General features: G+C 32.4%; 15 protein-coding genes, 1 non-coding gene and 1 pseudogene across 31 annotated transcripts; 13 read left to right on the top strand and 4 right to left on the bottom strand.

The window, feature by feature from the left end:
• The first annotated feature begins 1,617 nt into the window (after positions 1 to 1,617).
• Positions 1,618 to 3,820, top strand: LOC107433980 (flavonoid 3',5'-methyltransferase). Its single transcript, XM_048461915.2, has 5 exons — positions 1,618 to 1,838; positions 2,074 to 2,162; positions 2,736 to 2,877; positions 3,190 to 3,321; positions 3,464 to 3,820. Exons 1-5 carry the CDS (start codon positions 1,764 to 1,766, stop codon positions 3,749 to 3,751), a joined length of 726 nt encoding a protein of 241 aa, XP_048317872.1. The 5' UTR covers positions 1,618 to 1,763; the 3' UTR covers positions 3,752 to 3,820.
• A 3,854-nt stretch (positions 3,821 to 7,674) lies between these two features.
• LOC132799165 (flavonoid 3',5'-methyltransferase-like) lies at positions 7,675 to 10,521 on the top strand. Of its 2 annotated transcripts, none has more exons than XM_060813233.1 (5): positions 7,675 to 7,837; positions 8,154 to 8,242; positions 8,798 to 8,939; positions 9,180 to 9,311; positions 10,272 to 10,521. In XM_060813233.1, exons 1-5 carry the CDS (start codon positions 7,781 to 7,783, stop codon positions 10,479 to 10,481), a joined length of 630 nt encoding a protein of 209 aa, XP_060669216.1. In that variant the 5' UTR covers positions 7,675 to 7,780; the 3' UTR covers positions 10,482 to 10,521. The 2 variants fall into 2 exon arrangements, with proteins under 2 accessions (XP_060669216.1, XP_048317873.1); XM_048461916.2 differs by lacking the exon at positions 10,272 to 10,521 and adding an exon at positions 9,450 to 9,942 and having other exon boundaries at positions 7,682 to 7,837.
• Positions 10,522 to 11,405: 884 nt separating this feature from the next.
• Positions 11,406 to 14,761, top strand: LOC132799217 (flavonoid 3',5'-methyltransferase-like). The gene is made up of 5 exons (XM_016045381.4): positions 11,406 to 11,601; positions 11,908 to 11,996; positions 12,556 to 12,697; positions 13,025 to 13,156; positions 13,297 to 14,761. The coding sequence occupies exons 1-5, from the start codon at positions 11,545 to 11,547 to the stop codon at positions 13,585 to 13,587; spliced, it is 711 nt and encodes a 236-aa protein (XP_015900867.1). The 5' UTR covers positions 11,406 to 11,544; the 3' UTR covers positions 13,588 to 14,761.
• An 18,430-nt stretch (positions 14,762 to 33,191) lies between these two features.
• On the top strand, positions 33,192 to 36,156 carry LOC107428325 (putative caffeoyl-CoA O-methyltransferase At1g67980; annotated as a pseudogene).
• Positions 36,157 to 39,985: 3,829 nt separating this feature from the next.
• On the top strand, positions 39,986 to 44,937 carry LOC107433989 (uncharacterized). 9 transcript variants are annotated; one of them, XM_060813220.1, is made up of 10 exons: positions 40,001 to 40,398; positions 42,105 to 42,156; positions 42,373 to 42,533; positions 42,702 to 42,770; positions 42,993 to 43,108; positions 43,217 to 43,271; positions 43,650 to 43,770; positions 43,936 to 43,983; positions 44,079 to 44,173; positions 44,393 to 44,937. In XM_060813220.1, the coding sequence occupies exons 1-10, from the start codon at positions 40,387 to 40,389 to the stop codon at positions 44,489 to 44,491; spliced, it is 828 nt and encodes a 275-aa protein (XP_060669203.1). In that variant the 5' UTR covers positions 40,001 to 40,386; the 3' UTR covers positions 44,492 to 44,937. The 9 variants fall into 9 exon arrangements, 8 of the variants coding, with proteins under 8 accessions (XP_060669207.1, XP_060669203.1, XP_048318095.1 ...); XM_048462138.2 differs by having other exon boundaries at positions 40,003 to 40,398; positions 42,113 to 42,208; XM_060813222.1 differs by having other exon boundaries at positions 40,010 to 40,398; positions 42,373 to 42,482.
• A 426-nt stretch (positions 44,938 to 45,363) lies between these two features.
• On the bottom strand, positions 45,364 to 45,466 carry LOC112489163 (U6 spliceosomal RNA). Its single transcript, XR_003053447.1, has one exon. It is a non-coding gene; the product is annotated as a U6 spliceosomal RNA (small nuclear RNA).
• A 1,500-nt stretch (positions 45,467 to 46,966) lies between these two features.
• LOC107433984 (65-kDa microtubule-associated protein 8) lies at positions 46,967 to 51,532 on the top strand. The gene is made up of 11 exons (XM_016045388.4): positions 46,967 to 47,170; positions 47,287 to 47,490; positions 47,817 to 48,071; positions 48,180 to 48,392; positions 48,724 to 48,879; positions 48,950 to 49,109; positions 49,202 to 49,353; positions 49,460 to 49,547; positions 49,851 to 49,924; positions 50,718 to 50,792; positions 50,942 to 51,532. The coding sequence occupies exons 1-11, from the start codon at positions 47,087 to 47,089 to the stop codon at positions 51,260 to 51,262; spliced, it is 1,782 nt and encodes a 593-aa protein (XP_015900874.1). The 5' UTR covers positions 46,967 to 47,086; the 3' UTR covers positions 51,263 to 51,532.
• Positions 51,533 to 51,747: 215 nt separating this feature from the next.
• LOC107428348 (NCT transcriptional regulatory complex subunit A) lies at positions 51,748 to 52,537 on the bottom strand. Its single transcript, XM_016038868.4, has one exon. The coding sequence runs from the start codon at positions 52,372 to 52,374 to the stop codon at positions 51,952 to 51,954; it is 423 nt and encodes a 140-aa protein (XP_015894354.3). The 5' UTR covers positions 52,375 to 52,537; the 3' UTR covers positions 51,748 to 51,951.
• A 3,555-nt stretch (positions 52,538 to 56,092) lies between these two features.
• LOC107433987 (transcription and mRNA export factor ENY2) lies at positions 56,093 to 58,784 on the top strand. The gene is made up of 5 exons (XM_048463262.2): positions 56,093 to 56,256; positions 56,434 to 56,521; positions 56,768 to 56,862; positions 57,051 to 57,127; positions 58,293 to 58,784. Coding segments are annotated over exons 1-5 (336 nt in total). The 5' UTR covers positions 56,093 to 56,254; the 3' UTR covers positions 58,367 to 58,784.
• A 777-nt stretch (positions 58,785 to 59,561) lies between these two features.
• Positions 59,562 to 61,361, top strand: LOC107433992 (mitochondrial import receptor subunit TOM20-like). Its single transcript, XM_016045400.4, has 6 exons — positions 59,562 to 59,804; positions 59,906 to 59,987; positions 60,143 to 60,312; positions 60,412 to 60,459; positions 60,660 to 60,740; positions 60,996 to 61,361. The coding sequence occupies exons 1-6, from the start codon at positions 59,691 to 59,693 to the stop codon at positions 61,125 to 61,127; spliced, it is 627 nt and encodes a 208-aa protein (XP_015900886.1). The 5' UTR covers positions 59,562 to 59,690; the 3' UTR covers positions 61,128 to 61,361.
• A 4,133-nt stretch (positions 61,362 to 65,494) lies between these two features.
• Positions 65,495 to 70,744, top strand: LOC107407932 (mitochondrial import receptor subunit TOM20-like). Of its 2 annotated transcripts, none has more exons than XM_048462922.2 (6): positions 65,495 to 65,712; positions 65,896 to 65,974; positions 66,104 to 66,273; positions 66,375 to 66,422; positions 67,174 to 67,260; positions 70,190 to 70,744. In XM_048462922.2, exons 1-6 carry the CDS (start codon positions 65,608 to 65,610, stop codon positions 70,202 to 70,204), a joined length of 504 nt encoding a protein of 167 aa, XP_048318879.1. In that variant the 5' UTR covers positions 65,495 to 65,607; the 3' UTR covers positions 70,205 to 70,744. The 2 variants fall into 2 exon arrangements, with proteins under 2 accessions (XP_048318879.1, XP_015870759.1); XM_016015273.4 differs by lacking the exon at positions 70,190 to 70,744 and adding an exon at positions 68,660 to 69,078.
• A 5,231-nt stretch (positions 70,745 to 75,975) lies between these two features.
• Positions 75,976 to 79,253, top strand: LOC107433991 (cytochrome P450 78A5). Its single transcript, XM_016045399.4, has 2 exons — positions 75,976 to 77,087; positions 78,286 to 79,253. Exons 1-2 carry the CDS (start codon positions 76,068 to 76,070, stop codon positions 78,877 to 78,879), a joined length of 1,614 nt encoding a protein of 537 aa, XP_015900885.1. The 5' UTR covers positions 75,976 to 76,067; the 3' UTR covers positions 78,880 to 79,253.
• A 6,898-nt stretch (positions 79,254 to 86,151) lies between these two features.
• On the top strand, positions 86,152 to 90,454 carry LOC107406835 (uncharacterized). Of its 4 annotated transcripts, none has more exons than XM_016014043.4 (9): positions 86,152 to 86,366; positions 86,469 to 86,524; positions 87,639 to 87,831; positions 87,943 to 88,079; positions 88,279 to 88,375; positions 88,497 to 88,670; positions 88,775 to 89,050; positions 89,523 to 89,860; positions 90,005 to 90,454. In XM_016014043.4, exons 3-9 carry the CDS (start codon positions 87,675 to 87,677, stop codon positions 90,212 to 90,214), a joined length of 1,389 nt encoding a protein of 462 aa, XP_015869529.1. In that variant the 5' UTR covers positions 86,152 to 86,366; positions 86,469 to 86,524; positions 87,639 to 87,674; the 3' UTR covers positions 90,215 to 90,454. The 4 variants fall into 4 exon arrangements, with proteins under 4 accessions (XP_015869529.1, XP_015869528.1, XP_015869526.1 ...); XM_016014042.4 differs by having other exon boundaries at positions 87,626 to 87,831; XM_016014040.4 differs by having other exon boundaries at positions 87,621 to 87,831.
• A 131-nt stretch (positions 90,455 to 90,585) lies between these two features.
• On the top strand, positions 90,586 to 95,949 carry LOC107406841 (meiosis-specific protein ASY1). Of its 2 annotated transcripts, XM_048462134.2 has the most exons (23): positions 90,586 to 90,758; positions 90,907 to 91,018; positions 91,108 to 91,164; positions 91,492 to 91,588; positions 91,688 to 91,756; positions 91,842 to 91,934; positions 92,279 to 92,405; positions 92,500 to 92,569; positions 92,692 to 92,733; positions 93,003 to 93,131; positions 93,220 to 93,333; positions 93,432 to 93,474; positions 93,595 to 93,633; positions 93,862 to 93,986; positions 94,084 to 94,096; positions 94,214 to 94,290; positions 94,389 to 94,490; positions 94,659 to 94,803; positions 94,881 to 94,957; positions 95,050 to 95,092; positions 95,194 to 95,360; positions 95,464 to 95,598; positions 95,725 to 95,949. In XM_048462134.2, the coding sequence occupies exons 2-23, from the start codon at positions 91,016 to 91,018 to the stop codon at positions 95,782 to 95,784; spliced, it is 1,827 nt and encodes a 608-aa protein (XP_048318091.2). In that variant the 5' UTR covers positions 90,586 to 90,758; positions 90,907 to 91,015; the 3' UTR covers positions 95,785 to 95,949. The 2 variants fall into 2 exon arrangements, with proteins under 2 accessions (XP_048318091.2, XP_015869539.3); XM_016014053.4 differs by having other exon boundaries at positions 90,586 to 91,018.
• A 1,019-nt stretch (positions 95,950 to 96,968) lies between these two features.
• LOC107406839 (REF/SRPP-like protein At1g67360) lies at positions 96,969 to 99,169 on the top strand. The gene is made up of 3 exons (XM_016014047.4): positions 96,969 to 97,128; positions 97,225 to 97,455; positions 98,501 to 99,169. The coding sequence occupies exons 1-3, from the start codon at positions 97,111 to 97,113 to the stop codon at positions 98,957 to 98,959; spliced, it is 708 nt and encodes a 235-aa protein (XP_015869533.3). The 5' UTR covers positions 96,969 to 97,110; the 3' UTR covers positions 98,960 to 99,169.
• Positions 99,170 to 100,323: 1,154 nt separating this feature from the next.
• On the bottom strand, positions 100,324 to 101,961 carry LOC107406810 (uncharacterized). Of its 2 annotated transcripts, none has more exons than XM_048462135.2 (3): positions 101,805 to 101,961; positions 101,111 to 101,392; positions 100,324 to 100,531 (listed from the first exon to the last, which is right to left on the bottom strand). In XM_048462135.2, the coding sequence occupies exon 2, from the start codon at positions 101,376 to 101,378 to the stop codon at positions 101,112 to 101,114; it is 267 nt and encodes an 88-aa protein (XP_048318092.1). In that variant the 5' UTR covers positions 101,379 to 101,392; positions 101,805 to 101,961; the 3' UTR covers positions 100,324 to 100,531; position 101,111. The 2 variants fall into 2 exon arrangements, with proteins under 2 accessions (XP_048318092.1, XP_048318093.1); XM_048462136.2 differs by having other exon boundaries at positions 101,111 to 101,424; positions 101,805 to 101,927.
• A 1,668-nt stretch (positions 101,962 to 103,629) lies between these two features.
• On the bottom strand, positions 103,630 to 106,386 carry LOC107406837 (F-box protein At1g67340). Its single transcript, XM_016014046.4, has 3 exons — positions 105,564 to 106,386; positions 105,097 to 105,259; positions 103,630 to 104,887 (listed from the first exon to the last, which is right to left on the bottom strand). The coding sequence occupies exons 1-3, from the start codon at positions 105,818 to 105,820 to the stop codon at positions 104,117 to 104,119; spliced, it is 1,191 nt and encodes a 396-aa protein (XP_015869532.2). The 5' UTR covers positions 105,821 to 106,386; the 3' UTR covers positions 103,630 to 104,116.
• Between the last annotated feature and the right edge of the window lie 9,248 nt (positions 106,387 to 115,634).

The following is a 115,634-nucleotide window of genomic DNA, read 5'->3' as shown; positions in this document are numbered from 1 at the left end:
TATTTATTTGTTAAAGTTAGGAATATTACAAAATCTTGCTATATTAATAAGTCTGCTATCATTATTCATTAACTAAGGATCACGTATACCAAATTTGTTCCCTATTGGTTAGATGACAATTTAGGAGAAAAAAAAAAGATAAAGTTTCATAAAGTACATTTTTTTTTCTTTTTGGACACTTCATAAAGTACTTGACATTAGTACTCCATTAAATAAACCGCCTAAAACACAGAATTTTACTCTTCATAAAAAATAAAAAAAATAAAAAATAAAAAATAAAATTACTCATAGATATTAGTAATACCGGTTACATGCCGTTTCCTTGGTCAATGGATACTAGAGTATCTGACCTTAGTTCACGATATTGTCATCAGGCATGGGTTCTCTGCGAGCTGTTGATGTGTGGTTGCTCCAAATGTAGATAACTTGTTGGTCCTATGTCTATGTTTACTACAGATGTTGAACAAATGCTCAATTCACAACCAAAAAACAGAGTTTTGTGGATACGATAAGATCGACAAGTTTTGCCTACTTATACAAATTCCTCTTTTTTTTATAAATTATTCATGCATGGAGCAGAGCCAATAACAAATGGGAATAATACATTGTCGTTTACAATCTTTTTGATGAATACATTGTCACAGCGTTGGAGCCAGGATTCAATTTTTGGGAGGCGAAGTTACAAATTTTTTTTTTTTCTTAATGTTAAAATTAAGTTATATTTTTTTTAACGTTAAAGGATAGTTTTTCTATTATATTTATAATACTTAAAAAAATTGATAACTAGTTTTAATAAAATTTTATGTAATTTAATAACTAGTTTTAATAAAATTTTATGTAATTTCTTATTTTTTTAACATCTAGATAAGTTTATTAGAAAATTTAATTCAGTTTATTAAAAAACAAATCCATTAGAATAATATGAGCAAATATATTTTAATGAACAATATGGTCCACATCCAGTTTTAATTTCCAATTTTTTTTTTTAATCTTAGTTCAATTTTTAAAATTAATTTCAAATTGATTGATAAAAAGTTTAAAAATTGATAAAATTAACTAATTTTCTCAATCTATAATTAAGGTAAGAAAAAAGAGTTAGTTAATTTTAATTAAAAAAATAGTAAATTTTATGAATTTTTGATTTTTTATTGATCAAATTTATAAAATTGTAAATTAGGTAGGAATTTGATCAAAATAAAAGTTGTAAAATGCAATTAACACTATCCTATATACTTTTCTAGAGTACACGAGGTATGCCATTATCCATCTCTGCTCTCAAAGAAATCTCCATGTACAGCATAGAAAGGAAAGGAAAGGAAAGATAATTCTGGGTAATTTACGTATATAACAATTCATCTGCTATATTTTATTTTATTTATTTATTTATTCCTACTTAGATTCCTCTGCTCTATTTTATTCAACATGAAGATGAGCCAATAACAACCGCGATAGAAATATATTAGTCTCCATGTCTTATATAAAATCAAATAATGGACGATTACTAAATTTATGGCTACCATCCAGAAGTTGTGCCACCTGCCGGCCACTATTAGCTTACGAAAAACTCGAAGACCTACTGACCCCGATTAATTGGTCAAAGTATATGAATATAAAACACCCGAACAGACAAATTCGCTGCTTTTTCTTATTTATCATGCGGCTGCCTCACTCCACCGCTTGACTTGGAATTAATAGAATTTTCAACCCTGCCAACTTAAAGCTTTACCCTCATCTTGAGCTTTACCCTCTATCTTTAATTCTTGATGGCTGAGTATCTTCCGATGGCCGAAAATTTGGAGGAGGAGAAGAACATACTCAAAAGCCAAGCCCTTTTGGAGGTTAATTTTAATTCGATTTAATTTAATTACTAATTATTTATGGAAAACTCTATCCCTTTCTAATATGCTTTTCTATTTTCTTGTTTTAGCTTTTGAAAGGAACGTGTCGGTTTAATCAATTAGTTCAAAACTCAGATTTTTTTTGTTTCTATCTTCCGATGAAATTTTGTTAGCACTGAACTGAAAAAATAATAACAATAATAATAATAAGTGATGGTCTTCTTGTATATTGCAGTACATACTTGAGAAAAACGCTTATCCAAGAGAACATGAACAGTTGAAGGGATTGAGAGAAGCCACCGTCAAGAAATATAACGAAATTGCGTAGGTTTATTTTTATTAATTATTATAATTTAATCTCTTGGCTGCTGAAAGTTTTTGTTGTTGTAGAATAAAGGGGTGACTTCATTTTAATTATATTATCTTTTGCACTTTATCTGTCCAAGGTACAAAATCTTTGGCATTGTTCATTGAAGTATTGTTTCCCTATCAATTTAGTTATTTTCCTTAATAAATTTTACAAAATTCATTTTGTATAGTATTTAAAAATAAAATAATATAAAACAGTTTCTACACAATGTTTATATGGGTTTTTTATGTTTAATTTCATGAAATTTATGTATTAAAATGCATGAGTTGTACTTAAATAATAGATCATAAATAGTTTATCGGGTAATATAAGAGGTTTTGTTATTCAGCGGACAAAATGCATAAACTAAATAGTTGAAAAGGTAAAATGTGTTATCCTTATTATCAACTACCCAGTCAACTTTGATAGAGATTCAGGAGTCAAAATAAAAGGTATACTATTAATTAACCTTACTTTAAGAGTCCAATTTAAAAAATCATAATAATAATAATAAGAACTTACTTTAGATTTTTCATTGCATATAACAGGAAATTGAATGTGCCAGCAGATGAAGGGCTGCTCTTATCAATGTTTCTGAAAGTTATGAATGCAAAAAATACATTGGAAGTTGGAGTCTTCACTGGCTACTCTCTCCTCGCAACCGCTCTTGCGTTACCTGCTGATGGCAAAGTAGCTTTCTTCAATTTTTTATTTTTTTTTCTTTGTGTCTTTATTTTCTTAATTTGTGTTGTGTGTAATTTGATTTCGTTTTGTTTTATCTTTTCATTATTAAGTGCCAATTGATTATATTTTATTAAATAATTTTATGTTTAAAAAGGTTTTATATGTACCTAGCTTGAAAATTAAATATTATTAATTAGTATTTCAATTTTCTAACATTTAAAATCCAAAAAAAAAAAAAACAAAAAAAACTTTAACAAAGGTAGGATGTATGTACACAGACGACGACCAAATGGCTAAAAAAGAGTTTTTGTTTTGCAGATAACAGCCATTGATATAAATAGAGAAGCCTATGAGGTGGGATTGCCGTTCATCAAGGCAGCTGGTGTAGAACATAAAATTAACTTCATTCATTCAGAAGGCGTCGCTGCCCTAAACGAGCTCATTAACGATGTAAGTTCTTTTAAATTTTATTTTTTAAGAAAATTAGTATAGATTCAAGCAAACAACGATCATGAGTTTTTGTTTTTTTATTTTGTTTTTTGGTTGACTTAATAATGAGCAAAGAGAGATTTTTGGCATAAAACCAATGCAGGGAGAAAATGAAGGAGCATTTGATTTTGCATTTGTCGATGCTAAAAAAGAGGCCTACATAAAATGTTATGAGGCACTTTTGAAACTTGTAAAGGTTGGTGGAGTAATAGCATTTGATAACACCCTATGGTATGGATCAGTGGCAGAGGCTGATGAGAAATTTAACAGCTTCACCAGGGAAAACAAAAAACATGTATTGAAGATAAATGAGATTCTAGCCAACGATCCTCGTATTGAATCCTCTCTAGTTTCAATTGGGGATGGTGTTACCTTCTGCAGGCGGCTTTAGTAGCCCAAAAAAAGGTTCCTCTCTGTTTGAATATGTTTATAAGGTGATCTACCCCACCCCCCCCCCCCCCCCCCCCCCCCCCCCCCCCCTTTTTTTTGTGGGATAATAAGGGGGTCTAGCTTTCTATTTACTATAAAATAACCTAAAATATGAACTATGTATTCAGACTATATATCATATATGATGTGACAATGTGAACTCCTATAAATCGTCTTCTAGTCACCTTATAATTAATTAATACCTATGAAGTTGTGGTTGTTTTCTCTTTTTCTTTTTTTTAACAAAAAAAAACTCTATGTCATTTTTGTTTTAATGATGCTGGGATAGGGATGAGTATGAGGATGGAAGAATTTAAAATTCTGAATTTTATTTTAAAAAATATGGTTACTATAGATAGATATGGAATTTGAACTTAATGGTGGATGACTTTGCATATTTTTGTCCCTATTAATTAGACAATGTGGTAACCTCTTCAATTATATATATATATATATATATTCAAGAAACAGGGTATTGCCTTGGCTTTCAAACTTGTTATATTTCTTATTTTGCCTGCTTGTATATTCTTATCACACTATATACAATATCACTGGCGCTGTGGGAACACTACCCATTCCATCATAAAACCCCTTTGCATTATTTTATGTTTTGGTTGTGTTTGAGACATGCTGGTCCATAACCATTTCTATTGCTGCTTTATAACTTTTTTCTATAAGAAAATAATAAATAGTTTATGAAGCAATATAAAAAGTATTGTATTTTAGGAGGCAAAATGCAGTATAGTTAGGACGGTAAAATGTAATCATCCAAAATGTACATAATTTACTCATACATAATACAGGATGCAATTTACAGAACACAAAGCAACCGGATAACAACAACAACGGAAAAAAGAAAAAAGAAAAAAGCCTGGACTAGGGGCCAACGAGATCTACCAGCTCTGGTTATAAGAATTCGGATTCCACTGGCTTTGCTTTTATGGGGTAATGGGAGTGGGTCCCCAAGAACATACAGGCATACCCCAAACACCATTTTCGGTTTTATATCAAATTTACTGCTTGATTTACACTTTTTACAGCTACCATGCTGGTGTGGGGTTTATGTCACATCCATTATTGGTTTATGTCAAACTTATTGTTTGGGAAAAAGAAAAATATAAATAATACGATGATCTATCTTCTTATAATTTAAAAAAAGAAAAAGTAAACCTACACGTGAGGTGAAATGTTAGAAAAAAACACAAAAAAATGATGATCCACCTTTTAATAGCTTAAACTTTTGGGGAGTTGAATTATTATTTTTTTAAAAAATAAGCAACTTAAAATGAAACAAAAAAGATGCAAATTGACCCACTTTCTAATGGTATAAATTTTTGAAAATAAATGATAATTTAACTTAGCATTAGAGCGTTGATATTCAAAATATATCTACAATTCCACCGCAAATTAAAAAAGTTAAAAAAAATACGTAAAAATCTAAAAAGAGTCAAAAAAAGGCATACCGACATATAATATAAGCGAAATGTTAAAGAAAAAGAATATAAAACAAAAATGCATCTCCTAATAGTTTTAAGTTTTTAGATAGTAGAATTACTATTTCCTCCAAAAAAATATCCAAAAGAAATTCTAAAAAAAAGATGAACATACATGTAAGGAAGGAAGAGTGTAAAAAAGATGCATACGCAAGTGAGTGTTAAAGAAACAGCATAAAAGAAAAGGAATGATGACCCACATCCTAATATCTTGTTCTTCGCGAGCTGTTGATGTGTGGTTGTTCCAGAGGTAGATAACTTGCTCTTCCTATATCTGTGTCTACTACAGATGTTGAAGAGATGCTCAATTCGCAACCAAAAAACAGAGTTTTGTGGATACGATAAGATCGACAAGTTTTGCCTACTTATACAAATTCCTCTTTTTTTTAATAAATTATTCATGCATGGAGCAGAGCCAATAACAAATGGGAATAATACATTGTCGTTTACAATCTTTTTGATGAATACAATGTCCCAGCGTTGGAGCCAGGATTCAATTTTTGGGAGGCGAAGTTACAATTTGTTTTTCTTTTTCAATGTTCAAATTAAGTTACATTTTTTTTATGTTCAAATTTTGTTGATGATATAGTTTTTTATTATATTAATAATGCCTAAAAAAAATGATAACTAGTTTTTATAAAATTTCATATAATTTATTATTTTAACATTTAGATACGTTTATTAGAAAATTTGATTCGGTTTGATTAAAAAAAAAAAGTCTATTAAAATAATATGAGCGAATATACTTTAATAAGCCAAATTGATAACTTACAAAAACTAAAATATTTTTTTAAAAAATTTGTTAATTAAATAAAAAAATATAATTTAAGAGATAAAATGTCGGCAATAAACTATAAAACAAAGTGATTAAAGATAAAAGGAAGTAATCATAAAAGTATTAATGGAAAGTATTTCCTTTCGTGAAATTTTCCAGTAAACCATAAGCATACCATAAAAAAATAACATCGAAATTTTTATTACTTTAACTAAAATTTCTAATTATAATATAAAAAACTAAAATTTCTAATTAATAAAAATAAAAGTAAATATTATAATTTGGAATAAAATATAGTTTATATAGATATTGTGCTACTAAATATATTATTTAAGACAATTATACAGCTATTAGGCTAAAAAAATTCAAAAAGTAGGGGAGAGGATACGAATTTATATCTAACGTTCAACAAGGTGTGCCACCTACCATTATTAGTTTATAGAGAAAATTTTCCATAGACCTAAAACGATATGGTCCACATTCAATTTTTAATTTACAATTTCTTTTATATTAGTTCAATTTTTAAAATTAATTTCAAATTGAGTAATAGAAAATTTAAAAATTAATAAAACTGATTAACTTTCTCAATTTATAATTAAAAAAACTTAATTAATTATTAATAAGAAAACTAATCAGTTTTATGAACTTTTGATTTTTTTATTAATCAAATTTATAAATTGAACCGGAATAAATTGTAAATTTGGTAGGAATTTGATCAAAATAAAAGTTGTGAAATGCAATTAACACTATCCTATATTTTAAAGTACGCGAGGTATGTCATTATCCATCTCTGCTCTTAAAGAAAATCTCCATGTTTATTGATTGGTTGCACATCTCCTCAAGCTCTTCATATAGAAAACGTACAGCATTTGTTTCTATTGGTTGATGCCAATTTAGGAGGAAAGGAAAGATAAAATGTTTCTCCGGGTACTTTACCTATAAAACAATTCCTCTGCTTTATATTATTTTATTTTATTTATTTATTTATCCCAACTTCGATTCCTCTCCTTCATTTCATTCATCATGGAGCTGAGCCAATAACGACCGCGATAGAAATATATTAGTTTCTATGTTTTGGAGCATCTCTAATAAAATATTTATTGATTCTTTTTTTCCTCGAAAAATCTTTATCAATCAGATAAATAGGCAATCTTATAAACAAATTTCTCCAATGTTATATAAAAAAATTATTAAGGTGAATAATAAAAAAAATATATATATATATACATATATATTATAAAAGCTGTGTAACAGATTTTCTATTTGTAAAAGGTTGTTAAAAAATATGAGTAATAAATTTTATCTATTCTCTCTCATCTTTCTTCATCAATTCATAATTTTTTTATATATTTTATCTTTTAATACATCAACTCATTACATTTTAAAAATTAAATAAATATTATTTATTAATAAACAGTGTGCCACCTTCAATAGCTGAATAAACTTCAATGCAATAGAGATGCTTTTATATAATCAATAATGGACGATTACTAATTTACAGCTAACATGCAGCAAGTTGTGCCACCTGTCACTATTAGTTTACGAAAAACTCGAAGACCTACTGACCCTGATTGGTCAAAGTACATCTATATAAGACACAACTTTCTTATTTATCATTCGGCCGCCTCAGTCCACCGCTTGACTTGGAATTAATAGAATATTCATCCCTGCTAACTTAGAGCTTTGCCCTCATCTTCAGTTCTTGGTGGCTGAGTATTTTCCAATGGCAGAAAATTTGGAGGAGGAGAAGAACATACTCAAAAGCCAAGCGCTTTTGGAGGTTAGTTTTAATTCAAGTTAATTTAATTTAATTTAAATACTATTTATTTATGGAAAGCTCTATCCATTTCCAATATGCTTTTTTATTTTCTTGTTTTAGCTTTTGAAAGGAACATGTCCGTTTAATTCTATTTTTATCTTTTTTAAAAGAAGGAAAAAGAAACAGAAAAGTTTCCTTTTCTGTTGTGTTTTGTTCATAATCAATTAGTTCAAAACTCATATGTTTTTTGTTTCTATATTCGGAATGAAACTTTGTTAGGGCTGAACCACCAAAAAAAAAGAAAAGAAAAGAAAAGTGATGGTCTTGTATATTGCAGTACATACTTGAGAAAAACGCTTACCCAAGAGAACATGAACAATTGAAGAGATTGAGAGAAGCCACCGTCAAGAAATATAAAGAACTTGGGTAGTTTAATTTTTTTTTTAATTAATTATTATTATTTAATCTCTTGGCGGCTGAAAGTTGTTGTTGTATCATAAAGGGGTAACTTCATTTTAATTATATTATCTTTTGCACTTTATCTGTCCGAAGTACAAAACCTTTGGCATTGTTCATTGAAGTATTATTTTCCTATCAATTTAGTTATTTTCCTTCATAAATTTTACAAAATTAGTTTTGTATAGTATTTAAAAGTAAAATAATACAAACCAGTTTCTACGCAATTTTTATATGGGTTTCTATGTTTAATTTCATCAAACTCATATATTAAAATGCATGATTTGTACTTAACTAATAGACAACAAATAGTTTATCTGGCAATATAAGAGGTTTTGTTATACAGGGGACAAAATGCATAAAGTAGATAATTGAAAGGTAAAATGTGTTATCCTTATTATCAACTACCCATTTAACTTTGTTATATGTTCAGAAATCAAAATAAAAGGTATATTATTAATTAAACTTACTTTAAGATTTCAATTTAATAAATAACGACTTTAGATTTTTCATTGCATATAACAGGATATTGGGTGTGCCAGCAGATGAAGGGCTGCTCTTATCAATGTTTCTGAAAGTTATGAATGCAAAAAATACACTGGAAGTTGGAGTCTTCACTGGCTACTCTCTTCTTGCAACCGCTCTTGCGTTGCCTGCTGATGGCAAAGTAACTTTCTTTAAGTTCTTTTTATTTTTGTCTTTATTTTCATTAGTTTGTGTTGTGTGTAATTAGAATTCGTTTTATTTTATTTTTTCATTATTAAGTGCCAATTGATTATATTTTATTACACTTTGAGGTTTAAATTATGAGTGAATAACTTTTTTTTGGAAAAAGGTTATATATGTACCTTTTTAAATTATATATGTACAGACGACCAAATGCTAAAAAAGGGTTTTTATTTTACAGATAACAGCCATTGATATAGATAGAGAAGCCTATGAGGTGGGATTGCCGTTCATTAGGGCAGCTGGTGTAGAACATAAAATTAACTTCATTCAATCAGACGGCGTCGCTGCCCTAAACGAGCTCATTAACGATGTAAGTTCTTTTAAATTTTATTTTTTAAGAAAATTATTCTAGGTTCAAGCAAACAACAATCATTTTTTTTTTTTTGGTGGTTGACTTGGTTGACTTAATAATGAGCAAAGAGAGATTTTTGGCATAAAACCAATGCAGGGAGAAAATGAAGGAGCATTTGATTTTGCATTTGTCGATGCTAAAAAAGAGGACTACATAAAATATTATGAGGCACTTTTGAAACTTGTAAAGGTTGGTGGAGTAATAGCATTTGATAACACCCTATGGTATGGATCAGTGGCAGAGGCTGATGAGAAATTTAACAGCTTCACCAGGGAAAACAAAAAACATGTATTGAAGATAAATGAGATTCTAGCCAACGATCCACGTATTGAATCCTCTCTAGTTTCAATTGGGGATGGAGTTACCTTCTGCAGGCGTCTTTATTAGCCAAAAAAAAGTTCATCTCTGTTTGAATATGTTTATAAGGTGGTCTATCCTCTCTTCTTCTTCTTCTTCCTTTTTTTTTTTTTTTTGGGTAATAGCGGTGTCTAGCTTTCTATTTGCAATAAAATAAACTAAAATATGAAAAATGTATTCAGACTATATATCATATATGATGTGACAATGTGAACTCCTTCAAATTTACGGATTTTTTTTTTTTTTTTTGGGGGTAAAGTTTCTAAAGTACTTTTTTTTTTTTTTTAATTTCTTGGACACTTCATAAAGCTCTTGATGTTAATAGTCCATTGAATAAAACGCCTAAAAAACAGAATTTTACTCTTCATAAAAAAAAAAAAAAAAAATTTACTCAAAGATATTAGTAATACCGGTTGCATGACGTTTCCTTGGGCAATTAATGGATACGAAAATATCTAAGTTCACGATACTGTCATCAGGCATGGGTTCTCCGCGAGCTGTTGATGTGTGGTTGTTCCAAATGTAGATAACTTGTTGTTCCTCTGTCTGTGGCTACTACAGATGTTGAACAGATGCTCAATTCACAACCATAAAACAGAGTTTTGTGGAACAGATGCTCAATTCACAACCAAGAAACAGAGCTTTGTGGATACGACAAGACCGACCAGCTTTGCCTACTTGTGCCAATTCCTTTCCTTTTATAAATTATTCATGCATGGGGCAGAGCCAATAACAAATGGAAATAATCATTGCCGTTTACAGTCCTTTTAATGAATACATTGTCCCAGCGGTAGAGCCAGGATTTCATTCTTGGGAGGCGAGGTCACAATTTCTATTAATTTTTTTTTTTTTTGGAATATTCAAATCAGGTTACATTTCTTTTTCTTTTTTTGAATATTCAAATTGTTGTCGATGATACAGTTTTTTTTTATTATATTTATAATACATTAAAAAATTGATAACCAATTTTTATAAAATTGTATTTAATTTATTATTTTAACATCTAGATAAGTTTACTAGAAAATTTGAAGCAATTTTTATTTATAAAAAAGTCTATTAGAATAATATATGTGAATATACTTTTTTGTGAACAAAATTGATAACATATGTAAAAACTAAAATATATGTTTTAAAAATACGATAATCAAATAAAAAATATAATTTAACAGATAAATTATCGATAATAAACTACAAAACAAAGTAATGAAAGATGAAAGGAAGTAATCACAAAAGTATTAATGGAACGTATTTCCTTTTGTAAAATTTTCCTGTAAACCATAACTATACCATAAATAAAAAATAATATCAAAATTTTTATTACATTAATTAAATTTTCTAATTATAATATAAAAAATAAAATTTCTAATTGATACAAACAAAAGTAAATATTGTAATTTAGACTAAAATATAATTTATATAAATATTGTACTTCAATTTAGGAGGGCTAAATATATTCTTTAAGACAATTATACATTTATTATGCTAAAAATTTCAGAAAACCATATATATTAAAAATAAAAATAAAAAACTTAATGGCCCCCCGGGCCATGGGTAGTTCCACCCCTACATTGTCTGATACAATCAATCAGTAGGGAGGATACAAATTTATATCTAACATTCAGCAAGTTGTGGCACCTACCATTCTATATTCTAATAGACTTTTAAAAAATTCTATATTCTATACATAACACAACAGAACAGACATACTCGCTGCCTTTCTTATTTATCATTCGGCCGCCCCACTCCACCGCTTGATTTGGAATTAATAGATTTTCATCCTGCTAACTTAGAGCATTACCCACATCTTCAATTCTTGGTGGCTGAGTATTTTCTAATGGCAGAAAATTTGGATAAGGAGAAGAACATACTCAAAAGCCAAGCCCTTTTGGAAGTTAGTTTTAGTTCTGTTTAATTTAATTACTAATTATTTATGGAAAAATCTATCCGTTTCCAGTATGCTTTTCTATTTTCTTGTTTTAGCTTTTGAAAAGAACGTGTCCGTTTAATTCTATTTTTGTCTGCTTTGAAAGAAGGGAAAAGAAACAGAAAAGTTTCCTTTGCTGCTGTGTTTTGTTCATAATCAATTAGTTGAAAACGACTCAGGTTTTTTTGTTTCTATCTTCGGAATGAAACTTCGTTAGCTCTGAACTGAAAAAAAAATAATAATAATAAGTGATGGTCTTCTTGTATATTGCAGTACATACTCGAGAAAAACGCTTATCCAAGAGAACATGAACAATTGAAGGGATTGAGAGAAGCCACCGTCAAGAAATATAACGAACATGCGTAGGTTTATTTTTATTTTTATTAATAATTATTATTTAATCTCTTGGAGGCTGAAAGTTGTTGCTGTTGTATAATTAAGGGGTAACTTCATTTTAATTACATTATCTTTTGCACTTTATCTGTCCGAAGTACAAAACCTTTGGCATTGTTCATTGAAGTATTATTTTCCTATCAATTTAGTTATTTTCCTTAATAAATTTTACAAAATTAGTTTTGTATAGTATTTAAAAGTAAACTAATATAAACCAGTTTCTACGCAATTTTTATATGGGTTTCTATGTTTAATTTCATCAAACTCATATATTAAAATGCATGATTTGTACTTAACTAATAGACAACAAATAGTTTATCTGGCAATATGAGAGGTTTTGTTATACAGGGGACAAAATGCATAAAGTAGATAATTGAGAAGGTAAAATGTGTTATCCTTATTATCAACTACCCAGTTAACTTTGTTATATGTTCAGAAATCAAAATAAAAGGTATATTATTAATTAAACTTACTTTAAGATTTCAATTTAATAAATAACGACTTTAGATTTTTCATTGCACATAACAGGATATTGGGTGTGCCAGCAGATGAAGGGCTGCTCTTATCAATGTTTCTGAAAGTTATGAATGCAAAAAATACACTGGAAGTTGGAGTCTTCACTGGCTACTCTCTTCTTGCGACAGCTCTTGCGTTACCTGCTGATGGCAAAGTAACTTTCTTTAAGTCCTTTTTCCTTTTGTCTTTATTTTCCTAGTTTTTCTTGTGTGTAATTAGAATTCATTTTGTTTTATTTTTCATAATTAAATGCCCATTGATTATATTTTATTACACTTTGAGTTTTAAATTATGAGTAATAATTGTATTTTGAAAAAGGTTTTATACATACCTTGCTTCAAAATTGAATATTATTAATTAGTACTTCATTTTTCTAACCTTTAAAATCTCCCCCAAAAAAAAAAAAAAAAAAAACTTTAACAAATATAATATGTATGTACACAGACGACCAAATGGCTAAAAAAGAGTTTTTGTTTTGCAGGTAACAGCCATTGATATAGATAGAGAAGCCTATGAGGTGGGATTGCCGTTCATTAGGGCAGCTGGTGTAGAACATAAAATTAACTTCATTCAATCAGACGGCGTCGCTGCCCTAAACGAGCTCGTTAACAATGTAAGTTCTTTTAAATTTTTATCTTTTTAGAAAACTATTGTAGATTCAAGCAAACAACAACCATGAGTTTTTGGTCTTTAATTTTTTTTTCGGTTGACTTAATAATGAGCAAAGAAGATTTTGGCATGAAACCAATGCAGGGAGAAAATGAAGGTGCATTTGATTTTGCATTTATGGATGCTAAAAAAGAGGACTACATAAAATATTTTGAGGCACTTTTGAAACTTGTAAAGGTTGGTGGAGTAATAGCATTCGACAACACCCTATGGTATGGTTCAGTGGCAGAGGCTGATGAGAAATTTAGCAGCTTTACTAGGGAAATCAAAAAACATGTGTTGAAGATAAATGAGATTCTAGCCAACGATCCTCGTATTGAATCCTCTCTAGTTTCAATTGGGGATGGAGTTACCTTCTGCAGGCGTCTTTATTAGCCAAAAAACAAGGTTCATCTCTGTTTGAATATGTTTGGTATAAGAGGGTCTAGCTTTCTATTTGCAATAAAATAGCCTAAAATATGAACCATGTGTTCAGACTGTATATAATATATGATGTGAAAATGTGAACTCCTGTAAATCGTCTTCTACTCACCTTATCATTAATTGGTATTAATGAAGTTATGGTTGTTTTTTTTAAAAAAAAAAAATATATATATATATATATATATATATGTCATTTTTTTTAATGATGTTGGGATGGGAATGAGGATGAGGATGGAAGAATTTCACATTCTGAATTTTATTTTAAAAAAAGGTTACTATTGATAGATATGGAATTTGCACTTAATGGTGGATGACTTTACAAATTTTTATCCCTATTAAATAGACACTGTGATAGTTTCTTCAATTATATTTTTCTTTCAAGAAATAGGGTATTGGCTTGGCTTTCAAACTAGTTATATGTCTTATTTTGTCTGCTTGTATATTCTTATCGCACTGTATATAATATCTGTTATATTTTGGGGCAAAAATTTGAATGATTTGTAAATAGGCTTTGAGCCTTTGCTTTTGGTTTTTGTCTCCTATGGTTAATGGAAAAATGGTGTTTTATTTTAATAAGTAATTTAAATATTTTTTGTAAGTAGAGGTTGAGAGTTTTAAGGAAATAAAAACTCTGGGATAAGTGGTGGAAGAGGATACGTTTTTTCAACATTCTTTTCAACGTATTTTTCAGTTTAGAAAACAGGGAAAAAAAAAATTTTCTGCAGTTCTTTACGTGAAAAACAGAGAGAAAATAACAGTGATTTTGATACAGTGGTAAAAAAAAGGTACACTGATAGTTTGACGAGAAAAGCTTCAGAGGTGCTGAATCTGAAAGCTTTTGTAGCCGTTGTATCCTGGGAGACGATCGTCAGAAAACGTTTGCACCGGTGGAGCGGAAATCGTCTTAAGAAGACTGTGGTACTACACAGACCTCGGTTAGATTTTTAGAAATCAGATCTACTAAGGAAATACAGGTTTTAATTATTTTAATTATTTTATGTAATTTTATTTATTTTATATTAATATTTCCACATGTGTCTACGTATATATATTCATACATTATTTCAACAATCTTAAGACGATTTCAAAAATTTATATATGTATATATATATGGAGATTTGATCTATTTATTATGTTAATTGATTATTGTGTATATGTTACATATACATGGTTATATATATATATTGAATATGTGTTTACTATGTGAGTTTCCCCTTGGTTGGAAAAAATAAATAAATAAAAATAAAAATTTGCACCATACCCATGTACTGTTTTGTGGTTGGGCATGTGTATAATATATATTTATTTGTAATCAAATTTGTTTTATCCAATCCGATACATGCCTTGTTTCTAATTCTTGTATATGTTTAATTTTAAGCTCCGTTTGATTCTGTTTAAAAAAAAAAAATTGGGCAATGATTAAATTTTGTTTTAAATTAAAATTGTTTCCAAAATTGATTTGCCCATGAATTTCTAAACCCTTCAATGTTTTTTGGAAATTTTTTAATTGCCGGAACTGTAGATTTGAACGGAAAATTGAACCAGGTAAAAAAAAAAACCGTTTACCAGTAAAATGGATTGAGAAAACCCGGCTGGAGGTTGAAGACGAGTCAAAATTCGGGTTAACGAGTCGAAAAAATGGGTTTGGGTAAGAATCTGGGTCAGTGGGCAAGAATTATCAATTCTGTTGGGCCTGGCCCAGTTTCACAACCTAGCCCGCGGTTATAACAGGATACTGCTCAGCCTAATATCCAGGCCTGATCCAGACCCAGGCCCAAATCTAAACGGCCCAATTGCAATTGGGCTTGCTACGTGTCATGATGAGAAATCGCCACGTGTCGAGCCGAAGTGTTGACAAATGGCCCACAGTGGCAAGGCGAAGTGGCGTCCCGTGGCTGGGCCACGTGTCGCATAGTCGCGAGGCCACGTGTCAACCAGATGTTAAGCCACATGTACGCAATGAGTGGAAACACATGTTGACCTGTTACAAATGACACGTGTCCGTCTCTCGGAGCGCCACATGTCGCCTCCTGGATATGCCACTTGTCGACTTGATACAGGTGACACATGTTGGTCTCTGGCAGTAACACATGTTGGGGAAGTGGAAGCCCTATGTCCACGTGGTGTTAACACGTCAGCGGCTTGATGATGTGGACTTGTCCCACATCAGCCCGTTGATGACGTGGTCGTACGCTACGTCAGCTCTGATGATGTGGCATCTTGCCATGTAAGTGGTATGATGACATGGCAAATTGCCACGTCAGGAGAAAGGACGTGGCCGCGTGCCACATCAGCGGTGTCAGGACCCGTCCAAAATTCCTCACCGGAACCCTAGACAAGCCCTGATCTCAGGAAAATCCTACCGGACCTTCCAATGGAAAATCCGACAGAATCTCCCTTAAGGGTTGGACTTACCACAAATTTCCTGCATTGAAAATACACTTCTACAAACACTACCTTATTCCTCCTATCTTACTACAATTTGTTTCCACAAATTTACAGCACTCCAAAATAATAACAGGGAATTAATGCAGTATTTAATAAAATGTACCCAATACAGTGTACATAACATTATAGAAATAAATATAAAATTAATACAATGTTAGATAAAGAAGAATACAAGATGAGGAGGAAAAATGGAGGAAATGCTTCTTGGACTTTCGGCAATGAACTGAGACGCGGGCTCGCCCCGGATGATCAACTTCTACCAATCCTTGTACCTAAGGGAACGGAATTCAAAAATATGAGATACTAATCATCTCAGTTAATGACCCTATTTACTGTACAATTATAAAGCAACTATAATTATAGTACATTTGGTTAATTGAGAATAAATAAGTAAGTAAATAATAATTAATTGAAAATAATATTTTCTCTCAAAACTCTCATCATTCACTCCGTTAGAAAGGTTCCCCTTTTTAAAATATTTTCGCAAAACCCAATCTTTTATACCTCGAAAATTAAGGAATAAATAATTTAATAAATAATTAAATAATACAAATATTAATAAAATATAATAAAACAAATTTAGAATACTTGCATTAAAGGAATATAACATAAAAGAGAAATTAAATATATAATTCGTAAAATTTGATTTAATGAATCAAAATAAACAGTACCAAAAATATAATTTAAATAATTACAAACAATCATGTAAAATAAGTGGTAGAAAAATACTATAATATTCATTTTGAAATATTTAACCAATCTATGTAATATTTTTATGGCAAGATGCATTTTAAATACATTAATTTAAAATAAGTGACATAAAATATGAATAAATAAATTTTAGAAAATACTACTTGGAAATAGGTGATAAAACAAATTAAATATATTTAATTTTAAATACAAGTTTAAACCTTTAGCATTTGAAATTTATATCTGGAAAATAATACTTGACGCACCACACTATATACCAGTGATGCCCTATGATACCCAGCGTCGCGAGCACCATCTGGCGAGAGGTTAAAGAAAAAAACTTGCATACGCTTCGGCATCTCAACAGTGCCGCTGCTTAAACCGTCATCCCGGCCATGGAAGGGGACGGTTTATGTGCACCATATAGAATTTGCCTGCTCTCGGTCCAATGGCAACTCATGAGAGATATTATAACTTGCGCGCTCATCCACATATACAGTACAGAACACCAGTACTGCATGAATGCGTCTAAAACAAATAACTAAGTTTATTATTAAAATATCCAATTTTCCAAAATTCACCGTGGGAATTATACTATTTTTCAAATTCACCATCCTACATTTTTCTTTAATAACACCAGCATAAATACATCAATAATATATAATTTTTCTCATATCATAAAATCAACTAGGTAATATTTCAAATGCATAAATATATATTTTGAGAGCACCATAATTTAAATCAATATTTTTCTTGAAATCTTTAAAATCAAATCATACCAAAAATAATATTAAAACCACATGAATTTCATATATAATTTAATTCCACAAATCCTCAATACCATAAAATAATTTCCACAATCAATAAATTTATATAAATGCATTTTTTATTAATCAAAATAAATTCACAAATAAATTCCGTAATAAATCAAATAATATTACTTTTACAATTCCTTTAAATATCAAATTATCATAAAATCTAGATTTCCATAATTTATCAAAAATCATATATTTCAATTTATTCAAATATGGGCATCAAAATTTAATTCACAATTTATCTAACAATTAGCATAAAATAAAAACATTCAAATATTAAAATATCACAATATAATTAATTTGACTCCCAAAATTAATTTCGAAGGTGGGTCACTCACCTCGAGCACGCAATTAACCCAAGATCCTCCATGGGATCAATTTCATGACGTACACGTGCTCCTAGAACAATAATATTACACAACTCAAATAAATTAATATTTTATTCAGGTAAATAATATCTGGTACCCGGGGGATTTAACACAAACGTTAACAAAAATTTACGAGTAATATACCGAATCGAAGCTTGTGTAACGAGGATTATGAATCTGGTCTTACTTCTCGGAGATCGGACCCGAGGTGGCCGGAATCTCGCCGAATAGTTCTCAGATTTTAGACCCTCGATTCTCACAATCCGTTAAGAATTGAGGAAAATGGACACCGGATTTGGATTCAGAGGGTTGGAATTAGTGGAAAAGGAAAGGCGGTGCAGCTGGAAACTCGCCGGAAAGTCGATTTCCCGACGAGCCGCCGTGGTCACCGGAATTCGCCACTGCCGACGGCGCGTCCGGTGGCCACTGGCAGTACTTTTTGGTGGGAAGGTAGATCGGGGAATGGGTGACTCAATGGGACCGGCGGTGAGGCAAACAGAGGCTAGAATAGGGAGAAATCTGAGTTTAAAGTAATCGGCGCCGCCGCCGAAAAAAGCCTCGATTCGGGCGCATCGGTGGTCGGTTGGCCGGCCGGTTTTTAGGTGGTCTTCAAGGTGGGGTGGTGCATGTATGGAAAGGGTGGTCGGAAAATGGTTAAGCGGTTGTAACATCCTGTCCTAAAGTACACCGAAAATTTCTCAAATTTGACAAAGGTTGACCGGGTTTGACCATCGTTGACCGAGAAGGGGTCAAATGTTGACTTTTTGCTCCTGATAAAAGGTACTGTTAAAAATTACACATTGTCACAAGTTCATAGACTAGTAGCACATTGAAAACGGAGCTACGGTTTAAAAGTTATGAGCAAAACAAGTTGAGGTCCAAACTGTCCAAGAGGTGCCGAAGTTGACTTTTTGTTTATGCAAAGTTGAGCTTTGACTCATGCATGGTTGTAAAGTACTCGTCGATATGAGTTCATAGACTAGCGGCACACTTAAATTGGACATCTGGTTCAAAAGTTATGGACCTGTAAATTTTTCAAATACAGTATTATTTTAATATTATTTTTAATATGTGAACAGTGTGTCACGTGTGACTTAATAAAGGGTGCCATGTATCACAATGGTGAGATGCCACATGTCAACTATGATTAAATAGCATATTATTTTTTTATTATTCTATACAATAATATTATTTTAATATTATTTAATTATTTTTTATTTTATTTATTTTCTTTTCTTTTTATTTCTTTTTATTTTTCTTTTTCTTCTCCCTCACGGGGAACCCCCCCCCCCCCCCCTTCTCTCCCTCTTGTGAAGCTTTTTCCTCTCCCTCTCTTCCTCCCTGCTGGTCATCCTCCTCCTTGTGCTGCCATCAATGCCGACCGGAATGAGCATCACCGCCATGCCCAGCTAATGACCCATCACTCCAGAAAGTCCATGGTGCTCGCCATCGACGGAACGGCCGGAGATGCACCGGAAAGCTCCATTTCAATTTGCAGAATTTTGACTGTTTCAGGCCAAATTTTCAGTCCTATTCCCCAAATTCGAGCGTCCTGAAGCTGATGGTGGGCTTAATTTGCCTCAATTCGAGCTCCTTCATGGCGTACAAAGGAGGGGTAAGTTGGCAGCGGCTTCCGACGAAAATTCCGGCAACTTCCGGTAGTTTCAAGTCAATCAAAGGTTAGAATTGTATTCTCTGTATCTTTAGCTTTGCATTGATATCTCGTTTGTAAATTATGGATGTGTATTTGAAAGGTTGTTATTTTTGATTAAATTATTAAATTAAATATGAAAAATGGAGATTTAAACTAAATTGTATATTATATGTATATATATGTGTGTGTGTGTTTTTCTGTATACATGTGTATGGGAATATTGGTAAATATATGTATATATATATATATATACATGTGCGGTAATGTATATAAATACATGGTGATATGTGAATATGTATTGAGATGTGTGAATGGGTATATATAAATATATATATATATATTATATATATATATATATATATATGTATGTATATATGTATAAGTATGTATTGTTGAAGCCTTCGATTATGCATGTCAAAATGTATTTATACATATATATCTGGACATTGGGTTTGTTAAATTATTTGTTAAAAGTTTTACCGTGTATATATATTTAAATGTGTGAAAATGTAAATATATATATGTGAATATATACGTAGATATCTATGGATGATTTATAATAAACTGTATTGCTATATCTCTAATGTATTTCTGTATCTTTACTTGTATGTGGCCTTGAGGATAATTTTGGTATATTTGATAAAAGCATATTAATTGGATTATATTTTATCTAAATTTAATATTGTATAATATTATGAAATTTATAGTTTTTTTTAAGATGCACCCATACACGTACCGGTGTTCTGTACTGTATATGTGATTATGATAAGCGCGCAAGTTGTAATGTCTCCCGTGAGTTGCCATCGGACCGAGGGCAAACAAGTTTGATATTGGCCATAAGCCGTCCCCCCCCCCCCCTTTCATGGTCGGGATGATGGTTTAAGCAGCGGCACTGTCGGGACGCCGAAGCGACCGTATACAAGTTTATCTCTTTAACCTCCTGTCAGTCGGTGCTCGGGATGTTGGATACCTTCGGGCACCACTGGTATATATTATGGTGCATCAAGTATTTTTTTATATGTTCGTACATATATTTGTATGTTATATTATTTGATATTATACTGTATATACCGCACCATACAAAGGCGGCGAACTAATGTGGTCCATGTAGAGCTAGCCTCATAACTAGATTGCCTACGAGTCCAGGGGATCGGACGGCCAATATAGGCAACCACCCTGGTTTGTATTGGTAGCAAAGTGCCGGTGACAGCTGGAATCATGAATCACGTAGCATGTTAGAAAGTATCGTACGTATTTCCATTACGAACGTGCATATTTCATTTTATGCTATGGATTTTAAGATATGATTTTATGTATTTATGTTATGTTATCTATTTGTGATTTAATTTCTTACTAATGTTCTTAATCGATGTTATTATATTTTTATTACTATTAATTGTATTTAACTATTTATTTAATCATTATTGTCACTGTTATCGGGATTGTTATTATTATTTATAATGATTATTTTTATTGTAATTCCAATTTCTATTATTATCATTATTATAATTATAGTTGTTATTATTGTTATTATCAATGGTATTTATTAACAAAACTATTATTAAGTATTATCGCAGTTATTATTCTCAGTTATTAAGATTTTTAGTAAATAATATTGATTATTATTTTTATTTTTATTTTTATTAACACTATTATGAGATCTTTAATATTAATTTTGTTATTGTTTTTATTATTATTACTATCATATGGTACCTTCGGATAAGTATCACAACCTACGGGTAAGAAAGATAGCCATCGGGCAAGTATAATACTCCTCGGACAAGTGGTAGCCTTTGGATAGGTGAGATAGCCCTTGGGCAGGTGTGGTTATGTGGTAGCCTTTGGATAGGTGATCGCCCTCGGTCATGTATGGGAATATGATAGCCCTCAGGCAAGTTACATTAATACATGTATGGGAATATAATAGCTCTCAGGCAAGTTACATTCATACCATTATCATTAAAACGTTTGTTATAGTTTTTTTTATTGTTAATGTGATGTTGTTTTGCCTTTCTTTCTATGTTACGCATTGGCATATTTGTAAAATGATATTTGAAGTGTATTTGACATGTGCAGCACTAAGTGGGTGGTATGGACGGACGAGAATCTATGATGGTATATTTTAATTGGTTATTTACTAAATTAATTCCATTATATGCCTTTTATATAATTTGTTATCAAAGTGCTGCCAGTTGTGGAACTCAAATTGTAGTAATGTGGGAGGAATAAGATGGTGTATATAGAAGTGTATTTTCAGTGCAGGAAAATTGTGGTAGGGTTTCCCTGGGATCAGGGCTTGTCTAGGGTTCCGGTGAGGAATTTTGGACGGGTCCTGACAGCGGTGGTAGCCGGTTGGTTTCTCTCTCTAGCTCTCGCTTTCTCTCTCTCCTCCCCCGGCTCACGCATTTTCATAAAAGCCACCCGTGGGTGACACTGTTCACTCATGGGATTGACTGAAAATGTGACATGTGGCACATACTGTTCACTCAAGTCAAAATATATTAAAATATTATGATATTCGGAAAACTTTGCATTTTCATAACTTTTTAACCAGATGTCCAATTTAAGCGTGCCGCTAGTCTATGAACTCGTATCGACGAGTACTTCACAACTATGCATGAGTCAAAGCTCATCTTTGCATGAACAAAAAGTCAACTTCGGCACCCCTTGGACAGTTTGGACCTTAACTGTTTTGCTCATAACTTTCAAACCGTAGCTCCGTTTTTGATGTGCTACTAGTCTACGAACTCGGGGCATCATGTACTTCCCTACGGTACCACGGTCAACCAGAAATTTCATCCGGAACAAAAAATCAACTTTTTGACCCATCCTGCTTATAATTAGTTTGTTGAGATAGAAAATAACAACTAATTGATTTCTGTTCTATGATTTTACAGAAATGGCGAGTGGAGACAATAGGACTGTACCTACGCAGATTTCTGGGATTCAGATGCCTCCTTCTGCTAGTCATGCAGAAAAGCCTGAGACGTTTAATGGAGCAAACTTCAAGAGGTAGCAGTAGAAGATGTTATTTTACCTGACCACCCTGGGAATTGCGAAGTACATGACTAAAGATGCGCCACCCAGTGGTGAAGAGAGTGATAGGGAGACACTCTGACGGTGGATGCATGGAATAATTTTGATTATCTATGTCGGAATTATATCCTGAATGGTGTTTCTGATGCCCTGTACGGAGTATACTGTGGCACGAAGTCAGCTAAGGAGCTGTGGGAAACACTACTAAGAATGCTGGGTCCAGAAAGTTTATTACAGACCGATTCTTGGACTACATGATGGTGGATATGAAGCCATTAATGAACCAAGTACGTGAGTTACAAGTGCTAATTCAGGAAATGCTTGCTGAAGGGATGATCATGAATGAAGTCTTACAAGTGGCTTGTATGATTGAGAAGCTACCTTCAAGTTGGAGTGACTTCAGGAATTATCTAAAGCACAAAAGAAAGGAAATGGATATGGAGGCTCTTATTGGCAAGCTTCGCATTGAAGATGACAATAGAAAGTCTGATAAGAGAGCTTTGAAGGCCAAATTGAAGGCTAATGTTGTGGAGCATGGTCAAAGCTCTAATAACAAGAAGAAGACTGGAAAAGCTTCTAAGTTGGGGCCTAAAGGAGGAATCTCCAAAAATGCCAAGTTTCAAGGCTGGTGCTTTAACTGTGACAAGATGGGTCACAGAGCTACAGAATGCAGACTGCTAAAAAAAAAGAGGAACCAGGCACATGTGATAGAGGACATCACTTGGGAGGTTGATGAGATTGACCTTAGTTGTATGATATCTGAGGTGAACTTGGTGGGATCCAATCCTAAAGAATGGTGGGTAGATACTGGTGCAACCCGCCATGTGTGTTCAGATAAGAGTATGTTCACTTCCTTCAAACCCAAGAAGAATGGGGAGAAGTTGTTCATGGGGAACTCGGCTACCTCAGAAATCTAAGATGAGGGCAAAGTAATCCTAAAGATGACCTCGGGAAAAGAGCTGACTTTGAATAACATACTGTATGTTCCAGACATTCGCAAGAATCTGGTATCTGGATCATTGCTGAGCAAACATGATTTTCGCTTAGTGTTTGAGTCAGATAAGGTTATTTTGTCCAAATTTGGGATGTTTGTGGGAAAGGACTATGTAGTCAATGGTTTATTTAAACTCAATGTAATGACTGTAAAGCCTAAAGAAATGAGTAAAGCTAGTACTTCTTCTGTTTACTTGCTTGAGTCTTCCATTTTGTGGCATGGTAGACTAGGACATGTTAATTTTAATTCCCTATGGAGGTTAATTAACTTAAATCATATTCCCACGTTTGAAATTGATTATGGTCATAAGTGTGAAACTTATGTGGAAGCAAAATCAACGAGGTCATCATATCAAATAATTGATAGAAATAATGAACCTTTAGATTTAATACATAGTGATGTATGTGATTTAAAATTTGCACCGACTAGAGGTGGTAATAAATATTTTATCACCTTTATTAATGATAGCACGAAATATTGCTATGTATACCTGCTAAAAAGTAAGGATGAGACTATAGAGAAATTTATTCTCTATAAAACAGAAGTTGAGAATCAACTTAACAAAAAGGTTAAAGTGATTAGAAATGATCGTGGTGGGGAGTATGTGACTCTATTTGGCGAATATTGTGCTCAACAAGGTATAATATATGAAGTTACTCCACCATATTCACCACAATCAAATGGTGTGGCTGAACCAAAAAATAAAACTCTGAAAGAAATGATGAATGCAATGCTGATAAGTTCTGGAGTACCTCAGAACTTGTGGGGGGAAGCCATTTTGTCAGTGAATGACCTTTTAAATAAGGTGCCCCAAAAAGATCAGGTAAAAACACCCTATGATTTGTGGAAGGAAAGACAACCCTCCTACAAATATTTACGAGTGTGGGGGTGTCTAGCTAAAGTAGTGGTACCTACACCTAAGAAGGTAAATATAGGTCCCAAAACTGTTGATTGCATTTTCATAAGATATGTATAGAATAGTAGTGCGTATCGATTTCTTGTACATAGGTCAGAAATTTCAGATATTCACAAGAACACAATAATGAAATCGAAAAATGCATCATTTTTCGAACATATTTTTCCGTATAAAGTGGAAGAAGGACAGAGTTCGTCTAAATGAACTTACGATGCTATCGGTGATGATGATAACGATAGTGATCAAGAGCAAGAGAATGAAGATGAGACTGAGGATGAGATTAGACGTAGCAAAAGAGTAAGAACCGAAAAATCCTATGGTCCGGATTTTCTTACATATATGCTAAAAAGTGAACCTCAAAGCTTCCAAGAAGCTGTAAATTCTCCTGAAGGAAATTTATGGAAAGAAGCTGTAAAAAGTGAGATTGATTCCATCTTACAGAATCACACTTGAGAATTAGTAGATTTTCCTCCAGGTTGTAAACTTTTGGGTTACAAATGGATCTTTAAAAGGAAGATGAAAGCAAATGGAACAATAGATAAATAGAAGGTAAGGCTTGTAACTAAGGGATACAAGCAAAAAGAAGGCCTTGATTATTTTGACACTTATTCTCCAGTAATGAGGATAAATTCCATAAGGATGGTACTAGCGATCGCTGTATTGCAGGATCTTGCAGTACATCAAATGGATGTGAAAGCAGTCTTTCTTAATGGAGATCTAGATGAAGAGATCTATATGGAACAACCTGGGGGTTTCACTACTCCAGGACAAGAAAAGAAAGTCTGTAGATTGGTAAAGTCCGTATATGGACTTAAACAAGCTCCAAAGCAATGGCATCAAAAATTTGATAATGCCATACTAAAATATGGATTTAAAATAAATGAATGTGACAAATGTATCTATGTAAAAGATACAGAGAATGGATATGTCATTCTATGTTTGTATGTAGATGACATACTTATAGTAGGTAGTAACGACAATATGGTCCGAACTACAAAAGTCATGTTAAATTCCAAATTTGACATGAAAGATATGTGACTTGTTGATGTAATTTTAGATATGAAAATCACGAAAACTTTGAATAGAATCATTCTTAGTCAAACTCATTATATAGATAAAATACTGGCTAAATTTAGTAATAATGATACTAGTATAATCAGAACACCCATAGATTTAAGTTTACACTTATCCAAAAATAAAGGGGAAAGTGTATCTCAAGTGGAATACGCTAAGGTGATTAGAAGTCTGATGTACTTAATGAGTTGCACCAGACCAGACTTAGCCTATGCTATAAGTAAACTGAGTAGATATACGAGTAATCCAAATGAAAATCATTGGAAATGGATCGTTAGAGTACTAAGATACTTGCGATATACTCGTCAATACAGTCTGCACTATACAAGATATCCTGTTGTATTAGAAGGATACAGTGATGCAAATTGGATATCAGATGTTAAGAACTCAAAGTCCACTAGTGGCTATGTGTTCACATTAGCAGGTGCAGCCGTGACATGGAAGTCCTAAAAACGAACTGTGATAGCTCAATCCACGATGGAATATGAGTTTATCGCATTAAATAAATGTGGTGAAGAAGCAGAATGGTATGCCAATTTTTAGACGACATTCCTAGGTGGCCTAAATCTGTGCCAAAAATAAGTTTACATTGTGATAGTCAATCTACGATTGGCAGGGAACAGAATATTATGTATAATGGAAAGTCTAAACACATTCATCGTAGACACAATTCCATCAGATAATTAATCTCAATATCTCAATAGACTATTTAAAGTCAAAAGATAACATTGCAGATCCGCTAACCAAAGGGTTAAATAGAGAATTAGTTGAGAAGTCGTCAAGGGAAATGGGATTAAAGCCCGTGAATAAAGTCAATATGATGGAAACCCAACCTAGTTTACTGGAGATCCCAAGATCTAGGTTCAATGGGACAACGCAATTGTAAAGATTGGTATGGATCACTGTGGGGGTTAATCCTCTGTCCATTCCTATGATGAAACAGTGATAAAAATAGGTTAATCATAAAGTATGCTTTTAATGATTCCTACAGGTGTGTTTTGGTAATCTATGCATAATCATGCTGATTACATTGGAAATAGGAATCACCTATGTGAGATAGAAGAGTGGCCGCTTCTAAGAAGAATTGTTGAGAGCACAATTCTTTAGAAACTCTCGCAAAACCAGGGAGGTGTTCAGGGCCAAAATGAACACAACAGTGAGAACTGAAGTGTACCAGGAAGGAATCATATGTGGGCTATGTTGTCATTTACACAAAGGACAAAATGGTTCAAAGATATCGCATCTACCATAAGTCAGTAAAGAAGATGTAGTCTCACAATGGAAGGTTTAAAGAGTAACATCTACCTATCCTACGCAGGTTCCAACTGCAGATCTTTATCACAAGAGTCATTTTTGTCATATATATATGTATATATATTCATACATTATTTCAACAATATCATTGGCGCTGTGGGAAACCTAATCCATTCCAGTAGAAAACCCCTTTGCATCATTTTATCTTTTGGTTGTGTCTGAGACATGTTGGTCCATAGCCATTTCTATTGCTGGTTTATAAACTTTTCTATAAGAATATAATAAATAGTTTATGAAGCAATGTAAAAAGTATTGTATTTTAGGAGGCAAAATCCAGTATAGTTAGGACGGTAAAATCTAATGACCAAAATGTATACAATTTACTCATAGATAGTACCGGATGCAACTTACACAATAAAAAGCAACCGAACATAAAAATAATAATAATAATAAAGAAAAAAAAAACAGAGACGACTCTGGATCAATGGCCTACAGTTAACATGCAAGCGTGGAGTTTATGTCACATCCTTATTATTGGCTTATGTCAAACTTACCCTTAGGCAAAAGAAAACTATAAATAATACTATGCCAATTAATAGTTTAAGTTTTTAAAAAGAACAGTAATTCAATTTAATATTAAAATCAAATATTTAAAATGTCTTAATAGTTATATCTAAAATTAAAAATATGTATTTAAACACTCAAAAAGAGGAAGCCTTACATAGGAAGAATGATGATCCACTTTTTAATAATTTAAGTTTTTAGAAAGTTGAATTATCAATTTTTTCAAAAACGATAAAAAAAAAAACAGGTTGACCCACCTTTTAATAGTCTTTAAGAAAAATTGATAATTCAATTTAAAATCAAAATCAAATATTCTAGAGATCTCAACAATTTCATCCAAAATATAAATATATATATATATATATTTAAAAAAAAAAAAAACACATGTAAGGATCTAAAAGGAGCCAAAATGTTAAAGAAAAAGTATAAAAAAAATGATGATCCATTTTTATTATTTTAAGCTTTTGAAAAGTATAATTATTATTTCTTCTAAAAGCGATAAAAAAAAAAAAAGAAGCCCTAAAGAGATAGAGTTACTATTGAGGAAGTGTGTCAGAAAAATACATGTGCAAGAGAGTATTTAAGAAAAAGTGTAAAAGGAAAGGAATGATGACCCACCCTCTAAGCATCTTTCACTAATTTGGTATTGCTATAGTTTCTAAAAGAAAGCATTGGCTGTGTAGAAAAAAAGAATTAATTAATTGTCTGGTAAACTATGACCATGAAATGATGCAAGAAGTGGCTATCAAAGAACTCTATTCATGCTATCAAAAACAATTCGGGGTAGTGGCTGGATTCTAGAGCGGATATTGGATCCTATCTGACCTCAAAGTTCTCGGAGCTTTTTCAAAAAGAACCTATACTATTTTGTGATTGTCTGGATGACTACATTCAAGGAGGCATTACGGATCTGGACAAAGCTAGGCTTGATGCCATCCCATCAAAGCCCCTGGACCTGATGGGATGCTTGCTCTTTTTTACCAAAAATATTGAAGGATTGTGGGAGAGGAAGTTATTAAAATGGTTCAAAATGCTTTCCGTACAGTCAACATACCGAGTTCCATTAACAGATCATTCATTGTGCTCATCTTTAAGGCCAAACAGATTTCAACTTTCAATCAACTCTGACCAATCAGCCTCTGCAACACTTCTTACAAGTTAAGATCCAAAATTTTGGCTAAAAGACTTCGACTAGTTCTGGACACAATAATATCTCCTTCTCAGGTGGTGTTCATTCCGGGCAGATGGATTGGGGAGAATTTTATTCTAATGAATGAGATTATGCACACTATGAAGACTCGAAAGCGTGGTGCAGGTCTGGTCGGCTTCAAAATTGATTGGATGAAAGCCTACGATAGAATCGATTGGGGTATGTTAACAAAAATCATTGCCAAGTTTGGATTCTCCAGCAAGTTCAATGCTCTGATTCTAGGCTGTGTTTTTGTGAATTCGGTGGATTTACTTGTCAATGGGAGCGTTTTTAGTAAAATGATATGTAAAGAGGAATAAGGCAAGGTGACCCGCTGTCCCCTTTTCTCTTCATTGTTTATACCTAGCTGCTTTCCAGGATGTTGTTAAGACTTGAAAGAGATGGAAAAATTCATGGCATTAAGATCGGCAGAGGTAGCCCGGCGATAACTTATCTTCTGTTTGTAGATGAGATTTTATTACTTTGCAGGGCAAATACAGAAGAAGTTAGGGAGGTTTTCAGTTACTTAAATATGTTTTGTAGGTGGACTGGCTAAAAAATAAACCTTTCTAAGTCTGGTTGTTTCTTTTCGAAGTCCACTCAAGGGAGAATTAAAGTAAATATTAAAAAGATTGCTGGCCTAAAGGAACTACCGAAGGAAACCAAACATCGAGGAAACCCTTTGTTTACCGGTAGAAATCACTCGAAGGATTATGAAGATCTTAAGTACAAGGTGGAAGCTAAAATTCAAGGTTGGAAGGCAAAGCTGATTTTTCAGGCAGGCAAATCTACCTTATTAAAATCTGTTGTTAGCGCCACTCCACTCTATACTATATCGGCTGTTAGGCTCCTTGCAAATTGGTGTAAAGAGATCGAAATAACAGCCAACAGATTTTTGTGAAATAAAGGTTTCAAAAATCTTTATCCCAATATCTTCGGAAAAAATATGCAAACCCAAGTATGCCGGAGGTCTAGGCATCAGGAAACCAAAAAACATGAATTTAGTTCTTTTGAGTAAAATTGGATGGCATCTAGCCTTAGAGTTAGACAAGGTTTGGGTGAAAGCTCTAAAAGCCAAGTATTTCCTTGGGAGTTCCTTTATGAAGTGTAGGTTGAAGAAAAATAGTTCATGGTCGTGGAAAGGAATTTTCGCATCCAGGAAGCTCATTTCAAATGGTCTGTGCTACAAAGTGGGTACGGGTTCTAATATAAACATTTAGGATGACTCTTGGGTTCCAAACAACCCAAATTTCAAACCTACTCTCGTCTCCGAGGAAGCAAATCAAGTCTGCGGAATGGTAGAATCACTCTTGAATTCAGATGGCTCTTGGAGGATGGGCAGACTTGAACATCTTTTTGACCAAGAAATCATTAATTACATTTGCAAAATTCCTTGCACAAACCGAAACTTGGAGGATAGGTTAATCTGGTTTGGCAATTCTAATGGCTATTATACAGTCAAATCCGCCTATAAGATGGAATTCTAGTCTAATTATGATCATTCTGATGCTGTTTGGTGGAAGCAAGTTTGGCACTCCAAAATTCATGAAAGACTAAAATTTTTCTTGTGGAGGCTATCTAACCATAGTTTTTCAACAGCTTCAAATCTTATCTCCCATAAGTTAACTCTGCAATGGAAGGATTACATTCATGGTTGTGGCTGCTTGGAAACTGAGTGCCATGTGTTCTTTCACTGTCAGGTGGCTAAAGCAATTTGGTTTGCCATGCCATGGAGTATCAAATGGGAGTTTCTGAGTAATAAACCTTTTCAAGAGAAGTTGAGACTGATTTCTAATCCTACGGGAGTGCTTCCGGTTCATTCAAATGACAAAGAAGATTTCTTTTGCTATGCCACGATCATTCTAGAACATATATGGAAAACTAGAAATTCAACACTCTTCGAAAAGCTAGCTTTTCTCTAGATAGCACTATGGCGTGGCTAAATCACAGATTCAAAGAGGCAAAGCACACTAGCATCAATCCCAATCCAAAACCTCCCACACCAGTTTCTAACAAGCTTCTCAATACAGAAAAGTTTCCATCTCAATGCATTAGAATCAATTCCAATGCCGCAATTACACAAGGAAGAAGTACGATTGACATTGTTGCCAGAAACCATTTTGGTGAAGTTCAAAAAATTATGGCAGTGCACTTTCAATATGATATTCCAGAGGTGGCAGAAGCTTATAGAGTTTTGCAAGCTTTAAAGTTAGCTATCGAAGGAAAATGGACCAAAGTTTGCTGCATCTCAAATGCTTGGAACGTGATTGAAAAAATAAACCACCCCAACTCTCAAACTACTCACTAGGCTGCAGAAGGAATTTTTAAAGACATTGAAAGGTTGGCAAAGAAGCTGCAGAGTGCTCAGTTTGCCTGGTCCCCCAAGGAAACCAATTTTCTAGCTCATTTTGTTTGTCAATGGTGCCAGAAGAATGACTTTTGTGGCTATGTGTCTTTGAACTCCTTGCCTTATATTTTTTCTGTTTTTGTAACCCAGGAGAGTGGCTTGATTGCCAACTCCTACTGAAGGCTTTTTCCTTCAGGTCTTTTGGTTGTGTTATAAACGGTTTTTCAAAACCAAAAAAGAAATGCTGCAAGAAGTAAAATTTACATATAAATATTTGGTAACCTTAATTGTGAAATTGCTATAAAATTTAACAATTACTAAAATGAACATATGATACAAATAAGTTTATATTTTTTTAGAAAAAACAATGTATATATAATTATGTTGTATTTTTTTATTTATTAAAATTGAATTGAATTTTTTTAATATTTTATATTATCAATAACCTATACTAAATTCATAATTCAATATATTATGTATAGATATTAAAAAAAAACGTAAAAACCGCCAATAAGGTATTGGTTTAGTTGATAGCAGACTGCAATCCCAAAGATTTTACCAAGTCAAAGTAAGTTGGAGTAGCTCTACTTATTAATGCTCTAATCTTTTCATATCCAATTGGATATGGGGACGCCCTTTCGTCAAAATAAAAATCATATTTAGCTTTTAAAAATTACAAAATATTTACTTATAAAAATAATAAAACATATTTATCAAATCTAAGTTGCCAATTGCTTTGTTTGACCTTTTTTTATAGAAAAGTTTTAATTTGAGTAGAAGTGTTTTTATAGGATAATAATAAATATAATGTGTTGCCAATTGCTTTGTTTGGATCTTATTTTATAGAAAAGTTTTAATTTGAATAGGAGTGTTTTATAGGATAAAAATAAATATAATGTAATTTGTATGATAAATGAATGATATTTAGGAATATAAAATTGTTTATGCTGAATATGAAGTAATCATAATTTCTTAAGCATCTCTCAATTAAATTATTTAATAAGAAGATTGGAAGCAATTTTGCCAAACACCAATGACTCTTAAAATTGTGGGTAGAATTGATTATTGATCCTCTAGAATCAATCTCATATTGAGCCTAAGTTTTTAGATAGAGAAGAATGACTCTTAAAATTGTGGGTAAAATTGATTCTTGATCCTCTAGAGTCGATCTCATATTGAGCCTAAGTTTTTAGATAGAGTAGGACTGTAGGAGTAGCTTTTATTGGAAAAAGCGATATCTGTCAATGTTTTAATCCTAAAAAAGGGATTAGACTCATATCCAATTAGATATGGGGACACTTTATGGTCAAGGAAAAAAAACCACACGCACACACACCACAATATATATATATATATATATATATATTTATATATTTACTTTTAAAAATTACAAAATATTTATGTATAAAAGTTTATTATTTACAAAATCTAAGTTATCCATTACTTTGTTTGAATCTTATTTTATAGAAAAGTTTTAATTTGAGTAGGAGTGCCTTATAGGATAATGATAAATATAGTATAATTTTCAGGATAAAAGAAGGATATTTTGGAAATATAAAATTGTTTATGCCGATTATAGAAGAATTAGAAATTTTAAAATAGCTCTCAACCAAATTATTTAATAAGCATATTGAAATCAATTTTACTAAACTCCAATGACTTCTAAATTTGTGTTCCCAAATGGATCTAAACTTTTGGATAGTTGAATTATCTTTTATCATTGAGTGTCTAGTGTTAGAACTTTTTAAATTTCTAGATCTAATACCAAATTGAATTACAACCTCTTATAAAAGCTTAAACTATTAGAAATGTCATTTCTTTTATATTTTTTTATCTAACACTTACCAATTTTCTTTTTTTTTTTTTTCTTCTTTTTTTATCATATTTCGTTAAAGTCAAAGCACTTTTAATTCTGAAACTGAACACCAAAAAGATTTTTAAAAATTTTAAATTTGATACAATCAAATTTAATTATTTTAAAATATAACCAAATTTTGGACCGTCCCGTATTTAAACGTGCTATAGACAACAACCTTCGAACGGATGGAAATTTCATATTCATATTCGCTGTTTTTCCATTTCACATTCGCTGCTTTTTGCTCCTCCATTGGACATCAAAATTAATGTAGGATTTGTTCCTGCTAACTTAAAGCTTACCCTTTTTGAGCGTCACTCTTTGGTAGCTTGCGACTGGTTGAGTGATTCCAATGGCAGATACTTCGTTGGAGAAGAACATACTCAAAAGCCAAGCCCTTTTGCAGGTTTCTTTAATTAGTTATGGAAATTAACCTCTATCCAATTCCAAACCATTTTCCTTCTTTTTTTTTTCCAATTAATTCTATGTTTGTTCTTTCAAATTCTTTTTAAAAAATTTTTTCCATTACATCTAAAATAAGATTCCTTTTCTGGAGTGTTTTTATTCATTAATTTGTTGAAAACTCACAGTTCTTTTCTTTGCAATATCGTAACTTTGTTAATTTGCCGATCCTGAAAAGACATACCGATTTTCGATACTGTAGTACATACTTGAGAGAAACACTTATCCAAGGGAACATGAGCAATTGAAGGGATTGAGGGAAGCCACCCTCAAGATTTATAAACAACGTGGGTAAGTTAATTTATTATTATAATTAACTATTATTATTATTTAATTTCACGGCGGGCAGGGATTTTTGTTAATTAACTTCGCTATATATTCAGGATTCAAAAGAAAATGTACTATTACTCCTGCTTTTAGATTTATTATATATATATATATATTAAAAAAAAAAAAAAAAAAAAGGGGGACAATTAGTGTGCCAGCGGATGAAGGGCAGCTCTTGTCAATGTTTGTGAAAGTTATGAATGCAAAAAATACACCGGAAATTGGAGTCTTCACCGGCTATTCTCTTCTTACAACCGCTCTTGCGCTACCTGCTGACGGCAAAGTAACCTTTTTATTTTTTATTTTAATTTGTGTGGTTGCACTTTATTTTGTTTATTTATACATTATCAATTGTCAGGTAATTATTATTATTATTTCTATTACAATTGGGCTGTATCGAATTTGAATTCTCTCACCATTGGTGGGTAGCCGCTGCCAGTAGACTATCTCCTTGGGGACATTTTATTATATACTTAAGAAGTTCAGATTATGAGTGAGTCATTTTCTTTTGAAAAAGGTTTTAAATTTATATTGCTTCAAAATAAAGTATTATTTGTTGAAAGCTAAAAGCAAAAATACTTGAAGTAATATTTTTTTACTGATTTAAATTTAAGAATTCCATAACATGCTTTTCATCTTTATTATGTCTTTCTCATGTATTTACAACAATAATATACTAAATATAAACATGTATCAAACAAGTTTTTTTAATATATATTTTTAAATTCCTAAAACTTTAGTAAGATACCATCTATGTACAATATTGTATGCTATTGATAGACGATCAAAAAGGGAAAAATGGAACTTTACATATTTTGGTTGTGCAGATAACAGCCATTGATATAGACACAGAAGCCTATTAGGTGGGATTGCCGTTCATTGGGGCAGCGGGCGTAGAGCATAAGATCAACTTCGTTCACTCTGATGGCGTCTCTGCTATAAACGAGCTCATTAACAATGTAAGTTATATTTTATTTTATTTTATTTTAGGGTTAATCACACTTTACCAATATATATAATTATTACATTTTTAAAACTTAGCCCTTCAAATCATAAAAAGGATCAAATTCCTTCTATTAACTATTCTTTTCATATCATATTAGTTAAATAATTCATTTTTTTCTAATAAATTTGGCAAAATTAAGTATACATATGTTTCTCAATATAGTTATATGAATTTTCATTTGTTAACTCATTAAATTTATCTATTAAAAATGTATAATTAGGTAAAAAAAAATAAAAAAAAAGTTCAAAGTGCAATATGTTGTATGCTGGTAAAAGAGTACACCTCCAAAACTTATGTTCAAACTTGACCTAGCTAAAATCCATCTTCTCAGTTGTAAAATTTGGGTTAGGAAATCATGGTAAAGGAGACAAAAAAAAAAAAAAAAAAAAAAAAAAAAACAAAAACAAAAACAAAAACAAAAAAAAAAAAACAAAACAAAAAAAAAAAAAACCAAAAAAAAAATGAAGAAGAGAAAAAAAAAAAAAAAAGAGCAACGGGAAACTGTTTGTAGTTTAGATAAAAGGTAATTATATTCCTTTTATAAAAATTGTTAACCACATTACACATAATATTTTTATATTCTTAAAATGCATATTAATAAAATGTCAAAAATACTATAAATATTTAAATAAAATAAAAATCAAATTTTTCTATACAGTATACTAAATTGATATCCTCTGTCCCTTTTTTTTTTTTTTTTTTTTGGTCTCTAATAAAAAGTTGTTTATACGTTTGTTTATTTGCGGTAGAATGATTGGTCAATCTCTAAGTTGTTAGGGCTATCTTTGCATAGTAGCGTTCTATGTAACATTTTGTCGCCAGGTTTTGGGTAAAAAAAAATATTCTTTATAAAAAAAGAAAAAAGAAAAAAGAAAGAAAGAAAGAAAGAAAACGATGCAGAAGAAAAAATAAAATAAATTAATAAAAAATAGCAGAAGATATGATCTGTTAATTCTTTTGTTGAAAATTAAAGATGTAGCCTATTTAACTTTATTTTGTTTTATTAAGGACAAAACCAACATATTTTATTAATGTAAAAAATAAAAATCAAATTTAATATGAGTACATATATATATATATATAGAATATAGTATAACTATAGTTTTTGTAGTGTAAATAAAATCCCTGATGTAAAATGCAAAATATGTAATAGTTAATGGGCCAAAATGTATATGTTTAAATTTTTTGGTTAAGAAATTAATTAAAGATTCAAGCCAACGTCAATCTATTTCTTTTCATTTTTTAAAAAAATTCTTTTAAATAAATGCAGGAAAAAAAAGAAGGGGGATTTGATTTTGCATGTGTGGATGGTAACAAAGAGGACTACATAAAATTTTATGAGCCAGTTTTGAAACTTGTAAAGTTTGGTGTAGTAATAGCATTTGACAACACCCTGTGGTATGGTTCAGTGGTAAAGGAAGATGAGGACATATTGGACGCCGAAATTAGGGAAATGAGAAAAACATATACTGAACAGGTTTTAGGTGTCTCTATTAGTCAAAAAGGGTTCATCTCTGTTTGAATAGGTTTTAGGTGGTCTTAGCTTATTAACTAAAAAAAATGAAAAAAAAGTTCAAGGTGATCCAACTTTCTATTTGCATTAAATAATCCTAAAATATGAACCATGTATTCCGACTATATCATATATGACGTGACAATGTAAATCGTCCTCCGAAATCGTCTTCTAATCACCTTATAATTATTTAATACTTAAGAAGTTCTTCTTTTTTATTATTATTATTTATGACGTTATGATTGGTTTTTTTATGTTGCGGGATGGGGAGGTATGAGGATGGAACATTTTGGAACTCTGAATTTTATTGGGTAAAAAAACAAACAAAATACAAGTTTTGCCACTTACTATATCTATATAGGATATTTGGCGCTTTATTTATTTTTATTTTTTTCAAAGTAAATATGTTTTAGCATTTCAATTCCTGAATTTTATTATTATTTTATTATGCATTTTAATCTCTGAAGTTGAATTTTCTTTAAAATTCTATTCATAAAATATCAAAACATAATCAATTTAACAACCATTTATGTAAGTAAAATTTAATTTAAAAACTATTTAAGCAAGAAAATTTTAAATTCAATGATTGAAATACCGAAAAAAAAAAATGGAAGTGCTAAAATATGTTTAGGGGGAAACATACCAATTACCGATATAAATATGGAATTTGCACTAAATGGTAGATTAGTTTGCAAATTTTCTTCCCTAAGTAGACAATGTGACAGCTTTGTTAATCATATTTTCTTTCAAGAAACAGGGTATTGGCTTTCAAACTAACTAAATGTCCTCACAATAAAAATAATAATTAATTAAAAGCAACCATCTAAAATATTTATTATATTGATATCACTTTCTATAAAGAAATCCACTCTTCATTTACAATGAATGGTTTGATTTAAATAAAAAATGGATTTAAAAAGTTATCAAATTTATATCAAGACAATTTTTCTCTTTTCTATATTTAAACAAAAACAAAACAAAAAGGAAAAAGAAGAGAGAAGCTTTAAAGATAATATCAAAATAAAGAACGCAAAAGTTAGATAAATCTCCTTATACCAGTGGCTAGAGGCTTATGAGCCCAACCTGTCAACTTGAAATATTTACTACGAAAAAAAAAAAAAAAAAAAAAAAAAAAAAAACCCGTCAACTCGAAATTATTCACCACCCCGTCTGCCTGAAGTCCCTCAACTTACTCAAAAAAGAAAAAAAAAATTTGGCATATGTCCAAAGGTTGAAACTGGAAAGAATATGTATTTACACCTTCATCCAATGAAAAAATTTACAATACAACCGGAAAACATATTTCCTATCTAATATACATATTTTAAAACTTGAAAGAACATGTATTTAAACCACACTAAGTAGAAAAACCTACAATACAACGGGAGTACAAGCTTCCGTTGCACCAGAAATATTTTTCCACCCCACCCCCAAAAAAGAAAAAAGAAAGAAAAAACATGTACTCTTCCAAATAAAATTTAAAAAATAATAATAATAATAAACTTTTTTTTTCATTGGATAATAATAAACGGTTGAAAGAACATGTACTTACACAAACCCCTCGCAAAATATTAAAAAAAATAAAAATTGAAAGAACATGTAATCTTTGAAATAAAATTAAAAAATAAAATAAAATAATAATAATAAACAATAAACAATAAAACATGTCTCATGAATGGCCATCTAAACTTGGGCTGGGCTGAGTATGTGGACATGTCGACTGTCTGGTCTTGCAGTGAGATGTTCATTTTTATTTACATTTATAGTATTATTATTATTTGTATATAAATAAATGGCAATGGCCCCATACCTTTTTTATTTTTTTTATTATTATTATTTTTTTTTTCCCTTAACTGGGTGGGTGGAGCTTCCCCGACAGTAAACAAGGCTGGCTCGGTTCCGGTTTCTCCACCATAAGAGAAAAACAAAAATAAAATTAAAAATTAAAAATAGTTTTTAACAAAAAATATACATTTTTTAAAAACAAATTATATATTCATATTTATGATATGATATAATTTTATTTAAGTATAAAAAATATGAAATGTAAATATAAATATATATATATATATATTTATTGAAAGAAAATATGAATATATATTTTACTGATAATATATATATATATATATATATACACGATAACGGGGTAGGGAATATTATCTTCATCCCCATCACGACCTCTACCTGGGGTATGGTTTTTTGTCCCATCCCAATCCCAATTCCTCATTTAATTGAGAATTTTCTAACCATTAGAATAGGGATTACGAATGGTGGGTAAATTATCATCTTTATAAAAGTAGACCACTTATCCGCTTAGACCAGTGTTAACCAAATTTTATCTCCAACCTTTTTTATTTATTAAAAAAAAAAAACCTATGTAAAACCAATAAATAGTGTAAATTATTTTCGTATTATAACTAATCTAGTTACTTATGTACAAAATGGATCTGAATGATTAAGCATAACTTGACTCAAGTTTATCAGTTTTTTGTCGTCCTAATTATTGTTGTTTTTGCTTTTATCTTTTACTCATTGTTGTTATTAAGCATCATTAATTCAGTTTAACTAGAAAAGCATAACATATAAAAGTGAAATTAGCTTAGCCTCTAAATTTTATCGGATGCAGACCCAAAAAACGAAAAAGAAAAATCATCGGATGCTTTCAGGAGTGAGAAATTATATACTTGTATGTTTGTGAGTAGTAATTCATGTACGTGCAGATCAAGGAGCTATCATTTGAGTGAAGTTACATTTGCCAAAACTATTATTATTATTATTATCCAAAATGGTAAGTGGTAACCAATTAAACAAATAATGAATTATATATTAAAGCTTGCCAAGTGTTTATATGCTTTTAAAAAAAAAAAAAATTGACAGAAAATATAAGAACATATATGCTAAAAAAATTAACAAACTATTTTCTACTTAAAGTATGATCATTTGCAAATTACACTCAAAATGATAAATAGAAGATAAAAATGTTGCTAATTAACATATTAAAGCATATACCAAATGTTCCTCCGTGACATATCTTAGCAAGCCAAATGATGATTGTGCTACCAGTGTCGGATTTTATTGAGAATAGGAACATTTGTAATGATAAGCTTTTTAAGCCCAAAAAATAAAAATAAAAAAGGACAGTAAAAACAACCATGTGAACGGTAAAAAGTGGTGGACAAAAACACAGACGTGGGTGACACCCATGATTCTTTGGCAACAAGTTGCCGCGGCTTTAAGCCTCATAAGTAAAAGGTCTGAATTCTGATAGCTTTTGGGTAATTTCACAATCATGCTACGTGGCGGTTAAATCAAAATGTAAACAAAATTCAGAGGAAAACAACCATTTTAGACTTGGACAGGACACGCCACTTGGGGTCGCTACGTCCAAAGACATTAACCTTTATCTGTGTTTTTTTGTTGTCAGACCTTTTCTTATTGCAGAATTTCATGATAGCATATATACAACTCACGCTCTAGCCTACCTGGTGGGATTACACTTCATGTCTTCAAGAAGATGAATAAAATATTGGGGACTAACTTTTAAACGTGTGGTACACTCGCTCAAGGAAGGAATGGTTATTGAGAAAAGTCGAGCCGAAATGTTTTTATTAATTTAGTACGTGGCGGTCGGGGGGTCTATAGGGTGACTGCTTGCCATGTGGAATCTATGCACTATGTTGGAGTTGGAGCTCATCAACACCGTCCCAACACAAAAAAATTAAAAAAATTTAAAAAAATGTATACATATATGTGCACCGTGTCCACCGAGAGAGAAGGTGTTTCGGCTTAAAAGCGCAAAAGGACGACCAACTCTTCAAAAAGTCTAAATTACCCCCTCTGGAGCATGATTTTGGTTGGGAACTTCGAGATGACCCAATTTAACTATTCAATGAATTAGTTAAATGATTTTGTTGACCTATAAAATGTCGCTGAAACTTTAATATATTTTATAAATTGTTAGAAACGAAGGGAAAAAAAAAAAAAATTAAAGCATTAGAAGATATGGATGAAGATAGATTTTTAGGGTGTTGTTTTTGACATTTTACACAGTCTGTTTTTATTTTTTTACTTTTAGAATGAGCTCACACAAAGTGTGAGACAATAGAAAGAAGAAGTGGCTAGAAGGGCGTAGAAAGAGGAGGAGGATTGAGATTAGCATGGTTAGGAGTCAAGGAAGCTGCGTTGCGATCCGCGCACTCTCTCCTTCATCTTCCATTCCTCGCTGCGCGGGTCACGATCATGCCTCTTCAGGTTTATTAATTCTCTCCCTCTCTCTCTCTCTCTCTCTCTCTCTCTCTCACTCTCTAATGTCTCACTTAAATCTCTGCCTTTTCAAAACGATCTCATTTTGTGTTGTTACTTTTATTTTTCTTTTATTATTATTTTTTTTTTCCTTCAATAGCTGCTTGATGTTAATCTTTTCTGTAACAGCCCAATACCCAAAGGTTTTTACTCCCACTGTCTTTTTTTTTTTCTTTTTTTCTCCTTACCATTGTTGATGCATTTATTTTCTCCCAATCTTCAGTTCGAAAAAATTAATGTATCCATCAAATCACCAGATTTAGGTACAATATTATTGATTTCTTCCTTATTTTTATGCTATTTTTCTGAAGGGGGGAAAAAGATCCTTTTTTTTGTTTGGGGGGGGCGTCAAATTTTGTTTCTTATTTGGATTTTGGTACCTTCTCCGATCTCAATGTGTGTACCAAATGGTAAGAATACAGAATGTAATGTAAGCGGTTTTTTTTTTTTAATTTTTTTTTTTTTTTTTTTTTTGGAGTTTCAAAGTTCTGATGTAATGTGAGTGGTGTTTGCAAGATTGGGCAGTGCCGGATTCTGCGGAATTGGGTGTTCCTTGCAAAAGGAACTTCGTAGTTCCAATCTAATCACGCAATCGTTGACCATCCGTAGCCGGTGTAGGTGGGTCCCCACTCATTTATACTGGGACCAACCTCATACGACCAGTCTATGATTATTGGACTGGTGTCTCACCCACGAATATAGGATTCTACTTTTAGGAATTACTTCCAACATATTACAGCCAAATGTTATTGTTTTTGGCAACTTTTATTTTTCTCCTTTTCAAGACGTATAGTCGGAAACATACCGACAAAATTTATTTTGTAAATTAAAATTATAATGATAATAATAATCAGTATCAAGATGTCATATCTCGGCAAGCAAGAGAGTGATGTTTACTATTGATAAAACGTGAGGAATAAGGAAATTTAATACGTAGCTCAAAGTGGCTTATTTTATTTTTTTTATTTTTTTTTTTTTGGGGGGGGGGGGGGGGGTGTTGGGTTGGGTTGGGTTCAAATACGTAGTTCATAGTTAGCATCTTTTCTTCTTAAGCGCGTGCATTAATACTAAGCGATTTCCGACCAAATTGGATCAAGTGCTCAGAATGGAAGTCATATGCTCCCCATGTGGCCGGATGTGGTCCCAGTTCTCCATCTCAGCGCGTGTGACCCTCTTACTTTTATCATATGCATGTCGGCCTAGGTACGACATTAACATCCATGTAGTAGTATGAGCATATATATTAATAATTCAATCTAATCTAATACAACAATAAATACACCACAACTTTAAAACCAAAAAAAAATAAAACATAAAAAAAAATGGTATACCATTTGCACTTTGTCTTCTCCATTTTTCTGGATTAGTTAACAATAATGGTACTCAGATAACCGAGAGAGCAACGACATTGGACCAGAATTTGGTCATGGGTCCATGGAAACAAGCATTTTGGGCCAAAGGAAATTGCAATTACAATAAACAAATGTTATATGATTGGGGCGGTTGGATTGGGCTACAGATGGTAGAGGACCTATTTAATTTCTTTCTCACTTAGTAACCACGAAATTCGGTTTTTCCTTTATTAAATAAAGGTCTTGAAGTTTAATATATAGTTTCTTTTTTTAATTTATTACTGTAATTAATATAGGTTATAGTTTTTCAGTGAAACCGAAATTCACTGGAAGCAGCAACAGCAAGGGGTAACTGGTAAATCACGTAGCTGTTATGAAATGCTTTGGTGTTGATCTTGTGCCTGCAGGTCGTTAAGGATTTTTGTCTGCTTTGCTTATTTGTGAAAATTTAATTTTATCAGTTTTTTCAATATCTGGGACAAGAAAATTATTTTTGTGCATTATTATTTGTCTGAAAAATAAAAAAGTTCAAAGATAGGGGGTTCACTGGTTCACTGGTTGAATATTGCAGATGATGCAACTTGTGGTACGCCAACATGGATCGGTAAAGGCCTCACTTGCGTTTGTTTCAAGAGAAAGGGACATTACGAAAGAATCTGCATTAACCTGACGCCTCAACAGGCAAGCCACTTCTATATTACAAGCAATCTGCAATGGCATTTTTCTCATTTTGTTAGTCCCTTTTTGCTTCTTCTTATCTCCCTGAAAATTTTTGTTCTTTTTTCTAGTCCACCATGCGTGTCTATGACATGGTAAATCTATCTGATGGTTTGGTTTCTTAAGTTTTTGCCATTCTTTACTACCGTCTTCATCTTATCAAAGTTTTTCAAAAACTTGCAGGAAGAAAGATTGAAAAGGTTAAAGCATAGAATGAAGGTTTACTTTGATGCATCTAGACCAGACCACCAGGTGTATTTTGATGTTCTTCAATTTCATATTCAAATGCAAATTCGGTACCTGAACTTGAGAATAGTAAATTCCTTCAGACATTTCAAATTTCTATGTACTGGATATTAGAGGAACATTAGAGTTAGACCTAGAACTTGAAGATAGCATAAGAAAGACACATAATCTTGGTATATTTGGTTTTTTCTTTTTACCTACTCATCAAGAAAATTTCCATGAGAACAGGAAGCACTGAGAGCTCTATGGTATGCTACTTACCCTAATCGGGAACTTCATGGCTTGATATCTGATCAATGGAAAGAAATGGGATGGCAGGGAAGAGATCCATCAACCGATTTCAGGTTCCGATTCACCTCTATTCATCTGCAATGCTGCTTTTGTGTATTCTCTTCTGTCATTTTGTGGATTCTCTAATTAGGTACATTTTCCTGTATGTACTACTTGGACAGAGGAGCTGGATTCATTTCCTTGGAGAACCTGTTGTTCTTTGCAAAAACATTTTCGGTAAGCTCATAAGTTAACCTGCGTACTTAAATCAGAACATGAATACTCAGATTTCTAATCTCTTTGCCTAAACTTCTCTGATTTTATCCAGTTATTTAGGCATTATTTCAACTACGTAACAAGTTTTTAACCAAAAATTAGCTACACTAACCCACTGATTACACCTTAAAACATGAAAATAAATAACTCAAATACAAGGAAAGGGTATCACTTGTCTGCAAGAACAAATAACTTGAACATTCAATCAAACTAATCCATATATTGCAAATTACCAATCTTGTGTTTTGAGAAGTACATTGTTTTCCCTCTGTATTTAGAAAAGATATTGTTTCTCTGTATAGAATTCCTTACATTGATATCTTCTGCAAACGTTTGCAGATATCTTTTCAGCGTCTACTGAAAAAACAGGGAGGAGAACGAGCTGCTTGGGAATATCCATTTGCTGTTGCTGGTTTAAATATAACATTTATGATCATGCAAATGCTCGACCTCGATGCCTGTAAGTGTAAAAGGAGCATGTTACCTTCAGAATTTGAATACTATTATATTATAAAAACCCACTAAGTTTGACACCACCTTCAAAGAGACCAAGATAAAGTGATTGAGAAACACTAAATATTTCTGTTCAAAAGACTTCTTATGAGGGAAACTTCTTCATTTGCAGTAAAACCCAGGACTTTCGTCAGATCAGTTTTCTTGCAAATGTTGTCAGGTAAGAAGCCTCATCTTCATGAATCCAGTTTTACCTCATTGAATCATGGTATTAAGACATCTAGCATGTTTACCTTGTAATTCTAATTTGTTCAGAAAATGAGTGGGCTTTTGACTTGCTTTATTGCGTGGCTTTCGTGGTTATGGACAAGCAATGGCTTGAGAGAAATGCTACTTACATGGAGTTTAATGTAAGAACCCCTGAAGTTTTCTGGTTCATGCTTATGAAAATCACTTCAACCAGAAGACGCACAAGTAATCCCTTAAGAAGCCTACTTATATGGTGAATTTGGGGATCATATTCATGTGCTTCTGGACTTGTTGAAGAGATTATTCCTATTCCCTCAGTCCATTTTCTGTCTCCTGCAAAACATAAAACAGCATTGAAAACTTTATAAATGTTATTGCAGGATGTTTTGAAGTCAACTCGGGTTCAATTGGAGAGGGAACTTTTGATGGATGATGTCTTACGGATCGAAGACATGCCATCTTACAGCCTTCTTTCCTGATGGTAACCAAACAAGGAGCCCCCAACAGGAGTGATTATACTGGCTCAATCCATTTGGTTTCTACCAATAACCTTAAAATTGTACAAACTCTTCCTCTCCCTCTCTCTCTCTCTCTCTCTCTCTCTCTCTCTCTCTCCCTACGCCCCTCTCCACCTTCTATTCAGTACATGGCGGCTCCCATTTGGTTGATTCTACCACTCCAACGGACCCTACCCCTATAATTGGCTCATCGTTTGCTAGATGGAGTGCAACAGAGTTTTTAACGTTCTTGAGCAATTTAGTGTGTATGATTCGGCATTGCAAGTTTTTATTTATTTATTTTTTTTTATTTTTTTTCCAAAAGGGTTGCGGAAAGGAAAGTTTGTTTTCACTGGCTCTTCCTTATATTAATTATTCCATGTAAAATGAAATTTGGATGTGAATAAATTCTCTACTATGATTTTTCATATGACGAATGATTAATCAATAAACTGGAAATTAACACCTATGGGATTACTGAGGATTTCAGAAACCTGAAGCTCTACACTAGTGACTAAGGTCAAGTAAAAAATACTTGAGCGAGGCCCGTACGGACATACCAAAACCAGCAAAATCATTGTTAATCAGACTAGCATCGTCCCTTGATTTGGCCATCCAGTCGCATGGCTTTGATAACATATTTCAGTCTCAGTATCTCAATTAAAGAAAAATTACTTGCCCTTGCTTCAGATTTTTGTGGAGTAAAAAGAGCAGCGAAGAGACAGATATAAAAGGAAAACTTTTGACTTCTTAAAACTTCAAAAGCTAAAGCCATGGAAGTGCACCTTCACTGTGAATCGGCTGGAAAAAAGGCTGAGAGAAGAAGGGCGAGAATGGAAAAAACGAAAAAATAAAAAAATTTGGACCATTTCTCGATTTATGCGTGTCATCCTTGCGCAGGGGCCATGCTAATCTTCTCTGTATCGTTCCAATTTTATCGGATGTCCCCGAAGGGACGCTCCCAACGCTAAACCTTCCGTCTTATAAACGCTTTTAAATATATATTTAATAGCCGATGTGGGATCCTTTTGGCTTGAACACTTTTCTCCTTCTTAACCGACGTAACGCTTTTTTTTCTTTTGGCTTCTGTATTTTTTGTACCTAACTAGTGCTTGGCAGATCTGAACCGTTGGATTGTTGGCAGAGACTTCTTGTTTGTATATAGCATAATATATTTGCCATTTTTTGAAGTGTCACTTCAACTACACATGTCAGTATTATTTAGTTGCCCGTACGTCCATGCCACAACTTTGCAGCTGGAGAGCGTAAAAAACAAATATTTGCTTTTATTTTTCTTCTTCTACACTTCAGTATTTGCTATTTGTTTTACTTAACAATCACATTCGTATGATTTGGGAGAGCTTTCCTTAAAAAATGAGACAATTTCAAAACACAAAAAATGAAAAATTAAAATAAAAGCAAAAAATAAGGAAATCTCATAAAATTCTTCAATCGGTGGCCCAAATTCTTAAGTTGAAAGCTTAGCTTGCGTAATTAGAACAGTAAGGTACCCATTTATCCATTTCAGTCCCTCGCTTTCCGCTTTCCTCGGCATGTTCTTGAAAAGTGCCAACTGAGTTTCAGTTTTCTACTTCTATGCCATTAATGGGTCACTCACAGCCACACTCTTGGTATCTAATCCTCTCTCTGTTCTCCACGCCCACTACCACGTCCAACTCTTCATTTACAAGATTTTGGTACAGCACAAATCTAACAACATTGTTACTGTTAAATGTTTAATTGCAATGACTTAATTAACGTGTCAATGATGCCTAATACAAGATATGACTTTGCATCTATAAAGAAAGAAAAAATGCACCTACTCATTTTTGTCTGGATACATAGATCTTAAATTGACGGTTTAAGTAAATGATGACCAATAGAATAAATATGTTAAATATGATTAACAAGCTGATTAAAAGAGTTAATGGGATCATCTATACAGTCAATCTCTTGTATCATGATCCATCATCAATCATCAATCATCTTATCTAATGGTTCTGATTCCCCAGCAAAAAGGTGGCCCATCATTGGGTTTGTCATCAAAATATTAGTTTGCTAGTAGATCAAACATGAAAAGCAGATGTCTACATTGCAACATTTTGTAAAATTGAACGCAGAACCATATGACTGGGGCATGTGTTGCTTAGAAATTAAGTTGTTCTAAGGCTTGCCAATATGGTGCAACATAAAAAGTAAAAAGTGTTTTTTTATGAATATAAATTCTTCAACTTTAATGAATTGAGAGAGATATAGAGACTTACTATATTTGTGAAAATTCTTTTAATTCAAATATTAGGAGAGGGAAAGATGATAGCTGAAGGTTTCAAAGAACTGGGTGATTCTTTAACCCAAAGCTTTAACAATACCTACTTCTCTGCCACCCTTGTCTTTTAAGCAAAACTCACAACCAAAGCTCCACTACATGCATCTCTCTCTCCCTCTTCCCCTCCTCCTCCCCCCCCCCCCCCCCCAAAAAAAAAAGCACCTCATTTCTTAGTTGCTTATGAAGCAACGTCCTCAACTTGTAGCCAAAATTCCCTTTGAGATCTGCAGTTACCGAATCAAACAAATTAGATGGGTTCTATGAAAGCATCACTAGGAACGAGAAGTTCAACCATGTTAGAAACTTCATGTGGATATCTACTTCAAGAATTGCAGGCAAAAGATTTTATTCGTTTTTTTCTTTTTCTTAACCTTTTGAGTACTACTATCTTCTTTGTGACTGATTTTATTTACCTTTTTTTTTTTTTTTCCTCAATTGAAATGTGAAAAAGATGATCTGGAATGAAGTCGGAGAAGACCAGTATGAAAGAGAGAAGGTTTTGCTAGATTTGGAACAGGAGTGTCTGGAGGTTTATAGGAGGAAAGTTGATGCTGCAAACATATCCAGAGCTCGTCTGCATCAGGAATTGGCAGAAGCCGAGGCTGAATTTACCCATCTTCTTTTGTCACTTGGTGAACGGTCACTCCCTGGACGGGTATTTTATCATTGTCCCTGTCAATTCCAATTTCTAAATAGATTTAAGTATGCAGCACATACTAGTCCTTAAATGAATAAAAATAAAGATTAAAAGTCAGGATTCTGGAATAATTAAGCAGAATCTTCAAACTTGAACCCATACATAATTCAACGTAAATTCCAAATCGGAGCTTTTGGTTACATTTATCAGAACTTTTCCTTGTTACTCAGAGGCCCTTGTATGATATGACCTTTGATACACAATAATGGTTATAATTCGGACATGGGCTACTGAGGATATATACATGACCTTGCAAGAGATTGATTCCAACTTTGTCTTCTCAGCCAGAGAGAATGGGAGGAACACTGAAAGAGCAACTAGATTCAATCACACCAGCTCTGCGGGAGATGCGATTAAGGAAAGAAGAAAGGGTGAACCAGTTCCGAGCTGTGCAAGGGCAAATTCAAAAAATCTCTGCAGAAATAGCAGGTCAAACAGAGAATGACTCATCATCAAATATTACAGTAAACGAGAATGACCTCTCACTGAAGAGACTTGAAGAGTATCAAAACGAGCTGCAAAGACTCCATAATGAGAAGGTACTATAATTGTGCATTAGAAATTGTTATGTGCACAGTAAAAAAAGAAAAGCATTCTTAAAAGAAATGGGTTCTAATTCTTTATACCTTTATATTGCTTGCTCGAAGAATGAAAGGCTCCAGAGACTGGAGAAGTATATAGATGCAGTCCACCACCTCTCCAGGATATTGGGAATGGATGCCTCCAAGATCATCACTGACGTTCACCCGAGCTTAAATGGATTGTATGGAATTTCTAAAAACATAAGCAACAGCATTTTGGCGAAACTTAACAGCACGGTGGAATCCCTTGAGAAAGAAAAGCAAAAGAGGCTCGAAAAGGTGATAAGTACTTAATGGTGCTAAATTAATTTCGTTTGAACGCTTTCACTGATGCACCTCAAGATATCTATAAGTGCTTAGTCTGTAGATTATAATCAGTTACATGATACAGAAGATATGCAACTTTAAAATGGAAAAAAACCAAAAAAAAAGAACAAAACAAAACATGGTAAAAATCAAATGTAATTTCAGCAGTTTCAGTGCTTGAATTATTATCATTACTCTTCCTTTTTTTTTTTTCTTTTTTTTTCCCCCCCAATTTTCCTTCGAAGATACCACCTTACTGTTAAGCTAAAGATTACTATGATATATTTCTGAATTTATTATGCAGCTTCACCATCTTGGGAAAGCATTAACGAATCTGTGGAATCTTATGGACACACCATATGAAGATCGTAGATTGTTTTCCCATGTTACTGTTTTGTTATCAGTCTCATCAGCAGAAGTATCGGATCCAGGAAGCCTTACCCAAAATATAATCCAGCAGGTAATTAATGTTCATGAAAACTTAAAAGTAATAGAACCAAAGAGATAATGATATTATAATTTGTTTCAAGGCCGAGGCTGAGGTCAAGAGGCTGGATCAGCTAAAAGCAAGCAAAATGAAGGAGCTTTTCCACAAGAAACAGAAAGAGCTTGAGGAGATATGCAACCAATCACATATGGAGATTCCTTCAAAATCAGAGATGGATAACATAGCGAACCTTATTAATTCTGGTGCGCCTAGTGTAAAATATCAATGTTTGAGAAACACTTTTGCCCTCTCTTAAAGATTCTGTAGCCCATAAACTGACATAGATGTACAAAAGGGGAGATTGACCATGCCGATCTCCTCGTGAGCATGGATGAACAGATATCAAGAGCAAAAGAAGAAGCCTATAGCAGAAGGACAATAATGGAGAAGGTTGAGAAATGGATACTAGCATGTGACGAAGAGAGGTGGCTTGAAGAATATAGCACGGTTTGTTTCCTTGCACATTGATCTACAGTAATAGTGATCCAATCTTTATAGGGTATTATATACTGAAAATCCATGTGTATTTACACTAATCAAAGTATGCTTTCAGGATGAGAATCGATACACCGTGAGCAGAGGTGCTCACAGGAACCTGAGACGAGCAGAACGTGCTAGAGTAACAGTTAACAAAATCCCAGGTAAATTTAAAGAAAGTTTCCAGCGCACAAACTAGTCACAAGCCTATATTATGCAGAGCCATGGTTTCATATGCAATTCAAATATGTAAACAACTTGCAAGATGAGTATGAAATATTCTCCCTAACCAGAAAAATGTCAATTAAAGAAAACAGAAGACAGAAATTTATATTGAAAACTAAAAAGCCTTGAACACTCTACCTCACAGCCAATGTAGAGAAGGCTACTTCAAGAAATTCAAATCATATAGTATTACAACTTGGAATAAAGTAACTATATTACTATAAAAATGGTTTTAAATGCAGCTTTGGTGGATTTGCTGATAGCAAAGACTAGGAGTTGGGAAGAAGAAAGAAAGAAAGTTTTCCTGTACGATGAGGTATGTTAAATTACTGTTTATCATGTTCTTACACAAATTTCATCATTTTGATTGTTAGTTTTTTATACCGTAAAGTATCAGGCTCTCAGCAATAAAGGTAAACAAGAACATCATGTTCAACCTCAATGAATTAGAAAAGTAGAGTTTATTTTCAAAGAAACTTCAGAATATAGAGAAACCAATATATACGCATACGGAATTGAGAGATTTTCGCACTTGACCATGATTCTTCCCTTATGGTACAAGAGCACCCAAATGCTGCATTGGATATGGAGTAAAGAATAAAGTGTCGGAATGTGGCATCTAGATATCATCAATTTTGTTAGTTAGATCTTATTAGATACCCTAGATGCATACAGAAATGCTAGAAATCTTTTAGGCGCTTTTTATTAGTTATCATCATCAGCACTTATGGAAATTCAGCCCAAAAAGAGATAGTAAAGAAAGCATTAGTATTGAGGGTTCAGTTGCATTTCAACGTCAAAAGTTTTTTTCCTTAATTGATTTTCCCGAAATGCAAACCAAGATGTCTTATAACAGAGGAAAGCCACTATCTAAATGTTTCAACAACAAAATACTCTTGCTTGTCATGAATTTGTCTAACCGCATATCAATGTGACAATGTCCTAATCCACAAGCAAAGTGGATGGTTAAATTAAGCATTTATAAAATTTAGGAATTCACTCTTTTTTCTACCTTTACACCTTTCTAACGAGTTTCCTTTTATAAGTTTTCACACTTCTTCAACAACGCAAGTTAACTATCAGGTCGGAAACAAATCTTCTGCATGCAGGTACCTCTCCTAGCAATGTTAGAGGAGTATAATGCGTTAAGGAAAGAAAAAGAGGAGGAGAAGCAGAGACAAAGGGTTAGTTTTAATTTAACAAAGAGCAGCATATCTATATAATCACTCGAAACATCCTAATGGGGTGTTTTAGATTTTTCATTGTAGTTAGACGTCCTCAAGCCTGCATATAACCACTACTCCACGATGAGCCTAGTTTTTTCTCCTTACAGGAAAAGAAGAAGGTTCCTCAAGTAGTAGTTCAGCAAGAAAATCTGTTCAACTTGAGGCCAGGCACCAGCAGCCGGAGACTATCAGACAGGAGCTTGAATGGAGGTTTAACCAATGCCATGCCTTTAAACAGAAGGGTGTCTCTCGGAATTCAGCAATTGGGATCAAATAGCATCAACTCAACCACTCAAGCCATATCCTTTATAAAGGAAAGTAGAAAAGCACAGGGAAACAGGATGTATGTTCGACCGGGTCTTGTTTCTCATCTCGGAGATGAAACGGCTTCAGTAGTATCAACATTTTCCGGTCCATTTTCTCCTTGAATACTCAGTCCCATTTGCCTATGGTAACACTGTATTTATGGCTTTCCTTTGTACCAGTTGAGCCATCTAGAACTACCGAAACTGTGATTGTGCAAATAAAAAAGAAACCTAGTTTTGTTGTATTTTTAATGCCATATATATACACTTTCACAAAGTTACCTTAAGTTCTAAGGTAAATAAGATTTATGGTTAAAATGTGAAGCATATTTTTTCTACGAGCTACAGCTCAATTCAAGAATTCAATAATATGACTACCAAATTTTCTTCAAATGTATGACTATTTCCTATCTATTTAGCTTTCCATGAGTGAGATTTAAATACTTCAGTTATTTAAAATAGCAATAAAATAAAAAGCAGGTGAGGAAATGGTGTTGCATGTGTTACCATATGGAGCTTAACTGAACTGGAAGTCCCATTTCTGATCAAGCACTATTGGTCTACTTCGCCTGTAGAATTATGTAGCCATATTGGAAAATGCATCAAAATAATAATAATAATAATAATAATGGTGCAGAAAAACGTAATCATTTTCCTTTTTTTCATTATAACAGAACAGTTAAACTTATCAAAACAAAGTAATTCTTGGTAAAAAGCACCAAAAGCAAGCGATGTTTGCTTTTGTTTTGTTTTGTTTTCCCTTTTTTTTTTTTTTTTTTTTTTGGGGCTCGCAGAAAAGAGGTTTTCTGGATCTAGGACTCGTTGATCTGAACTTGAGCTTCATTGTTTGGCTTGTGAAAGAAATCATCGATCCGGCGAGTTCCGGCCGGAGCAGAATTATCGGCAACAGAGCGTGAGCGGCTCCTTTCGGTCGCCGGTTGATCCGACGGCTGTGGTGGCAAAGGAAGCGAGTCAAGGAGGAAATCGCTCGTCGGCCGGTGCCTCTTCACGGCCAATCGCATGTGTTCAAGTTTCACGGTTTTGCGCTTCTTCTCGACCGCAACCTTGGCGGACCTCTCGGCCAGGAATCCAAGGAAGAGCTCTGCGGAGGAAGAGACGAGAAATAGGGCTTCTGAATTCACCTTGTTGATGTCCCTGTCAAGCTTCATTATCTTCTTGACCCTACCGTTTGGGAATTCGGGTCGGATCTTCCCGGTTTCCTCTTCTTCTGCCATTTCTTGATTTGCTAATTGCAACGGAGCGCTGGAAAGGAAAATTGAAGGATGAAATGGATTGAGGTTGACGATTTCAAGTTGGCGGGAGATGCCTTTCAGGAGTTTCGTATGTCCGAGATTATCCTTGTAAAAATATACATTGCCTCTGTTATCCAGGTGGGATCATTTGTTTAATTCGATGTCTTTCTAATTGTATAGTGAGGATAATTTGGGCATTATGCATTATACCAGCCTCGTGAAAATCATTCCCGCCAAAACAATGAGAATCTGCTAAAATTTAAGAAACAGCTTGTACAATTTTTAATAAATTCAGAAATATTTTTGTATTTTAATCAATTGCTAAATTTTATAAGCTACATATGCGTTTTATGTGAAGGTATATTTTCAAACATTTTTATAAATATTTAATTTATCAATAGGTGGAGAAAATAACAAATAAACAATAAGAAAATTTTACGAGATGAATTTGATAATTATGCTTTTTATGATTTTGATTGTTGATATATAAATTAAAAAAAATACTTCTTTCTAACAGCTTTTTTTTTATAGAGAGAAAATCGAAATGAAATGTAGTATTTTCATAAACAAACTTTAGAGACAATAATTCAAATAAAATTTATCACTTTAGATTTTGTACTTGCATTGCATATAGTGTTTTTTTTTTTTTTGACAGATATAATGCATATAAATTAAATGAAACAAACGTAATCGCAGATGTAACTTTTTTCTTGTAATTATAAAGCATATAAATGAAACAAATTTAATTATTTTCAGGCAAAATCTAAAGTGCTTATTAAAAAATAATGTGTTATAAAAGGAAATATTCTATTCAAAAGGAGAAACTAGTGCGAAGCCCAAATACTTAGATGATCAATATTTATATATGAACTAATCATGATCATGTAATGTATCTATTAATTTTTTATGTTCAATAATAGATTAAATTTTGTTGTTTATTGACTTTTGTAGTAAAGTTCTATAAGCTCATTGTTTTTGTAATGCTTTGGTTAGCTTATTAGATGGAAATATCTATTATCTATTGAGATGCCGAAAGGATTAATAACTGCTTTCTATTTGATAAATTATAAATTTATGAAATGAGACATATGTTGTGCACATAGCTTTTGTCCAAAAGACAGAATGTGTTTGTGTGTTTGTTGGGGGTATTTCGACACTTTGAGAAAAAGGCCTGTAGCTTTTGTCTAAACTCACTTTTGGTTGTGAAACCTTAAGGGAAAAAAAAAAGTAAAGTGAGAGAATTAAGTCCAGTAAGATTCTGCACAGTTGCTAGCAAGAGCATTAAGAAAGAATATTGCAGCATATAGGCCTTCAACTGGACTCATTCTTGGTTGTGAAACCTTAAGGGGAAAAAAATAAATAAATAAATAGTGAGAGAGAGAGAGTTAAGTCCATTGAGATTTTGCATGGTTGCTAGCAGGTGAGAGCATTAAAAATGAATATTGTAGCATCTAGGTCTTCCGCTGGACGTACTAGTATGTGTATTAGACTCTTCCTGTTTTAATATATGTCAATGAATATGTAAGATTAATCTTGATTAATAGTTTTCGAATAACGTGAAATTTTGTAAGTATTAAATGAGATGCTTTGAATGATAAAGCAAACTTTTATCAATATAAATGAAATCAAGGTTGAATATGTATGCAATTATAAAAATAGTAGCCTAACATAATATTGATTAATTATCAAATAATAATTTGCATCAACTGTGTTTATTGCCATGTTGAACAACCTAATGATATCTTGATAAAAAAAAAAAAAAGAAGTACTGATGATGTTACGAAATTAGAACAAAAACAATAGCAATAAAATAAAACAAAGTACACACAGATTTATGTGGAAAATTTTTAACAGAAAAAAATCATGAAAAAAAAAAATAAATTTTTATTGATCAAAATTGGTACAAAAAAGATGAGCAAATAAAAAGGCAAAAACTCAATACATCCGAAAATTTCCAAAAATATATATATATATTATACAAACAGAATAAATCTTAAAATTGAAAAGCGGATCTATCGGTCCTCGACCTTCACTACTACCACAGAGTCCCATTTTTTCTCTCAAAATAAATTTACCAAACGGATCATACCGCAAGTCGGATTTATCGGCCTTCGACCTCTGCTACCACCATAAAGCTCCATTTTTTCTCTCAAAATAAATTCATTAAATGGGTCGCACCGCAATCTTTTTAGATCGGATCAATATTAATTCATCAAACGGGTCACCAACTCTAGCATATGATATTGTTTCTGAATAAGGATCTAATAAGGATTTAAGTTCAAATTCCCATCCCATTGTGGATATAAAAATTGCTTATCCATATTTTGGATGCAAACAATGTATAGTCTGTCTATTCGCCTGCATCAAGTCACATTTGAGTTTATTTACCGAGAAAAAAGAAAAAAAAAGTCACATTTGAGTTATTTTATCAAAAAGGTCACATTTGAGTTTGTCTTGCAAATCTTGTTCATGTTGACTGAAACCAGATTATAAAACGTCATTTAATAGAAAGATAAATTAGATATTTGTAAGTTTATAAAAAGAACCTTTTTATTTTTTAAATAAGTATATATATATTTATAATATAATTTAAGTGGTATTCCATCCATTTTAAAAATTTACCAACGGCACAAAATGTATTAAAAGTATTAACTATTTTTATTATTATTTAGTCCATTGACAAAATTGTTAAAAATGTAAATGTAATTTCCCAGACAAACCGTGCATAAATTTAACTTTTCAAAATTTTAGTGCAATTCAACAACCAATTAACAAAAAATTGAAAAAAAAAAAAAGCATAAAACATTATCAAATGAGAGGTAAGTGCAATTCACGTGTACTTTCCTTAAATTTGTTGGTAAACTAGATTATATTTATGTGGAGGTGAAAGCTAGAAAAGATTAGAGGAGGCTACATAGTAAATAGATTTAGATTATGAGTTTGAACCATATATAGTTAGGTTTTAAAAAAGCAATATTTACTAGCATACATTATTATTAATAATTTAAGTGATAGTAACACAAAAAAATAATTGGTTAAACTTTACAATAATTTTGTTCAATATTTTTTTTAAAGATTAAATGCGTGTTTTTGTTTTTTAACGTGTATAGATAATAAAAATACAATTAAAAATGTTGGAGAATGTATTTATTAGCAACATTCAAGCAGCTCTAGAACAGTATATTCAAATTAGAAAAATACATTAATAAGTAACAAAAAAAGGCATTAAATAAATAAACTACAAAACAAATACCAAAATCTTAATAATAAATACTAATATGAAATGCTCACATAAAATAGTGAAGTATATAAATAAAATAAAACTTATTTTTAGATAAAATAATACCTTAATTTAGGGGACCAAATGCTTAGGCGGGCCATGGCCCCGGGGCGGTGGCGGTATTTATAGTATTATTCATATTATATATATATATATATATAAACTGTTAAATTTACGAATTATTAATGTAAAAATCTATTGTAAAATTCCAAATTCTTTGATTATCATTTCCTTCGTAATTTTCTTTTCCAATATTATCCACCAGCGATGCGCTGCTGCGAGCTAAGGAAGAAGGGTTTTTCAGTCATTTTGACCAAGTTTTTTTTTTTTTTTTTTTTTTTGACTCAATTGACGAAGTATCTTATCAAACATAAAAGTGCATCTATAATGTCCGTCCGATTTAAGTACTAATCATAAGTTGCGGTGATCTTTGAGTCACCGACTCAGAGCATCAAACGATCAAAAACAGCTTCCTTTTCCCAATCTCAGTCTGTCGTTTCCCAGTTCGAGCTGTAGCCGAACCACAAAGGAAACGCCTTTGTACTACACTCTCGTTAATACGTTTCCTAATTCGCGCCGTAAATGTAAGAGTCCGTTGTTAAAGTCCGTTAGCTTTCAATCATCGACTATCCACGACCTGCTTTTTCTGTCTTCTGAAATTTCTCTTGGAAAAATTTTCCAGAAAAAATTTTATTTTCCATTTGCTCTTTTTTCTTTTTTCTTTTTTATTTTTTAACTGTTCTTGTCTGTTTTTTCTACAGGAGGGCTTCTATCAATCGGCCTCCAACTCCGGATGTAGATGACGATCGAGAGCAACAGCCCACTCTACAAGAAATAATCAACATCAAGGTTTCATTTTTATTTTCCTTTCCATTTTTTTTTTTTTGGCCCCATAGATATAATTATCTGAATTCTAATTACCAAATTAGTTAAAAAAAATTATAGTGGGAGTGAATTTGATAGATTAATTTTGTTCTGTTATGTTAGATTATTGGGTTTGTTTAGTGGGAATTAGATTCAGTGGGTATGTTACATTTGTGTGTATATTGGCTTTTGTTTGATTTTGCATATCTCTATGTTTGATTGGGAGTGCAGTTGATCGAGAGCGGTGAAAAGGAACGGTTAAAGGAGCTTTTGAGGGAAAGGCTTATAGAATGTGGCTGGAGGGATGAAATGAAAGCTCTTTGCAGGTCCCTTTGTTGTTTTATTAACAAGATTGCCACATCTATCACCTATCTTCAGCATTATTTTATCAAGATGATTTTATTTTATTTCCTATTGTTTATGTTTTTCTTGTATACCAAAAGGTTTTCTTTGAGTTGAGATTTTTTTTTTTTTTTTTTTTTTTTTCGTTTCTCCACTTTGTTTTCTCCTCAAGGGCATTTGCGAAGAAGAAGGGAAGAGATAACGTTACCGTGGACGACCTTGTGCAGGTCATTACTCCAAAAGGCAGAGGTGGGATAGCTCTATTGCTCCTTTTATTTTTATATTTTTAGTTGTTCCTAAAATTTAACAGATCAAATCGACGATCATTCCAGAACTTTGGAACTGACGTGAACATCCACCATCTTCTGAAATATTATATTGATTGTATTTCTTGGAAAGGCAGATCTTGATGGCAGATCTTTACCAATTGGACTAATATCTAACTAGTGAACTTTGATATTCAAATTGTTAAATTCAAATTTTATTGTTTGAGCAAAATAGATTGTTTTGGTAATGTCATCAGGTTGAATAAAATCTGAAGCTTAGAGGAGATTTCTGAGTACATTTGTTTAGCATATGATAGCATGGACGAAAGAACTTAGGGGATTTATATTCTGATAGATGTATAGGTCTGAGCAATTTGGTGAAGAAGACAAAGAGTTTACTGGTTTTATATTCTGATAGATGTATAGGTCTGAGCAATTTGGTGAAGAAGACAAAGAGTTTACTGGTTTGATTGATATGATAGGATAGTTAGAGCCTAAAAGGAGATTCTATGCGGCGGCCTAATAATTTTAAAACATTTGAGTGTAGGTAGAAATTTTTATTTTGGTTCCAAAATTTGAACTTCATCTCCTGAGTCTTGCTAAGACATCTTTCTTTAACTCTTGTTTGAAAATGTTCACTCTTTTTTGGGTGTAAGAGACTTTAAGCTGCAAGAGGGTGAAAAATTGGATGGTGTGACATGCCTCTAAAGAAGTATAAATTTAATATACGGTAGCAGTGTTATTCTCTTTAGTCCTTTTCTCACTTCTCTAGCTTATCTAGACAACAGGACAATAAAAATCAAAGAGTAGTTGTCTTGTTCCTATCCTAAAAGAATAGATGTAAACTGCAAATGAATTAATAATTAAGAACATTTCAAACTACGTAGAGATTCCCCCTATTTCCCCCCCACCCGGGGGGCCACCGGAGAAGGATTTTTGTCATCTATCTTGAAGATAACTATTACCCACAACAAGATAATGGATTTTTTAGTACATAAATGACCTGTTTATTTACTCTGATATGTTCAAGTGTTCTCCCCAGTCAGGTATATGTAATTCGTTTCAGTTAGTGCGCTTTAAGATTGATTTGTGTATTTTGAATATTTGATCCTGCAAAATCATGGCCAACTCTGCTTGCTGTTATGCAGCTTCAGTTCCAGATTCCGTGAAGGCTGAGCTTTTGCAGCGAATAAGATCTTTTCTCGCATCGACTGCTCTTTGATCTTGCATATGAACAGTTGACTAAATGATGCCTGAACTCCATTTTGCTGCCAAATCCCAAATGGAGTTTCTCTGCCATGGCATGTGAAGTTCTTTGAACTGATTCGTAGTAGATACTTGTGAAGAAAAACATCTGATTTGCTTCTCAAGAGCAGAAGTCCCATTCTAGGATTTTTTTTCTTTTTCTTTTTTTTTTTTTCCTTCTTGTTTTCTTTTTATAATTCTCTCATGTCGGGTTTAGCGGGAAAGATTGTATCAGAAGTTGCATGTTGTTGTCCTCAGTCGACAGACGACATTCTCTATCCATTTATGATTAAACCCTTTTGTACTTTTGGTGTGCAGTAAATTGTAATGGTAGATATTAAGAAAGTATGTTTAAGCTCTTTTGTTTAATTATTAGAATGTTGTTATATTTTGCATGAATGTTTTTGTGGCAGTCAATTGGAAATGAGAATCTAGTACTAAATTTTATTGGGAAGATCCATTGCAATTGCAATCTAAGATTTAGTAAACGAGAAAAGAGGAAAGAACCAAATTAACCAGCTTCAATATCCAGATGATTGATTGTCTTTAAAATAATATTTAGCCCCAAAAAAAAAAAAAAAAAAAAAGGAGAGAGAAACTACTAGAATATTGCTACGGACTCCCTCAACAAGATCGACATGCAAATTTTGGTTCAATATTATAAAATGTTGAGCGTTTGGCAATGATGGTGTAGGAACCATATTTTCTATGGAATATGATTATTGAAAATTTACTTTTTTTTATAAAGTGGGATGGGGCACGAGGCTTTGAAGCCAAGACCTGTATTTGAAACATAAAATAGGACAAACTTTCCTTTTCCATTTTTCAACTAAAAAATAGTATCTTTTTAAAAAAAAAAAAATAGAAACAAAAAAGGTTACCAAACATATATATATATATATATATATATTTAAAGACCTAGTTAACAAAGACCCTTGGTTTTAAGTTTTTTTAATACTAGAATTACCGCATGCGTGAGTTGTTCAATTGGATTTGGAACATGTTTGGGGGTGATAGTGAATTAATAGTAGAACACTAGTACTATAAATTTATTTACTTTAAATATTTGAACCAAAGGCGCGTCCCACGTGAAACCAAACCGCACAGGTTTGGACCGAGAAAAGCGTACAAGAAGCCGCGTTTGTCGTAGGAGGAGTGACCAGTGTATCCGAAGGCGTGGGGGTTACTCCACAGTCCTGAGTCCCTCCAAGACTCCCTTGCAGTCTTAGACCGCATATATTCATATATTCGCAACTAAATTTGCCCGTAATCCCTTGAACAACCAAGAGTTTCAAGCAACCATGGACAACAACATGGAATTCTCTCAAGAAGACTTCGAACGCTTAATAATTGTCTTGGAACGCACCCGCAAAGTTGCCGAACTCAACTACGCCAAAGATCCTCTCGATGCCGATGTCTCTCTCTCTCTCCGCTTCGCTACAAACCCCATTCATGTTAATACCATGCTATGGTATTGTATTTGTATTGACAAATTTCATCAATTTTTCTTTTTCAGAATCTTACAAAGTGGGCGGGATCATTGCTCGAATTGTCGCAGTATCAAAACACTGAAGCAGATACAATGGCGATGATCAAAGGTAACAGTTTTTTTTTTTTTTTTTTTAAACTTTTTCTGTTGTATTTATTTATTTCTTTATTTAAACGTGGAATAATTGCATAGGAAAAATTGGTCAGCTTGGGCAGTGACAATTTTCTTTTTTTTTTTTTTTTTGCGGGGGGGTTAACGGAACAGATTCAATTTCAAAGTTTGAAGAGGCTCTGCTTATTAATCCCTCGAAGCATAATGCTCTGTGGTGCCTAGGAAACGCTAACGCCAACTATGGCCTTTTGATTCCTGAAGTGGATGAGGCTAAGCCTTATTTCGGTAAAGCCGCTGAATGTTTCCAGAAAGCAGTGGAGGAGGTAATCCTCGCAATGGTGTTCTAAAAAATTAGAAAATATATTTGCATTTGGAAGTAGCTTAATCTAAATAGAGTTTAATTGTGAAACTTCTTGTTTTAGGACCCGACCAATGAGCTCTATCTTAAGTCTTCGGAATTCGCATCCAAGGTTTTTTTTTTAATTATTATTATTATTATTTCATATAAACCTGTTATGGGTTTTCTATTTTATATATTTTTTATGCTTGTTGATTTTTTTTTTTTTTTCTCTGTTGGTTTATTGCGGTTATTTGGAGAGCCAATTTTAATGAAATTAGTTTGACTTTAATTGGTACAGTGGCTAATGTGATTATTCACTATGTTTTCTAGGCATTAGATTTGCACTCGGAGTTCCATAGTCAAGTTCAACAAAATATTGGTGCAGGACCTGCCTCTTCCTCCCTTTCAAAGGTAAGAAGTCAACAAAGTTTTACTGCATCTCATACTGAACGATAAACAGCTATATATCTTATTGTTTTTGTACGAGTACTAAGTAACTGTATGGTGTCATATGCTTGTTTGCTTGGCAAGCCAATCATAAAAATCCTTGGTTGATTATTGGTTTTTATTACGGATTGCTTTGTATTGGGCTGGTGCTCATTGTTGATTGATACATATATACATTTTTTTTTCTTCTTATTTTTGGGTTCAAATTTTATATCTTAGAAATCCAAGTCAAAGAGCAGTGATCTCAAGTATGACATATTTGGATGGGTTATTCTTGCTGTTGGTCTTGTCGCTTCACTCGCTTGGGCTGGGATAGCGAAATCGAACATTCCACCACCACCCCGAAGGTGAATCTTATCTAGGTCGTCTTTAAACTTTTCGTATAACCTTTTATCAGGATGTGATACAGTAAATTGAGTTATTTAGTTGATAAGATAGCTTCAACTTAATTTATTTATTTATTTCACCTTCAAAATTTTCTCCATTAATAGTTTGTTTGGAGGTGTATTTATAAGAATTCTTGATTATTTTACTGGCAAATTTTCAATACCTTTTAGTTTGTGTTCTCGTGTAATTAATTTCATAAGATATTTGTTTTCGTCATTTACTTTATAACAACTTTATGGCATTCTAAATTTTGGCATCTGGAAGAGGGCACGTTATTTTTTCTCCTTATATTTGATTCATTTCTCACGAATGGTGATCGATTCTTGGAGCTTGTTTGACATGTACTAAAAACTGTTTGGGTTTAAAAACCTAAATTGTTGCACGTTATTTGGTAAACAGAAAACAGTTCTTTAGTACATGGTCAGAGAGGGGCTTGGTTTTTCCATATTTGTATGTTTATTTTGTGCAGTTAGATGTTTCTTCCCTAAGGAAAAATTTACGTCTTGGTGACTAAAAAAGAGGTGTTTGTTTATTTATTTATTTTTGATAGGAAACAAAAATAAGTATTTATTTCCTAGGTTTCTCAAAATTTACGTTTCCTAATGCATAGCACAAAAATTTGAAAGAAATCCGGAATTTCCATGTTTAAGAAGTATTTCTTTATTTAATTTGCTAACAATTATGGGTTTCTCAAATGCATAGCACTATAAATTTAAAAGAAATCCAGAATTTCCATGCTTAGCCGAGTGTAAATTTAAAAGAAATCCATAATTTCCATGCTTAGCCAAGCGCTCTACTTATAAGTATTGCAAAAAAAAGGGGGTTCTTCTTTCAATGTCGTATCCTTGCAATCCACGTAGGGACATTGTTATCGATTAAAAAACTGGACATATTTTTTAATTAGTAATTTTGGATGGTAAATAGGTTGTGATCAATTTGATTTTTGCTCGTAATTAGTTTGATTTTAATTCATGAAACTCGATTCATCGCTAAGATGGATCAATTTGAATAAATGAAATTAGCAAGTTAAATGAAACTTGTGAATAACTTGCTTGTGGTTCCAAGTTCATTCTTTATAAGTATTTATATAAGAAATATTTTATCAATTGGATCATAGTACTTCTAATTAGGGGTGTTAACGGGGTGGCCTTCCCCTTCCCTGGCCCATTGGAGATATTCCCCGTTTACTGGGAATGGGATGGGAATGCCGGACCCCTATTCTGTTGTCTTGTTTAATTATTTTTTAACTTTATTTAAAAAAATTAAAAAAAAATTTAAACCTTTTATTTTTTAAACAATATACTTAAAACCGGTTAATATTTTCATATCTTTTTTCAAACCAAACAAAAACTATATATATTTTTTAAAAAAACATAAAAATAAATAATAATAATATTTTCTATTATAATAAAATTACGGTGTGAACGGACCAGCATTAAAATTAATATTTTTTAAAAAAATATTAGATTTGCTGTTACACATACACAACAAACAAATTCGATATTTTATTTTTTAAAATATTGACTTTAGAATTGATATCCATGTAGACTGTCCATATCTGTGTGTGTGCGTGTATATATATATATATATATATATAAAAGACAAGGTATTGATCGAGGACTACTTGTTTTTTGGGCCCCCCCAAAAAACGAAAAAAAACCCAGTTAAGGGTAAAAAAATTTGCCTCGCTCTTGGCCTACCAACCTGTTTAACTGGGTAATTCCTGCTTGGTTGGCAGCGGGCACCGTGAGAATAGGGTTCCCCAAGGCAAATCCTACTCGATTAGCAATGCCAACGAGGCACCACGAGAATGGGGTGCCCCAAGGGAAATGTCATCTAACTTTTAAGATGTATACGATAGTTTTATATTAAATTTTATAATTTAATGTTAAAATAAAAATTATATGACATTAAAAGTTAAAATATTTAGATTTTTATAATTAAAATAAATTGAGTTAAACTCGAACTCGTCTGAATGAATCAAACAATATTAAATAAAGTATTTTAAAATTTTGTAACTTAAATCGAATTTAAACAATTCTAAAACCTTACGAGCCAAATTTAAAAATTTCAATATTTGGCTTCACTGGGCTTATTTACACTTGTATTTGATAAGCAAAGAGATGCTAATATGACTGCTTATCTCTTTTGTGAACAGTAAATGCTCTACAATAGTACTTTAAAAAAAAGGTAAATGCTCTACGATCTGGAATAGTTTTGTTTAAAGGAAAAAAAAAAGAAAAAAGAAAAAAAAAAGGAATCTCGAGAATATATATATATATGTATGTATGTATATTGGGCTATCTGCTCCAGTAGCTTTCACTTTTAAACAATTTATTTATAAATAAAAACCAATTCATTGAAAAAAAAAGAAAAAAAGATTATTGATATTACAAAAGATAAACATTTAAGAACAAAATAAGAATTGACACGTAAGAGATCCAACTGGGTGGTACATGATTTTATATACCTGTGATAAAATATATTCTATATAAATAAAATAATAAATATTATCTATATCCTTTTATATTTATGTTTACAAAATTTTTCAAATTTATGGAAAATATATTTGAGATGTTTTTTAAATTTATCTATATTTTAAAAAATGTTTCAACTTTTTTTTTTTTTTTCAAATCCCAAATTTCAAGTAAAGTTACTTTAATGAATTTTTGATATTTTTCAAATTGTGAAATGAAACATTATTTTGCAATTGAATGCATTTCGATTATTACATTTAATTATGTATTGTTTTTTAATTTAAAAATCTAGTATGGAAAATGAAATTTTTTTTATAGTTATTTAAATTGTTATATGACATATAAATATGAATGAAGATTAAAATAATGACAAAATTACACTTTTCATATATTAAATGCAATCAATTATTAGTATTTATTCTATCAGCATGGATTGCCAATTTGACCTAATTGAAATGATTGAGCATAATTTGGGCAGTTAACTAGACCAAATTAATTATAAATATATGTTAGTATTTTAAAATTATAAAATTATTTAGCTTAACATATTAATCAGATAGTTTTAGTAGTTGAGTATTTTTATTTGTGTTTATAAGAGCACGAATTCGAATCACATAGGATGAAAGAATATTTTGGATAGTTTATAAATTACATAATTTGTATATAAAAAAAATATTAACCTAAATTATTTACAAATATCATTTTTAAAGAAAAATTAAGACTAAATTAAGAATTAAGATATTATAAAAATGCAGACTAAAGCTCAAACTATATTAAGAATAGCATTTCAAATAGTAAATATGCATTATTGCTTTTATAAGATAAAAATTGATATTATTTAAATCTAATATAAATGTATATTCACTTTTAAAATTATTATCCCATTATAACACGTATAAAATTATTTATAATTATTAATTAATTATATATATTTTATTAATTTTTTAAAAATTTTGATTTTTTTAAAATTTACTTTTTAAGAAAATTTCATAATATCCGATAATAGGACTGCTTATCTCTTTTGTAAACAGTAAATGCTCTTCAATATTACTTTAAAGAAAATGTAAATGCTAAAAAAAAATAATAATATGACTGCTCATCTCTTTTTTCTTTAAAAAATTGATTTTTTTAAAATTTACTTTTTAAGAAAATTTCATAATATCCGATAATCTGACTGCTTATCTCTTTTATAAACAGTAAATGCTCTACAATATTATTTTAAAGAAAATGTAGATGCTAAAAAAAAATAATAATCTGACTGCTCATCTTTTTTTTCTTTTGACAAAAGAATAGTCCAGTCACTCCTTTGGGCTTTTGCTTTTGATATTAAAAAATAATAATAATAAATAAATAAAATTGAGCTACCTACTCCAATGCCATCACTTTTACCTTTTATTAATCCATAAAAAAAAATATATTACAAAATTATAAAAAAAAAAAATATTGAGATTACAAAAAATAGAAATTTAAGAACAACACATAGAGTTCCTGCCAGGTGGGTGGTGGGATCCATTTATAGTTTAGTTTTTTTCGTTTGGTTGGACATAGAGTCCATATCCGTTTACATTTATTTTCTTTTTTTTAAACTGCAAAATATATAAAATATGTGAAAAAAAAATCACAACTCTGGGGTCCACGTGGGGCATTTGTGTGCTAGTCATATATCGAATTACAAAGATAGGCATTTCACGGTATTACGTGGTGTCGCACAGTGAGTGGATAATTGTGTTGGCAGGGGCGTCACAGACATTTCATAATTCTCTCCGGTTCCCTCCCTTCCCTCCCACGCTTCTCTGTCCCTTTTTTTTTTTTTTAATTTTATTTTTTCATTATATATATATATATTTGGCTGTTTATTACTCCTACAGTTAGGAATTAGATTACTACTTCCCCTGTAAGTTCCAAACCCTAAACCTGCTCTGCGGCAGAGACACATAACAAAGCGAAGTCGGTGGTATAGCTCGACCATGGCCATGCAATTCTCTCAGGACGACTTCGATCGCCTTCTGATCTTCGAGCACACTCGCAAAGCTGCGGAAGCTAACTACGCCAAAAATCCTCAAGATGCTGATGTTTGCTCTCTCTCTCTCTCTCTATATATATATATATATATATATAATTTTTTATTTTTATTTTTTACATATAATGCCAAATTTTTCCTTGATTTGATTAGTTTTCAGTATTACGTGGTGTTTTTGGAATTATTGCTTCTTAGGACCTCTTTTTTTTTTTTTTTTTTTTTCCGTTTTTGCTAGAATCTGACGAAATGGGGAGGAGCATTGCTCGAGTTGTCACAGTTTCAAAGCGTTGCAGATTCAAAGGCAATGATTAATGGTGATATTTGTTTTCGTAAAACAAATTTATCAAGTTTTTATGGTGTTTTCAGTTTACTTTGAGTGGGATTGTATAGAAATTAATGAATTAAACTTGGTAGTGAAGACTGACTTAATCTGAACCGTTTAGATGCTATTTCAAAGTTGGAGGAGGCTTTGGTTATTAATCCCTCGAAGCATGATGCTCTATGGTGTTTGGGGAATGCTAACACTTCTTATGCATTTTTGACTCCTAATTTGGAGGAGGCAAAGGTTTATTTTGAAAAGGCATCTGAATCTTTCCAAAAAGCCGTGGATGAGGTAATATTTGGTGTTTTGAAATTTTTGAAATTATAATTGCATTTGGAAGTTGGAGAAACTAAAAGAGCTTAAAGGTGGAACTATTTGTTGTTGTTGTTTAGGATCCAAGTAATGAGCTCTATCTCAAGTCTTTAGAAGTCACCGCTAAGGTATTTTTTACTTCTATCTCTTCTGAACCTAAGAGATTTTTCATTATATTATTCTTCTTCTTCTCATATGTGATAGAGCTTGCATAAAAGGCTACTTACTGACTAGAAACATAAAGGTTAGTCTAGAGTGTTGGGAAGTTTGGTTGGGACATTGAAGCATTTTGCTTCACGAATATAATCGTTTTCAGTTGTTTTTGCCATCTGACGTTGCTTTTGTCGCCACCTGATGCTGGAGTGGTTTATTGGGTTTTGGGACATTTTGTAACAGCCCTAGAATCTCGACCGTTTGAACTGGCAGTCGGTGGCATTTTATTGTGTTAAAAGATTTTCTTGTTTGTATGCAATTGGTATGTGTTGTGGTACAGGGTTCTGATATTGTACTAGGTCCCAATATTGCAAAAGAATTCAGGCTGGGTCAGATTGATCTCCATTTTGTAGGGCTAGATAATACACCGTTTGATTACTTTATCAAAATAGTAATAAACTGTTCCATTTTGTATTCAAACTTAATTTGGTTGGGATGGCTAGCTTGAGGGGGGATATTGCTATTCTGCAACCTCACCTTAAGTTGGTTGGGAATGTGTGTGGGAGATGATCGAAAGTTATCATAATATGTTGACAACACTATGGCCCAATGAAAGGTGCCTGTAGTTGTTTGGTTATATCTATCCAGTTATCCTGGTAGATGGATTGATTTTATATATTTTAATATCCTTTTATATATATTTTGTAACTTCGCCATGTTTTCTAGGCACCAGAGTTGCACATGGAGATCCATAAGCATGGACTTGCTCAACAGGCTATGGGTGCAGGACCTACCACTTCCTTCAACGCAAAGGTAATTTTTTTTTTTTTTTTTTTTCAACATATTACTTTATCCTGAATGCATACCATAATAACAGTTATATTTTCAAGGTTTTTTTTTTTTTAAAAGGGTCAATCATATGCTTTAATTTAGTATAACTATAGTTTCATTTTTCTTAGCTTGCCAATTGATTTTGGTTTCTCTTGGGTAACAAATCTGAATAGTTCTTAGATTTAATTTGGAGATTGTTGTGCATAGGATTTAGGTGATAATTAAGTTCTGTGGTGTTGTGGTTTGAGATTTCGGTGTAAAATTTATTGTTAGAGCTTTTATGTACTGTATGTCTGCTTGTGTTTGTTTTGTGCATGTCTTGTACCAAACTACCAGTCATAATTTTTTGCTAGCATACAACACCTTTGTCTTTTCTATGACTTTAAAACTTATGGCAATGCTATGGTTATGCATGTCAGAGTTTGAAACATCATCTGGCTGTGGGGCATTGGATGACCATTCCATAAGATCTAGATACAGTTATGCGACTTTCTATTGATGTATCTTTGAAATTTTTAACTGGAACATACCTATACATCCACTTCTGTCCTTGAGCGTGTTTCTGTGAGGAAGATTAAAAATATGATTGCACAATGTTTTAAAAATTGCCAGAGGCGTATGCTTTGAGGTGCGTCTCAAGGCGGGGTGCTGGTTTCATGAGTTGAGGCTATAGCCTTGACCCTTCCAATTGAGGCTTATGCCTCTGAGATGTGAGCTGGTATGCCTTGAGGCTTGAGCCTCAGTTTTTCACGTGTTTTAAATAAATTTTGGATGAGTAATAGATGGGTCAAGTTGACCCACATGTGACTTTTAGGTTTTAAACAAACTTAAAAGAGAAGTTGAAAAGACAGAAAAAGAAGAAGAAGAGACAAAGGGAGAATAGATTGGCTGTGAATGTGACTTTCTATATTCCTCGTAATTAACTTTTTTATTATGAATATGATGGGATTTTATTTGTAATTTTATATTTTATATGATTTTTTAATCAAAATTGAGGCTTACGCCTCGCCTCACTTGGGCAAGATAACTCAAGTCCGCCTTAGGACTTTTAAAACATTGATTGCACCTCCCATGATACAAAGACATAACTCACCTGTTCCAATCTAGAGGAATTCAAATAGATCTCTCTCTTTCTCTCTCTTCTTCTTCTTCTTCTTTTTTTTATTTTATTTTTTTATTTTATTTTTTTAAATTCTTTTATATATAAAACTTGTTTTACATGGCTTGCATGCAAGAATAGTTTCCATTCCGTTATCAGGTGCCTTTTACATAAATCTTCAAAAGGGTTTAACTTTTGTGTGCAAGGATGCAAAAATGCTTCAGTTTATGTAATTCGAGGTCCCTATTAATTTTATTATTGTTATTTTTTTTTAAATACCAGAGTTCGAAGTCCAAGAAGAACAGTGATCTTAAGTATGATATTTGTGGATGGATTATCCTTGCTGTTGGAATTGTTGCATGGATTGGAATGGCGAAATCCAACATTCCACCACCCCCACCCCCACGATAAACTTGGTATACCTATCTTAAAGATGAGCGTACAGGTGTATCTGCATGGAAGATTCAAATTTTCGTTTGGCTTTCCCGGGCTTAGATGTAGTAAAGTCAGTTATTTATGCAATACTATTTAGATGTTGATATAGATCAAACTGATCAAGTTATTTATTTCTGAAATAAGATGTTTGTACTACAAGCAGATTGCATTTTTCATCTCTAACGTTGGCTTAACAGTTAATATTGGAAAATTTCATCTTGGTACATTAGAAAGAACAGGAAAATACAGAATGGTTCCTTTGAGAATATCTTTTTGTAATTATCTTGATCATTTACGGCTCTTAAACGACGATACTAACTAAATGTATATATCTGAAGATAATCAAACCTGTAAACAATGATACGAGAAACATTTCTGTAGAAATCCAGCAACCCCCTCAAGGCTCTCCAACATTCTAATTTCCACCGTCAGAGTGATTTCTGTAGTGCTGATTATAATTATTGTATGATAAATACAAGGCCTGTAAATACCTAATTTTTGGTGGGTGATAGAAGATATATATGTATATAGAAGTCTTTTTTGTGGGAAATAAAAGTCCTTGGTCCTCCATCTTAGGAATTTTGCATGCATACTGTTTCACAGACGCATGAACTACTCTTGGGATTTAAAGATGAGGATGAAATATTTGTTGTTTGTTTGACCGAACTCTTAATATAACTATTCTAAAGAAATTCATATTCCCAACAAATGAGAGAATCAAAATTCTCAATTAGAAATGCATATTCTCATCTTGCTTAGCTTTTCAAGAATTATTAATATCCTCTTGAGATTTTATTCATGCCCAATGTGTTTTTTTTCCCCACGGTATCATTGAACAAACAGGCCAGCCTGAGAAAACAATTAAGTTTTTGGAAGCTAGCCGTTAAATATTTATTTCTCCGTTGATTTCATCATTCATGAACAAAATGCTCAATCTGAAAAATGTTGCCCCTCATCCCTCTGTATTACCTATTAGGTCTTAATGCTAATCCTATACAGTGCTGAAGGCATATGGCCACCTTAATTCTTTTTTTTCATGGCCAATAATGAGTAAAAAGTGAGACCCATACAGTGAAATCCAGTGGGTTAGATGGGTTCAGTAATCACGCGTATTGATGCATATGTGTATGTATAGAGCTACATATACTGACTTCCTGTATTCCTGCTTATAGGACCCCTCTTGTACACTTATGCACCTGTGTATACTTGTTGTTTTAGTTGCTTACCAGATGTTTTATGTGTCTGAGAAACAATTGTTGCTAGATGAATTTCATGCACTTTATTCTTGTCAGGGATTCTTATAATTCTTATATATTAGTCATTTCTTGGGACGCTAAAAAAGTATTATCTTCTCAATATGATTGATAGTTTTTGCAGGAGAGCTTGTCTTAGCAAATGATTGGGATTGCAGACAAGGCCTAGAACAGCGAGTGTGATTATCAGGATCCTTAAGGCTTGGCCTGCCTTCCTAACCTAGTGTCATGGGCTTGCTTCCCTCTGTTTCCTTCTGCCACTATTGGCTGAATCCACATACTATGCTTAATCCTCTTCTTATAATGGTGTGTTCGATGGTTAGTGATGGCTAAGAACATAATTATTCCCTACAGGTATTTATTATTGTTTTAGATTTGCTTCAATTATTGGTTTATTTAAAATAAAAGTAGGATTTGGTAGGCTCACGGAAATGACATTGATATGTACTAAGCCTGTGCTTTATATGTTTGTTTCAAATATCTATCTCCTGGACCATGCTTCTTAAACCCAGGCAAGCCATGTTGAGTAATTCATCAATAGGCCTTTGGGCTATATCCGTAGATAGGAAATGTCATATGTATCCAATGAAAAGTTCCATGCCATCAGTGCGATACCAGATTGATTTTTTGTTAGATGGTAGCATTATATGCAATATATAATTCACGCTTGGTTAATATTTTTCTTTTTTCTTGTATTCTCGTTCTATTCGTAGAAATTAGTTGTCCACCTCTAATAATTGATTTTATAGAGACCTACTGAAAAATAATTACTTTTCCTCCTATCATTCAATAGTGTACATGTCTAAAGTCCTGCAAAAGATATCTGCTAAAAGTGGAGATGCACGATGCTTTTGGGGGAATAAAGCAGTGGTACATGTTGTCAAAGCTTTCTTTATGCTGCCGCTTTTCGTTTTATTTGGCTCCTATGAGGTGGGATCCAATTTCTAAACAACGTAGCTTGTTTCCTCTTTTAGCACAGAACGTATTTCTTTCAAAAACCTGTGGTCATGACCAATCATTAGCCATCAAAGAAATTTCATTTAAAAGATTATATTTTTGGCCACTCGTAGATCGAAAGCTGTCATTTTTTTTATTACTGAGGGCATCTACATTTCTGCTGTGCGTAGTTGTGATCCTGAACATCTAGTTTTATATTATACCCTTTACATCTTTATTGGCATGGTCCTAAAATTAGTGATTGGAGGCATGTTTTATCTTCTTTTTATAAAAGTTTTCCCCATTTCTCTGTGATTTAATTTGTTGCCTAAGATTTCTAGTTTGCATTATCTTCAGCCGGTTTGTCTATGTGGTAGTGATAATGGTTGACTAAAGCCATTAATTAAGCTGAAAGCAAGTTTCCCTTTACGTAGTCTGTCTACAAGAGCCTAGCTCTTTCTCAGACGAAGGGGTGAGAAAGGCTTCTATATTCCAGTCTGTTGATTGGTGAAATTTAGCTAGGAGGAACTCTCTTGAGGATGGTCTGTGCTGGTGGGTATTCATGTTAAATATATAAAAGTTTATCCACGGTAGCTAGAACGAAGGAATTTTTGCTACTTTAGGTCCACCATATTCTCTTAATGGAATGAAGTGGTGGGTAAGCTGTCGAATTGGTGTTGGACGCCTTACCATTAGTGGAAAGAAATCTCGTTGGACCCAAAAATAGTTTCATTTTCTTATATGCAGAGTGGTTGTGGTTGATGTGTGAGCTTTGGGAACTAGCATGATAATGTTTAAGACAAAAGTTAGCAAAGAAATTCCACTTTGGTTGGCTTTTTTGGGGTATTATTTTAATAGATACACCCAAGTCGGGTCTGCTAAAGGAATGTATATATATATATATATATATATATATGTATATTTTATTTTTTTCTCTTGGTTGCAAAGGCCAGCTGCTTTGACATTTATTTTTAATAATTCCTCTTAAATTATTCCCTGTTGGTTGATCCCTATTGGTAGCCCTTGTCCGAGATTTGTTTTCAATCACTCTCATAGGCCATTAATTTGTTACGTTCGTCCAGTAACATTAGGCTACACTTGTATTGGAGATTATGGAGTGCTCAATATTCTCTGCAGGCATGCTTCATGTACTCCTATTTTATAATCAATGCAAATACATTTTTATGGAAACTTTGCGGACGGAGAGATGGCCACGCCTCTTCTTTTTCTTTTCTTCTATTTAATTATAAGTTAGTCCTCTTCTGCTTCAGTCCTTAATATGATCCATGCATCTTTGATTCTAAGCTCCAATTGTATAGGAAACCTTTCAATTATTAACTCCACCAGCCTCTGTTTGGTCAACCAGATTCAAGTTTCTAATGTTAATACGGAATCTTCTTAAGATTGATAGTTTCCATTTTTTTCCCTCTCGAGTAAATTTTATGTCGGTGAGGAGGATTATATCCTTTATTATGGGTTAAAAACATTGTATAACATAATCTTGAAGTTTCTGTGAATTTGCGCTTGCTAGTTATTGGTAGTGGATAACACAATGTGTCGGATCAGGTTTCTGCTTTACAAAGGCTTTTATATAATATAATTAGTGGACTTTAAATCTTTATATTGCGCATGGATGAGAGTGGGGGATTAATTTAAGATAGGATTGAAGATTCTTTTCTTTTTATTTTTGGGGAATACAGAAGATTAAAGATCTTTTTTGTGTACTAGTTGAATCGTACCAGAAAATTGATCTGTGAACACAAAAATCGTTCGAACTAGCACTGTGCAGAGTGTGATATTTTAATGCTTTATTTATTATTAGGTCTTGTAACATATAGTGTTAAATCGTGTTCGTGATATTTTTAGGTATACGCTATTTTAATGCTTTATTTATAATTAGGTATGGTAATGTATAGTGTTAAATCGTGTTCATGATATTTTTAGGTATATGCTATTTTAATGCTTTATTTATAATTAGATCTGGCAACGTATAGTGTTAAATCATATTCGTGTCATGTTGTATCGTATTTGTATAGAATTAAGTTAATCCAAATATGATCTGTTAAGCTTTCGTATAAAAATAGATAAATTTGAACTCATTCGATAAATTATTGTGAAATCCGTCACCTAACTCAATAATCTATTAACGATAAATATAAATTTAAAAAATTTAAATTTTATTTAGTTTTGTAATAATAAAATATTATTTTTTATAAAAAAAATTACAAAATTTTTTATTTGTTTTTAAATTTTTAATAATTAAACTAAAAAAGATCAGATTAATATATGTTTAATAATAAATTAAATTATTTTAATATTATAAAATTTATATACTGATTCAAATATCCTTTTTAATGGATCTAATGGATTTATGGTGAAATTCATTAATTTATTATGTCTTATTGATTGATATTGATATAGATCCGATACAATATTGTCAATCTATATATATAAATTATTGTATGGGTTTATATCATATTATCGTATCGTGTAAAATTTTATTAGGTTTATTTGTAATCTTATATGCTTTTAACGCACGGATTAGCCAATTAAGCAACAAATCTCGTTTGTTTCTTTAGCATAAATTTAATATCCATGTAGAGTTAGAAAAAGAAAAAGAAAGAATGTACAGGCAGGGCCCGGGGATAAGATTCAAGTTCAGCTTCGTGGCCTTTTTTGGTGCCCAACTCAGGTTAAAAAAAGGCCCATGCTACAGTACGATTGAAACGCCGTGCTGCAAGTAGCGGCCCAGTTTCTCTTTTCACTTTTGTTTTTGTTTGTGGTGTTTGTGTTTTTTGTTTTTGCTTTTGCTTTTCTTATTGTGTCTGTGTGTTTTGACAAACTTGGGAGTTAAGGATGTCATTTTCCACGTTAAAATCAGAAAGATAGGGGAGATAGATATGGAATAGGGTCCGGTTTGGACATAAAGCATGGCGTGTCGAGTTGAGAGAAAAAGTGAGCAAAGTACGAAGCAAAAATATTGGTTTTTGTTTATTCCAGGTATGACATTGCGAATGTGCTTCACTTAATTATTGGGAACCAGGAAGAGTTCCTTGATATTTTTTCTGTACACTACACATGTCGTTGATACATATGCATGTAAAAAAGAAACTTGTACTAGAGATTGATAAAGAAAAGGTTTTTTAACTATCCCCTCCAAGTTGCTTTGCACTGAAAAGTAACATACTGTGCTGGCCCAAGAAAAAATAAAATAAAATAAAAGAGGAGCAAAAATGAAAATAAAAAAAGAAGAATCTATGATCTCATTACCATTATTTACCCAGCTCATCATGAGAAGCTCTTAGATATTAAAGTAGGGCCGTCTCGTATCATTGGTTGATCAATCAGTAGGCCTTCTCGTTATTTTTCGAGTATTTTAGCTTTTTAGACCTTTACTCTCCAATTTTGGTTGATTTTTTTTTTTACCCTGTTTTGGCAACTAAATTTGTGTTTTTTTTTTTTTTTTTTTAGGGTGTGCTAGGAGAAACAACATCATGACTTCCTTGTTTTTTTCGTTTTTTTCCTTTTGAAAAAAAAAAAAAAAAAAGATAAAAAAGATAAGGGTTTATGTAATGGTTTATCAATTCCACTTTATTGCCATCTGAGTCGAGACTTAAGCTATAAAACAATTTAAGATTGGTTTTCCTTGAATTTTAAGTTAAAATTTGTCTCTGTTACCATCATCTTGCTTTGGTTCGTTATCTTTATTTCTTTTTTTCTCAAAATTGTTCGTCCTGCAATATTGCAAATTAATTACTAATAATGCAGTTATATATGATTGATTGTGAATTTAATCTCAGAAAACGACATGAAATTTCCAATATAATCAAATTTTTTTTTTTTTTTGGTTGCTTATGATTAAATTGTTTTGGCGTTTTTCAATTTTTTTTGTTCATTCAACAATCGAGTGTGGAAAAAATTAAAATGCATGTAACCAAACGAGATTCAATGACTCTTGATTGTCTATACTCGTTTTTATTCTCAAAGGTTTCCATAATGTGTTTCACCTAAAATAGGCTTCCACAATATGCAATGGGACAAATATATACCAGACCACGACAACCTTTGCTTCCTTTCGATTTATACAAAACGTTTCTCCATTTCCTTCTACACGTGCTTTGCTTTTGGAAACACGACACCAATTCTCGTAGCACCAAAAATCATAAATGAAAAATGGGAAGCTGTGCTCCAAGTGCATGAACGATAGATTGGCAGTAGTTTACTATCATTTTCTTGTCGTCTAAATTTGTATAATTTAAACTTCCAAAAAAAAATTGTTCTTTAATTCATATGATTATAATATTATAATTTTAGTTTATCTATATAGCTCATATTTTATCAAGGATTTTTTTATAATTAAATAAAAATTATTAATGTCACAAGTTGTTTATCTTTTGAATACATCAATAATTATAATTTAAATGTTAATCTAAAATTGTAGACATGAAACTTTTATCATTTACAGCATAAATATCTTTTATTATTAAAATTATAGATTCTCTTATTACATGACTTTTAAATGCATATAAAATTCTTTTTAATCAGGATCGGCATGCATGAATTTTTGTCAGGATATTGGAAAAGAAAGACTCTATATGTACACATAATTTCCTAAATCTCACACGTGGAACAAGAACAACTTGTACGCTAAAAAGAAAAGGATAAATTTTCGGATCTCACATAAATCAAAACCGACACTGAAATCAAAAGCCCATCAAGTGGAAAAATACGAGAATGGGGGATTTTTGATATATTGGAAAAAGAAAAAAGAAAAAACACAACACGAGGCTAGGCAGGCAAAAGGTAGTACGTGTGCCCAAAAAAAAAAAAAAAAAACGAAAACAAGAACCAAAAAAACAAAAAAAAAAAAAATGCTTAACCATGGTTAAGAAAACTGACCCCAGTCCACATTCTTAACCCGACTAAACTTTTTGCCCCAAATTTTCTCTATATATTATACAAATCTCTTCATGCGATTCCTCACGACAAATGTCCATCTCTAGACAATTCCTCTAAGCTTTTTAATATCTGTTTTTCCCACTTATCATTCCCCATTTCAGTTCAATATGATGAAAATGAAAACCCTCATCATCCTCATTCTATCATCTAACATCTGTCTCTTATTCCTTTTGTTTGGATCCATTAATTTACTCCGAACCCCATGGAATATTAATTATAATTATACTAATTTCACTCTCACTCTCTTTTTTCTCTTCTCCTTTTTCTTCTTTATCTCTCTAAACCACTGCCTTGTCCCTGGAGGCTTTGCATGGTCGTTCAAAACCCACCATGAAATTAAAAACTCTCCAACTACTCCAAAACTCCGAGGTCCAATTGGTTGGTTTGTTCTCGGTAATTTACCCGAAATGGCCGGTTCTCTTGCTCATCGTAAGTTGGCCAACTTGGCGGCTTATTTCAAAGCCACTCGGCTCATGCCATTCAGTCTCGGCTCCACTCGTGTCATCATCAGCAGCCACCCTGAAACAGCCAAAGAAATCCTCGGCGGCTCGTCGTTTTCCGACCGTCCGATTAAGGATTCTGCTCGGCTGCTGATGTTCGAGCGTGCTATTGGTTTCGCTCCTAATGGGACCTACTGGCGTCAGCTTCGTAGGATCGCCGCGGTTCACATGTTCTCACCGCGTAGAATATCTGGACTGGAGGTGATCCGACGGCGAGTCATCGACGAAATGCTAATGAGCGTTTCGGCGGAGATGGAGAAGAGAGGAACTGTGGGGTTGAAAGGGATTTTTCAGAAGGGTTCTCTAACTAATGTACTTGAGAGTGTTTTCAGTAGCCGTTTAGGTATTGAAACGGAGGTTGAACTGGGTCACATGGTGAAAGAAGGTTACGATTTGATTTCTAGATTTAATTGGGAGGACTATTTTCCTGTGAGATTCTTGGACTTCTATGGTTTAAAAAGAAAGTGTCACGTATTAGCAGCTAAGGTTAACACTGTGGTGGGTCAAATAGTGGAAGAGAGAAAAATAGAAGGAAATTTCGGCCGTGGGAATGACTTTCTTAGCGCTTTGCTAAGCTTGCCGGTAGAGGAACAATTAAGCGATTCGGATATGGTGGCTGTGTTATGGGTAAAAACTCTCTCTCTCTCTATTTTTATTTATTCCTTTAAAAATTATTATAAAATTTTATTATAATGAACTAAAATAGATATTTTATATCATTTTATATATAATTTAAATAACTAATTTATGAATCGTATGTAATTAAAAATCGTCAACCATAACGTGAGTAAATTTATCCATCATAGCAGGACTGATAGGTTATATATGTTCATTTTTAGGTTGTAATAATTTCTTCTCTCAATTGCTTTTTTCTTTTTTGGTTTCTTATTATTTTTCTGCTTATTTATTTATTTATTATTATTATTATTATTTTTGTTTGGTAGGTTAAAGAAGATACGTATACATATTCGAACCTTGTTAGAAGTTGAAGAAAACGATTAAGTTGAAGTCAAATCCTAATCTTAATTAGAATCAAAATGGCATTTGTTGTGTTTACAAGTATTAAAAAAAAAAAAAATGAAAAAAGTCTTCTCTGTTTTTTTCACTTTCTTTGCCATATGTCTGCGGTGGTGTGCAATTATGTCTCGAGGGAACAAACCCAAAAACGTTGTTGACCCGTGTAGTCAATCTCAGTAGGAAAAAGTGAGTCCAAAGTCTATAAGATTCGGATAGAATCACCTTGATATGACACCATAATCTGCTCATATACAGGGTCTACATATATGTGCGCGACTTAGTATTTTTTTGATTGAAAAAGTTCAAAAATCATAAATTTACTTAGAGAAGACATCCCTCATCAGCTCCACCTCACACATACAAACACACCAAGAGAGCCCAAAAGTCTCAGGAGAAATAAATTAAGATGGAAGGAGAACGTGGAAGGCATAATGCAAGTTTAATCGTTTTTGATCTTGCTAGCTAACCTTATTCGCAGAATCGAATCAAAACATCAGTGGATAAATAATATGTTAAAAAACGTATTAAAAATAATTAAATGTGGATAGTACTCCAAGCCATTAAACCTGGATGGGATTGCCTAAAAGCCGAAAAAACAAAAATAGGTTGATGACCAACATAGTGAAGTGCTCATAGTCATTATGTGGGCGATAATAATTTTAATAATACTAGGATTAGTGTGCTTTAAAATTCTATTTTGTTCGGATCTTTACGTATTAAAGGTAACAAGCATATTATTTTTATACCTACATTAAATGCCCTCCTTAATTTGTTTTTTTTCTTTTTGTGTGGAATTTAATTGTTTTAGGAAATGATATTCCGAGGGACAGACACAGTTGCTATTCTTCTTGAATGGATAATGGCACGAATTGTTTTACACCAAGACATCCAAGCAAAAGTCCAGCGAGAGATTGACACGTGCGTTGGCCGAGAAAGGCACGTGCGGGACTCCGACATTCCCAATCTTCCATACCTCCAAGCTATAGTCAAGGAAGTCCTCCGAATGCACCCACCAGGCCCACTACTCTCATGGGCCCGACTTGCTATCCATGATGTCTACGTAGACAAGGTGTTCGTTCCAGCTGGCACTACAGCAATGGTGAATATGTGGGCCATAACCCACGATCCATCTGTCTGGAAAGACCCATGGGCCTTTAAGCCAGAGAGATTTATTGAAGAGGACGTGTCAATAATGGGCTCGGATCTTCGGCTCGCACCATTTGGATCGGGTCGCAGAGTATGCCCTGGAAAGGCACTAGGCTTAGCCACCGTGCATTTATGGCTCGCACGGCTCCTCCAACAATTCAGGTGGTTTCCAGCTCAGCCTGTGGATCTTTCAGAGTGTCTAAGGCTCTCTCTTGAAATGAAGACACCGCTGGCTTGTCTAGCGGTTCCTCGTTGAGGCACTGCGAGCTCGTAAAAAGGAAGTGATTCAGTTGAAGAAGAATCTGCAAGAGCTTATTACCACAAAAATAAAAATTAAAAAATAAAAATAAATAAAAAATTAAAAAATTTAAAAAAAAAAAAATCTGGAAAAGCTGATTAATTTAAGGGTGTGTATGGACTTAAGAATTATAGGTTTGGCTAGCTGACTGTATTGGGTGTGACCTGTCCGTGGGGTTAAGAAGGGACTCAACTCTGAAACCTCAAACATGAAATATCCTCTGCGATATATAAATATGGCTCTGTAACTCTAGATTAATATTTATCCAAGTTGCAAGTTTTTAAGTTGTATTTCCCAAGTGATAAAAACTACTGCTTTTTTGGGGGTAATAATTGATTAAGCTTGAATTTCCCCACTGCTAATAATATATATATATATATATGTTTAAAAAAAACAGTTTGAGAAAATTTAAAGCTTTTTTCATTGGAAGTTGTACAAATTCCTATATTTTATGGTTGAATTTAATCCCACCTTAGCTCCAAAGGAGAAAACTTATCTGCAACGACTATACTAGTATGTCACCCCTATTTTTGCCAATAAGCATGTATAATGCAAGCGGAATGTCCTATAATTATATGCAATTTCAAAATACAGTGTGTGTGTGTGTGTGTGTATATATATATATATATATATAAATATGTAGATTTCACAAAATAATTTGTTAAAAGGCAGATTCGGTTCCAAAGGTGTGCAAAATGTGCGTACGTATAGTGCCTCACAGTCATAGGGGCATCATAACCATAGACATATAATAGGTTATATATATATATATATATATATATATATTATTTATTTATTTAAAGAGTTATTTAGATGTAATTAAATTTTGTCAAAATTAAAGAGCCTAAAATTTGGCGATAAAATGATTCAAAAAAATATGTAAATATTAGATTAATATATATATATATATATAAATATATTTGTAGAGAATACAGCATATTAATAAGATTTTTTTTTTCTTGAAGCCCAAATTACAATTAAATATAGTTGAATATGATTAGGGCAACATATATAATAGTACGTAGTAAATATCACCAAAACTAATTAATAAAAATTTATTTATATCTTATTTTCTATAAAATTTTGGATAAAAAAAGAAAATAGATATTTTAGTTAGATTTAATTAGTTGAAGACCAAAAATAATAACTTTTTGAGAAATAAAAATAGATGAAAATATATAAAAATAGCTTTTTGGAAGAGACATATATATATATATATATATAGATAGATAGATAGATAGATAAAAAAACAAAACAAAAAGGCGCCTTTTTGAATTTTGTATAGGGCACTTCAAATTTCTAGACCGACCCTGTTAAAAGGCCAATTGTATTTTGTTACTCTTTAATTTTAGGATATTACAATAAACCAGTTTTAAAACTTATTATTGAGCTCTCTATTTTTTATTTTTTATGTGATGTACATTAAGCTTTCTTTAAATATAATAGTTATGGTTTTTAACCCTTAGTGCGGTGAAGTATGGCCCGTATGGGTTATGACATATAATTTGCTTACATAAATGTTAGTTGGTGCTAATTATAGTTTGTTAGATATCTTAAATAATTGTAAACTTGAAAGAAAAAAAAATACAAAATACAAAATAAAATACAAACACAATTTGAAGTTGTATTGAATTAGTTATTTATGTTTTTTTTTTTTTTCCCTCTTTAGTCTTGTAGTTAGTTTATATATCCAACAAGCTTTAACTACAACTAACTAACATTTGAGATAAATAAATTATATATATATAGGAAGAAAAAAAAACCAATTATATTATTAAACAGCATGTAAATTAGATATTTTTCACTTTATTGTACTATGTGGAGCATTCTAATCAAACATAATCATTTATTAAATTCATATTGAAGAATTTGATAATAATTGGATCAATATGCATTAAATAAAGAATAACAAATTTAATATGGTGAATTTTAAATTAAAAATCTAAGTTGTAATATTTTGAAACTGAAATGTACCAAAATATAACTAAGCCAATGTTAAATGTTTAATTATATGTAAATGGCAGAAGTACTATATCATTGATATAACATTTGGAAGTATATATCATTGATATAACATTTGTATATAAGTTTTTGTCCATATCCAAAAACTTAGGTTGGCGTGGCGATGAAGCCACATGCATGAGAAGAGACACGTGTGTATTTTATTTTAATTTTTTTTTTTGGGGTAATAGATGAGATGAGACATGTCCTAGGATAGCAAGGGGTCGGGTAAATATGCATGAGCAATTAGGGCAAGTTGCTCCAAAAGCAAATGTGGGGCTACCGTTTTTGCATATATATATATATATATATATATATGTATATATATATATATACATATATGTATATATATATATACATATATACATATATAAAAGTGTATATAGTAATGATGCAATGTATTTTTTTCTTCTTAATATCATAAATGTTGAGGTACAAATTTGGTATTATATTTATGAGATACAAATTTGGTATACTTATTGATAAACCAATGGTTTTGTTACCGGACTTTTTCCACATATAAACATTAATCTTGTAATATAAATTTAGAGTATATTACATTACACACCTTTAAAGTTTTTTTTATTATAATTGGATACCCTCGTGTTTATATTTTTATAACTTTATAAAGGTATCTGGTTGTAATTAAGAGAAACCTCAAATGTATACAGTGTAATATATCTTATAAATTTATATAGTTTTTTAGACCAGATAATTTCTTTTCTGATCCACCAAAACAAAACAATCCACGTACGACAAACGTGGTGCAAAGTAGGGATATTAAACATAAACAATTAAGTCAAGTTGCTAATGATCCATATACAGTTTCTGCCCTGTATAGGGTTTAGAGAAAACCATTAATTATGACTCTTGGAATTTTATTTAGTGTATTATGGAAGCTATTGGTGAAGTCACTAGTGTTTTATTTGATTTTACTAAAGAATGAAAGAAAGAAATCCTAGTCACAACGAAACCATACAAAACGGATATTTAGTTGAAAATGGATATTATCGATTAGAAAAATGTAAGCTTACAAACAGATATTTAAGGAAAGAAATTATACGCACTGCCCATGAGTCTATTATCGATCTCCTTAGAATTTGAGAAAGTGGCAGGTCATGATCTAATTTTTTGTATTGAAAATATGAATGATTGATGTTTACTTTCTTCGTATATCTTCTTCTTTTGCCTTTATATAAATATATTTTAATTATTGTAACTTATATATGCATGCCACCACATTAATTTAAAGTAAAAAAATATTGTCTATTCTTCATAAAAAATACTACTAAGTGATGCAAAATGAGTCCTCTCACAGACACTTAGCCACTGTTTCCCAAACATAGAATCTCATTCTCATTTTGACTCTTCCTCCCTCAGTGTAAAAATATATATATATATATATATATATATATATATATATATATATATGTATATATTTATATCTATATTTATATCTATATTTATATTTATATATATTTATAGAAGTCATGTAAAATGAAATGTTACTTTACAACAACATGACAATAAAATGTAGATTATTTTTCAAAAAAATTATATAATAAGATTTGTTATATATGTTCAAAAATTAGTTTACTAAACATTATTTCTAATGACATTGTTAATTAGTTGATGTGCGACTGAGTACTGTAATCATATTTGGGTTTCCTCTAGATCATTAAGGAAGTATGAAAGTTATGTGTGTGTGTGTGTGTGTATATATATATAGAAGCAGAAAGTGAAGAAAAACCAGCTGGTAGGTAGTGAGGAATCCGGAGATTACATCAAGATTGTTTTCCAAAAAGACATTTAAAAATGGAGGAAGCAAGAAAAGAGTCTTTAGGAGCAACCAACTAAAGTAGTAGCACCTATAAATCAATTTTTGCTTGCAATGTCCCACCACCAACCCACGCTCAGGCATTAACAATATACAAAATGACCATAATATATTCATAGAATATGCTACCTCATTTGGCCAGTTGTTTTATCCATTTCTGATCACTTGGTAATATCACACACTTATAATCCTTTTCGCACTATATTATTCATCATTTGCTTCCCTCTTTAATGGTTTTCAAATACCAATTATTTCTGTCAACACCCCCTCCCCCCCAAAAAAAAAGAATAAATTAATTAATTAATTAATTAAAAAACATTCACCTTTTACGTCTTTTTCTTCCTCTTTCCCTAAAGCCAGTCCCATTTGATTAAAAAAAAGTATATATTGAGTTTATTTAATAGTTGGTATTTAAACCTTAATGTATATATTGAGTTTATTTAATAGTTGGTATTTAAACCTTAATCCCAAAGGCATTCTATTTTTTGCCAAGGGTTTTGAGGCTGCTTCCTTAGTACGGATCGATGACGAGAGGTTGTACACTAGTAAAAAAAACTAAGTCCCTTTAAATACAAAAATTATTTATTTGTATTCTCTTTTTATAATATATGTGACCCACAATGATATCCTTATTAAAAGTCATCTTATTCTAATCATGTGCAATTTGGTTACACAAAATAATATTTAGAATATGCTATTTTGGACCAATCATGTTTCTTAAACTAGCACATAATGTAAAGATATTTTAAGGCGCATCACCTAAAGTTTAGGCTTTTTAGATCCAAATCTCTTGCTTTTTCCCCCCTCGCAGCATCAAGCTTTAACCCATTTAGCCCCCCTTTGTTTTTTATTTTTATTTTCGATCTTTTTTTTTAAATATATATATATATATATATATTCACATAAAAACTCTTTTCACTAGAATCTTAATGCTCCACAAATCTATTGTCTGATTGAATTGGGACCCGCCACGTAGCATTTCATGAAGTTAAAATGCGTATAAGGTGTGTCACCGTACCATTTATCCATCCTTAGATATTAAATTGAATAAGGAAGACTAATATATATATATGCTACTTTTATAGCAATTCTGCATTCTCTATTGCTACATGTCAATTCTTTGTCTGCTATATTTCGTTTGTCCAAAGAATCGAACTTACCATGCACGGTTATGTGTACCAGTCTAATGTTGAGAATTTTTATTTAATTTCCTTATTTAGTGATGATAATGTAAATAAAATACATTAAATTTGTGGTCACCGACTCCAAACCATACGATATGACATATGTATTTTTTTTTCCTTTAATCATCCAAAATATGAAAGTTCAAACTCATAATTATTGTTACATGGAGAAACAACAATTTTTATGGCTAAACTATCTCAAAAAATTAAGATGTACCATACATAAGGTTTGAGTTCACACTATCTCTCAACCAAATTTATTTATTTATTTAAATATCTCAACCAGTTTGAAGGAATGTTTTTGGCAAATTTAAGGCCTCATTTGTCATTGGTTTTTCATTGTATAATAAAATCTCGATAAATAAAGAATCTCACTAAATAAACAAAATTGTTCGATCTCAATTTGATTCAGTGTACTAAACAAATAAATTTCATTAAATGCATATGATAATAATTATTTTAAAAATCTTTTATGACTTATTAATTATATAAATTAATATTTTATTAAACTTGTAAAAAATAAATAATATATAAATATTTATCATACATAATAAAAAAATTTATTTAATGGCTTTTATTTATTTTTTTTCAATTTATCTTTTTTCTAAAATATGCCTCTAAATTTTTTTGCTTTTACATGTAACAAAAAAGGAAATAACATTTTAAATAAAAATTGATTAATTAGTCCACAATTAGAAATAGTTTTCCATAAATAAATATCAATCAATTAGCTAATTCAACAATGGTCTTCTTTGCATATTATTGCGATTTTTTTCATTAGTAGATTTTTCTATATGGTGAAATTTTTTATTAATTATTTTTTCTTTATTTGTTGATTATGTGATGACAAATTCTGTGATTATAGGTTTGGCCATGCATGATTGATTTTTCCTTTATTAATACATATTATATTACATAGATACTAAAATTATTTCTCAAAAATAATATAAAATTCTTTTTAAATTAATAATAAATGACAAATAATACTTTTTTAAATGAATAATTTTTCAAAATCTTATGGATATTCGTTCATAGAGGTTTTAGTATAACGTTGGGATAAAAATGTGCTCGTCTAGTAGACCCTCCAATTATTCCCCCTCTATCCAATTATATATTTGTCGTTTTTTTTTTTTTTTTTTTCGTTTTTAAATGTTCATTAAATTAGGACCCAAAAAACAAAAAAAAAAAATTATCATCAAGTGTTTGATTGCCATTTACATGTATGTTTCATTTTTATACACTATTAACTCGAATGGTTCTCACATCCTTTTCTATGGAAAATTGTTAATTTGCACAGCAAGCACTTCTTTATTTGGCTAACTTGCTGAAAAACAGTTTACCAAGCAAGAAAACTAGCTGGAAAACAATTTACCAGCAAAAGAAAAAACTACTAGCTGGAAAGCAATTATTTATGTATCTAAACTATGATCAACAATCTATTTATTTTTTAATTAAACTATAATAAACTAAAAATATTAAAAAATAAAAAATGAAATAATGTTATTAATTCGGTATCTAATATCAAAGATCTAATATGAGAGTTAACTCACAGTTATATATATATATCACAATACATATTCTATCTTGTAATTTGATAATTACTATTTTGATGTTTAAAACTATCGCCTTTTTTTGCCCAATTTGGGAAAAAAGTCATATTTATTTGCAAAATATGAAAGTAAGATCAATGGAGAAATGGAGAAATATAAAGGACAAAACTTGATTTGGCATTGAGTTTGATATACTAACAAAAATATGGTTTTTAAATTGATTTGGTGTTATTTTAATTTGTAAAATTACTCGATAAGAAAAAAAAAAAAAGAAAAAAAAAAAGAAGTTGATCAGGCTTGTTGCATAAACCCAAAAATAAACGAGATAGGGGAACAAAAATGTGAAATTTGTTGGAATAGACTGGCTCTTCCATATTTATCAACCGATAGATGACCAAATTCATAATTTCAGATAAAGGAGGGACCTATGAAAAATAAATTAAGCATATTTGACTCCTTTTTCGAAATTTAAGAAAGGGATTGAACATGTATTGCCTCACTTTCAAAGGTACTCAATATATATACACTCGATCTTAACCGTTTAAATTCCATAATTGTTGACGTGTCAATTATTTATAGCGAGTTTAGAATCTAGACCTGCAACGACGCGTATGTAAATCATTGGTAAACTCCATTATAAGAACAAAGAAAGTATTCCAAAAAAAAAAAAAAAAAACAAAATCAAAAAATTGCGAAAAATTCTCGGAGAAAATTCAGGCCTAATTATTTTATCCTCTCACCCCTTTTTTTTTTTTCAGACAAAAATAATTTTCGATCCCTCCGAATTTTCCCTCTCTTTTCGCATTGTTTGGAGGGAAAACCTCCAAAACACCTAAAAACCCAAAGCCCCTGCTTCGTCTTCTTCTTCTATTGGTAATCGAATTTTTAGGGCTTCGTTTTCTCAAGCTACACTAGCTTTCTTTTTTCTGTATTTCGCTCTCTCTTTCTGTGAGCTTATTTACTGTTTGGTTGCAGGAATAGTTACTGTGTCTTCTATTTGGCTGATGGTCTATAGTTATACTTTTGCTCCGGTAAGAATATTTTACCATTTAAGGTTTTCTTTAGCTCTGGTTTTTCATTTTGCAAGTTTTAAGCTAGAATCTAGGGTTATGTTGCTTTAGCTTTGTTGTAAATTTTTGGATTAGTTTGCTTTGAATTCTCAAATTTCAGCAATGGAGCTTCGATTACTGCATGGGGATCGAAGTTTGGTTTAGTTAGTTTGGCGTGGCTTGGGTCATTCTGGGTTTTGGATTTTTCAATGTCTCTTGCTTGTCATTTCAGAGTTGATAATTCTGTAAATATATGAAAATAACCAGGGCATTGGGAACTCTGAGCACAGAAGTTCTTTCTATCATTACCATTCACATATTCGGATTTTGGAGTGGACATTGATGTATAAAATTTGGGTATTGGTTTGAGAGCGCTTTTGCCGCTTTGATTTGATTATTGTTTTTTTTTTTTTTTTTTCTTAGGCTTGAAATTTTGAGTTATCTTTTATCCTTGATATTCAATCTGTAGTCGTATCTGGTCAATAGCGGTCAGAATTGGACCTAAGGAGCTTTTGGCAAGCTTTGGTCCATTAGTAATGTTGGAAATGTTTCCGATTAATTATCCTAAGTACAGGCATTGCAATTTTTTTTTCCATTAGTAATGTTAAAGAGATGGTTCGATGCTTTTTTCTTAAAATTTTGCTATTAACTAAAATTTAAGCCATATTACGAATTAAGTATATCATGTCTTTTTTTCTGTGGTTGTGTAGCTCTTTTTATTTTTAAATTTTATCCTTATTTTGCTGTTATATTTTCTCCATTGTTATGCATATGGCTCATGTTTATTCTTTGTGCATCTTTTACAGCTTATTGGAAATTATATTTTTGTATGATGATTTATATATGCTCCATTTTGCTTTGTTGTTCTTAGCTAAATATTGGTGTACAATATTTGGGTGCTAATCTGAATTTGTCTTGAATATTCCATGTATATTTTAGGTTGTAAATTGGAAATAATGGATTGATTTATTTGGTTTTCTTGGACATTCTCATCTGTTAGGAACTTAGAATGTTGTTTATAAACAGGCTGCCCAATTTAGAAACTGCTATTTCTGATTTTAAATGTGCTTTGCTGAAGTCAAGGTCGCACTTACAGCCATCTTAAGATTTGGGTATTCGTGCCATTGTGGAAATGCAAACCAAGAAAAAGAGTTCTGGAAGAGCTGCTGCCCGAGACCATGCTGGAATGAAGGTTTCTAGGGCTCAGAGAAAAACACCTGAAAATGTACAAGTAGTAGAAAAGAAAGTCACTGAACTGATTACATCTTCAACAAGAAAGCAGAAACTTGGTAGGCGAACCTACCAAATGCTAAACTTCAGTTTTAAAATGTTTACTCTTTAATAAGGACATCCCAACTATTGATTTATTTCAACTATCATCTTCTATCTGCAACTTTCAGCTGTTTCTCTTCTAAAGAAGAATGAGGATCTTGCCAATGCAGCAAATTTGAATGCTAAGTATGAATTTGTGCGTGAGCAGACATCTGATGCTTGTCTGGGACATGATACAAGTCATGATGATTCTATGGATAATAAGGTAATTGGGTAGCCGTGGCTTATTTATGTCAGCAGAGGTTCAGTTATATAACCACCTTTGTGTTTGAGATTACTCATAAAATCATCATCATGTCTAATGAGATATTTCAACATCAAAAAAAAAAAAAATACTTTTATATATATATATATGTATGTTTATGAATTCAATATTCTCTTGAAAAATTTAAATTATATGGCAGGCTTGTAGTCAGGGAAATGCTGAGCATGTGTTAGAAACTATATTTTCTCCTGCCTTTCATGTAGCTAAACATCTTGGCGGGGAAACAACCAATGGAGGTAGATGGAATACTGATTTCTACTTGTAAAACATAATTATGTAATTGTGTTTCAATGCTTCCCACATATTGTTTTTAAGTTCAATTTCCTATACTTTTGTTTTTACTACTCTTTTCCGTAGTTGATTTTGTCAAATTCTTTCGAAGTGGAGACCATTTCCATCAAGATCATGAGAAGAAGTATTCACGGATTGATGCGCCAAAGACTCATGTTGGTGAAGAGACTTCTGATATGATTGTTGAAGATGAGAAGAACTACAATGAGAGTGCATTCTCAATAAATATAATGTGTCCTGGTAATATAGACAAATTACAAGTATTATCTGAAAATTATTACATTTATGTGATGACTGTATGCTTATAATAGGTATCAATGATGCAAACGTTTATCATACTGCAGATGTAGAGGGAGCAAATCTTTCATCTGAAGTCTCAGCCATATATCTTGCCATGAAAAATTCTAAGCTAGAATGTGTTGATGAGCATGGTCAGGATCCTATGTCTACTGATGTTTATGTGGAGGATGATGACTACGAGGAATTTGATGATTTTGATCCTTATTTCTTCATTAAGAATTTGCCTGACTTATCTTCAGTTGTTCCAACTTTTCGGCCCATGCTGCTGCCTAAACAGACACGGAGTTGCCCTCCTACTACTCTTGTTTTGGACTTAGACGGTGAGACCGACAACAATGTTGATAAATTTTCAATTTTTGACTTTCTGCATATAACTACGATTGAAATCTTTAGAAAGTTGTGATCCTTCCACACACCTGAATGTATGGCATTTGATGTTACAGTAAACTATTTCTTGTTCCGCTTTATCCATATTCTCTCTCTCTTAAGCCACTTTTATCTTGTAGTCTATTTTGCCTTTAGAGAGATATTTAACTCCTAATTATCTACTTATCTTTATTAGTTAATAATTTTAGTTAGGGTGTAGTTATCAGTCCTGAAGTGTTTCCATTAAGTTGTGATTTATTGAGTATGAATTACTGTTGAATATTAGTGGATGTGGATTCTGTGTGGCAGTCAAATTGAAATTAAAATTTTATTTAGTTCCAATCGGTCCTTTCAATTGGATTATCTGTTTATCTTATCGAGTGTGTCAAATGTTTTTGTGTGCTGAGAGTGACTTCTAATCTGCAGAAACTTTGGTGCATTCTACACTGGAGCCCTGTGATGATGCAGACTTCACATTTCCTGTAAATTTTAATCTCCAGGAGCACACAGTCTATGTTCGTTGCCGTCCCCATCTTAGAGATTTTTTGGACAGGGTTTCGAGTCTTTTTGAGATTATTATATTTACAGCTAGTCAAAGTATTTATGCGGAGCAGCTTCTAAATGTGCTTGATCCAAAAAGAAAGATATTTCGTCATCGTGTTTATCGTGATTCTTGTGTCTTTGTGGAGGGGAATTACCTCAAGGATTTATCAATTCTTGGTCGTGACTTGGCACGTGTGATCATAATTGACAACTCTCCACAGGTACTCTTTTAAAACCCCTGCTCCCCCAACTTCAGTAATTAGAAAATAAAAAAATAAATAAATAAAAGGGGGAAAAACCACTCGTTCTGTGCTTGATATATAAACATGAACACATTCTCTCTTTTTACGCTGCCTTTCCTTCAGGCCTTCGGGTTCCAAGTGGACAACGGAATACCAATTGAAAGCTGGTTTGATGATCGTTCAGATAAAGAGTTGCTTTCATTGCTTCCATTTTTGGAGAGCTTGGTTGGAGTGGAAGATGTTCGACCGTTGATTGCAAAGAAGTTCAACCTTCGAGAGAAAATAGCCGCAGCTGTTTACCCTCTAAATCCAAATAGAGCTGAAACCTTTTAGGATTGATAGCTTCAATGTGAATCGGCAGTTTTACAATGGATATGGTCTTGGTTTTTTGTTTGTAATGTTAGAATTCTTACCTTTAGGAACATCATGTTTGTCGTGAAGTTATGTGGTTTCAGCATGAAAGAGGGAGATATCATATCATAGTTGGAAACTTCTTATACAAGGGTGGTTGCATAATCTCTTTATAATATGATTTAACTTGGAAATAAAACCCTTAATAATTTTCAATTGTTCTATATATTATTATTATTATTATTTATGTTGCTTTAAATGTCGGTCCACATTGTACCCTTTTACTGCAAAATAATGGAATTGAAATTTTTCTTAAAAACTAAAATGGGATATAAGACTGGTGAAGGTTAGCACACTTGCATCCTAACAGCTCGATTTGTACGGCCCAAGGGCACGTGGAGCCTTTAGAGAGGGTGTGGGACACACAACGTAACGAGCTACTACGGGAACGATTTCTGTTACAAAATCATTGACGCCATCTCAATAGTCCATAAGACTACTGCTCCTACCAATCTGCTAAATGACGGTAATACCCCTCTAGCATGAAATAACTGCAACCACTCTTCCAGACATTTCCTTCCTCAATGCGATTCGCATGCCATGTAAACGTTGCTTGAAGCAGTGTATAAATATTCTAAATCTTTCTGTCCCGCCACATTTGCACATTTCTGTAGTTTCAAATTTTCAAAAACGCAAACATTCCGAGAGCTTTCTTCTCCTCTCTCTCTCTCTCTCTCTGTGTCTCCGATACAGTTCTGGATTTTATCCGTGGACGCCGAAACCATGGTGAGCATAGGAAACTAGCTGAACTAGACGTGAATACTTCGTGATCGTCATTTCTCTGCACGTACCGACTGTTTCGTTGTTTTCTTCAGGTTGTTGTTCAGAAAGTGAAGGAAGCAGAAATCACTGAGCAGGACTCTCTTCTTCTGGTAATCAGCTTTCGCTCATCGGATTTTTTTGAATTTTGTTGCTACTTTAGTAAGGATCTTGGTAGCGATTCCTAGTTGTTGTTGTTACCGCCCGTTTTCTTTTCTAGTTTGCTGAATTTTAGAGCAGATCATATTTCATGTAAACTTTCTGTTACCGCCTGTTGTCTTTTCTCGGAATCATCACAGTTAATGATCTAATTGAGAATCTCGTCCTCGTAGTTCATATTCAAATCTGATAACCGCAATCGCATTAGCTTGATGATCTTAGATCCTTTTCATCTCTGATAATTATCTTATTTATTGTGATGTTATCTGATCTAATCTCAGACGAGAAACCTGCTCCGCATTGCTATATTCAATATCAGTTACATCAGAGGCCTCTTCCCGGAGAAGTATTTTAACGATAAGAATGTTCCTGCTTTAGGTAAATTTATTTATGACTTAAGATATTGTTGAAGTTTCCGTGATTTTTGTGAAGTTATTATGTGCTGATATTTCTTCGAAATTTTGAAATCTCAAACAGAGATGAAGATCAAAAAGCTTATGCCAATGGATGCAGAGTCACGCAGACTTATTGATTGGATGGAGAAAGGTACGGATAGTCTAGCCGATTTCAATTTCGGTATGATTGTTAAATTGTATTTTTGCAATTTTTTGCCTTAAATTTTATCTTTCAGGTGTATACGATGCGCTGCAGAACAAGTACCTGAAGACACTTTTGTTCTGCGTATGTGAAGCTGTAGATGGACCAATGATTGAGGAATATGCATGTGAGATTTTCCGACCGAAATTTTTATCGCTCTAAACACTTGATTAAATTCAATAATGCTGTGGAATTTACAGCTTCTGAGCATAAGATTATATTATGACACTGTACTATATGTCATCTGCCTTGAGCGTGCTTAGTAACAAGGACCTTACAGTAAATATTTGTGCTTCCATGGCTGCCTAGTAGCTCATTCGGTGAAAATACTGCTTTATATTCAATTTCTGTAACTCCCTGTAGAACCAAATCCTATTTTAGTCGAATTTAAATAACTTTGGTATGTCTATAATTTTTCTTTGCATGACGTTTTTCAGAGAATTGATCTTTTAGAATATACTGTGCCTGCAGTTTCTTTCAGTTACTCAGATTCTGATAGCCAGGAGGTGTCAATGAATATCAATCGTACTGGAAACAAGAAACAAGGTGGAACATTCAAGTGTAACTCTACAGTTGAAGTTACTCCTAACCAGATGAGGTTACTCCAATCACAAACTTATTTGAAATTTGTCATTCGTTCTGTCTTTGTTAAGGTCTTAGTCTCCAAACTTGTGGAACATATTAATTTCCAGGAGCTCTGCTTGTAAAATGGTCCGGACACTAGTTCAACTGATGAGAACTTTAGATAGGATGCCTGAAGAGGTAAATCTAATTTGAGCTCTAGTTCTTGCAAGATGTTTGCCTTTTCACTTGTTATGTAATTGTTCTAGAAAATATATTTATATTTTTTATACTAACGGTTAGATATTGAATATTTGTTTCAGCGAACCATACTGATGAAGCTCCTCTACTATGACAATGTAACGGTATGTCCCTTTTCAACTGCTTTTGTATTTTTCAGTTTCCTGCATTCTATCTGTTTCAAAATATTTTTAGCGCTAAGTATAGCAAATAATTGGTTATAAATTCCATATATCTGTAACCTTGCTAATCTATCACTTCGACTTTTGTTGACTAGTTACATATATTGTTCTTCTTTAGACATATATAGTCGAAGAAAGCATTTTATAATCTTTTTCTTTTCCAAAGAAAATAAGTGTTAAAGGAACGGTAACACAGTTGTCTGAAAATGCAGCCAGCAGATTATGAGCCTCCATTTTTCAGAGGCTGCACAGAGGAGGAAGCTCATAATCCATGGACCAAAAGTCCTTTGAAGATGGAGGTTGGGAATGTAAACAGCAAGCATTTTGTGTTAGCTCTCAAGGTAAAGGAATGGGAAAATCTTGTGAGTAGCTGGAAATTTATGTGGTTGACATATCGGGCCAAGATTGTTTTGTAAATTGTTTCTACAGGTTAAAAGTGTGCTTGATCCTTGTGAGGATGAAATTGGAGACGGTCAAGATGATGAAGTGAGCTTAGGAGCAGGGTCTTTGCAACGGGATGGGTATTCTGATTCTGACAGCGAGGTAAACTGATGATTTTACTACCATATGTAATCATTCAAAGTTGATTTACATGTTCATAAATTAAATGGAAAGACGATAAGATTTGTTTTCACTCTCAGGGTGATAATTTGCAAGACGATCAATACATAGTTGCCCCAGCTGGTAAGAATAAAAGAAATATAATATAAACTTGTGATTATTGTTTTGTTGCGATACATCTGACTTGCTGATATCTTTTCATTATTGAGTTACTGATGGAAGTAACAATACATTTATTGACAGATAAACAACAACAAGAAGATAATGGCATGGTTGAAGAAGGTATTCAACAAAATTAGACATATGTGAATTGGAAAAGCAATCTTCAAAAAGAAAAGAGACAAAAATTTGAACTTGAATATTGAGCTGACTGATGAGCTATTTCTTCTATTGTATTTCTTATTACTTCTCTTATTCTTCTTCTTCCTTTGTTTCTAAAGAATTACTAGCTTCTAGGCTCTTGAAACAAATAACTAGGAGGGGATTAATGATCTGTTCTATGCTGTGCAGATGATACTCAAGATCCAGTTGAAGATGAACAACAATTGTCCCGTGTAAAGGATTGGATAACTAGCCGCCACACTGATACTATTGAACTTACTGATGTTCTGTCAAGTTTCCCAGATGTCACACTGGTAAGAATTTAGTCTTCATTTTAGGGTATTTTTCCCAAAATATTGTAAAATGATAGTGCAACTGGCTAATAAATTACATCTTAAACCCTATATGCAGGTGCTGATTGAAGGTAAAGGAAACTCTCGGTTCATATGAAATTTGAAGAGAAAGGCACCTATTCTTGAATTCATAAAAAATATTTAACCATTTCGGTTGCGTTATACTTTCATTTTATTAATATTTTCAGATATCATGGATAAGCTTGCCAAAGAAGGTGTTCTGTCCATATCAGGAAGTGACACTTATATCATTAACAGGAAGAAGGTTTAATTATAGTTTTCACTTTTGTTTCACGTTTATCTTTATATTTTTCTCGTTCTTAGCTCCGACTCCTTTTCCTTATGACACTTCCACGAGGCCAGAAGTCTGACTATGAATTTAGCCTTGTTAAAGAAGAAGTAGATGGTCAAACAGTCCCGGTTGGTGGTAAAGATCAGCATGTTGATGATTACATGTACATGAAGGTGATTTCAAATCTTGCATCTATGTGGTTGAATGCATTATGGAAATTATTCGTTAGAATATCTTTAAAATTGGCTTTGTTGGTTATGATATATGTATACTAACTACATAATCTACATTCATCATCTAAGTGTATTGCTTGCCTTATCCTTACTTTATTGTTTTATCAGGCTCTGTATCATGCACTTCCAATGAAATATGTGACAGTTGCAAAGCTTCAGAGCAAGCTTGAAGCCAACCAGACCACTTTGCGCAAGATAATTGATAAAATGACACGAGATGGTTTTGTTGAAGCCAAAGGCACCCGAAGGCTGGGTGAGAACAGTTGCAATCAATTTAAAAATGTGCTTGCCATACTAATATGATGGTCTACTAACGTTTTCATCTTTTAGGCAAACGGGTTATTCATTCTGATATGACTGAGAAAAAGCTAATTGAAGTCAGGAACGCTTTGGATAATGATGCTATGGTAGTTATAATAAGATTTCTTTTTACTCCATAATCAAATTAATGTTTTGAATCTTTCTCGATACTCTGCATTGACCCATTTTAACTTATCAGGACATCGATACCGTTGAACTGATTAGCAAGTCAAGTCATTTAGGTATTTCAAAGATGAGTACATAATTATCGAAGATTTTTAAAACTCAAAAAGTATTTATTTTAGCCATGACGCCTTAAAAATGCTACTGATTTTGTTGTCAGGGAATAAAGATAGGGACATGTCCACATGTGGTGTCCTCCACTCCATTGGATCAGAACAAACACGAATGAAGGTACTATCTGATACAATTCTAAATGGTTCAACAAGGAGTGAACAGACAGTTACTAAGAGAAAGGATTTAGGAAACACTCCCACAAGCAGGGTTGAAGTAAGTGCTTTCATGAAGCTTGTCTTCGAATTTATGTTCTTGACTTGGAACTACTACAGACTGTTTCATACATAACTGTCAATTTACTTTGGGAACTGTCCAGCCAGTTGCTTCAAGAGAGAGTGTTGTGCCAGGAAATGAAAACAGAGCAAATGGCAACAGAAAGTACCGCGAAGAGATCGACGGATTTATCTGTAGCAGATCTACCCAAGATAAGCGGACCAGAAAAACAAGCACGGTATACTCGAGAGTTCCTTACCACTAATTGGCTTCCCGTAATTAAAAATGTCTGCTGACATGAATAGTGGTGAAAAGTCCATGTTGTATATATGAAGACAATTGACCATTTCCCCTTCTGTTGCAGGTCAAAGAGCCAATCCTCCAGTACATGAAGCGCCAGAAATCACAACCCCTGGGAGTGTGATGATGATACTGGAATTCCTCTTTTGCTTTAGTTTCCACATATACATGTGTATTGAATTTTATCTTCTGACTGGATAGGAAACATGTTATACACTCGTAAGCATTGACAATGATGTGGTGGTATGTTTCTAAGCAAATGGTCAAATTTTATAAGGCTTTTACTCGATATAGGAGGTGTATAGAGAGAAGAATGTTCCTCTTTTTCTTAAGGAAGACTGAATAGTTGACAATTATCGTATGCATAGTTAACTGTAGTTGAGAACAAGATTTTTTATTCTTTTGTGGAGTGAGTTCTTGTTAAACCATGTATCCGCAAAGCCTGTCCAAAATTGTTGCAGATGTTGGTAGATTACCAGTTAAGAAAGATGATATTCGTATGGTATTTAGTCGGAATTACAGTTTTATAGGTGTTACTGTTAAGTATGAAGTTTCTACATAAGGTTCCATTATTTTACCGCACCAAGCTTATTGATAAAATTGAATTCTAGATTGTCACGGATGGTGTTTAGTTCTTGTTCCTACTTTGAGAACTTTCGTTGCTATATACTTTTCGAAAATTCCTAAACGTAGCATTAGGTTCTAGAACAAATGAGACTCAAAATTTTCCAATTATTTGTTGTTTTCTAAAATAGTTCCAGAAGTTGGATATATTATTTGGATATGATACATGTTGGTCAAGTTATTTAATATTTTTTAAAACAGGTCGCACGGCCCATAGATTACTTTCAACAACTTGTTATTTTAATAGTAATCGTCCGAGGATTAGGTTGAACTCATAGTAGTAGCTTTTTTGGTTTAGCAATATAAGGACATAATTTGAGTGCTAAAATGATTAAACTTTTAGGGATAGAAAATTAAAGAAAAGCTATCATTACAGATGAGAGAATCCAATGAGGAGGATGTTTGCTTGCCCTGTTCCTGTGGGCTACATGGATTTCAACAACCAGGTGATCTACAAGTGAAAGGTCCACTGTTAAGTCTGACCATACGCATCATCGATCACCACGTGTCCTTCCCGAAACCTCTACTTTCGCCTAGAAAACTTCTATCTAGGCCCCACACCCCGACACTCGAAAACACCACGAACCTCCGTCATTACTGATTCGTTCTGCTGGCTAATATAATCAAGATCGTCCAATTAAAAATCAGAAACCATATCAAGCGTAGATCGTGTCAACGTACAGAATTACTGGTAGCTATGACACTTCATTTACGTCACTATAAATACAACCCTGTGCTTAAAGCCCTATGATATTTCTTTATTCGAGAGCTTCCAGAGAGCTGTAACGAACCCAAAGAATAATTAAACTCTACGTTTGCGAACAAAATGGCCTCCAGCAACAAGGTATTTGATATCTTCTTCGCTCTTCGATTTTCTGGAATTAATTTCTCTATTTCTTTCCTGGAAACTAAATGCAATTTTTTTTTCTTTTCCTTGTAGATGGAGACAGAGAGCAGGAATCAAGAACTGAAGCATCTGGGGTTTGTGAGGGTCGCTGCGATTCAAGCGCTGGTTTGCATGTCTAATCTGTACGACTACGCAAAACAGAATTCGGGACCTTTGCGATCCGTGGTTGGGACTGTGGAGGGTGCTGTGACCACCGTCGTTGGTCCAGTCTACGAGAAATTTAAGGATGTTCCTGACGATTTCCTTTCTTTTGCAGACAAAAAGGTATATTGATCGCAAAGTTCTTAGTGCCAGGATCTCTGTTTCTTCTTATGATATGTTGTCCTTTTTCTTTTTGCTTGGATCTTTTTTTTTTTTTTTTTTTTTTTCATTTTAGGTTCTTTTGCTTTTTTAAAAAACCGAGGTTTTTTTTGAGAAAAATATAAATACTCAATGGACTTTCAGTTGAAGCGGAGGAAATTTTGATGATTTCCTTCAGAACAAACAGATCCTATACCTGTTGATTCTTTTTTTCCTGTTTCGATGGTTATTTTAATTTGTTACTTAATTGCTTTAAAACGTTCCTCTGAAAGAGTATTTAAGTAATACCCAACAGTTTAACTACACAAGTAATTAAATGTTCTTTTGTATTTTTAGTGGAAATTAAGAAAAAGCATATTTTAAGCTATTACTAATGACATTATTGTGGAAAAAAAATTGAGGATTGTTTTGAAAATGTGTTCCTGAATGGAAACAACTGTTGACAGGTAGGGAAAAAAAAAAAATGTTAAAACTTTAGATTGGGTTCCTTCCGGTGGCGACTGATTTTGTGGTAGATGCTAGATGAAGGCACATGCCACGTGCTCTGATTAGGTGCTAGCTTTGAGGCTTCTAGTTTGATTTTTAATGTGTTCCTTTTACTGGTGAAGATGCCCTTTATGTTTTGCCATATATACTATATCACAAAGTTATACGATGTTTGCCTCTAATTATACCTAACTATTATATAGATGCCCCTGCTGAATCCTTGCCTTCAATTGTGAAGTGCCTAAAATTCTTGGATATGATGCTTCTGATGAAACTATATTTTCGGTAATACACAGATACATTAACAGTTCATAGGGATCTGGAATTCTAAATGCTAATAATTTTCGTTTTCACTCTTGAATGATGTGTTCTGCAAATTTAATTTTTTTTTTTTTTTTTTTTTTTAGGGTGTTAGTTGTGTTATATGCCTTTCATGCCATTACAGTGGTCTGATATTAATTTCTCAGCATCTCAATGCTGGAAAGATTTGCTTCTCCCCTGCTAATTCCATGCTTTTTTACAGGTAGATGAAGCTACATACAAATTTGATAAGCATGCTCCTCCATTGGCAAAACAGGTTGTGAGCCGGGCCCATTGTTACATGGTTAAGGCGTCAGAGAAAGCTCGTAAATTTGTCAACGTGGCTCAAACTGGAGGGCCACGAGCAGCTATTCATTGTGCCGCCACAGAGTATAAACAGTTAGTCTTAAACCAAGCTGTAAGACTATGGGTTGGAGTCAACCAGTGCCCTCCGGTCCACACTGTGGCACAGAAGGCTGCACCAACAGCTGCTCAGTTGTCGGAGAAGTACAACCGTACAGTTAAGGACTTGACAACAAGGGGCTACACTGTGTTTGGCTACTTTCCTTTAGTTCCTATCGATGAGATAGCCAAGGCTTTTAAACAGGGTGAGAGTGAAACGGGGAAGAAAATGGATTCAGATGCTTCTTCGGGAGATAAATCAGATTCTGACTCAGATTAAAGGAGTTTCTTGATGTTGAAATTGGATTACTAATCCCTATTAGGACTGGTGTGAAGAAATCTTTAGTGTTTGTGGGTTGAGGTGCCAATGTGTATAGTGCTTGTGCGCTTGAGCTCCTTTTCAGTATGTGAATGGATATGAATTGAGTTGTTAAGAGAATTTACGTTTCTCGTCGTGCTTTGTTAATATAACCTAGAACTAGTTGATATAGTGCTTGCAGTTTTCATTAGATTTAAAGAATTATTTAAGATGCCATTATAATAGCTTGAATAGCTGTGTATGACGTAGGCTGATCATATATCTACAATGGCTTAAATTTGGAAGGCACTATTCCGTTTCAAGCGAGTTTAGGTCTTTTGGTTTCATTAATCCGTGTTAACAACGTGCAAGATGTTCAGCCCAACTCTAAGTAAGACCTCTATTGCGCCTTTTATTTGAGAAAGCCTATCATAGGTCAATAAGCTTTTTCATTGAATTTGGAGGGTTGCTTAATTAGATTATTATGTCAGGTTGGTTGTTCAAAAGACACTATCTCTTTACCCTTTGCATCTTCATCTTTTCGAAAGCCCAGACAATTCTTCTGGATCTTCATTAGTCTTATTTCAGGAAATAGCAGGAAAGAAATAACTTTTCATTAGAACGAGAGGGTATTCCTCAGGGGTGCTCAGTGAGCCCCGTGCAATAAGGTCACCCCGTAACACGGCACTCCCACTTGAGTTACCTTAGCTCCAGGCCATGCTATTCAATGATATTGGAAAAATGGCAGCGTAACGTAACTAGTATCGAAAGCTGAGATGGAACTGGAAAAGCGTATCCTCTCCTTAGAAGATTGAACTTTTAGCTTTTCCTCTATGTCAAGATCATGGATTCCTAAGCCTTGTAAACCGGGTGAAATGAGACCCATATCAAAACCCAAATGAGAAACTAGCGGGCAATGAGCACTACTTTCACTGAAGAAAGTAGCAAACAAGAGGATTTGACCCATTTGCGTATCCAAACCTGAGCGAACAACTCTCCTATTTCCAACAATGTAAAGGCCACCACCTATCATCCTCAACCGTAGCAGATACAGAGAAGCAAACCAATAGTTCTAGCCTAATAATTTTATGAATGAGGTTAAAACAATTTAATTTGAAACAGAAGTGTAACCCTTCAGCCCTAGGATGAGGAGAACAAGGACAATGAGAAATCATACATACACTCCTCGTTTTTCTTGTGAAACTCAAAAATACACTTCTCAATCAGTCAGCAGGAAAATACACTCCTCATTTGCCTTGTGAATCTATATAATAATATAATTGCTTATGGCTTCTGCAATAGAACTTCAAAAGTCTTTTTAACTGTAAGCATAAATGGGAATGGTATGCAAATTAATTCACTTATGAACATAAAACCAGAAAATAATCTTCCATCTTAACAAAAATTACATGGATGCTTATTCAAACACATAATAATCTTTAAAGATACAAAAACCAGCTGACACTGAATCTCAAAAAAAATAAGCACAACTTTCCCCATGACATCTTCCTTAAGAAACCACCAACTCGTTCTTGCAGATGCTTTCTTATGTTTCTGCATCAAAGAAACACAATTGGTAAAACATCCCTCTAAATTAGATCAATGGGTGATTGTTTGACATATCCAAGTCCAAACTTTAGATTCATTATCCACATCAAACAAAGATCTGTCTATTTGGGAAGCCACATGAAGTAAATGGAGTCATTTCAGTTATAGATGATTAGGCTGGTTAAAACTTTTAAGAGGCAAAAAAATCAGAAAATTTCTTTTCGCCTCCATTGAAACACCATGTTTTAGTTTAAATGAAAAATTAATCCTCTGAACACTAAGAGATAATACAACCACCAAGCATGACAACCCAAAAAACTATTGATAAAAATGAATCTACACTTTTGCATCAATAACACAATGACTACATTGCTAAGTGCTAACATAATTTGTACAATCAAAATTTTCAGGTAACACACGACCAGTGAAGGATTACTACTGCAACAACACAAGCGAATTTGGGTTTTAGCGCAGGTTTCAGATGCTCTTAAAGGTTGTTCCTACAAGGCACAAGTAAAACAAAAGAAAAAGGAAAAAGAAAACTTATTGCTTAACTTAAAAAAAAAAAAAAAGGGGGGGACAAACCTCAGTAGGTGGTTTGCTGAAGGAGATCATCATAGGGGTCCCTCCTACCAGGAACCTGGCTAATCTGAGCGTCCCAACGGAGCTGCGAGTTGTGGCGCTCAAAGGTCCAAAACCCATAAGGACGAAGAGGGTAGCTCCACATCTCCTTGGTCTTGTTGCATCTATCCTTCACCGCATACACGTGTTCCCTAAATTTTCTATCCCTCTCCTTCGGGTCCTCCATCAATCTCAGTATCAAATTCTCAGCAAACTCCTTTATGAACCCCATTTTCTACTCTATTCCTGAAGAACTCCATTTAATGAACGTCAAATTCCTAGTTTAAGCATTAAAAAATAATCACCCAAAACCAATCTAATCCCAATTTAGCCGCCAAGCATCAGATAAAAAAAAAATAAAAAAATAAAAAGAAAAACGACAACAACGAACATAAAACAAGGAATGTGATTCCGCAACGTAAAATCAATCAAAGAATTGGAATAGAAATTAACATTTTCTTTTTCATTTTTCCAGAATTCTTCCCGGCAGCCAAACTAATCAAATTGCAAAACCCTAGATAACGTAAGGAAAATGGCGAAAGAAAATTCCGCGAATTACCCCAAAAAAAAAAAAATGATACGAACGGGTGGATATTGGTTAAATATAAGAAACGATAATCAAATTGAAATTAATTCAGGTTTTCATGTGAGAAATTACCTGCTTGAAGTTTCCAACTTTTTCTTAAGCTCTTCTGCTTTGCTATTGCAGGGTTGGGGATCGAAGCAGCTGATAAAAATGAATTTACCTTTTTTTTTTTTTTTTTTAAGCCTCTTTGCTTCTGGATTTTCCTTGGGCCATAAGTCTTAATACGAGAATCAATGGGCCTATCTATTTAACGTCGTCCAGTTCATGATGACTCCCAAGACTTAGCCAATCAAAAAACACGCTCAAATGGAACGTTTTTCAACGATCCATCCTCGGACTTCTATTGGGCCACATCGGCCTAGATTATCTCCATTATTAATCATGCCCATAAAATAAAATCTTAAATTTTTTTTTTTTTTTGGGGTTTTTTTTTTGAGTTTTCTATTTTAAGTTTGGGAAAAGAAAATAAGGAAATCGTATACGAAGGTTAGTAAGAGCACGTTGTTGGGTTGTAATGGAACCATAAGAGGGTATTTTCCAACCAAGCACTCGTGAAATTAAGATTTCCCTTTTGAACTATATCTTGGAACTTTGGCTACTTTTAACTAAACTGCTACTCTAACCCTAGGCATAAAAGAATATCTGCTAATTGCGTAGTCAAAAATGAGTAACAGATTAGGCATATTGCATTAAATAAGATACTATTTAGGCCCTAAAGTCAGTAATTTTGATGTCAAATTTTCTAATAAAAGCACTTTTTCAGTCCAATCACCAGAGTGATTTTATGTATTATTGAATAAAGGCAAAAAAGAAACTGGTATATTATATTTATGTGTATATAAAAGTGTAGTTAACAAAATTACTATAATTTTACTTTTCTAATGCAAAATGGCAATATTCTATCTAAATTGGCATCTATTATTCATTGATTTTCAGGAGGTAGATGAAATATTAGGCTCTGTTTTTTTTTTTTTTTTTTTTTGGGCCTTCGGTGCAAATCACAAAGCTTATCTTCCCTTATAGAGTCTTTGAGTTACGCAGGCAGTAAATCATACAACAAAAGAAAAAAAAGATGGAAAATTTCCTCCTTCCCCAACCTCTTTATATTTTTCTCTGTGCAAATTGTTTTCAACCACATCTGTAATTCAACCATTACGGTACTTTTCAGCGGCGCTAGTTTTGGACCACCTATCAGCATCGAATTTTTTTGCTAGGTATTAGTATCAATTAATATCATATTTTTAATGGGAATGAACGGCAATAATAATTATGATATTGGCCGAAATACAAATTAAAAAAAAAAAAATCAAATTCAAGAATTAAAGAGAAAAACAATAATGATGATAAAAGGAAAAGAAGGAATAAGTGCACTCCCACCTTGAGATTCTTTCATGCCTATATTTTATTTTCTACAATTTTATTTTATTTTTTCTTTTTATGCTTCAATGGCTTTTGTGACCCATAAAGCTTCTAAACAACCAAATCCACCACTTGCAAATTGCGGGTCTCTCCCACCACTTCCCATTTCCTTTTTAACTTTTTGATTTCCTTTTATTTCCTCTACTTGTTGGTCAATCACTTAAATATGTCTGACCCTTTTTGACCACCTTAAAGGCCAGAAATAAATTCTTCAAGGAGGGATTTGCACAATTTCTACATCTACATTATCTAACTTCTCAACTCCCTTCCCCACAACATTTACTCAAATTTTGAGTAGCAATTTTCACAATTCTTCATTCCCATCTTACACAAATGACCTAACTTAGCTTTACCCCAAAGCTAAGATTTTTCATGCCAATAAATGAGATTTTTATGGGGTAGCTGGTTTACACTTCCAAATCAGTAAAAAAAATTTAAATTGTTGGGACTAGTAGCTTCACACTAAGAAACACCAGGGTTCAAAAACATATAAATGAGCATTACATTGGAGGCTCTGATTTTATAATTATTGCGAGAGAAACCGAAATAAGAGACAGATTTTCAAATCTTAATGAAAAATTTGGAATTTTGGTTTTACCAAAATTAACGCAGGAACTTATCTTCTCTATAGCACATTAAAAGTACCCCAAAAAAAAAAAAAAAAGGTTAAAAAAACAAAAGAAAAGAAGAAGGCAAAAAAAAAAAAAAGCTTCCATCGTTTTTTTACCTAAAAGAGCAAAACGCCCTCCCCTTACTATACAACGACGGACGATCAAAACTCAGAGCCATTCAACGGCCATGATTTAACTTAAATCTATACTCTGCTTCAACCAAAAATGGCCTTCATTTGTTTCTCTCTAATTCTCTCTTCTTCTCTCTCTCACTCTCTCTCGTACTGTGCCGTTACTGTTAACGTAATAAACACAAGTTACCGTGTCCGTCAAAAAAACCCCATTTTTGTTTTTTTAGCTATCAGCCATCATGACGTCATTGACCCCATCAACGGCTCCGTCACCGTCAACAGCTTCGCCGTCATCATCAAGCCACCGCTCAACCGGCGCACACTCCGCCTTATGGCGCAGTTTCCAATCAAGCGCCTGACAAGCGCGTGAGCAGTAGTTCACGCCACCACATACCGAGCACCGACGAAACTCGTGCCTTCTCGTCTCGGGCCGACCACATCCCACGTGCGAACAAAGCCTCAGACCCGACCCGGGAGACCCAGCACGTGCGGCGAACCAATCCGCCAAGAACTGGCTGGCCGGGTGGACTTCCGGCGCCGGAACGTTGCAACCGAAATCGCTGAGCAACGGACAACCCGAGCCGGTGAGGTGGCGGACCTGTGGGTGAGGATGAGGATGAGGATGAGGGAGTGGGTTCCACGTCAGCCACTGACGCGTGGAGAAACCCGAAGCGGCCGCGGTGGATAGAACCGCAGCGAGCTCACGAGCGTTGGCTTGGACGAGGAATCGTCGGCCTTCCGAGATGTTCTGGCGGACGCCATAGCCGTCTTGGAGGCAGTGGCCGAGCTCTCGAAGAGCGTCTATGTGACCAAGGAACGCAGCTCGGGCACACAGAGCCACTCCAGCTCGAAGATCCTTATCGTTCTTGGAGCCGCCGCTGCCGTTGAACTGGATAACGGCGAGGGAATACAGTGCCGGCGCGTGTGAGCTAATCGCGGCCTTTGCCATGAACGAAGCTCCGCTGCCTCGGTTTTGTAAACAATAGAAACGAATCTGAGAAAGACAAACAGAAAAAAACTTAGGGTTAGAGTTTAATGCGAAGCCCACAATAAATTCAAGTTTAATGCGAAGCCCACAATAAATTCATTCATTCATTCCTAATGAATGAATGTTCAAGCTTTTCGTAATCTACAATTTTTTATTTTTTTTCAAATTGAAAATATTTTATAAGAAAAAAGACTATCCTATTTCAAAATACTCACCATGCCTAGAGTGTAGCAGGCTTCGATGTTTCCGGCATCCGCACACTGTTTCAGGAATCGGTGAGCTGACTCGGACCAGTTCTTAGCCTTCACTGCAAACGTTTTCTGAGACGCTTTGGATAATACCAGAGAATTCAGAGCTAACCCCTTTAACCGTTTGCATCTGTTTCATTCAATTTCCATCACCAAAACCCGTCAGTAATTCATAACCACCACCATGCGATTTCTTTCTTTCTTTCAATAACCGAATAACTTTGAAATTTGTAATTAACCAAGAAAAAAAAAAAAGGATCTTTCACCACAAACTAATATTGGAAAAAAAAAAAATTTTGATACCAAATCAATGGCATAAAAAAATAAAAATTAGAAAACTAGAAGAAGAAGTTGGGATTGTATGAAGAACAGCCCAACGAAAAAAAACAAAAAAAGAAAATGAAAAAGAAGAAGCAAATTAAACACGTACGTACGTTATCAAGACGTTGAGGAAATCCAAAGGGCAAGTGGAACTGGAACTAAGTTTGCAGAGAATAGAAATAACAAGGTCATCAGGCAAACCGTCGAAGAAATCTAACCCACCGGAAGCGGAAACCTCCGGTGATTTCTTAATCCTTTTCCGGCAAACCAATCGTTCGCCGGAGAAATCTTTCCTCTTCATAACTGCTGTATTGTCGGGATTACAAACGCCTGCAACTCTAGGATAACAAAGCCCTCTTCTCGTTCTCATACTAAAAACAAACTACATACAACTTCTGGGTTTGTTTCAGTTTAATCTCTCTCTCTCTCTGTGGCACGCAGAGATTATAAAAGAGAGGAAAAAATAAGACAGCCAAAGAGAAACCTTATATTTAAAAGAAAGGCAAAGGAACACAACCCCCACCACCACCTCTCTTCCCAACAAAAAGTCCTTCAAAGAGACCGCAACAATAACAACGACACAGCCGAATGCTTCTTCATAAATATATATATTATTATTATTATTATTTAAAATGAAAAAAAAAAATTAAAACTAAAAATTAAAAATAAAATAAACACAGATTAAAGAAAACCCCCCCACAAGGCCAAAGGGTGGAGTGGGTTTACTTAAATTTACAACTTTGGCCCTTCAGTTATCATATTTACGGTCAAACGGCGTTGACCCAGATCCGTCCGATCGTCATCGGTTCGCTTTGGCTTTTTCTCATTCTCTCTCTCTCTCTCGCTCTCTCTCTCTCCCTTTTTTCTCTGTACTGGAAAATCCTTCTCCCTTGTCTGCACGCTTTTGAACACAAAAACACACCCCCACTCTCTCTCTTTTTGAAGACGAGAGGTAGAGAGAGAAGGCTACCTTCCATCTCTTTATTTATGTTTGTTGGTACAGGTGGGTGTCTTTTCTCTCTCTAAAAATATTTGGGTTTGTTTCAAAAGCGGTTAATTTTGTTGCAAGCAAAAAAAACTAACTTCGGTTATTCTTTTTTTTTTTATCTTATCATTTTTTTTACCCAGGGTAAAAAAAAAAAAAAAAAAAACGAATACAAAAGCAAACATACATAATGCAACGGCATTGGGCGCGTGAATATCTAACTTCCTGTTTAACCGTGTGTGAAACTTAAGGAGCGTGTGTATAGAGCGTTTAGAGTGCGAGTGGTGAAATGGTCGTCGTTTTAACAAACTCAGGTAGCAAATTCTGGGCGCTCGTGGACGAACCATCCCCAATTTGAAGGTCAAACGTATGAATCAGCACTAACAGAGGTTCGGTTACTCTTCTTTGTTTTAACTTGCCTCCTTTTTTTCTTTTTCTTTTTTTTCATTTTTTAAAATTCTTTTCGTTAGCCTTCCCGTCCTACAACGAACACTCGCTTACACTCTACTGTGACCATTTTTAATTTCTTCTTTTTGTCTTTTTTGTGAATATGTTTATATATTTTACCATCTATTAAAATAGTAATTTTATTATTGGGCCTCTGAATTAATTTCCTTATCTATCTGAATATAAATAATGTTCAAAAAAATAGGATCGTTTATTTTTTATTTATCACTGAACACGTTTTGGCTGTGAGACCTCCTATTCTTATCTAATTTTTTTTTTTTTTCTAATAGAGAGGGTACCAAAAATTCAAAATCTTTAATTAGGGCTTTCCTGGCTTTTTTTTTTTTTTTTTTTTGGCATTTAAGAGTTTTTGTCTCTATGTAATATATAATTATTATTAATTTGAGTGCAAAACTATTTTATATGGTTTTTGACAGAATTAAGTTCTTAGTTGGTGGTGCGTAATGAAGGTTATAGATTTATAGAAAAAACCAATTGGATGGATTTTTTTCCCTTTTATTGAGAAATAAAAAAGAATAAAATGTTTATGGTGTACTCGTAAACGAAAAATTAAAATGTTTTGTGTACACGTAAATCTCAAGTTTGAGATCTAAAATATGGACCATGCTTATCATTTGCACTTTTTTTTTTTTTTTATCAATTGCACTTACGTCTAAAACTAAATACCTTTTTTATATTTTAAATACTCATTTACTTACCAGCAATAATAAAGCGACAATTAATTAAAATTTGTTAGCCTCAAATAAATATGAAATTATTTCTTTCTGTTTATATTTATTATTTTTTTGAAGTAACTGTCTGTTTATATTTCATTCCTACACATCTATATATAATGAATGCCAACGCTTTTTTTTGGATTATTAATTTTTTTAATAAGTCAAGAGCATTAATATCCTTAATATTCTATTACCTATAAATTCTGTTAGATAACGATAATGCTTGCAAATGCCTCTATTTAGTATTGAATTCTAAAAAATATAAATATTCAAATTCAGAATTATTATTCAAAACAGATATTTGAAAATTTAAAATAAATTAAATGTATATATTTTCTTCTAAATAATTTTTTTCCCAAATTTAATATACATTCCACTACTTGTCCATTCTACTACTGTTGATTATATAATCTCATTCATAACCAAAGTGGAAGTTAATAATATGTGAATATTCAAAGTATTTGCCTGAAAAATAAAGTCATTTTTTTATTACCTAAATTGTATACCTTATATAACTGTTTTGTACTAACGAAAGTGCTATTTTCTGAAGTCAACCGTGAGAAAAAAAAGAAAAGATAGTCTACTTACAACTAGGCAACCCCAAAGATTAATACATAAGAGAAATGTGAAAAATACATTTTTTATCTTTTGTGAATGTTGTGAAAATTACATATTGAAGAGAAAAAAGGTTAAAAATAAAATAAAATAAAAAAAAGTGTACGAATGCAAAACCCTTACGGCAAAAATTAGAAACTTGAATGTGCGTAGCCATAATGGTGAAGAAAATCAACCACTTCTCTTTTGGTGGGGTCTTTGTAGACCTCACTGCCTCCAATTTCCAGTCAAGTTTTAGATCCTATTGGACCCATTTCCCATCCTATTGCAAATGTATGCCGGCTTTCACTGTGATGAAACATGTTTGGTTTTCACACCCCTCTTTTCATTCTCTCTCACCATCACATTTTTCTCTACCCTCAACATATTGACCCCCCAAGTGGCCGCTTCATTATTAAGTCTGTATATACATTAGTCTAGTGGGTAAATCAGTGGATTTTCTAATAATAATTTTAATTCCAAATTTAAATACCTGCATATGTAAAAAAAAAAAAAAAAAAAAGAATAATATCATTTTAATCCCCAAACCCTTGTATATATATTTTTAATTTGTATCATACAAACTATAAAATTTGTCACATTACCCTTAGAATATTGTTTGTGTTACTTTAGTGAGATTAAATAGTTTTAACAGATGATCAAAATGATAAATAAGATATATGTCATCAAAATAATTTTCTTCGGAAACTATGCTATTATATTTTTATTTTATTTTTGTGCACGGCATATGATTGATTTGGGCAAATTTAAATATTAATAATAATAATTTGGAGGGAGCAATGTGTAAAATTTTCTTATTTAGATCAAAATTGAAAACTGAATCATAGTTTGGAAAGTAAAATAATATTAAGGTTTTTTTTGGGAAATAGATAATATTAAGTTTGATAATAATAATAATAATAATAATAATACTAAAGTTATTTTATCTCATTATTAAATAATGAATTATTTTTAAAAAAAGGGATTTCTTTTTTCTTTTTGTGCCACTTTGGTCCAATAAAGCATTTTGTATGGATGAGTAATTATCTATATACAATCCATATAACGTTGTTTGGAAATTATTGTATTATAATTTAATTTATTTTTTAAAAGTGTGAATCGCTATTTGGCCAAACGTATTATGAAAAATCTATCATTAAATTAAAATAATACAAAAATAATAGTTTGAACTTTGAAGGGGTAATGCAAAATGAAAATAGCATCATAGATTAAAAAGTAAAATGATATTAACCATAATAATAAAATATTAATGTTATTTTATCAAAAGTTATCATATAATAAAATAATATTTTTAAAATATATATATATATATATAAATCCTTTTACGATCCTCACATCTGCATCCAATCATAGAAAAGTCGATGTTTTTTACAAATTTTAAAATTTTTTTTTTTATACATATAGAAAAATCCGATATTTTTTATATTTTTTTAAAATATTAAATTTTTTTTTTTCCATATATTGACGATTCTGATAGTAAATATTTATATATATATATATATACATAGTTTTTGATGGCTTGAAAACTCAGCACTAATCATTCATTTGGCAGGGAAATCCTATCAGCTTCGTTAGCGATCAGATTCGGGAGTTTGGGATTGTTTAAACTCCAAAGTCAAAAATTTCGCTCTCTTATTGCAAATGTTTATAATTTTTGACCAAATCATTAGAGAGGTCCATCAAAAAACTCACTAAGCTGAGCTATACACCTATATTATGATTATTATTATTATTTTGATATAAACTGGGTTATATAATTAATTTTGTGGATAAAATATAGAGAAAACAGAGATGGTGGTCGCGTAAGGAACGTGAAAACGTCGGCCTCCTGTCATGTCCCTGTAAAAAATTAACAATTCCCGTCAGCGTCAAAAAACAGCGACGTGGATGACACTTTAATCTCAACTCCTCAATTATTTTAATTCTTATTAAAGAATCATAAACATTCCAACAAAATATTTACCACTTTTTTATTAAATTTAAAATTTATTAAACGAATAAAGTAATAATAGTCCCATTTTACCTTCAAACTTGTAGCCTACTTTTCTTCTATCCTTGGTTCCGCCAAACACCTCTTTTGTTAAGTTATTCAGTACCTATATACTCTCTCAGTTATTAAATTTTGTACATTTTGGTTTGTATTTTTATTTTATTTCAGATTTTTCTGCACTTTGGTTTTTAATTTTTTTAGCAATTTTAAAACATATAATATTTAATCCCACATGCAGAGATTTTGTAAGGCTGTATTATTTTGTGATTCTTTTGTTTTATTATTGTAGTAAATACACTATATTTTTAAAATTGTTAAAAAAAAATAGATAAAAGATAGTTTAACAATGTATCATAAGTTGAAATTTAACAATCAAAATGTCAAAATAAAAATCAGAAAATTAAGTTCACAACCCTGATAATAACTGAGAGGAATAGATGCTAAAAAAAAGCTTTTCTATTAATATATATACATATTTTTAAAATGTATTATTATATTATTATTTTTGAATAAATTTGAGGAAATACAAAAGTAGCAAGTGAAAGGTGGATAAGTTGGGAAGTGACGTGGATCTCAAGGAGTGATGTCGACCACTCATGTCATAGCAAGAAAGGACCCACATGTCTCCGTAGGAGCTCCTTCTGGAAGAGAGATGGAACAATTTAGGAAGTGCCATCAAAGGTGGGGAGTGGGACCCTCATTTTTTCAAACGTATAAGTGGGGACCACCGGCCGTGTTCTTGTTGCCAACCTGCCAATGCCATTGCAACGGGATATGGCTCCCGCGATCATCGTAACCCGAATCCGATTTTGGGTACAACCCGGTATGCCTTCCCTTCCCTTCTAATTTAATTTAGAATAGAAACCTTTTTATATTTTTTTAAATTGATTTGGAAATTTTGTGAGACTGCTTTTGTTCCTCTTTGGTATTCGCTTTCTTTATTTCTTTTTTTCCTTCGATTGCAAAATATGGAATTAATACAACAATTGCAAAATACACTAGAAAAAAATATACACACACACATATATATATATATATCCATGTATCAATTATTGTTTATCAAACTGGCCCCCTATCACCATTGCATATGGACGGTTATTGTTTAATGACTAAACAAAAAACAATTATATAATCTATGAAAGAAATTTTATGATAGATCCTCTCCTTCGAAATTGACTAATATTTATTTTTCCTTTTTACCTTTTTTTCTATTTCATTACCACTACGTTTTGATAGTGGTCAAGGTGAATAAATGGTTATGCTTTTAAGGCGCAAAGAAAGGACTACTACACCGAGCTTAGAAAGAAAGACACATTGCAAGGACTATAATAATTGAGAAACCCATCCAACAACAAAATTAGTGGAAAGTAGAAAGTCAGTCTAATAATTGAAGGAGTTAGGTTCCAAAGTCCCACTATTTTTGGTTTTAATTTTTTGCAGGTGGTTTTCGCTGGAATCTCAAATGTACAAAAATATACATACGAGGAGGATATTATGATAGTAAAACTATCACAATTTTTATTATTAACAATTATCTATTAGATTGTTTTAAAAATTAAAAATTTGATATATATATATATATATATATATATATATTTGTAGATCATATGAATTAATTTAAATATTAAAATTAGGAGGAAAGATGTATATACAAATTTTAGTTTTTAAAATAATTAAAAAATGGATAGAATAAAAAACCTTTCTATCAAGATGTAGATGGTTTGCGAAAATCCTAAATATAATACACTTAGGTTTTTTTTTAAAAGTATTAAAGTTGGAAGAAAAATTGATTTTTAAGATTTAATTTTTTAGGAATTAGTTATATGAGAATTAAATTTTTTTTATTATATTTGATGAATAATATGAAAGTTGAAACTTATAAGTAATTAAATTTAATATTGTATAATAAATTAAAAATAAATATATATTTTAAAAAAATTTTAAAACTATTTTTTTTTTAATTTTCAAAATATCACATTTATAGATGAAACAATTTTCTCACATATTTTTTATATAGATGAGAATTTAATTTTCTGGATCCATATTTTTCATCTTAGAGTAAATATTCAGACAAAAAAAAAATTTGATATTTTTCTATATTTTTCATTTTACAATAAATATTATTTTTATTAACTTTACCGTTATCTAAATAGATATTAAGCTCAAATAAAATGCAACTTATATATATTTTTTTTAAATAAGGTCTATACCTTTTGAGAACACTCTAGTGACAACTCCATTACTTTATGAGACAAAAATTTTAAATCTAAATCTTCTTATCTATGAAAAAAAATATATATATGAACCTTAATTTTTAAAAGTTAATAACACTTTATTTTAGTCTAGTTAATATATACATATATATATAAATATAACGGTGCTCATATCATTTTATATTTGCTAGTTTTATATATCAACTTTTTTTATTGACTTTTTATTTTTTAAGTTTTAAAATTTAAAATGTGTATATGGTTTAAAATACCATATTGGATTCTAAATAAAATTTTAATATCTTATTAAATTTATACTTAATTATTATTTAAATTTTAATTCTTAATTCTTATCTTAAAACTAACAAAAATATTCCTTACATTCAAATCATCACATCAACAAAATGTGTGTGTGACTTTCTCTGTATACATATATATGTTTATATATAATTTACCCAAAAAAATATATATATGTTTATATTTAATTACCTGATAGTTGACAGATTAATTAAACGTTGACGTTCAGGTGCCAAATAATGTTATAGGTAGGTTCACCTTCCCCAGATTTTGCAGACTGATTTAAAAGGGGGTTTAGTTTATTGCGTACTACTCCAATCTGATGGCGTAACTTAGCATAATAAAATCCCCAGAAGATGATGATGATCTTGAAGAGAAACAAGCCACCCAACTAAATTAGTATTGCAAACTATTTGACACATCAACAGTGAAAAGTGGGTTGGATATATGATTGCTTTTCCTATAATCTAAACGCTAAAACTCATGAGGATAATTATGGTACGTCTTTTGAAATAGATAGGTTGGGATTCACACATACAAAATACGACAATGAAATAGACAGCTATAATATATTATTATGCGTGTTAATTAATGTGCCTCTAAACTAACATATGTTTTACCAAATTTGTGGATTTGTATTAATATAGTACACAAAATTTTGTACAAGAAAAGTATAGTATATATAATTTTTAATATTGTATTTAATTATTGTGGCTTAGTTAAGATGTTTGTGATATTATATAACTTTTTGAGATGTTGACCAAGTTTATACGTGATAAGCATAATATAGAAACATTTAAGCAGGGATTAATTAGTTCAATTACTTGGTTCCTTTAACTTTAAAGGAGGGACTGGTGAGCTTCTCATTAAATACGTTTCTTTGGAAAGGCTCGATCAAACATCTTTTACTGTGTGTTTCCTGTTTTTTTCTTCCATTTCTTTCTTTTCAGTCTCAAAAGAAGATTTTCTTCCCGGATTTTGTTCTAGATTTTAGTCATTTCGATGGGATGGGCATTGCTCTTTTCTTTTGGGATAATTTCTCATGCACCAATTATTTTCTTATTCGCATCTTTGCTTCCCATGGTGCACGAACTTGATTTCTCTCTCTCTCTCTCTCTCTCTCTCTCTCTCTTATAATTGGAGTTAAATTCAAAGATTATTGTTAATTCAGTGATAAATTTTTTATACTACAATTGATTTACAAAAATTGTAAATATACGATCTTCTCACACAGGAAAAAAGCAAAATTTGAAACTTGAAAACTAACAAGAAAAATAATCGGGAAAATGAAAGATTCAAAGTTCCAAAGTTAAATCATTATGATTGATTAAGTTTAAAATTAATTAATTAATTACTTGTTTAGAGGTAGCGTCCTTTATCTCTTGACAAAATAGAAAACAGAAAAAAGTGTACTTTTTAGATATTTACTTTTACATAATATATATATATATATATATATTAATTTGGAGGGTGAATTGGAGTAATGGTGTATACAATTAATTTGGTTTCTGAATCTAGACACCTTTTGTATTTTTTTTTTTCCTTGGACGATAGTAACTTTTGCAATTTGAAGTTCTGTAAAATGAATCGAAAGATTGCTAAATCTAATGAGATATTGATATTTAGCAAGACCAGAACGTCCACATGATTTTTTAGTACATGAAAGTTGCTAGACACTGACTTTTCCATTGTGTCTCTCTTAGCCCATGAGATATTTGAGTATCCGGATTTGGATTAGGCTTTAGCACCGTGTGACACGTGTCGGGCTATCATCTAGCATTGTGAAATGCTGCCCTTTTTATCAAAGTTGGATTTGGTTTTGAAAGCAAAGGTGGAGAGCTGTGCCTGTGTCAAGTGGCTTCCTACTCTGATACCTTCTCCACGATTGGGATAAAGGCTAAAATGAATATTTTCTTTTTCTCCGTCAGGATAAGACAAAATTTGTTAAAAAGAAAAAAGAATAAAAAAAAAAAAAAAAGCTATCGCATTTTTTTTTTTTTTAATCTTTGTCAATTTCCCAACATTTTCTTGCGAATTTTTCAATATGTCGAGGTGAATTAAAAAGGAAAATTAAATCGCAAGTTAAGCAGTAGTTCAATTTTTTCTACGTGCAAAAAAATAAATTAAATAAATAACTCCACGACGTACGTCATGTGATAGCTTTGTCTCTCAGTATCATGAAGGTAACCAACACATTCTCAGTTGCACGCAATCTACCGTGCAATATACAAAATAAACAAAACACAAAACAAAATTTGCCAATTTTGATTTTTTTTTTTCACTTCTTCATGCCTACTTTATCTTCATTTGAAGTAAATTTCGATTGTATTGCACGTGTCATATTCTTACAACTTTACAGTACGCATCAGCGGTTTCAGGCTAGATTACAAGATTGACATGGTTAGCTTCCTTGTTATCATAGAGTTGACGCGAGCAAGATATTGTGTCGTATGAAAAATCCGAACTAGAAATTAAAAATATCACATATGCTTTTCTGACGAAGAGTTCAAGTGACAAATGTCAATCTTTTAATCACTTTAAAATATTTGACCAAAAAACAAAAAAAGGTAATAATAATATAATTTGGGTGAGATTTATATGGTAAAAGAAAATTTGGATGATATTAATTGTAATGTGGTAGTTTGTCGAGGGAAATGTGATGAATTAAAGGTGGGGTCAAATCCAAGTAAACTACAAGAGAGGAGAAGAGCAATGGCATACCTTTCTGCTAAATTTGGACAGAATCTGTTAAAGGGAGCTGTTGGAATGGGACCCACAATTTGTTGTGGGGTTAAGAGACAGGTGAGTTGTTCCCTCTGCGCGACGCACGGCATTCCTAAGATAACGACACGTGGCTTGATCAGTGGCTGAATTTGGTTAAATGGTGGCACATCTTTCAGATG

Source organism: Ziziphus jujuba, chromosome 12 (assembly GCF_031755915.1).
Source record: "Ziziphus jujuba cultivar Dongzao chromosome 12, ASM3175591v1".
Classification (NCBI taxonomy): domain Eukaryota; kingdom Viridiplantae; phylum Streptophyta; class Magnoliopsida; order Rosales; family Rhamnaceae; genus Ziziphus; species Ziziphus jujuba.
This window is presented reverse-complemented; position numbering and strand designations above follow the sequence as displayed.

Bases quoted from the DNA above. Each gene is read 5' to 3' on its own strand.
- LOC107406810 (XM_048462135.2), bottom strand. From the start codon at position 101,378: ATGGGGTTCATAAAGGAGTTTGCTGAGAATTTGATACTGAGATTGATG.
- LOC107428348 (XM_016038868.4), bottom strand. From the start codon at position 52,374: ATGGCAGAAGAAGAGGAAACCGGGAAGATCCGACCCGAATTCCCAAAC.
- LOC132799165 (XM_048461916.2), top strand. From the start codon at position 7,781: ATGGCAGAAAATTTGGAGGAGGAGAAGAACATACTCAAAAGCCAAGCG. The intron at 8,243-8,797 runs GTAGTTTAATTT...TGCATATAACAG, and splicing joins AAGAAATATAAAGAACTTGG to GATATTGGGTGTGCCAGCAG. The intron at 8,940-9,179 runs GTAACTTTCTTT...TTTATTTTACAG, and splicing joins CGTTGCCTGCTGATGGCAAA to ATAACAGCCATTGATATAGA.
- LOC107433991 (XM_016045399.4), top strand. From the start codon at position 76,068: ATGATGAAAATGAAAACCCTCATCATCCTCATTCTATCATCTAACATC. The intron at 77,088-78,285 runs GTAAAAACTCTC...TAATTGTTTTAG, and splicing joins ATATGGTGGCTGTGTTATGG to GAAATGATATTCCGAGGGAC.
- LOC107407932 (XM_016015273.4), top strand. From the start codon at position 65,608: ATGGCCATGCAATTCTCTCAGGACGACTTCGATCGCCTTCTGATCTTC. The intron at 66,423-67,173 runs GTATTTTTTACT...CATGTTTTCTAG, and splicing joins CTTTAGAAGTCACCGCTAAG to GCACCAGAGTTGCACATGGA. The intron at 67,261-68,659 runs GTAATTTTTTTT...TTTAAATACCAG, and splicing joins CCACTTCCTTCAACGCAAAG to AGTTCGAAGTCCAAGAAGAA.
- LOC107433980 (XM_048461915.2), top strand. From the start codon at position 1,764: ATGGCTGAGTATCTTCCGATGGCCGAAAATTTGGAGGAGGAGAAGAAC. The intron at 2,878-3,189 runs GTAGCTTTCTTC...TTTGTTTTGCAG, and splicing joins CGTTACCTGCTGATGGCAAA to ATAACAGCCATTGATATAAA. The intron at 3,322-3,463 runs GTAAGTTCTTTT...AAACCAATGCAG, and splicing joins TAAACGAGCTCATTAACGAT to GGAGAAAATGAAGGAGCATT.
- LOC107433992 (XM_016045400.4), top strand. From the start codon at position 59,691: ATGGACAACAACATGGAATTCTCTCAAGAAGACTTCGAACGCTTAATA. The intron at 59,988-60,142 runs GTAACAGTTTTT...TTAACGGAACAG, and splicing joins TACAATGGCGATGATCAAAG to ATTCAATTTCAAAGTTTGAA. The intron at 60,313-60,411 runs GTAATCCTCGCA...TTCTTGTTTTAG, and splicing joins TCCAGAAAGCAGTGGAGGAG to GACCCGACCAATGAGCTCTA.
- LOC107406837 (XM_016014046.4), bottom strand. From the start codon at position 105,820: ATGAGAACGAGAAGAGGGCTTTGTTATCCTAGAGTTGCAGGCGTTTGT. The intron at 105,260-105,563 runs GTACGTACGTGT...TGAATGAAACAG, and splicing joins TTCCTCAACGTCTTGATAAC to ATGCAAACGGTTAAAGGGGT. The intron at 104,888-105,096 runs GTGAGTATTTTG...TGTCTTTCTCAG, and splicing joins CCTGCTACACTCTAGGCATG to ATTCGTTTCTATTGTTTACA.
- LOC107433984 (XM_016045388.4), top strand. From the start codon at position 47,087: ATGGGTTCTATGAAAGCATCACTAGGAACGAGAAGTTCAACCATGTTA. The intron at 48,880-48,949 runs GTAATTAATGTT...ATTTGTTTCAAG, and splicing joins CCCAAAATATAATCCAGCAG to GCCGAGGCTGAGGTCAAGAG. The intron at 50,793-50,941 runs GTTAGTTTTAAT...TTCTCCTTACAG, and splicing joins AGGAGAAGCAGAGACAAAGG to GAAAAGAAGAAGGTTCCTCA.
- LOC107406835 (XM_016014043.4), top strand. From the start codon at position 87,675: ATGCAAACCAAGAAAAAGAGTTCTGGAAGAGCTGCTGCCCGAGACCAT. The intron at 88,080-88,278 runs GTAATTGGGTAG...ATTATATGGCAG, and splicing joins ATGATTCTATGGATAATAAG to GCTTGTAGTCAGGGAAATGC. The intron at 88,671-88,774 runs GTAATATAGACA...ATCATACTGCAG, and splicing joins AATAAATATAATGTGTCCTG to ATGTAGAGGGAGCAAATCTT.
- LOC107406841 (XM_048462134.2), top strand. The intron at 91,589-91,687 runs GTAAATTTATTT...AATCTCAAACAG, and splicing joins TAAGAATGTTCCTGCTTTAG to AGATGAAGATCAAAAAGCTT. The intron at 91,757-91,841 runs GTACGGATAGTC...TTTATCTTTCAG, and splicing joins TATTGATTGGATGGAGAAAG to GTGTATACGATGCGCTGCAG.
- LOC107433987 (XM_048463262.2), top strand. The intron at 56,522-56,767 runs GTTTCATTTTTA...TTGGGAGTGCAG, and splicing joins AAGAAATAATCAACATCAAG to TTGATCGAGAGCGGTGAAAA. The intron at 57,128-58,292 runs GTGGGATAGCTC...GCTGTTATGCAG, and splicing joins CATTACTCCAAAAGGCAGAG to CTTCAGTTCCAGATTCCGTG.
- LOC132799217 (XM_016045381.4), top strand. From the start codon at position 11,545: ATGGCAGAAAATTTGGATAAGGAGAAGAACATACTCAAAAGCCAAGCC. The intron at 12,698-13,024 runs GTAACTTTCTTT...TTTGTTTTGCAG, and splicing joins CGTTACCTGCTGATGGCAAA to GTAACAGCCATTGATATAGA. The intron at 13,157-13,296 runs GTAAGTTCTTTT...AAACCAATGCAG, and splicing joins TAAACGAGCTCGTTAACAAT to GGAGAAAATGAAGGTGCATT.
- LOC107433989 (XM_016045396.4), top strand. From the start codon at position 40,305: ATGGTTAGGAGTCAAGGAAGCTGCGTTGCGATCCGCGCACTCTCTCCT. The intron at 40,399-42,372 runs GTTTATTAATTC...TGAATATTGCAG, and splicing joins TCACGATCATGCCTCTTCAG to ATGATGCAACTTGTGGTACG. The intron at 42,771-42,992 runs GTGTATTTTGAT...CCATGAGAACAG, and splicing joins CATCTAGACCAGACCACCAG to GAAGCACTGAGAGCTCTATG.
- LOC107406839 (XM_016014047.4), top strand. The intron at 97,456-98,500 runs GTATATTGATCG...GCTTTTTTACAG, and splicing joins TTTCTTTTGCAGACAAAAAG to GTAGATGAAGCTACATACAA.